At 42.8% G+C, this 126,578-nt stretch overlaps 2 protein-coding genes across 4 annotated transcripts; one reads left to right on the forward strand and one right to left on the reverse strand.

Annotated features, from left to right (window-relative positions):
• The first annotated feature begins 10,969 nt into the window (after positions 1-10,969).
• Positions 10,970-89,057, forward strand: Slc9a2 (solute carrier family 9 member A2). Of its 2 annotated transcripts, none has more exons than XM_005075363.4 (12): positions 10,970-11,513; positions 43,169-43,632; positions 50,398-50,648; positions 63,450-63,667; positions 64,124-64,326; positions 74,678-74,767; positions 75,383-75,453; positions 80,949-81,110; positions 82,167-82,263; positions 84,405-84,536; positions 86,119-86,206; positions 87,445-89,057. In XM_005075363.4, the coding sequence occupies exons 1-12, from the start codon at positions 11,222-11,224 to the stop codon at positions 87,819-87,821; spliced, it is 2,445 nt and encodes an 814-aa protein (XP_005075420.1). In that variant the 5' UTR covers positions 10,970-11,221; the 3' UTR covers positions 87,822-89,057. The 2 variants fall into 2 exon arrangements, with proteins under 2 accessions (XP_005075420.1, XP_040585172.1); XM_040729238.1 differs by lacking the exon at positions 10,970-11,513 and adding an exon at positions 20,180-20,198.
• Positions 89,058-95,431: 6,374 nt separating this feature from the next.
• Positions 95,432-114,112, reverse strand: Mfsd9 (major facilitator superfamily domain containing 9). 2 transcript variants are annotated; one of them, XM_021230272.2, is made up of 6 exons: positions 113,916-114,112; positions 110,028-110,115; positions 108,621-108,664; positions 104,544-104,673; positions 101,139-101,348; positions 95,432-98,333 (listed from the first exon to the last, which is right to left on the reverse strand). In XM_021230272.2, the coding sequence occupies exons 1-6, from the start codon at positions 114,036-114,038 to the stop codon at positions 97,540-97,542; spliced, it is 1,389 nt and encodes a 462-aa protein (XP_021085931.1). In that variant the 5' UTR covers positions 114,039-114,112; the 3' UTR covers positions 95,432-97,539. The 2 variants fall into 2 exon arrangements, with proteins under 2 accessions (XP_021085931.1, XP_005075419.1); XM_005075362.4 differs by having other exon boundaries at positions 113,904-114,111.
• Positions 114,113-126,578: the final 12,466 nt, after the last annotated feature.

A 126,578-nucleotide genomic window follows, 5' to 3' on the forward strand; every position in this document is an offset into this window, starting at 1 on the left:
CTGGTTTCTTTCGCTGCTTCCTCCTATATCTCATTTACTCTGGTTAAAGTTGAGCACAGTCGTCCTTCCTTCCTGTGAGAAGCCATCAGGACCAGCTCTATGGACACCAGAAACCAGTGGCGCTCAGTTTACGTTTGTACATAACCTATGCACACCATCCTGTATAGCATAAATTATACCTGGATTATTTATAATGCCAAATGCAATGACAAGGACATGCAAATATTTACATTGTGATATTTAGGGAAGGAGACTCCATATTCAGCACGAAGCAATTATTTCAAAAGAATATTTTCAAACTACAGTTGGTCAAATGCCCAGATATTGAAGCAGAGGGACCGCTGCATTTCCTAATGGCAAGTCAATATTGGAGTCCCTGGATGCCCCATCATATTTATACACATCCTTAATTATGCTTTTTCCATATGCTGTTTTTATTTCGCTCTCACATTCAGATGAGAAACCTCACAGACAGCGCCAGATAAAGACTTGGGAGTGTTTAAGGTATATTAATGGGTTGAAAATCATCACAATACCACTATTATTGCAGAGAAGGAGACAAGAACATGCTGGGAGCCAGGAGATAGATTCTTTGCTTGTATTTAATGTAGATCTTGTATTTTAGGACCTCATATCCATTACCAGAAAAATGTAGATACTGGGATGGAAACAATTAGGGGTATGTATGTGTGTGCCAGTAGGTATGGTACATACAAGTGTATGTCAATTGTCCCAAGAAAGGAAAGGGCACCCTTTATTCACAGTCACTTTTCCATTTCCAATCGACTATATGGAGTTTGCTTAATGCAGAGACATATATGTCTGCCTTACCCGCTTTGGTTCTACTCTTAGGAGTGTGGACATTTCCACAGTCCCCGGAGAGTGTCACCAAAGGACTTCTGAGCCCTTTCTATTTCAGTGGTTTGTTTGGCTCCTTCTGGATCACCTGGCTCTCACTATCCCCTCCCCCCTGTGATGTGATGTGATGTGACTATTAAACAAAGCATCTGGGAAAATAGTGTCACCAACGTGGTGTGACTTCTCACAGGCGGCCCTTTGATAGCTCTGGTAGTGTGTTCCTAAGAAAGTGATGTTGGAAACCCTTTCTGCTGACTTTTAACTTCAAGGACTGCACAGAATTCCTGGCACACTGAGCTGCTAACTCCTGAGCTTAGCAACTGTGTCAAAACTCTTTGGTCTCTAGGAGTGAATCTGAGTAGACATGGATTTACTCTAAATCTTAAACCTAAAGAAGCCATATTTTAAAATCCAAGTAAGACTGAAATCAACTCTGATAGAACTGAAATTAAATTCTGTATGAGTATGTGTGCATTGTGTATGTGTAGTATATGTGTGTGGTGTGTATGTATATGCTGTATGTAAGTGTGTTATATGTTTCTTGTGTGTGTGGTGCATGAATGTGAATGACAAGACCAGAACAAAGCAATAGGTGTCTACCTCTTTGCCTTCAGCCTTATTGCCATGATCTGGGATCACTGTGGGAACAGGGAGCTTGTCCTCTTTGGTAGGTTGGCTAGTCAGTGAACTCTTGGGATCTAACTCTTTGCTTTTCAATGCTGGATTTACTGGTGTCTGCAGCCATGCCTGGCTTTTTGCGTACATGGTTGGATTCAAACTCAAGTCATCATGCATTGTAAGTGTGAAGTCCTAAATCTGGATTCCCCCAATGCATGCATCTTTAATCTCATTATGCACAGCAGGCTAACTGGACCACAAGCTTCTGGGGATTTTCCTGTGCCTACTGCCCACCTCTCCATAGGGGCAGTGTGATTACTGATTTGTGACCCTTGGGAGAGTTCCATTGTTTTAAGTAAAAGTGTGCTTGAACATTGACCTCAGACATTTTAATACTAGATTATAATTTTCTTTATCTTCAAATAAATGAATTTTTATTATCAATTAGCTTGACACACGTAAGATTGATTGATCACATAGGCCATTTGTGATGTCTGTCAATGGATGACTTGATTTCACAAGTTAATTAACTTAAACCTGTGCATTGTTTTCATTATAAATCAAAGGAACCATTCATATAAATTCATAAATAAACATATTCAAATATTAAACAGCCAATTCTTGAATCCTCCTTTTTGTCCACCTTCAAATCCCCAAGGGGATCATTCTCCACATGCTGGCACCTACAGTCTACTGGTCCTCTCAGGAAGGTGTTAGCTATCCAGTAACGGGCTTAGATTTCACATTCCCAAGAAGTCACCTATCTTGCCTTTCCCTATATGCCTGCTGAAACCACAAAGGCTAAATCTCATCTCTGTTGACTCTGTGATTGCCCTGTGTGGGTGATTATAGACGCAGAAGACACAGCTAGGCAGACTTGGTCTTTTAACACCAAAATTGTGGACCTCAAGTGACTCTTAATTCTTTTTTTAGTCAAGACTTATATATTAGCAAGGGCTTTCTAGAGTAACAGAGCTTGGAGACTGAGGGTATGTTTTAGAATGATTTGCAGGCTGCAGTCCAACTAATCGCACAATGGCTGACTATGAACAGAAAGTCTGAGAATCCAGTAGTTTCTCAGTCCAAGAAACTGGACATCTCAGTGGGTCTTCAGTGTGCACTGGAATCCTGAAGAAGTAGGTTCTAATGCCAGTGAAGGTAATGGACTTGCTAGTGAGGCAGAGAGTGAAAACTTCCTTCTTCCATGCCCTTATGTAGGTTTCCAGAAGAAGGTGTGACCCAGATTCATTCCAGGTGGGTTTCCCTGCTCAAATGATCTGGATCAAAGGTGTGTTTTACCCACTTCAAGATCTTTCCTCTTTCAAATTAGGCAAAATTCCCTCACAGGTGTGCCCTCTATTTTTGGGTTTTAGTTCTTTCTTGATGTAGTCAAGTTGACAACTGAGAATAGCCATCACAACTTATTGCCTAAGATACTTTCTCTCCCATTTTCTTTGTAAAAAAAAATCTCCCACATTCATCTTTCTACTCAAATCCTTAAAATTCCTCTCCTTATTCTCCTATCTTCTGAAATAGAGAAGCAAGGACACAAAAATTTATTGAGATCTCATAATCACATCTGCCATCACACACCACCAGGATGTAAAGTGCTCAGTTGTCTGCTTCTTGTCACAATGATCATGGACTAGCCCTCAAATTAAGTAAGCAAGTCCCCAATTAAATGTTTTCTTTTGTAAGAGTTGCCTTGGCCAGGTGCCTCTCACAGCAATAGTGTTAACAGTAACTAAGATAGTCCTCGAAGGACCATGTGAATCATAACCCATCTTCACCTCCATGGATTAGACTTCAAAGGGACGAGAAATTCTACTCGTTAAAGCCAGGGAAATTTAACTTTCAGACTGTCACTTTGGGGTTAGGCTCACATCTGCATTTCCATGGTTAATATAGCAATCTCTTGGCGGATGATGTGAACGTTGACATGCCCATCCTGAGACTTACATAGATTCCAAACGTAACTATTCAATTGTCTTTGCTACTTCCCCTTAGAGGTAGCAGACATCTAAACTTACATGAAAGACATACTTAAAACCACAGAAGTTCCTAGTAAGACTCTATGGAAGGTGCATCCCCCTCTCCACAGCAGGTTAAAAGGCAACTTCATTCTTTCGGTGAATGAGAGTCAAATCGGATTACAATCAACCCATAAGATGCATTTCTTGGGGGCTGGAGACAATGTTCAGTGGTTAAGAGCATCAACGGCTCTTCCCAATGACCTGATTTCCGTCCCCAGAACCCACATCAGGTAATAAACATCCACCTGCCAATTTAGCTCAGGGAACCTAATGCTCTCTTCTGGCCTTCACAATCACACCTGTACACATATATACATATGATTAAAAGCAGAGATGTTAGAAACTCTTTTCTAAAAAAAGATGAGATCAATTTTTTCATACTCTGAATCTGACCTTTCCAATAGCAATATGAAACTCTGTCTCTAAATACATACAGAATTCAAATATCTCCAAAGTCCAACCTCTTCCTCAGATCGTCATTGCTGCGGCATTCAGCCATCAGTGCCATGTGGTGTCTGCATTTCACACATGTGTGTTGCACACATCTGTAAGGGTATTTCTACTTTTGTTCTTGCTGCCTTTAAGCACCCACCAAACACAAGAATGGGAGGAATTCATCTAAAATAGAAGCCATGCGATCACACTTCTGCTCAAACTTTCTGAATGTTTTCCTTGGTGTGGATATATATCCTTGCTAGGCCCTCGAGGATCCTTATGTTGAGGTATCTGATTCCTTCCCAGTTCTCAAGATCTTTCGTGTGTGTGTGTGTGTGTGTGTGTGTGTGTGTGTGTGTATGATCACACTCACATTCTAATTGTTGCCATGTCTTTCTTGCAAGTCTAGAAGAGTAGAGTGGGACCAGCTGTCAGGGGTTGAGTAACTTAACTTTTCTGAGTCTCAATGTTCTTATTTCCTAAACTTCTGGAAGCAATGCTTATCAGATAGGACCATTGGTGTCATAGATAGATCTTCAGTGTCCTGCCAAATGTCCATATTCTAAAAGCTGGTTCCCAATCTGGTACTCTTGGGTTCTTGGGGATAGCAGAACAATTTCTGATATCGAGTTGAATGTGTGTGGGGTTTATAGGGAGACACATTACAGGTGTGTCTATGATGAGAACACTAGGTCTTTGGACCATTCTTCATTCCTGCTTTGCTTCCCAGCCTCCATTTGGTGATCATATTTGTTTTGATATACTCCCACCATGTTATGCTCCCTTGTCATAGTCCCACAAAAAAAGTAGATTGAACCCACAGCCTTGCTTATGCTAGGTTAGCACTCTACACTGAGCCACAACTCTAATGTTCCCCTTTAACTTCTTGCTTCCAGACATAATCTCACTAAGGTGCCTAGCATGGCCTTCAACCTGTAGTCCTCCTACCTTAGCCTCTCACAGCTGTGATTACAGTCTACATCACCAGGCCTGGTGTGTGACATTTTATAGTCTCTATTCTCTATTTCTAGGACTGTGTTTGCAAGTATCTTTTTTGTTTTTCTTTTGTTGCTATAACACAATGCCACAGACTAGAATTGATAAAGAACAGGTTATTATTCTTGCTGCTTTAAAATATGGCACAGAGCAATAGTGGTTATACAGAACAGGTGTGCTTGGAAGAACTCACCTTTCACAAAGCCCACTCCTCAGGTAAACCATTGATGCCTTAGTCTATAAATAGAACCACCTGTAAGTGACAGTGGAGCTTTCCTGATCTAATCACCTATCCCATGTCCCACCTCTCATACCTGCTGATCTGAATGTGGAGCCTCCAAATCACGAACTTCTGAGGGAAACAAACCACATTGGTTGGTTAAAGCCTAGACCAATGGGGCAGAGTACACTTTGTAAAGATCTGCTTTATTTTCCACTACTGTTTTAGAAACGTGTTTGTCACAAGCCCCTGGAGCTTCATCATTTGCCCAGAGAAACTGAGAGGCTTGTATTTGCCAGAGCCAGGTAAATGGAGGGAGAGACTGGATATTTGGTGAGTTGACGAGTAGTTTGCCTTAATGTGACCTCAGGGTGCAATCTGAAGGTGCCCGGGGTTGTCTTTTTGCCTTCCAACTGCATTACATCTCAGAGTTCAGATGATACATACAAAGTTAAGGAATGGGAAGCATCCACCCTCTCAAAGGGAACATCACAGTACCTGGGACAAGATGAGGCACGGTGGACACGTTCGTCCATTTTACATAGGTGGGTTGCATTAGAGCCTTCAAATTTCAAGAAAGACTTTTATAAAGAAAAATAAATAAATAATATTTTACAGAATTCAGTTAGTAATGTCAATTAAAAGTTCACACAGTGTGAGAGCTTTAGATAAGGCCTGAGTTTCTACGGAGTCATTCTCCGCCTATTTATTTTTTTACTGTTTTATTCATGTATTCCTTTGTTGAGGCAGGGTTTTATCATGTGCTTAAAGTTAGACTTAAACTTGCCATCCTTGTGCCTTAGCTTCTTGAGTGCTGGGCTTATAGATATGTGCCCCCATCTCCAAAACTAAATCTGTTTCAAGCAAACTTAAGTTAAGCTGAGTATGTTCCTACATGTCTACCATTCTAGCAGTCATGAGAATGAAGGAGGAAGATCATGAGTTCCAGGCTAGCCTTGGATGTGTAGAAACAAACTATCTTCAAAGGAGGAAAAAAGAAAAACAAAACCACACACACACACACACACACACACACACACACACACACGTGCGCACATGCTGGTTTAGAGTTTAATAAGTGTTAACTGTGATCATAAAATCATCAGCCATTGTACGGGTATCAATTGTTGTAGATAAAGACTTTTAATTAAACTATCGTTACACAACTAGTGGTTAATAGATTATGCACATTTCAAAGAAGGGAGACGTATAATGTGACCATTTCACAAAAATGGCTAGTGTGGCATCTTAACATCTCATGATTATTAGGTCTTGTGGGAACACAGAAAGACAGGTTAGACATCCCTATTTCAAAATCTGTAGCATAAAACTCTACGAAATCTGTAACTTTTTGAATGCTAACAAGAGAACACAAGTGGAAAGTTGATCTAATGTTAGGGATCATAATGAAAGTACAAGCATACTTAATAATATAACATATTACATTACATACAGCAAATATCCCCAAATACAGGGCTGGAGGAATCCCAACCCCAACATTTTGGGTCCTTGGTGTTTTGGATGGCAGACCCTAAGCCAGCATTGTCTAGTAGGAGTCAATCAATCTCAGGTTCCTGGCCATTGATCTGGCTCAGGCTGGGTCTTCCTAGAGCTGCACTAAGCATTAACCCCTGGGGAGAGCGTTGGCGCCCTGCTGTGGCACCAGGGAGCCATTGCTAGTCACAAGCAATTGGCTTCCTCTTCACCTGAGTGGAAGAGATGACATATTCAACCTTCTGGAATCACAGATTTTATGGTATGGAGTCCTGGGGCTGTTTCCTCACCTGGAAGATCCCTGGGACACCCACCTTCAACAGCTCTTCCCTAACCCCCAACTTTGTGTGCCTGTTAACCTGGACATCCCCCAGAGGTGGCTGAATCAGGCTGGGATGTAAGACTATGTTTTTTGCTTGTTTGTTTGTTTTTTAACTATTCAGTGTTTACTCCAACCTCAACATTTTTCATTTTTATAGGGCATGTTCTCTCATGCTAATTCATAAAGGTTTATTTTCCTAGCTGCTTTCTCTGGCACCTAGAAAAGAATACTAAATATTTTCCAATTCTTCATTTTAAGATGGTCCCTGAATACTGGCCTGCTTGAAGGCTTCTGTCTGGGAGTGATTCCTGTCCATGGCCTCTACTAACTGCATGGAGGTTCTAGCAGACCACTATGAGTAGAAGAACTAATAGAGGCAGAGTTTCACTGAGAGGAATCATAAGCACTTTGGTGCTACCTGAGAGGGTGTATACTTTCTGGAAATATCTAGAGTTCTTCTAGCACAGTTGGATCTCAGTAGGAAGGATAGACACATGAAGACCCGAGTATGAACCAGAAAGCGCTAGATAGAAATGTGCCGTGTTGAGCCAGAGAGGCCTTGTGTTTGTCCTGCACCTGAGTCTATCACAAAGAAGGACTGAGGCCTGGTGACTTCTGGTCAAATCATCCTTGTATCGGCCCAGCACATGTCTGGCATTTCCATTGTTCTTCACACTGTGCTTGGAGCCAAAAGTGACGTGAACCAAGCAGACCAACCACCTGTCATCCCATTGACAGAGCTGGGTAGTTTGAGAAAATTACAATGGTTGATTGCTGAGATGTTACAAGAGATGTCTAAGGGCGTTAAGGCAGGTGTTAGGTGAGACTTCCTGGAGTTAGTTACCTTTGAGCTAAGTCCAAAAAAAAAAAAAACCCCAACAACTTAAGACAGTGATGAGAAAAAAGCTCCTTTTTACAGGGACAGAATGAGCCAAGGCCCTGTGGTAGGAGGACCACTGACCAGAGTTCATAGGGCATGAGGGTTGGAGGAGAGTAGTGGGAGGGAGAGACAGAGGTTAAGCTGGGTAAATCATTATAGGATTTCAGTCATTTTAATAAGGTACTGAGAAGTCGCTAACAGATTTTACATTAGTGAAGAAGACAATATCTGACTGTTGCTTTCAGTCATTCCATAGCTGTAAGCAGGGGTCTCAGGGACTGAGCTCATCCATAGGACTCTTTGAAGAAATAGCCAAGTCAATGGTAACATAGGCGCCACATTAACGGTGGTAAGCACTATAGTAAGGAAAAGGATGAAGGGTAAAAGATTTGTTCTAGCTCTCAGTGAAGATAGTTTGGTCCATGGTTATTTGATGCCCTTGCTTTGTGGCCTGTGGCAAGGCAGCGGCACACAGGGTGTATGACAGAGAAAACAACATACTTTATGGTGGTCAGGAAGTAACAGAGAGATGTGCCAGGCTCCCAAAATGCCCTTCAAGGTCTTGCCCTCAATGACCTAACTTCCCACTCTTAGGATCCACCTCCTAAGAGTCCACAGTATCATATTACCACTCTGCTTAGTGGCACACTGGTGTATATGCCAGACTCTCAGCCCTGGGATTATTCTGCCTTTAGCTCCTCTTTCTCCAGAGGAGTCCTGGGCTTACAGATATGCAGTGGTACACCTAGATCCACATGGGTTCTGGAAGTCAAACTCAGGTCTGCATGCTGCTACTACATGGACTTTGTTGGCTGAGCCCTTTCCCCAGCCTAGAAAGATTGGTCTTTAAACTAACTCTCCTCTTTCACTCACAAGACTGAATAAAAAAAAAAAAAGATTTTTTTCCAAATTTAAGAAAAACTGAATAGTCTTGGCAGTGGCAAAGATTTATAGAGTTACGGTGATTCCAGCATCTGCCATCCATGTAGTTACTATAGACACTGAGTTTCAGAAACATGGAGGGCCATTCGTCTTATGATGAACAGTCATTTTTAAGGGTCCATGACTAAATTCCCAGGAACAACTGTCTGTGTGCTTGCCCTCCTGTGACATCACAACACCCAATAATAACTGAGAATGTGTTTGCCTTCCTGTTACATCACAACACCTAGGAACAACTGTCTGAGGATGTGTTTGTCCTCCTGTGATGTCACAGAGCCTAGGAAGAACTGTCTGAGCCTAAGCTTGCCCTCCCGTGAAGTCATTGCATTGCAGAACTTGGCAGCTTGGCTTACTGGTCACAGAACTTCATCCTATTGAGAATTTTATTTTTTAGCAATCTCTAAAATATTCTTTATTGTTCTATTTGGTAAATAACCTGGAATTGGTGGGCAACTCGTCCTGCGGTGGTGGAGGGTAGGGTGGAACCAGCCTTGACAAGGTCAGGCCTGGGTGTGGATTCCTTCTACATCTTTAATGAAGAGCTAGCATCCAGTACGGATGTGTGTACAGTTCTTCACCTGTAAAAGAAATAGTTTCGCCCTCTATTCCTCCTGCCCAGCTTTGGTATTTGTGATAACCAAAAGTTCAAGCGAAGAGAAGAAAGCACTTCCTCGGAAGAAACGCAAATTCAGGAAGGAAGGAAAACACATCACTTTGCAAGTCCTTTCTTAGAAAGGTGGGGGACATCATTGTCACACAAATTGCAGGCAATGAGGAAAAAAGGTTGAGCTCTGGGGGTTTCAGTGAATCTTTACAAGAAAACAGAAATATCTTTACAACGAGTTCCACTTCGCGTCTGAAAAGCCGACACTTGAGAACATATTAACAGAAGGATTGTGTCAACCCCCGAGAAGCTTTCCAGTCTGCGCTGGACTGGCCCCTGCCTTCCCAAGGCTCAAAGGTCCCCTGCTTGCTTCTGCTCAGGTGGCCAGTTTGTTCCTGATAGTTTCTGCTGACTGACATCTCACAGATCCTGTCTGAACGTTGAAACAAAACGGCTGTGTTAGCCTGAAAGCTGTATAAGAAGAGCAGGAGCCATATAGAAAAGATAAGGATTTTATTTCACGAATATAGTGGAAATCGTGTGGGTTAACTGGGAGACAGCTGGTTTGCTTCCGGTTCCTTTCAGTTTCTCACCTTGAGGACAGTGGGATCGCAGGCAGGGCACCTGGCAAGGTCCCCGCGGAAGGTTGGGATCCTAAAAAGGGTCAATTGCCTCTGGGAGAATCCCTCTCTTCTCTGGGCTTTCCAAACCACAGCCCGTCCTGTAATTATCCGAACAAGTCCGTCTAAGCTAGGCAAATCACTGGTTTTCCACGAAATAGTTATGTTTCTGATGCCCTCGGACAGATTCACCTCGAAGCCTAAAAACAGAGATTGCGCCCCCGCCTCCCCCGCCTCCCCCGCCCCTCCGTCCCCAAGCTGGGGGAGGGAAGAAAAGTGTTACTGTTACAGTGAGTGGAAAAGTGGAAAGACAAGGGTTCCGGGGAGCGTGGGAACGCTGAGTTCTGAACGGGGAGTTTCGATGCCCAGAGAACAGGCTGTGTTCAATGTGCTTTCTCCCGAGGGGTGCGAATCGCAGCTCTTCTCATCTTTCTAAGGACCAGAGCGGCTCAGCTATGTGAGTTTGTCTCTGCAGCAAATGGCAGTGGCGAAGGCTCCCCAGTTCCGCCGCTCCCAGCGTCGCCTCCGTGCCTGAGCCTGCGGCGCCTCCTCGCGTGCCAGCGCCCCGGGGTGTCTCCTTGCAGGAGCCTGCGGGGGGAGGGGGCAGGGCGCGACGCGTGGGTCGCGTCGGTCCCAGCCCTGATGGAAGGCCGACGCTGCCTCCGGGGCGGGGACAGCTCCGGCCACCGTGCGCACAGCGCACCGGTTGCACCTAAAGCTCGCCGGCTCTCAGGAGTAGCGGGTCTTGGCTCGTGGGGCCGGCTAGAGAGCAGCGCAACCGTCTTCTCAGCGTCTCCTGCAGGCTGCAGCAGGTGCTTGTCGCACCGGGTCCCCGCGTCCTCCCGCCCCGCCACCCGGGCGCCGCGCCCGCCCCGCCCCCGTCCCCGCCCGCCCGCGGGCGGCCCCGGGCAGGGCCTGCAGCTGCGGAGCATGGGAGGGCGGCCGGCGGCGGAGGGCGGTTGAGCGCGGCCGAGGGACCGCGCAGTGGCCTCCTGTCGCTGCGCGCTCCGCTCCCGGCCCCTCACAGTTCGCAGCCAAGACCGAGCTGGCTGGCTGCAGGGATCCGGCCCTGTGGCAGCGGTGGCGTGGTACTCTTTAGCTGTCCCGTTGAGTTAGTGGTGCTGTCCCCGCGCGATGCGCTAAGGGCGTCCAGATCCCTACACCAGCGTCGCTGACTGCGCCCCCGAGTCGCCGACCCCATGGGACTCGCGGGCACTGCGCGCAGCGTGCGGGCGCCACCGTCTCGGCTGCTGCTGCTGCTACTGTTTCTGCAGGTGGCAGTGCCGGCGGGTGCTCTGGCCGAGACCCTGTTGGACGCACCCAGGGCCAGGGGTGCCAGCTCCAACCCGCCAAGCCCCGCCAGCGTGGTGGCCCCGGGTACAACGCCGTTCGAGGAAAGTCGGTTGCCCGTGTTCACCTTGGATTACCCCCACGTGCAAATCCCTTTCGAGATCACTCTGTGGATCCTTCTGGCTTCGTTGGCCAAGATTGGTAAGCGAGCTGTACCCGTGGGTGGGGGCGGGGACGATCGTGCTGGGGCTCCTGGTGGGTAATCCGCCAAGTAGGCAAGCAGTTGGTCTCAGATAGTGGCCACCTCCTTCTGTACCAGGGCAGCCTTGGGCAGATAGATTAGTTTCTGCCAATTGAAAGGTCTCCTTTTCTTAATTCCACACTGGCCTTGGAAAGCCCCGGGAAGAATGGCCATTGGTATAGAGACTCACTGCTAACTTCTGCTCAGAGCCTCAACTTTGACAGCTCTGTGCCCAGGTTGAGGGAGACCTGTGTGCTGAGGGAGGCAGAGGACGAGAGGACAGAAGAGGAGGAAGTCAGCACTGGGCAACATGTTGGAAGGAAGAGGGTGCCTTGACCAGGTACCGACCCTCCGACCCTCCCATGTCCCTGACTGATGAAGTACTCAGACTGGGTCGGCGGACACTTTAGTGCTTATAGCTGCAATACCAGTGCCCTGTGCCTTCGCTCTGGACCTGTCACTCTCTAGAAAGCCCGTTCTTTAGAGGGAACTGAAGCCAGTGAGATCAGATATTCACACATAACTCACCCACTTGCCCCACCACCCCCAATTCTTAAGTTGAAAGTGAAAAACTCGGCACCTTTCTTCTCGTCTCTGTTCAACCTACCTACTCCATCCATCATCATGCTCGCTCACAGTTTTATGCCGTATTAAAGTATATTAACTGTTGCTGCACTTTTTAAAAATTGTAAGGTTAAAAGAGCATAGTGTTCTTTATGTTTTATGCATTCACCTTGCCAGATGCAGTTTTGGATATGTCCTTGCCATTTTAGGAAGCTCATTTAAAGGAAGCAGTAGTGATTAGAACACAGGGAATGCTCGATGGGCAGAGAGTTATACCAAATACAGTTTGGCTATGGAGGGATGCAGGGATCACATCCCAGCCAGACCTATACAGACTGTTTTAAGGATGACCAGAGTCTGGACAGTGGGAGCTGTTCCCTAGAATCAGCATCCTAGAGAGAAATGAAAGGTACGAAGGGGATAGGGGGTGGTCCAAGGAGGTGACCAGGATGATTTCTAACCCTATGGAACTTGCAAGCTAAGCCTGAAATGGACTTCCTAGGTTAGAGTAAGTCCATTAACTTCTAATGGTGGTAAGCAAAGGTGTCATGTACTATGTAATGACTTGGTAGTCTAGAATTGCTGGCCCCAGCATGATTCTCTGGCTGAGTGTTTTAATTCCATCTGAGCGATGGTAGAAAGAGCGTAAGACTTCCGAATCAAGCAAACAGCCACATAGACTCACGGCCTCTAATAACATCTGGAGATGCGGTCTCTTCACATATCCCTCATAGCATCCCTGCCCAGGAGGGAGTGGCAGGTGTGAATACTCTCACCCCAGAGAGGTGGAAACCAAAGCAGGAAAGTCCACACTATGAACCACAAAGTCGGATGTACCAGATGTTGACAGGTGGATTGGCTCTGGGTACCTCCCTCCGTCTGAGTCAGAGCCTGCGGAGGGGTGCGTCTCTGCCCTCTTCCATTACTGCTTTTCCCCTCTAACACCCTCTTCTGTTCCTCACTCCTGATTATTTTAATCAGATTAATTACACTAATAACAGCCGCTAGTGGGCACTTAAGTTCATTATCCCTCATTTTCAAGCCTTCATCCAGGGTAGATATGATGGCCCTGCTTTGGAGAGGAGGGAGCTGAGACATGAGGAAGCCTTGCTGGTGGGTGGAGAGGCCACGTTCCAGCCAGGAGGACCTGATGATGTCTCATCCTTGGATCCTCCCCGGAGGCTCGTTCTGCTGTGAGGGTTTGCCCTTCCTGCCTAGGACAGTGAGGCAGGCCTGCAGGTGGTGTCAGTCCTGAGAGCAGCTGGAGTCGCTGTGCTGTTCCTGGCCCTTCGTTTGCTTTCCCAATGTCTTGGGATGCCTTTGTTCTTCTTGCCTTCTGTCATGGAGCTCTTGCTCTCTTGGGTGGCCTTTTGGTGCTTTCTGCCCCCAGCTGTGGTATTCTACTCATCTTAATGGACATCATGGTCTTAACTGTGTGGTATTTAGTTAAAAAGTATCCATGCTCTTGTGAGTCAAAGTTTGAAGGCACCTTTATGTATCTGTTAACCACGTTCCTAGCTCAGTGTTCCTAGCTCCTCTTCCATTTCTGGTGCCACTATTCCTGCCTTCACAGAGCTGCGTTTGACCGTGGTCATTATGTATTACACCTGTCTTCTCTCAATCCACTTGCCTTTCTTGAACTCTGTACTTCTGTGGCCACCCAGGCAGTTCAGAGATGACAACACAGGTATTCTTGTCTCCTTTCCAGAGAGAGGTGCAAGCAGCCAGGTGCTGACTCCCTGAAGTAAAGTGAAGGAAAACAGGTCTCAGGACAGGAAGTGGGGTTTTCAAGGTTTTTTTTTAAAGCTGTTGGTTGAAGTATTTTGCTATGTTATTCCTATTTTATAACCTAATCTTCTTTGGCTGCTTCTGGAGGGATGCAAAAATACCCAGATATACTCGTCTGCCTCCTAGATACTTCCAAATCTTTCTCGAGCATCCTTCCCCTAGATCCTTAGCTCTCTCTTTGGCTTTGAACAAGACTTCCCTGGTACTGCAGAATACTTTCGCAGGCCAGAAAAAGAAGTTCTGAAACAGAAGCTGTGGTGCTTCATATTAAATGTTTATACTTTATGTATCTAATATAATTTATAGTTTATCCATCACCAAACCCAAAATATTCATGGCAAAATAGAACTAGAAAAACATTGACTTTGTAACTTCATAACTTGGCAGCTTCAAATGTCAATTCTAACTGCATATAAATAAGTTCATTAAGCTTGGGTCTGGTTAATGTTAGTATGCTATGACTTTATTTATTTGCAGTTTTTATAATAGTAAAGTGTGTAGGGGCTGGGGGATGGGGAACCTACCTGGCCTAAGCTGCCATGGGAAAGATGATGAGTCTAGCACACATGGGAATATGTGGTTAATGAAGCAACACAAATGCCAGCTCATATAGAAACATATTTCTGTTTGGAGCTTTTTAATGCAAGTACTTGGTGTGCCAGAACTTACCTGCTACAGAGAACAGGGAGAACCATTACCAGTGATTATCTAAACAAGGATGGACAGGTTGCACTTACTAACATTTGTAGGTGGTTTAAACACAGTGAACTTAGAATGGCCATCTAGATTACACTGCATTGGGACTTGGAAGTATTCTCAGAAGGCAGAAAGTACTCTTGGTCTTTTTTCTTTGTGTGTGTGTGTAAAAAACATAATTGAACTTCTCATTGCTTTATCTGGTTATTGGGGGCAGGAATCCACTCCCTCTCTATTTGGCTAAGGATGTGGTTATAAAATTTCCTGCAGGCTTTATGATGGAACCAATGATGATGAATATATGTGAAGCAGTTTAACAGAATGTACAAAAGAGCATAGTGAGTTTAGCCCAGCTTGAAGTGAAGCACTTCCTTCCCTTTTCTCTATGTCCTTGTCCTCACATGTGCCCATTCCTAATAGAGTCTCATCACATGTGTAATTCTCACAATGCATTGATTTTCTTCTTGGTACAGTAAAACCCACACACTCGGCCTGCTGAGCCTTGCATGCAGGGTTAGAGCTCTAAGCTGATAATATGAGGCATCTAGAGGGAGGCTATCACAGTTTCATGGTGGGCCTTACCTGCTTGCTCTCCTCATGAGCTGGGAGGTTGGGGGCTATGCTTGCTCTAACCTGAGTGAATATGGCTGTATATTCTACTTCTGCTTGAGGTTCGGGGACAGAGCACTGGCTGGGCCTCATCTTTAGAGTAACCAAATTTCCTTCTTTGTCCCAGGGTTCTCTGTGTACTCTTTTACAGCACAGGGATCTTGCAGGGGTGTCCCTGCTTACCCTTGGCCTTTTTACTTTCTTGGCCCCAGAGCTTGGGGTTAGAGCACAGCATTTTCCATGTCTCTCCATCTTGGTGTTTGGAAAACAGGTTATTATTGTTATCACTAGTGGTGTTGTTACTATTTTGAGGGAAAGGCAAAAGATTTGACCCATGAAGGTGTCTGTTCTGGGCTCCAGGCTGCAATGAGTTTAAAATATGAGATTCAAAAGTTGGATAGCTTCCTGAATTACAGAGATTTTTTTCTCTCTGAGAAAAGAAGAATGTCTTCCTGCACTTGCCTTATTCTTTGTCTGGTCTATCTGAAGCTTATGCATCATCTGGGGGTGGCTGGAGTGAAGTTCACGGTCTTTGCATCTCATTTTGCACATACCATGTGCCTGCTGGCTTGGGCTCTGACCTCAGAAAGTCAAGAGAATGATTCAGGCTCTATTTACCTTGGAAGCATCATCTATGCTCAGGGTTACCCATATGGTTTGGGTCTGAAAAGGGAATGCAATAGCTTTCTAATTTCTTTCTAAAGACTAATTCAGGTGCCATCAAGAATGATGTCAGGACTGTACAGTCACAGTGTTTTGATTTTAAAAATAATAATAGTTTTTTAAATTTGTTGTTTGTTTTTGTTGTTTGAAAAGCCTTACTGTTTCTCAACTTTAACAAGGATAATTTTATTTACTAATAGTAGGGTGTAGAGTGCAGCCTTCCTGCCAGCCTGGTTCCAGAATCGCATCAGTCCCAAATGAACCCTTCCCCATCAGTAGGGTACTTAGTTCTTGTGAATGTGAAGCTCTAGGAACAATACACACACACACACACACACACACACACACACACACACACACACACACTTTCTCTCTCTCTCTCTCTCTCTCTCACACACACACACACACATACTTTCTCTCATTCTCTCTCTCACACATACATTTTCTTTGTAGGCCTGTAAAAGTTCACTTACAGAGCCAGGCAGTGGTTGCACACACCTTTAATTCCAGCACTTGGGAGGCAGAGGCAGGAAAATCCCTGTGAGTTCCATACCAGTCTGGTCTATAAGAGCTAGTTCCAGGATAGGCTTCCAAGCTACACAGGGAAACCCTGTCTCGAAAAACCAAAAGAAAAAACAAAACAAATAAACAAAACAAAAACAAAAAAACCTCACGTGTAAAATCAAGTGAATTTGGTGGTTCTTCCACAGGGATAGACTGTTATTTTAATATGCACAGTCACAGTGCTATCTGGTTTATCTGTATCTCTTTGAGTCAGTTTTGGTCATTTATATTTTTCATGTCATTTGAAATTTTAATTTCCTGAAAAAGAAAACTTTTTCAGAGATCTTAAAGATTTCCATCTGTATTCACACACTCCTTTTATTCCTAACATTTTATTCACTTCTTTCGTCATCTTGACCAAAGTTAATTATTTTTTCTCTTGTATTTTTTTTAAAAAACATTCTTACTTATTGGTTTCTAATTTTACAGTTTAAAAATAATAATCTTGTGGCTTTCTAACTCCTGTTTTCTTTGACTTATTTATTTAGTTATTAAACCAAAAGCTTAGAGCACCAATTGTAGAGTTTATTTTTCAATAGTAGAAATCATTTTTCAATAGTAGATCAATTTTCACCTGGAAAGACTAACTAATTCACCAAAGCCACCAAGAATGGGAAACACAATTACTGTTGTTTTAAATATGTTTCAAATACATGTGTTTTTTAGGCCATCTGAACTCCAAAATGGACATTTATTTGTGCTAAAATGACTCAATAAAATGGGTAAAATAACTTCCATGCTTTACTCAGCTCTGGGGATGGCTAAACAATCCATTTGGTCTACATCATTCTCAAGTGTTCTCTTGAGCCATTCCATTCAAAGCCAAGGCATGTTGTACCATTAAAAGTGAGTCACAAGTAAGACCAATCCAGGATGCTTCAAGTTTGTATGAATAATCTTTATTGAGAATAAAAAAGTAACACAGTGAATGGTAAACACAAAAGATTCTAGGAAAATGATGCAAATGAAATAACATGCCCAGATAAGTTACATGTTATCACTTTTACTACTAGGTCAGAAATCATGGGTATTCAAAGAGGAGAAGGAGGCACAAAATGCTAAAACCCACTTGGTGGATTGTATCATAGCATACTTAGTCTCCAGAGTCAAAGAAAGCCCTTATAAAGCAGAGTTATTTAATGGGAATCTCCCTGTCAACTATCATGACACAGCAGGCTGTTTAACAGCACTGGTGGCAATGCACATCCTAAGGGAAACACTCCTTTCTGTGCTATTTCAGATTCGTTACATTGTTTAAAACCCAGACTTTAACTCTCAGCCTTCTTTCTACATTTAAAAATCATATTGAGCCACATGGTGGTGGTGCATGCCTTTAATCCCAAGCTCTCGGGAGACAGAGGCAGGCAGATCTCTGTGAGTTTGAGGCCAGCCTGGTCTACTGGGTGAATTCCAGCCTACATAGAGGAACCCTGTCTCCACACCCTCAAAAAAATTGAAGAAAATAATCACATCGATAAACATATTGAAACTGCATTTTATTTCAAGAGTTCTTTTGTTTTTTTCGCTTAGATTTATTAATTTTATGTATGAATGTTTTTGTCTGCATGCATGCGTATGTTCCATGTGAGTGCTTGGTGCCTGTGGAGGTCAGATGAGGGCACTATGTCTCCTGAAAAAGGACTTATAGGTGGTTGTTAATCACTATGTGGGTCCTGGAGATCGAACCCAGGTCCTCTTAGAGAGCAACAAGGGTTCTTAACTGCTGCATCATCGTTCCAGTCCAAGGGCTGTATTTTATTTGTTTATTTTTAGTTATACAGCATCGAATGCACTTTGATCAGAAAAGTATGCTGATGGTTTTATTATGGTCTCAGTTGTTTTGTTCTGTGTGGACTAGTATGAGGCTATTTTAATATCAGAGTTTGAGTTTTCTGTGTGAAAAGATGGAAAAAGTAAAAGTATCCAGTGCCATGTGTGTACACATCCACAGGCATGTATGTATACACTCACACCCACACTGGATCAAGTTTCTAATCATAGCATTAGACTCTTCAATACTATTATTGGGTTTGAACTGACTTATCAGTTTCTGGTCTTCACAAAATGTACCACTAAGAGGGTCTATGAGTAATTTTGTCAACTTTTATTTTATCTGTTTTGAGCCATGTTCTTAGGTGCATAATGATTCAATATTGTTACATCTTCTTGGTCTTTCCTTTATAGCTTTCCTTGGGGCTCAAAGTTGAATTTTTTGTTACTCAAAATAGACCCGGATTTTGCACATCCTTTTTCTCTTGTCCGTGTTGCCACATCAATATTTCTCAGATACGTCTTCTCCTATATCTTAGTAGGAAATTAGCCACATCATTTTTATTTAGATGTGTCTCATTAAAGCACATAAATTTACGTTTTTGTCTTTAAAATTTAAAATCTCTGCAGTTTAAAAAAGAACATTACAACATTTATTGTAATGATTTATTGGGACATATTTTATTTTGTGCTTTTACTTGATGCCTTCATTTTCTTTTCTTCCAATAGTTTGACTTCGCAGCAATTTTCTTATTTATCAAATGCATAACGGCTTCTTCCCTACCCCTCCTTTTCCTTCCCCTTCCCTTCTCTCCTCCAATATAGCATTTGCTGTTTCCATTGCCGTTATTAGCCTATTCCTGAACATGCTAGAGCTTATACATTTTAAAAGCCTCTTTCCAAGTTTAAATTGATCCACAAAAGCTTACTATAAGTGGTGTTTATTTAGATCTGTAAACATGGTCAGCACTTTTTGTATTGGTTGCCACTAACCTTTCTAGATTATTCTCCTTCTCTTCACATATATTCTTCAGTGGATACGTCAGGGGCAGCCTTGATCTTTAGCCTTATTCAAACCTTTTTTTCTTGGTAGTAGGGATCTTACCCAGGGCATCATACATTCTAGGCAAGTGTTCTACCACTGAGTTCTGCTCCAGCCCTTTGAAAATGTCGTTAATTTGATTATACTCTGCAACGAAAATGAAACTGAGTATAGGGCTTGGCATTACATATGATATCATTGCTTTCTGCCCTCTTTGATCCTAAGGGCTATTGTGCTACCCCCACACCCCTGCAGAATTAGATTTTTTCATGTCATCCTTTTTTTTTTTTTTGTCTCTGGTTATTTCTGATAATTGGCTCTTCTCACAATGTGTCAAGAAACATTTATGTGATTCTTCTCCCACACCATTTGTTATGTGCCTTTTTCTTAATTGTTTTATATCTCTTTTCCTTTCTCTGTTACTTATTTTCAATTTCATCAAATCTCTTTGTTTCCAGTTTACCATACTGCCCACAATAGGCTTCTACTTTGTAATTAGCCTACTCAGCAGACTTTTAATCTTACATGAATTCTCATTTCAACATGTTTGTACCCTTTTCAAGTCTACCTGCCTTTTATTCATGCTGGTTTACTTAATTACACTTATTATAGCAATCACTTGCTTTTCATTCCTCCTATAGTCATTTTAGAGTTCCCGCCAGCATTCGTATATTTTTTTCTAACTTTGAGTTGTAAATTATTACATTTATTACATCCTCCAATGTTCCCTTTTGGATTATATATCTTACATGGACTGCCATTTTTCTACTTAGCCTCACTAAGGGGTACTTATTTGGTTGAGTCTATGGACCTTGCAGCTTTGTTCTTACAGAAATGGTTCTTAGTGTTTCCTTTCAGTGATGAGTCTTAGCATTTGTTTCACAGCTTGGCTTTCCTGTGTGAACTGAGTGCTGTCTGACGAGGACCTGGAATTCTATTTCTATCACAGGTGAGTTTCTTGCTGTACTGGAGCCAAATAGAATTGGCCAGTTTCCTTTCCTTTTTCCCTGGCTACAGGCATCTTTTTTTTCCCCTCTCCTATTTATTTATTTAGGACAAAGCAGTTCTTTGAGATTCAGGAATTTATGCAAGGCCCTTCCTCCACTGGTTTAAATAAAAAGTCTTATTACCTCTTCTCATGTAGGTGTTACAATATCAGGTCTCAGCACAGAGGATATGCATGAAGCTCTGTCTGGAACTCCGTTGGCTCACTGTGGCCTAAACGCCCACTGATGCCTCTTGCTTGGATTTCTTTCCTTATGTCTGGTCTCCTAGACATTATCCTCTATGCTGACCTAGGTAACTAGACATTAATATTACAGTTTGTACTGAGAGGAAGATATATTTACATCTATACTGCTTAATTCAATGGTGATAGTTGATATGAGTTTTTTTTAAAGAAATGCTTTTTAAAATGTAGAGAGGAGAAAGAGAGAGAGACAGAGAGAGAGAAAGAGAGTTGTGTGTGTTTGTGTGTGTGTGTGTGTGTGTGTGTGTGGTTTGTATTTGTTGTGTCAAGGTGCATGGTACATGTGTGGGGTTCAGAGGATGAAATTGTGGCGTCTCTTCTCTCCATCCACCCTTAAGTGAATTCCAAGGTTACACACAGGTTATTAGATTTACATCTTCAGGCTGCAAGTGTCTTCATCCCCTGGGCCACTTTGCCTTCCTAGAAAGGTTTTCATACATTGTTTAAGGTTTATCTTATCGCTAGATTGTGATGGCTTCTCCTTTGCAAGAATAAATTACTTTCCTCATGTTAAAACTATTGGGCTATGAAAGCGTGGTTATACTGACTTTATTTTATTATCTGTATTTTCTTGCTTGTACAGAAGAGTCCTAGCTCAGTCAGGAATCTGAGTAGTCAAGGACTATATGCCCTTCAATTCCTTAGAAATAGGGTGATCCAGTTCTCTGTTTCATTCTTGCCTTAGATCTCTGGTGAGTCTTTGCCTCCTTGGGTCTCCCATTTGATTATTCAAAGTCGGGATTAGTCGAATTCGGGTGCATGTCAGTTTCCTATGCTTAATATATCTTCATGGACAATGTGAGAAGATTCTGTAGAGCAAAGCTTTTTTAAAAATGAACATATTTGTTTATTTTACATCCCCACTGCAGCTCCTCCCCTCTCCTCCTCCCAGTTCCTCCCCTCCCCCACTCTGTTCCCACACTCCAATCCACTCCTCCTCTTTTCTGTTTAGGAAAGGGCAGATCTCCCATGAGTATCAACAAAGCATGCCATATCAAGTTGCAGTAGGATGAAGCACCTTCCAACGTATTAAGGCCAAGCAAGCCGACCCAATATGGAGAGTGGGGATCCGGAAAGTTAGTGAAAGAGTCTGGGACAGCTCCTGTTTAGCTTTTAACAAAGCAAAAGAACCTGAAGCCAAGAGACGCGTGTGTTTATTATCTTTAAGTGGTGTGTGGACATGGGTGGGTTGTCCTGTGAATGATGTCTGCTCAATTGCAGGCTACTTACTTGCAATTATGCCTTTTTAAAGTAATGAATCATAATTGAGGTACTTCCTGCAATAATTCCATGCATTGTTCATCACCCTTCATGGCCCTTCTCATCTTGATGTATAAAGTTCATTCCTTGTTTGGAGCCATCTTTATCTTCTTCCGCCCCTCCACTCGGCCTGCAGACAGACACAGTCATTCTCCTCAAGCTCTCCACGTGAGTGATCCATACTTGACAGAGGAATGCCAGATTATTTCTTCATTTTGGCGTACAGAGGCTTACATGGAAAAGAGAAGAGAAGTAAAGAAACACACAATTGCATTTAGAAGCATAGACTGAAGGCTTAGGGGTGTGTAGCATGCTGATATATAACTTATCCTGTACTTATTTAATTATTTGTTTATGTCTAGCATTGACAAGGATCTGGGTCTGAGCTCTGTAGAGAAGCACTTTGGAGATGCCTAAAGGTCTTCCTGGGCTGCTGCTTTTGCCTTTTGAGTTTCATGTAGTTTGGACTGTCCTTGACCTTTTCTATAGAAACAAAGAAGTCTCGGTTGATTCTCCTACCTCTGCCTCCAGAGAGCTGGGTTTACAGACACGGGTTACCAAGCCCTGCCAAGATTTACCTACTCATGTAAAGTTCCTCAGGCCACCACAGGACAGTGAAATAGTTCCACTTTCATATTTCTGTGTCTCTGTCTCTGATAATTCTGCTACTCCCAATTCCTGAGCTTGTTTCCCAGGATCCTCAGGCTCGAAACCTGAACACTCTAATGAGACCAGCATTGCCTTCTCTTGCCCCATCGCTGGGGAGTGATGGATGAGGCTCTCACAGTTTCTTTCACAAGACAATAATAGCTAAGAAGGAGAAGGCATTAGTCCCACCACCTATTTGGTCACATGCTTCCTTAGATGCTCCCCATGTTTCTTAATTCTCATAGTCATGCAAGAATGTCATCCCAAATTTCAAAACACGGAAGAAAGCATGAGGTCAAGGGAACATAACTACTTTGCTCCAGACAGCCAAGCTGACAAGTGGTTGACCTGGGGCCACAGCTAGTTCAACATCTCTGTGTAGTGTCGCCTCATCACTTCCTGGAAGAAAAAGCATTTTGAATAACAGGTAGGCCTCTTGTATGTGGGGCCTGCTTCTGTGCATTCGACCAATAATTGATCAGAAACATTAGAGACATACTGGATCTACATACCAAACGCTGGAATATGAAAGAATTTTTTCTTGTTGTCATCACACTATAGTATAGCTATTTAAATGGCATTTACATTGTTTTTGTGTTGTAAGTCATCTAGACTTAAGTGTGCAGTGTAAGTCTGTAAGTGTGCAGTGAGCATGTGTGTAGGTGCTATGTAAATATTATACCAATGTGTGTAAGAGGCTATGCTACCTGTGGGGCAGGGGGCGGGGATCGGGGGATTCTAGAACCAATGTCCAGAAACTGTGAAGGTCAAATATGTTATATGCCCACCTGTAGTCTCCAGAGTGCCTTGGTGGACCTGATCTACTCCTTCTTTCCTTGAAGACAAAGAGCTGTCCTTGAGTCTCATGCTTGACCCTTCCTATCTCTTCTGTCCAGGTTAGACTACAATCGTAAAGTCAGAAACTATAGTGGTAATTACATCTGTATCTCTTACAGGGTGATTGTGAGAACCAACTGAAATAATACAGAGAAGCAGCTTGTGGCCCAGAGTCCCTTGTAATACTGTTTCCTAGCAACTGCTCCAAGTTGGGTGGGATTTAAAGAAGAAGGAGACAGAACCCAGTAGCAGTATCAAAACTGGAACATGAGTCTAGAATTTTGGAGTCTTGGTGAGGTCTTTTGTTGAGGAAGGTAGAATTTTTATGTTTTGAGAAACAATAATCCTCCCTTCCCAGAGTATCATTTGCCTGTGGTCACTCATGGTCAGGATGAATCATTTCATTAATTTCAATAGTCTTATTTCTTTTAAGAGATAATAATTGGGATTGGATAATAAATGGCTCAGTGGTTAAGAGCATTTACTGCTCTTACATAGGACCAAAAAGAGCATTTAAGAGAGAAAAATTGTACCAACCTAACTATTATACTAGATTACTTTAGCTATTTTATTTATCAGTAGCAATTGTTGCTAAACTTATACTGTGTCTATCTTACAAGCTCAAATTTATCATAAGTATGATTGTGTATGCAAAACATAGTACACATATAGATTTTAGTACTATTTCAGGTTTCGACATCTGCTGAGGATCTTTGAATATGTCCCATAGATAAGAGGGAGGATACTGAACATATTTAAGATGTTAAGGAGTCACAGGACAGAGAAACATGGGATACTATATAGATTCTAATAGATATTTACATGTGAAAAATTTTAAATATTCTTTTATTGTTGCATACATGCATACTTAATGTCAGATCATAATGCACATTTGGGGACCTAACCACACACAAAGTGACATGCACTAAGATGTGGTCTTTGTGAAGGAAGTGACTATATCTATTTGACTTGCAGTCTGGAATATATCGGCCACATAGTAAGGATTCAATAAATAACTATTAAGTAGGTGAATAATAATTAGAAAACTCCTTTCTTTCTCCATACCCACATTTTACAGTAATTAAGGTAACAAATCACCCTGCATGACACCCGTGGTTTAAACGTATTGTTCTGACGGATATATTATTTATTTGCTCTTTCACCCTCAAATATCTTAGCCTTTCCACTTACTTACAATGTGCATTCTACTGTTGAACATACTTGAGCGGTCACCTAAACTCTAGTTCCCAGAATCCCAGCGCAGTCACTTAACTAGTTGGGAGTCTAAGGTCACGGTTGCCCTCACTCACCCCTATTATTTCACCTGCAAAGAGAGGTACTGATAATGACAGCTTGTTCATTCAGCTGTCCTGAGGACAGAGTTATCATGCTTCAAACTGGCTGGCTTCAAGACCTCAGGAATGTGGCTAGCCCCAATGAGAGCAGATACCTTCCTCCCTTCCCAAAGCATAATAGCATACTGCAAAAGTCTGCTTTGTTCCTTTGCTCCACAGCAAGTTCTTCGGTTATTTAGATGTTCTGGCCTCCTGCTGTTGGTGTTATAAATAGGCTTCTATCCAAGTCACACATATTTCAGTTGCCAATGTTGCATAAGTGAAAATAAAGAAAATCATCTTTCTGCTTTTGCTTAGTTTGCCATGGAAAAGAAAGGCAATGCACACCCATTGTTGTCACCAGTTCCTCCTCGGAAACTGAAGGCTGGGCAGCCAGGCATAACAGGCGGAGGCCAAACCAGGCCCTGAACATGGGACCTCTCACAGGCAAGGTGTGCCTTCCCTGTAGGAGCAAGCTGTCTCTGTGATACTGCTCTGACACTTCCCTGGCAACCCAGAGCTGTCATGAGTATCCATGGATAAGCCAATTATGCACAGGCAGTGGAAGTGCACCATATAACATATATTACACATAAAATATAATATGTTAATGTATAAGGCATGAATATCTACTATATATTAACATATTACCTATTATGTAAATATAAAATTTATAGTATAATATATGCAATATATTATATATATATTTATAATATATAAATATATTATTAGTGTATATGTATGTATATATATATATATATGTATCTCCCATTGTTTTCCCTTATCCTCTCCATACTCCTGATAAACTCTTGCTTCCCAGAGTATGTGCCCCAATGCATACAGTTGTGGCAGCTCAGGCACAGATGAGCATCAGTGGAGGGTTATCCCTTAGAAAGGAACATTTACCAGTGGCTACACCACAAGTAATATGACTTTCCCTTTGCAACAACCATTAGTGCCTATAGGGCTTCAGGGAGGTGTGGGACCTCATTACTCACCCCCCACCACACACACACACACACACACACACACACACACACACACACACACACAGAGGATAGACTGTTGATGGTCCCATAGAGAGAGAGAGAATACTGGGGGTGGAAAGGTTTCGTTTTTAAAGATTTTCTTGAAGCAGGGTCTTGTATCCTAGGATGGCTTAGAACTCCTGATCTTTCTGCCTTGACTTCCAGTAGATGAGATAGCCCAGGTGCAACAGTGAATTGAGCTTTCGTCTTTTCCAGCTGATTTTCCCTCCTGGTATTTATACTTGGCCAGAATGCATTGATAGTATCAATTCTGGGCTACTTCCATAGCGGAACAGCACCTATCTTTCCTAACTCTGTTTCAAACAGTCTGGAAGATGATGCTCATGGCTGCTCAGGGATTCATGGTTTCAAAGAAGTTGGAACACATCCTGTCTGTGTGAAACAGCCCTGTCCCCAGGTATCTGTGTTCTGCTGTCCAGGCCAATCTTCTTCTCAGCTTTGGATACCCTCTAACTAGCCATTTACATACGACTGAGCTACTGGCCACACACACGCTCTACAGAGGCTCAGCACATAGGCCCTAGGACAGAGACCTCTTGTTTTTGACTTGTTACAATGTGTACAGTTAAAAGCAGAACTTCCTTTATTTTTTCACTTAGTTCACAACTGCAATCTATTTTGTTTCTCAGGAGAGTGTTTCTTTTATCTTGTGTTGTGTTCCTGCTGATATGCTTTCCTGTACAAACAAACACTCCAAGGTAGCGGTTCTCAACCTTCCTAGTGTTGCAACATTTTAATACAGTTCCCTCATGTTGTGATGACCCCGCATCACAAAATTATTTTTGTTGCCACTTCATAACTATAATGTTGCTGCTGTGAATCATAATATAATGTAAAATGTTGGGGGTGTCACAACCCACAGGTTGAGAACCACTGCTCTAAGGTCATCCATGAGTATTGATCGCTTTGCTGGAGAGTTGGCTGATAAGATACGGCAATCTTTGTACCTCAGGACTACATTTCCTCTGCAGTAATGACGTATTATGTTTCAAGCTTTCGTTTTGAGGCCCATCATGGCAGCAGACCATGATAGTTCCTAGACCGCAGGATAAACACAATTGGCAAAACTCCAGTTTTGTGTTTGTCCATCAAGTGAGTCAACAGGTTTGACTATTAATTTAATGAAGAATAGTAACTATGATGACAGTGGAGCCTTGAGACCCTCCAATGGGCCTGAAAACACCTATGTTCAGCCAGGCACTCATGGGAGCCCTCGTAGTCTGCAGCTGCAGGCCAATGGGAAGACACTGGGACGTGCAGATTGCCACCCAGGTGATCAGAAACAGGGAGGAGGCAAAACTAATGAAAAGGTGAGATTGTAAGCAGTTTTAAAAAAAACAGAGGACTTTCCCAAATGGTGCAGCTTCTTAGTTTAGCCTGTGTATTAGTCCCTTTTCCATTACTGTGAAGAAACACCATGGCCAAGGCAACTTAAAAAAGGAAACGTTCAATGGGAGACTGACTTAGAGTTTCAGAGGGTGAGTTTGTCACCATCGTGCTGGGCATGAGGGTGGCATGGCTGCAGGTCGGGACACATGGCAAGTGTGGAGCAGTATTGAGAGCTTACAAGTTGCAATAACAACCACTGGGCAAAGAGAGACAGACAGACAGAGACAGAAATGAGGCAGCTAACTGGAATGATGAAGAACATAGCTTCTCCAATAAGACTACCACACCTCCTAATCATTCCCAAACAGTTCCTCCAACTGAGGACCAAGAACTCACACATATGTGTCTTTGAGGGCCAGCCATGCTCATTCAAACCACCACATTCCACTCCCTGGGCTCCACAGGAGCCACTGGAGTACAATTATTTCCCCTGCCCTGTGAATAGGTGGTGACTGCTGTAGAGTATTAGCAACCACTTAATTGAAAAGTGAAATTAGATGGCAATAACTGGCAATTGTGGATTCCTTTTCTATACTTCCATCTATTTATTTTAAGTAACTTGTCACTTTGTTTAGCAACCAGCCTCCTAAAGGAATAAAATCCAACCATAAAATAAAGTTCCCACCCAAGGTGGTTGCAAGGGTGGGGTAACCTCCTTGGAAAAACTCGTATAACGTTTAAGGACAGCAGGACACAAACAACGAAACCCAAATCAGCATCAATCATTTACTAACACATGGGCTGAAAGAGAGACAAAGCCTAGGATTTAGCTTCTACTCCAGGGCAATAGAGTGAAAATCACTTTGCCCCGTTGGCCTTCATGGAAGGTTTTAAATTCAGGTTAAAGCACACCCAAGTCCTTGTCACTGCCTGTCCAGTGCCATGCTCCTTCTTTAGCTAAACTGTGCAAAGGGCTTTTTCAGAAAGAGTAGCTGGGACTTAAGGACATCTGAGCTCTATTTACACTTAATAACGCCTCCACACTGGAACCTGCCACCTAGGAAGAATCTCTTCAGATTGAACTGTCCCTTCTTAAGCGATTTTGTTAAGTGGTGTTTTTAAACTTTGTGGAGTGGAGGGGAGGCAAAACACATTGCAGGCTGCCTAGAACACTAGGAGAGACTCAGAGATTATAAAAATGTCTCAACAGCTTCCCCACAAGTTGAATGACCTCTACTCGGGCTTCTCCCATGAAACATGAGACCAGGACTTTTCTAAGTAAGAATACTTAGCATGTCCAAGAGCAGCACTCCGTGTTTAAACAGCAGGGATCTCATTTCCCACCTGGCTATATGAGAAATTCCCCTGGCATCTTCTCCTCTTGAAGAGGTGCACATTTCACGCCCAGATAGGATATGTACAGAAAACTTTGCAGCGTGTCCAGGGTCATTGCTGTTATTTCCTGGAACAGAATTACAGTGTGACACAACTCAGCCAGTTGTAATTACCAGGCTTTCTTAAAGGTGTCTTGGGTGTATTTTGTTTTCACTGCCCTGGGCTCCAAGAGAGCTGTGCATGGTTCCTGGATGCCAGCAGAAGCAATACTCTTCTGCTAAATGCTGAGCGTCTGAGTGTGCTAGTGCAACACTCTGCCCATCTTGCAAAGCAGAGGATGGCCCTTCCATTCATCCCCACCCCCGGCTCATGAGTGGATTGGACTAATTTGAGATGGTGAGATGATGTCTGTCAGCAGGAAGTGGCCACCCTGTTCAGGTACATGATTGGTTTGCATTTCACATGAAGTTCAGAACTATTAATCACCCTAAGTCAAAAGTGAGTCCCGTGATTGACAGAGAAGCCCTGTTCCTTTGTTTATGGGTTTCTGTGTGACACCTCCTCTTTCCTTCACACCTAAGCTCAGCTTGCTTTCTTAGGCTGAAAAGTAAGGAATTAGTTTACTTTGTACAAGGTCAAGATACGAAATTACGCAGTACCTGTACAAAGATATGTTTTTACCTGCTCTTTTAGTTACTTTCCTAAAGGCCATGACAGAATTCCTGACAAGAGTCAGTTAATGAGGGAAAGACTTCTTTGCACTCCTTGTTTGGGGGTGACATAGTCTATAATGGTAGGGGAGGCCAAACAGGGAGCAGGAAGTCTCTGGCCACACCCACTGTCAGAAAGCCTGGGATGTGAACACGGCTACTCAGCTGGCCTACTCCTTCCTACCTTCCCATTTTTACTCACTTCAGGTCTCCAGCCCATGAGACGGTGCCATTCACATTCAGGATGGGCTTTCGCTCGAGTGACACCTTTCTGGAAATGCCCTCCCAGACATGCCCAGCCATGTGTCTCCTCGTTGATTCTAAATCAAACCAACCTGGCAATGAAGATTAAAGAGCCAAAGTCAGCACTTCAAATCATAATATTCCCCAACCTGGTCCCTAAAGTCTCATGTTTATCTCATAACTGAAAATGTGTCCAGTCTACCTCTGAAAGTCTCCACGATCATGTAACAGTTACAGTCCTTTCCAAAACCCCAGTCTATATTGCAGTCTTGGCTGAAACTCAAGCAATCTCTTAACTATTAGCCTCCACCAAATAAAAACAAATTATACACTCCCATTATTCCATGGCACAAGGCTTATTTAGGGTCAGGGTTTGTGAGGTGTGGCAGGGATAGGGAATTCATGGTGGTGAGATGGCTAATCTTATAATCTCCACAAGAAGCAGAGAGCGATGAATGCTAGTACCGAACTTACTTCCTCCTTTCTCCCCCATTTTAATCATTCTAGGACCCTAGCCCATTGGCTAGTGTCATCCACATTCAGGATGGGCTTTTGCCTCCTGAGTGAGATTAACGCAGCACTGTTCAAACACTCACAGATATGCCCAGAGTATCCAGAGTGTGTCTTCTAGGTGATTTTAGATCCAGTCAAATAATATAATCCAGTCAAATATCTAGTCATGATAAAGATTAGCAATCATTCCTGCTCTTGTGTATGCCTGTACGTTAAAATTTCTGGAAAAATTGTGAGGATTTTGAACCACCAACAGAGTCAGCACTGACAGTACCTGGGGATGTCTGTGGCTGTCACTTCATTGAAATATATTTAGGAATGTATTAGAGGGCTATACCATGCCATTATGTCATAAGAGAGGACAACAGCAACAAAACTGTGCCTTTTAAAATGTCTGTTGTGTAGGCTCAGCAAACGTTAGCACCCAAGAGAGCTTCGCCTTGAGTCTCCTACCCAGAACCGACTTGAGCAGTAAGATCCTAGAGATCCTAGCCTGGAGGTGCCTGCTTAAGTTTCCTGTGAGCTGATGTATTCAATATTAGTTGTTCTCCTTCTCCCTTGTCATTTCTCAACACAATACTTCGAAAGCACCTCTGTGTGTGGAACAAAAGAGCTCCTTGTTATTAGAAGACAAATGCTTTCAATTTTTGTCTATACCAAATTGCTGAAAGCAACGTCTTAGGCACCTCTGTCTCTGACCCTAGGGCACATGTCCTTTTGCCAGAGAGGAAACCCTCTGTCAGTATTGAATGCAGGAGAGTCTATGAAGCATCTCTCTCTCTCTCTCTCTCTCTCTCTCTCTCTCTCTCTCTCTCTCTCTCTCTGCCAATTCTTCCCTCCCCTTGTGTATGTATTGTGTTAAGTACACATACTTAACTTCATATATTCCATAATTCAACAATTTTTGATTCTGTGAAGACAATTACCAAGTTCCTGATTAAAAGACTAGATATGAAATTTCTAGTTATGGATATTGAAAGAATCTACTGAAAAAAATTGACTCATTTCACAGATGCTTAATTCATTGGACCCAACTTCTTATAAACTAAAATATCCTGCGGAGAGTTGATCTAAGTTTTTACAATTTATTAGACTGTAAATCATAGTCTGAGATTGAAGAAAGGATTGGATGCAGCCAATAGTTACACAGGGGCATGAATCAAGCTCTCTTTCCAGCCCTGGCTCTGTGATCAGATTAGGATTCAGCTGCCTTGAATGCAGGAGGAGTTGGCAAACTGTCCGTTCGCCTCATAAGTCCCCTCCTCTCATGGAAGTGAGTTTCCGTAGCTCTCTGTTGTACCCTGAACCTGCAGTGACCTTATCCATTGATAGTCTGGACAAAGGTACCCCGAGGCTCTGAGCAGCCAAACCTTCACTTAAATGTTCAAGGAGTTAGACGTCTATCTGATGAATCATGGGATATCAGAGTCTAAGGTTCATTCCCATTGCTGTGGTTGAAATGTAAAGCTGGAACTCACCAAAGAGCAGAGAGAAACACGGAAAGGTTTGCCTGGCTCTAGTCTTCATCACAGCCATAGTAGCTTCTGATGCTAGACTTTCTCAAACTTTAGTTTAGATGAAATTCATCCCTGATGAGACTTTATGGTGTTTTTTTGTTCACTTCAGGATGGGAGGGGTGGGATATGGGGGCAAATGAGCTGTAGAACCTGCTGTACCCTAACTGGCTAACAAGTACCTCTGTTCTGTTGTCGGTGGTTGACATCTTGCAGAAATTAGCATGGGGTGTGTAACAGAGCAAGGGCCCAATACTGCTGAATTTTTTTGAGACAGACACGTAGGAAATTTCAGCAAGAAATCTCTCTGTTTCCAAAGATGAGCTCAATTTTGGAACTACTCCATTGACTAAGTAACATGGGCTCGCAGGCCACCGTGACATGCCAGTTTATAGCCTAGTCTGAGATTTGTCATGTAATATGATATCTTGTTTCTGTGGCAGATGCTCAATTTATAATGAACTAGGTCCCAATCAGCTAATGTTAAACTGAAAATAACATAAATTGAAAACCCAGTTAATAAACCTAATCTATGGAACAACGGAGCTTAAAAACATAGCAACTGTCTTGGGTCTTTCTCCTGCATGGGAGCTGAGTGTCAGTAGATTCCCGAGAGAAAATTGTGCCATGCGGCTCAGAAAAGATCACTATTCTAAGTATGGTTTCCATTGAGTGTGCATGTGGACTTTCACAGCCCCAGGAAGTGCAAAACAAACAAACAAAAGTCCAAAACAAAGGGACTTCATCCGTTCTGCAACATTGTACCTGGTTTATACTTAAGGGTGTGTGGGATGTTCGTGCACTCAAGGTGAGTAGGAATTTATTTGACAGCCAAATTAACACTGATGAAAATTAGTGCTTTTTCCAGCCTGCAATTAAAAAGATAAATACATACAAAGGCTCTGGGTGCATGCTAAGCAAGAGCTCTAACATTGCGCTACATCCCAGCCCTCTGGCAGTAATTAGTTGCCTAAATGAAGACGTTCCTTACTCTCACTAAAACCAGGCAGTTTCCTTTAGCTCAGGATAAAGATCAATGAATCTAACCGCTTTCATATTCTAATTATTCTTGTGTTCCCTCTCATTGAGCATTCTGGGTAAACTGAAAGAAGAGGGAGTAGAGTAAACACACGTGCTGTGGGAGATGGAGATAGCATGGCAGCATGTCGTCACGTACTCCAACATTTCCCTGTTATTTCTCATTTTGCTCTGAGCATATTTTATAAGTTAGGTTTTCCTTTGAATTGCTGACAAGTCTAGTGTTTTCTTCCCTTCTTTTAACAGCTTGTGCCTCACATGTTTCAAAATGGACTCTAAACTGCTTTAAAGAGACCCAGTTCACACTCTGTGTCAACAGATCAGTCAGTATTATAGTTGGGGTTTTAGCACATAGCGCCTAGGCCTACCAGCAAATTTCTGTCTGAGCGGATCATCCCATTTTCTTTCTGTATTTTAGCAGTGTTTATGCAGCGCAGTTAATATTTCACTTTGCTTTTACAATATTACTTTATAGCATTGGGGAGTAAGGATTAAAAAATAAAAGCAAATTATTTTCTTTGTGAAGAATGTACCATATAAAATTTTCCACCTTGATTTTAGTGAAATATTTTGATGACAGGCTCTCTGTGGTGATAGTTCTTGTCTTGCACGGTGGATTTGTACCTTCCTTCCTTTTCTTGGTCAAGGACTGGGAGAGGAATGTAACAGTGTAATCCACGTTCTCACATGGGCTTCACTGACTGGGGAGGACTCATTGCCCTGCAGGAGGAAGGAGAATCCCACATTCCTCCTTTCCCATGGTCCATCAACCAGGTGCTTGCAGCACTATTGTGAGGGTGGACTCTAAAAGACCTGCTCAGACCTCCTGGAGTAAGACCACAGTTTCTTCTGTGCTGTTTGGCTGGAGTTGAGTAGTTATTATTTGAAACTTCTCTCCCTTGCTAGGTGGATTCTTTCTGTTGTCCAGGTAAAGCAGACAGTTATTAGGTCTTTTCTCTATCCAGGAGAATCTCCTGATTCTGGCTTCTTTAGTTCAAGCATGAAGATATTAGAAGGAAAAACAATACTCTACCCCTCCACCAAAAAACCCACAAACAAGAGACTGGAGAGATGGCTCAGTGGTTAAGAGTGTTGGGTGCTCTACATAGAACCCACTTTGGTTCACAGCACACATGTGATGGCTTGCAGTTCTGCAACTCTGCAACTCCGAATCCTGGACATCCAAAGCCTGCTTCTGGCCTCTGTGGGCACTACACACACTTGGTACAAAACGCCCATACAAACAGAGTAATTTTAAAAACTGCTCTCTTATTCTTCAGACCTGGGAATTGGTGCCACTATACTTCTTGTCCTCGTCATCTGAGCCTCTTTGCTTCATGCTTAATGTCTGAACTTTTTGGTCACGACAAACGAGAACAGAGAAATGTACTCCATCTTATCACGGATAGAAATTAATTTTCTTGTCTTCTGTTTTCTTCAGACTCTCACTAAGGTGAATTTAAGCTTGAGCTGAAGTAGCGAGCAGCCAGGAAACGCTGCTGGGTGCAAACAGTCAAAGACCTAACCATGGTCTGCTTTATCTAGGAACAGACTGGTAAAGGGCCCACCTTGCACATGTCTCATCAGTTAGTGTGAATCCTGTTCCATTAAACAGTTACGGGCAAATACTTCTGGGATGTGCAGACTCGGGGTCCTTCAGGGAATTCGCAGGAGTGATTTAGCTGGATTACATGGTGGGTTGGTTAAGAGTTTTGAGGAAACCCCATTGCTGATTTTCATAGGGACTGGGCAGTTTACATTTCCCCAGAAGTTTATAAGGGTTCCCCTCAGATCTCATCCTCAAGGAGCCAACATTTGTGTCTTGTTTCCATGATGTGTGCCATTCTAACTGGGGCAATATAGAATCCCAATGCAGTTTCCACTGGAATTGCTTTGATCATTTGAGAACAGTCTATTCCTTTCACTAGCTTTTTTATCGATTGTGGTTCTGTTTGTTTTCTAGTTAGTGTTTTGAGTTCTTTGTATACTGTAACTCTGCATCCTCTGCTAGAGGCTGTCTCTTCACTGGATAGTTTGCTTGTGTGAAATTCTGTCTAGTGTTGGCTATCTCTTAAGCAACTGAAGTCCCATTCGGAAAACACTTGCCCATACACATGTGTTGAAGAGTTCTCCCCCCCCCCTCTTTAGCAGATGCAGAGTCTCAGGTTTTACCTTAAGGTCTTTGATCCATTTTATGGTCATCTGCATAAAGGGTAAAAGATCAGGATCTACATTCACTATTCAGTAATGCACAAATGTTCAGTTTTGCCAGCACCATTGTTCATGATGCTCTTTTTTTTCATCTTTGTCAAAAATGAGGTAGCTGTAGCTGTGTGTGTGTGTGTGTGTGTGTGTGTGTGTATTGACATCTGGGTCTTCTGTTTTATTTTACTGATCTACATGTGTCTTTTTATGCTACTAAGAAGGCATTAACATCCCCTACCTTAATATTGTCTACCTCCTTCACTGGAGACAATCTTCCACCTCTAAAGTGATGATAAGCTGAGGGTTTCATTGTTTGCTATTCTGAGATCAATCTCATGTAGCCTAGGTTTGCCTTGAACTTTCTATGTGACTGAGGTTGATATGGAAATCCTGATACTCCTGCCTCCTCCTCCCAAGTGCTGTGATTACAGGTGTGCACCACTCCACTCCATCTAGAGTCTTTTCTTTTACAATTGAACTATACAAGGAACTTCTGTTTGTAGTTTAGTTATGCCTCATTATCTGCCCGATTCTGTAACAACAGTCTAATTATGCTCTCTGTCCTTATTGGTATCAGGCCTTTTACTTTACGAGACATTATTATGCCTTTACGTACCATTATCTGGATTTATAGTTTCATTCTTAAGATTCACTCAAGGTGCAATAAAATCAGATGACAGTATATACTGAAGTAACTCAGAACTAGTCTGACATCACAACTCTAGGAAGTCATGGCTCTCCATAGTAGTCTATAGATATTACCTGCCATTTCTTTTGGTAAACACGTTATTGATATGTTAAAGCAGAGTGATATTGTTCAAGAACCTTCTGATTGGTATTTGCTGCCTCTCTTCCTGTTGCTCTCCATTTTAACAATAACCCACTCAATATCCAGTTGGTTGAACTAAAACTGTGAATTCGCCTTTGACCAACACCTACCTCAGGACTCCAGGCCAGCATTATACTATGTTGGAGCAATAGTATCCAAACTCACTCATTTCACCCCCTCTCATACTCATATTCCTCTTAATGACGATCACTTCCCAGTTGCTCCAATACTGATAGCAGCCAAAATTACCCTTTTCACTCATGAATCCAGCCCTGTGTGCCTCTGCTCATGGGCCTTCTGGGACTCCTCATTACTCTCAGAACACAGTCAAAATCTTCTTCTGGCCCCAGACTTGGCATGCCCTAGAGTTTTCCTGTCTTCCTACTGTGTTCTCCTTTGATCTCTGAGCTCCTGCCAGACTGGCCTGGTTGCCCAGAAGGCTCCCAGCTCAAGCACTCTGTGTTTGTGCTTTTCATTCATGTTTAGGAAAATACTTGTACCGTGGTTTGGCACCTCCACTTCATTGAGAATTTTGTCTTGCCCTGACCACACAGATATGAAATATTCATCAGAAGAACTCCCCTATCCTTCTCGGTCTTCCCCAGTGTGCTCATAATTACCTCTTCTGTGTGACCATTTAACTTCTGTTTCAAACCATTGGATGACCACTATTCCCTAGCGTCAGCTACAATAACTAGTGTGCGAAAGGGTCTCAAGAACTGTAGATTAGATTGAAACAAAATAATTTAATGGGGTACTGATTTCTCCTTCCTCCAGTTTTCTTCCATCACACACAATGTCATAATAAATGTCCCCAGTGCAAAATTCCTTGACTTTTCAATCATAGGAGTATAGTATCTAAAGAGATACAGACCTTTATTTTCAGAGAGTGCTCTTCTCATTGCTAAGTGACCATTTTGTCATTAAGATGGGAAGGCCATCTTCCGTGGGATCATGCACAGGTCTGCATGGAGTCTCGGTTATGCTAATATATTTTAGCCTTGTATTTATAGGCAACTCCTTTTTTTCTTTAATGGAAGGTTAATCACACCTGTTTGTTTTACCACTTGGAAAGTCTTGATTTTCTTACTTCTAACTTGTAACCTCTGGTTTCTTCGAAGGGGCCTTCTCTTTGTTTCTGCATGTATGAATGCAAGCTGATGTCAAGATTTCTTCACTAGCTTCGGCTTGTCATGGAACAGAGTTGGCTCAACAGTTGTTTCTCATGTTCTGTGCAGCATGGATCCTTGCTGTTTGGTTGCAGCCCCACTCTCCTCCAATCCAGTCACAATACAGATTCTTCTGGACCTAGTCTTTCCTTGAGCCTTTCTTTTTGCTTCATTATTATAGGAATGGAAAAATCCTCATTGGTCAATTTTAAGACTATCTCCGCTCATGAAGCTTTCTTGAGAGTCCTCATCTGAGCTTATCTCTCCTCCTGCTTCTCTAGTACTTGCTATATCTCCTTTATGGTGGTATTTATCATGCTCTCTCTTCTATCTTCCGTGATTAAAGCCACATCTTATCTGTTGGACTAGAGATGCATTCCCTGAATGCATGGTACATTTGTCATCAAACTCGTGTAATCCTTGTCTATAGAAGGTGCTCAATATATCTGTGATTAAGGTTCAACTCTTGTCTTTGTCCCTTTCTAAAGTCCATCCTGGAAGGAGAATTAATTAACTTTCACTTTCCTCTACCTATGGTCCAGTCGTCCGGAAAAATTAAATAGCATCTAAGTTCTACTCTAGAACACTTTCAACAATGTTTGATGTTTCATTTATATTTTCAAATTTTGCAATCATTTTATTATGATGAGTCTTTTGTAAACCCACAGGTAGAGCACTCAATCAGAAGAAAGCCTTTGTACATAGAGCTATATTATATTTGATGGGGTGATTGTTAAATTCATTTTTCAGCCTTACCTTATGACTAAGTGTTATAACAAGTCTATGCTCCTGGTGGTAAAAATTTTAACATATTCAGTTGATTCTGCTTTATCCGTTGAATTCTATGTATATTATTATTTATTTGTCTAATGTCTTAATTATTTGTGTTAGTAGTTTACTTAATATAATTTACTTTCAGAAATACATTTTACTCAGTCTTTACTTGAATTATATTATGATAAGAATTAGTTGGAATATCTGAATAAAGAAGTCAAACTACTATTTTGTTTATTCTGTCTAGCTAATTTCTTGCTACAGTTGTGTTTTTGGAGATGTGAATTTAGTTGATATGTAAATAGAGATACATTAAAAATAAATATATGTTAGATTTAGATGTCCTTGTTTATTCCTCTCAATACCTAGAAAACAAACTCCTATAGTATTTATTACATGTTCTTCTCTTTTTTCCCTGGTCAGGAAGGCATGGCTTACTTAGAAATCACTTACGTTAAGGCTAGTCATAGTGCTGGTCCAGGAAACCATGACCATTACACAAAGCCTCCTTAGTGCCCACATGCAATTGTCCTGTGCTTAACCAGAGCTTGGCAAATATTTGTTCATCCAATAGATGCTACTATATATTTTTTCAATCCCCATTTAAAATGTAGAACAAAAATAAAACGAAATTAGAACATTTGCTTCCATCATTAGTCCTTAGCTTATGTGTCTCCCCTGAGGACTTGACTTTTCTCTTCTGCTAATCACCTACCTACTTTGAGCTGCCCTCAAATCGTGTGTGTGTGTGTGTGTGTGTGTGTGTGTGTGTATCCACCTGCCTTGAACTGGTTGCCTGGTTGGTTTTTATTTTCTTGTTTTTAGGTTATTTTTTATGTTTTTCCCTGATTCTGACTTTTACATTGTTGCTATTTGGTGGTGGATCCTGCTATCTGGAAACTTCCTGACTTTTTTATTTAATTTTTTTTCTGTCCTTACTCTCTTCCCAGAATTTGATAAACAAGCTATTGTTGCTACAGTGAGAAAATATAGCACATTAATCTCAGTGATTTTGCTTTTATGAAGATGTTAAGTTTTTAAACTCAGCTTATTTCCACACTTGTATGTAGAGAGAAATGAAATTCATGTCACTCCTGGGGAGGAGTATCTTACATTGTATTTTTATGTGAGTCTTCTGCTCGCACACTGAGATTTGTTACAATAAAAATAAAACAATAAAATTTAAGACACTATCATTGCAGAGTTTTATATGCTGGTAATAAAAATTGAATGAAAAGAAGTACAATGCCCCTAAAACAATAAACAGAAGTTACCAGGAAATACAAATAGGCTGCACCTGGGTAGGTGAGTCCATAGTAGCCTGGAGTCCAAATATGGCCCGTGGTTTGGCTTGGCTCTGTAGTGCCTGTGGGCTGAGAATGCTTTTCACATTTTCAAAAAATCAAAAGCAAATCTAAATAAGGACATGGCAGCATGTGGAGATGTATGGAATTCTAGTTTCAATGTGTGTGAGTAAAGTTTCATTGAACAGGGCCATGGGCTATTACCAACAATTTGTCGCTTTATTTGCACTGTAAAGACAAACTAAAACATGGTCTGCAAGCCAAAAATATTTACTCTCTGGCACTGTGCTGAAAAGCTCGGCCACTCTTGGAACCGCACAGCATCGAATCTGTAGTAGCTCCTATCTGCCTCACAAAAATCCTCAACAGTTTCATTTGGTGTTTCTCTACAATGACTGATACATTTCTTGATAATATTAGGTGGACTGACCCTTCAGGCCTAGACTCTCCTGTCTATTAAAGTTAATCTCACCTTCACAAAACACTCGTGGAGAGAAACAAATGCACATATATTTGCCAATGGTGATTTTCTTTTTATGTGAACAACGATGTTTAAGAAGCTGGTTAACAAGAAACTATCTATTTTGCTGATTAGCTGACTCCAGGTGCTCACAAAAGCAAAGGCATGGGAACACAAAGTCTTATCTATCAGCTGAGTGTCACACTGTACTCTCCATGCCTCTGCTTGTGTTCCCCGAAGGGCACTATGCTGAGGACTCCTGTGACAGCCCTTCTCTTAAACCCTTCTTTATCATGGAACAACTGGGCAGAATTAATAGCTATTGTCTTACTTCAGGAGAGGGTCACTCAGGTCCATTTTGATAGACATAAGCATTTAGAAACACAGGAGGAAAGACTTTTAAAATATAAATTCTCTATTGACTCACGAGTATTCCTGTTTGGTGCTCTCCATTCCTGAATTTATCCTTTGATTGATTTTCCTCCAGTATTTTCTCCCTCCTCTTTGGTCCTTTGTCCTCTTGCTGGCTCTGTTGCTCCCTTTCTTCACATTTATTTTTGCTACGTTCTATTTGCTTCTCCATCACTGCTTCCTATAGGCTATTGGTCAGAACCGGAGGCATTGCATGGACTTGGCAGGCTTTGTCATCTGGTTTACATGGATACCATCTCTGTCTCTTGTCCCTTGCTTCAGCCCATATGTCTAGTTTCCCACTCTCCACTCATGGGCCTCAGAAGGTGCTTTCCATAATGAGAGAACTGCACTCCTGCATATGCGAGAGAGCCCCAGGACCCCCAGGGGGAATCAGTGAAGGAAAATGAAACACCAAGAGCGGGAGTGGGTGTCTCTGAAAACAGGCCTCCTCCATTTCTACTTCGCCTCTAGGGATCATTGTGTTTGTCTGCTTTTCCCTATGAACCAGAGAGGGCAGCTAAAATATGGGGCACTGGCGATGTTGCACGAACAGTGCCTTGTTGTGCACTCAACAATCCAGTTATCATTGAAGATGTTTACCTGGGAGGTATATATTTCACTGTCTCAGATGAGTAAGAGGAGTCTGGCTAGCCATCCAGCCGTCATTGCAGGCCGAGACTGGGAGAGCTACATTCCAGGCTGGGACAGTAGTCCAGTGTGGCAACTTTGGAAGCCCGTGGCAAGGAACCTTCAGTTTAGGGCTGAGTTCCAGAAGGGAATGGATTGGCCTTGGATCCTGAGTGCCCGAGGAAGCTATCATTGGCATGTTCTTATCATACAGGAAATGCTGGCTGTGAAAGGAGGCAGCAGGCAGGGAGATACAAAGAATGGGTTTTTGGAGAACTTTTTATTCTATTTGACACAGAGGTCAGTGGGCCAGCCAGAGGTCATGGGCAGAGGACAGCTGTACCCACTGGCTACATTAATTCCACTTATTACTGCAGCACTGATGAGTCGTCATAATAAAACAACCAACAATAGACGACTTGAATACCCCACATACAGATGTTTGCCTTATTGTGTAGCAATTAGTATTTTATATTCCTCAGAACACTATTGCTTCAGCTCATGGAGTATTTCAAGCTGTGGTTTTAGCCCTGTTTGTAATAGAGTTTCACTTATTAAAACAACTGTGACTATGAGTCTCTGGGAATGTGTTCTGTCACTTCCATACTCTCCCTTGTCCTATCGTTTGGACTCTTTTCTGTCTTAGACCACTCCTGCAGTTTCGATGGAGTGGGCAATTTGAAACAGAAGACATTTATTTTCTCATTCTTTTTGAATGCTGGGAGTCTAGGAGCAAGGTGCCAACCCTTGGTCTCTACGGACAGTCTCTCTGCTGCTCTCTTACATGGCAGAAGGCAGAAGGGCAAGGGGAGGAACAATGGAATCTCCCGGACACTGTGGGAGACCTCTTCCTAGAACAAGTTCATTCACAGAGAGAGTAGATCTCAGAACCGGTGAGTCTCACAGGGCACGAAAGAGGACCAAATGCCTGTCTGGAACACTGAGGGAGGAGGAGCCTGATATCCTTAGGTTACAGGTTGAGTTTTGAGGGTCTCAAAGACCGAGCAGTCTTCCTGTTTGACAAGTCTCACTGTCAAGGGCACCGTGTATAGATGCACGTAGGCTCTGATTGACTGTGAAGAGAAATGAGGTTGAGAAGAAGAATAGTGAGAGGTATTGAGCCCAGGGAAGGGGTGCCAAAGGTCAGTGTCTCCGTCCTGCTTGCCAGTGCATTGACAGAGCAGCACACATTTGGTCATCAGAAGGGTGCCACAGAACACCTTGCACCCGGGAATCTGAACTTGTTTTCTATTACTATGGTGACTTTCTGGTCATCTTTGCACCAGTATTGCCATCGACATAATAAGTTTCCTGTTGCTGCAGGGCTGGCTTCAATAGACCATCATTGCTGAGGCTGTCCAATGTATCCTGTTCCTGGTTTAAATTTCACTGCCATAATTGCCTCTCTCTGTCCCCGCCTCTGCACTCTGTTACACTGCAATTGGGAGGAGATTCAAGTCACAGTCTTTTCACATTCTGCTTCGATTCAAAAGTATTATGGGGGGGGGGTCTCAGGATAATGTACTGTTATCCTGCCATTATAGGCTCTCCTGTTTTGTTTTTCACTACCACAGTCTCTGCTTAGGTACTCTCTATGTTAAAAGCATACTGGGCTCCTGCACAGCATAGGGGATCGCTATTCCCGTTGCATCCTTCCTTTCTTGGGAGGCTTCTATGCCTGTCTAGTTTAGTCTTTGATATTTATACAGTACTGGCTCCTTCTGGGTGTTTTTCTTAGCAGAACCTCCTGCTCTGTAGTTACCTGGCTCTTGGTTGGGAGGTTAGCCTACCTTGTATTGAACTGGAGTAATTTACACGTATACCTCTTTCTCTACTTGTTTGGGAACTCTTCAAGATGGGGGAATTCATGGTGTGATTTGATATACCCTTCATCAAACAGTCATTTAACACATCCCAATGAGTTTCATCAGTTGTCTCTTAAAGATTAAACATACATGGGATTAAAATGAAAGGATTAAAGATAATGAAATTTCTATTGTTTTAAAATCAACAGCAAAGAAAGAAGTAGTAATCTCAAAGAAAATTTGTGACCCAACCACTTTGGTGAGACCCTGGAGGGCTTTGAGCCTTGGTTGTAACTTCAACATTTAGAAGCATAAAAATAACTCCCTTGCCTTCCTACTAGAGTTTTGTTTGGATGAAATGAAGTGTTACAGCTGAAGATGTTCTGAACAGAATTAAATTGTCTTCAGTATAAAACTGGGTTGTTTGGGGCTGGAGGTAAGGCGTAGCTCCATTAAGAAAGTGCTTGCTGTAAAAACATAAGGACTGATAGTCAGAACCCAGGAAAAAAATCTGGTTGTGTTGGCATGTTCTTGGAATATCAGAGCTGGGGCAGTTTACAAATGTCTAGGATGCACTGGCCAGCTTAAGTCATTGCTAGCTAAAGACCCTGTCTCAAGCCAAAACTAAAATAACAACAACAGCAACAACAAAAACAAACAAAGCAAGTGTGAACAGCTCACTCCTGAGAACAACACTGGAGGTGGCCTCTGGCCTGCAGAGGAGCCTCCTAGGAAAGAAGGAAGGAAAACAAATAGCTACTTCCTTCTCCATGGAGGATCCTAGTGTGCTTCTTCTAACATATATGGTACCTGAGCAGAAGTCTGTACTATAGAAAAGGGAGAGGAATGCTGATTGCACAAGCCCAAGGAAAAGATGTGTCCCAGCATTCCCACTACTAGGTGTGCCAGCACACAGGACCATGTCTACCACATACATACAAATTGCATTGTTTTATTCCATTTCCACAGTTCCCAGTATTTAAGGAAAACATGATAAACGTATAGAATCCCCCACATTGTGCCATGTAAACAATATGTAACTTAGACTTTGATTTCTGGCTTAAAACTCAGTTTGTATCGAAGTAGTATTTCTTGCACATATGTAAATAAGTAAACATAACCTGTTTAAAGTGGGCCATTTTACAATCTAGAAGCCAATTCCAGTGATCTGGAAGATTTTGAAGTTAGGCCCACTGTTTCTTGGGGACCTGGAGACTAATATCCCTTCTCCCCAACTCCTGCATAACCCAGACCCTGCACTTCTCCTTCCCAGGGTTCCATCTTTATCACAAGCTGCCCACCATCGTGCCCGAGAGCTGCCTTCTCATAATGGTTGGACTTCTGCTAGGTGGGATTATCTTCGGTGTTGATGAAAAGTCTCCCCCCGCCATGAAGACAGATGTGTTTTTCCTGTATCTCCTGCCACCCATCGTTCTGGATGCTGGCTACTTCATGCCTACTCGCCCCTTCTTTGAGAACTTCGGCACCATTTTCTGGTATGCTGTGGTAGGCACACTGTGGAATTCCATTGGCATTGGGGTATCTTTGTATGGCATCTGCCAGATTGAGGCATTTGGCCTCAGTGACATCACGCTGCTCCAGAACCTGCTTTTTGGCAGCTTGATCTCAGCTGTGGACCCCGTGGCTGTGCTGGCTGTCTTTGAGAACATTCACGTCAATGAACAGCTCTATATCCTGGTCTTTGGCGAGTCTCTGCTCAACGATGCTGTCACTGTGGTGAGTAGTAAACAAGTGACTGAAATATCACTGAGTATGTGGGAGCCACATAACTTACATCTTAAAGGGTTTTGCAGGGTTGTAGAGTGAATAACCAATCAAGTATCTTGACAACATGGCAATGGAGCATTCTATAGTAGACATCAGCTCCCTTCCCTTAATGTCAAATCATTTCTGATACTGTCTATCTAGAGATAGTGTCAGGCATACAAGATGAGGCCTCTGTCCCCCAGACTGTCTCTTGCCCATCCTCAGAGGGTAACTGCAAACTTCAGTTGCCTTGACTTGTGATATTGACTAATGGGCTGTGCAACAAGAGTTTTCATACCACCTTCTTGCTGGAGTAGCTCACAAAGCTCAAGTACATTGCTTTAGTATATCGATACTGCAAAAGGTGCAGATGGGGGTGTATCAGGCAGAAAGGCATGAAGCTCTATATCAAACTCCCACATGCTTAGCTGTCCAGAAGCCCTCTGAATATGTCCCTTTGTGTTCTTTTAACACAGGCATGATTGATTACATCATTGGCCATAGGTTATTAATTTCCCCTTCCATCCTTATCATCATGTTCCAAACATGAAGTTGGAAGATGAGAAGGAAAGTTTCAAGTGTTGAACTTTGCCTTGGTGTTTCCAGTGATTAGACCTCATCTTGCTGAATCTACCAGCCACCAATTGGTCATTTACTTGCAAAGACACTTGTCACTGAAGACAAGTGTGTGTGTCTGGGGAGGGTTGGAAAATTGAGTACATATTTCATAATATCAGAGCCCTTCATTTGGATTAATGAGCATATGTTGTGACCTTGAAATTCTTAATACACATTTTAATTAATTACTTTTATTTATTATGGTATAATTAGCTTCTTCCTTTTGCACTGGGCCCCATAAGGAGTGTACTGCTGGCACCTTCATAAAATACAAAGGTCAAACACAAGGTTAAGGAGCATAAATATAATTGTGGCCTTTGTAACTCTGGTGGTTTACCTCTGTGATGTTTTTTAGACATAATGGTCTTTGATAATAAGTCAAGGGATCTCAGATCCCTGTGAGCAGTGACAACATTAGTATATATAATGCAGATTATATATACTTGTAAAGTGATGTTCATGAGGGAAAACTCTCTCTTGGAGAGGTGATGCCATTAGTATATATAATATATATAAGACATATATAATAGCTGCTCATATATAACACTTGTGAAGTGATGTCTACTAGGGAACATTCTCTCTGGGAATAGTGTGACTGCTATTGATGACTACAGAGAAATCTTTTCTCACATGCACACTTTCTGCTTCCACTAAACCAGCACACTCCTGGCCCCCCCATCATCATCCCATAGGCATTTTTAAAATTTTTTACAAAGCACTACTTATTTTAATTCTCTCTTAAATGCCACATATAGAGTCAAAAACAGATGTGATCTTAAATTCAGCAGAATTTACTTCCACCTTGCCTTCTGAACTCAGGCGAGGAGTGTGGAGTAGACACGGAAGAGCTTCCCTGATCCAGGGACATTTACAGAGCTCTCCTTTCAGTAGTTACAGTCAAATGATCCTCACATGGTAAACCAGTTGGCCCTAGTGAAGCTATAAGGTTGACAGGAATGGCAGCCATTAACTCTTACTGAATGCTTCTCTCACGATCAGCTCCTTAGCCAACCTATGAAAAAGGTATTACCCCTTTGTAGATGAAATCGATGTAGACAGATTAAAACATGCTCACCTAACTTTCACTATTCTTCCCATTAGCTCTTACCCTTCAAATGTTATTTACGACTCATTTGACAGTGTGCATGAAAACAAGCATGATTCTCTGTTAGTTATATTGTACTGCAAAAGCAGATCCCTGAACTAAATAAAATATTCTTCTGGCCTGGAAGGATGTTCATTAACTCCAACTGGATATTATTATGAAGAAAATAATTTGATAGCTTCTAAGACATTTTTAAGACAACAAGTTAACTTGCTCAACAACGAAACTTAATTCATACATTCTATTATTTATTAACAGTGATTTGTCATTAACTTTCAGTATTAAATTTTAACTAGGAAACTGCAAGACATTTTCTAACTTGCTCTAATTTCCTCAGGCTTCAGGTGTTCCCTTGGGACTTATATTTATATGTAAATTTTACCCTTGCTAGAGAAGACTGTTGTCCTGTGAATGTGGAATTGCTGCAGTGACCCTGTAAGGAATAAGAACACCTCGCTGGATTCCTTCTAAGGGATCTCAGCAAAGTTAGGTTGGTTTCAGAACCACACGTAGTTTGTCTGCCTTCTTATGGCTCAGAGGATGCCTCACCAGTTAGACTTCGGGGAGGATCTGGCTAACTCACTACTTAAAGTGTGAACATGCAGTGGGGGATACAGAGGCGCATCCTACCCTTGCTCCCAAGGATGCACAGGGATGTGGAGGGAGATAGATGGCTGCCCCTGGGAAGGCAGAGAAGGGGCAGAGGAAGCACACAGCCCAGTGTGCAAGAGGCAGAGGGCCCTGCCCGTATCCAGAAGCAGTGAGTCAGGACAGCCTAATGGCTTTCTGTGGGAGACCATGCCTTGGCTCACAGGCTTCCTCAAAACATACTCTCATGAAATACTAGAATTGTCCCTCCCAGGTTTGCTCACCTGGCGGCAAATAATCAACTGCCTAATGTTTTTCTCATTGACTAAATACTGCACTGAACCGGATTCATGTGAGAGACAACTAGAGTAATGGTGTAAACTGTTGTCTTCTAGCCAGATGCCTTCCAAAGACAGAGTTGGGGCATTTTACCTAAGATCCTGAATCTGAACACTAACAGAGGATTAAGTAGTTTGTGGGATAGATATGAAAAGGTGTGAACACATGGATCATGATGTTTATAGCCACACATACAGAATCACTGGTAGTTGAAAGATTGAGGGATTCCAGTAAATCAGAGCAAGTCTATGATACATCAGCTCACCCCTTTATCATAATAAACTCAGCTAGAAAGGTCAAGGGGGAGAAATCCTAGCACGAAACTCTTCCAAAGCGTGAGCAAGATCTAATTTAGAAGTGACAGACCAAATTCACCATACTATCATCAAAGGGTAAGGTAAATCAGAATCAAGCAGAGGAATGGCACACAATTGAAAAATTAAAATTGATTTTTAGTATTTTCTTGGAAACCATTTTGATATTTTTATGAAAATATTTCAAATCCAAAGACTTTCCAGGATCCTAGATATCAGAGACAGCCTGTTTTTTTCCATAGTGGCCTGTAACAAATTGACTTATTCGCGCATGGTCATATCTAACATCATGCCTAGAACATAGTACAGCCATTGAGTGTTCTAACAATGTTTCCAGGAAGATTTCCCAGTTAGCTACCTGTAGATAGGGTTGGTTAAGGACAGCTGTCTTTGAAGATAGAAGTTAGCGATGTATCTCGGTGGAAAGTTATTGTGGGCTGTGGGGTGGAACTTACAAATCACAGAATGATCTGAAATTTATGATATAAAAATAATTATGTTCTGAGTTTTATAGCACGGTGAGCTGCATGCTATTTTTCTGGAATAAACAACTGTATTTGTGTTTTATAGATTTTAGCTGAATCACTGCATTTTTAAAATCCAAATTGAAGTCATTTAATTCGTAATTTTCACACATGCATATTTAAATATTCATAACAAATGGGCCTTACATCATATGACAGCTCTGAGAGCACTCAGCCATCACATTGACCTATTATTAATTTATTACAGAGGTGCCACTGGAGTTTTAATTTCTTCAAAAACCATGTCAATTTTCTGGCCCATACCTGAGATACTTCTGTCTTACACACACACACACACACACACACACACACACACACACACACACACACATCATTATCTACATGTACATAATATACACATAAACACATACATGTAAATTAAATAGATTACCTCATATACAATTAAATAATTTAACTGAAATGAACTAGGTGGTTCTAGCTAGTTGCATGAGGTTAAACATCAAACAAGTTGGAACTTATAGAGGCTTTCCAACACTGCTTAGACCTTGCCATTCCATCCAACATGGCACTGGTATCACTGGCAGTGAACTGGTCAAACTGGACCTTTTGTCCACTGCCCAAATGTAGTGCACCTGTGATTCAGCTTCTCTCTTTCAATATTTAGAGCAATATTTGAAGCAAGACACCTTTTGATAGATTGGATGTGTTGAGAGGCTGGGAAAACAATGTTGAAAGGGTCATGACTGCGCAGCTCTGTTGATAACAATTTTCATGTGCAAGCTCCTCATGTGGTCCTGTCAGTGTGATAGATGGAGGGATAATGGAGCAGGAGCAGACTCCTTCTGACTCCCTCTGAAAGAAGTGTTTTCCCTTGTTTGGGGGAACATCACACTCACGGGGAAGGCAGCAAGCACAAAATGGCAAAGGACTATGTGGTTTGGGGTCCATCTGTGTATTGCAGGTCAGAGGAAAGGACAATACCCAAAGGCTGTAAGAATCCCTGGGGACCCTTGGGAAGAATGGCAACTTCAGTAATGCTACCTTGGAAGACAGTTCCCAGGGTTAGGAGCTTGCAGTTATCAAGGAAAATGACAGGAAGGGGAAGCATAGGTAGGAATGGGGACATGCGGTGTGTTTTGTAGAATACTGGGGAAATTCTGCTCCTGACTTTTAAGGGTATTGTGTAAAGTAGTACATCAGGAGTGAAGGAAGGAAGGAAGGAAAGAAAAATAAAGAAGGGATTGAGGGATTGAGGGAGGGATAGGAAGAGAAAAGAAGAAAGGAAGGATGAGAAGGAGAGCACGATCCATGTATATTGAGACTATCAGGCTTTCCCAATGTCAGGCAACCAAAAACTTTGACTCTTGGGAATAGAAAATGCAATCCCAATAGGTATGGTAGATAGAGAGATATGGGCTCACTGGTGCAGGCTGGAGGCAGACAGAGTAGAGCTAGTGGAGTCAAGGACAGAACTATAGAATCTAAGTGGAACTGCAGTGAGGCAATCTATGAGGAAACTGAACTGGCCTATCAATGAATACTCAATGAGAAATGCCATTGAGAAAGGCTACTTCTGAGACACTGGTGGCTGTCACCTTTGTCTTTGGCAGTTTGGAGGCAGGGGCTTTGTATGTTACCTCTTAAACCCTGTCAGGCAGCAGTGTGACACAGAGTCGCTACTGTACTTGGATCCTGTAGCAAACTCGTGACTGAAAGCAGGAATTGGTGCCTCCAATGGGCAGCCATTGGTACATCCACTAGGCAGCACAGAAGACAGAAGTCCTGACAAGGTGTTGATCAACCTCAAGGAGATTGTAATCCAAAAGAAAGGAGGAAACTCTTTCTGTCAAGCCCATGAGGTATTAGACTCTGTAAACAAGGTGGAGGCAGTGGTGTGGCATTCCCTGGGACATGGGATGCTTATCAGGAGGTGGCTGACTCATGTGCCCATGTTGAACTTGAACATCTTCTCCAGATCAGAAAGCCTGTATTCTGACATTGACTCTGACATTTTGGGTCATTTGACTTTAGAAAATTTTGACTGATTTTTGACTTTCTTAGAAGCTAAGTGAAGGTACATCCCAGCCTTTGTGTCCAATGCCCTCACAAGTTGGCTTCCAAAAGCTCTGAATGACCCATAGTGGTAAATTCCACAGCAAAAGCAATTTAGGAAGTTTGCTTGAGTTGACCTTGACTGTCCATATATGGGGAAAAGTGAGGAACCTTCAAAGTCAGTCCTCCCCCTCCCGTGTGGCGCTGGGGCTTCCACACATGGGTAAAATATACTGCCCAGTGAACACAACGTGAGCTGAATTCTTGAAGTCTTAATTAAATCAAGACTACTTAAAAAGCAAACAGGAGTGGATCCATTACTTTATAAGCATAAAATGTGTGTGAAGGTGTAACACGTGAACACCAGACAGGTTCTCTTCACTTTAACAAACATCCTTGGTACTTTCCATTATACCAGGCACAATGCATATGTAGGTAGAACAAGGAAGTGGGATATGAGTGAAGATGAGCTTCCTGGAAGAAGGAATCCATAGGTGTTGGGTACCTGCACTAACGGGAGTGCCTGCTCCATATTATGACTCTCTGGTAGGACCTTGTAAGGTAAATGTATTTTCACAACGGGCTGATAAGTTTCTCTATGGCACATAGCTTCTGAGCAACAGCAATAGGAGCAGGATACGGCAAGTAAGTATTTTAAAATATCCTTCCAGGTGGTGGCTGGAAAAAATAATGTTTCAGGAATAATTTGGTGTTCTCTTTTTTACTTCTTATAATAGTTTATCTGACAAGATACCAAGATACTTTTTGCCCAAGATGTTTATTTAAAGCCACAATGTTATTCTATGTGGCAAATAACTACACAGTAATTTCCTCTGACATAGAACAAATCTCCTTCTTAGAAGATTTTTGTCTGTGCCCTGGGGATCACAAGGAAAACGAGGGGGGATATTTTTATTCTTTCTCATGTGTATGTAAGTGTGCATGTATGTACATGGGTGTGGTTGTGCATGTGGAGGACCAAGATGAACACTGGGAGTCTTCATCCATCACTCTCTACCTTATTTACTGAGGCAGGATCTCAAAGCTGAACCCAGTTTGATGGCCAGCTGGTTGCTAAGATTCCCCCTGTCTCTGTCCCCTGGGGTTACTCTGAAATTGGAAGGGTGCTGGGAATTCAAACATCAACTGCTCACACTTGTGTGACAAGCACGTTATCTACTGACATGTCTCCGGCTCCAGCGGGACCAACAGTGTGCTTTCTCATTCCCCCCAGGTCCTGTACAACCTGTTCAAGTCATTCTGCCAGATGAAGACCATCCACACCGTCGATGTGTTTGCGGGCATCGCCAACTTCTTCGTCGTGGGAATCGGCGGCGTGCTCATCGGCATCCTCCTGGGATTTATAGCAGCCTTCACCACCCGTTTCACACACAACATCCGAGTCATTGAGCCGCTTTTTGTCTTCCTGTACAGCTACTTGTCCTACATCACAGCTGAGATGTTCCACCTCTCAGGCATCATGGCGTAAGTGTCTCACCGCTATCAGTTCTTGATTTTGTTGAACTTGTACATTCGGAGATATCAAAGTTGACTGAGTTATGAAAAAGAGTAGATTTTCTTATCCTGAGAGCAACTAGGATGTGATTTTCCTAAACCTTTTGTCACATTGAAATGAAAGTATACACTATCCAGATTTAATGCTGATACAATCTGGAGGTGACCTGGAAAAGGTGCTAAAATGAACTCTCAAGTTTCCTATGAAATACAACAATGAACTTGATTGTTGCCCTGGATACGATATCAGCATTTTTTGAGTCTGATCCTCATTTAGTGAGCTCTGTGTGGGAGGCTGTGAAATATTCCAACAAGTTTGCATCACCTAACTGCCTATGGAGTTCTACAGATGTTGCTGTGTGTCCATTTGAACGCTCTTACTCATAGTAGGTTTGTTGGCAATAGCTCAAACTCATTCATACAGGATGTGCTGGGTAAGAACCTGTAATTTTATATGGAATATTTTAATAAGGAACTTAAATTTTTGATACAGGGTTTAAATTATTTTGAAATAAACAATAATAATTTATTTATTAAAGATACAGTTGCACCGGGCAGTGGTGGTGCACGCCTTTAATCCCAGCACTCGGGAGGCAGAGACAGGCGGATCTCTGTGAGTTTGAGGCCGGGCTGGTCCGACAGCCTCCAAAACAATGCAGAGAAACCCTGTCTTGTAAAAACCAAGAAAAAAAAAGATACAGTTGCTGTCTTATTCACTAACTCGGAGGAAGGTTTTTTCAAAGCTTGAACTTGTGAGCTGCAGATTGGTAATGTTTGGATCACACTGGCCTTCAGGATGTTATGCTGAAGAAAGCTAGTCAATGGAGAGTTTTCCCCCTAGCAAGTGCATTATATGATGGTTGAATTCCCTCAAGGGCCATTGAAAAACATCTTAGGAATAAATAATGAAACGCCTACCTTGGTTTTGCCTTGACATTCAGTTACACCCTGTAAGTTGTAGCCTGTGTTAGGGTGTGGGGAATGTATTTAGAGTTTGCTCTGTAATGTAGGCCTCATTTTCAGTGCAATTTTCTCCCCTGACCTGCTGTAGGTGGGACTTTGATTAAAGAGTGTTTGGGATCACGCCTCTTGGTGGTAGTCTGAATTCAGAAGCAGGTGGAGTCTGTGGTATGAGGAGGCAAAGGGAAGTCGAACTCACTGTCATAAAAAGCCACAAGTTAAAGGTTGAGTGGTTTTCCGTTTCAAAGAGAGCCTAAATAAAGCAACGTATTAATCCAGTTTGACCCAGTAATGAAACATTCCTGGTTGCTATTCATATCACTGTGTGTGACTTCCAATGTCAACCGCTGTTCTTTGAACAGCATCATTGAAAATGTGTGATTGGCTAGTTACAAGGTCCCTAACAGTCTATGGGCTGGACCTGGTGCCTAATTTTTCATCAGGTTTGTTCTAGACATAGGTTCATAGGAACGCTGGGTTCCACAGTCTGACTGGACTATGTGAATGTCTAGAACATTTTAAGTAGTCATCGGGAATTAGCCGTTTTGTCCAATGTTCGAGAGTGGAGATGGAGATCCCTGAAGACACTGAGTGGTTGAAACATTGCATGAGGGTAGAAGTGGGTATGGAAGCAATGGCAAGGATGCTTGGAGTATGTGGGGCCTAATCCTCCCCACCTCCCTACCAGCTTGTGACTAAGTATTCAGATGTTCCAAGCTTATAGGGGACATCTCTTTCAAACTATTATATCTACATTGTACCAAAATAATAAAAGTACCAATAAGTACAAAAAATAAATAAGAGATTCTAAGAGATCAAATTCCCTTGCACAGTATTATCCTCTGAGAGTAGATTAAAGGGCACATTTATATCAATGCACCAGTGTTCTCATAAGTGGGGTTCCATGTTCTAATGTGGGGTGGGTCAGCATGCTGCTCAAATCCTGAGTGGGTGTGATGCTTCTTCAGGGTACACTCACAGACGCATTTGCAAGCACTCTCTTTGGATCTCATTGTGCGAACTCCCAGGCTGTAGTTACTACAGTTACCTTGCCACACTGGTCAGGGCACACAGCACATCCATGTCATGAGACATATGCACCCACACTCTTCTTAGGGAGCTAAACAAATTCTTCTGGACTTAAATTGCACTGAGCTTAGAAATGATTCTTGTCATTCCTGTTACACAGCCTCTTATCATTAAAAGACCAATGTTAAGTTTAACAGAAATGAAGATGCAGGGATGCTGAATGTGCTGAGTTCTCTCCATCATTTGCTGAGAGTGGAGGGTGTCATCCCAGGGAGGCAAATAGGCAGGAGGTCAGTCAGGTGACCTCAGAGTCTACTTTCCTCTCCAAGGATCTGTGTAATAGTTATGAAAAGTCCACTTCTGTCTTTTGTCCTCCCCGGCTCACTCCCTCAGCTCTTCCATCCTCCTCCCTCCTCATATTGCCATTGTAGCCTCTGGCTTTTGGTTCCGGAGCTTTGCCTTTATCTGAAACCTGACAGCCTGTCCTGGAATGAGGTCACGGAATGATCAGGTAGTTAACATGAGAGTCTGATTGGAAAGAACTTTCCTTCTGCAGAACAAAAGACTTGGCTTTAGGCTGAAAATAAAACCAGATTTTTCAGGGTAGAAAGTCAAATTTTTGTCTTGATTTTAGTGAGATACTACAGACAAGTGCTCTCAGGGTATTCAGAAAGCTTTTTGTTTCCGCTGGTTGTTGTCAAGAGACTATAGTTTGATAGGCCACTCACTCATGACTATGCTTAATTCCTATGTAAAGCAAAACAAAGTAAAGTCTGTGGACTGGCCTAGCACTTTTTATGTGAACTGAAGTTATAAAGTCATAGCTTTCAATATTAAAAACATTCTGTTGCTTCATCTTCTTAGAGATAAAACAATATTGAAAACATTATTTACAGCTGTTTGGAGACATGGGGCATCCTTGTCTCTTATCTCAGCATTTGGAGGGTGAGGCAGAAGGACCACCATGAGCTGGAGGCCAGCCTGGACTACAGAGTTCTCACTTCCTGTGTCAAAGGTCAAAACCAGAGAGACCATTCTTTTCATCCCCACTCACTTTCTGGATGGCTTGGAAAACAGTGGGGGCATCGCTGGAGATAATCAAGGCTGGATTTTAAAGTTGGTGGCCAGTCATCCTTCCCTCCAACCACACTTCCGGCTCTGCAGGAGTTTGTACTGGTGAGATGATGGCTTCACCATCCAAACACAAGTTAATTCATCAGTAGGGTGAAGCCAATAAATGCCGTGCTTGGCTGACTTACGAAAACCAGTAGATTGCCATGCATGGCAACATTTGCTACAACAGCAGAACACTGATACGGTTTTCCTGGAAGGGTCTGGTGACACTGCTCCTTCAGTGTTGACACTAGGGCAGGGTTAGGATGTCATTGGGAATTCCACAGAGAAGAATATGTAGGGATGTTTGCCTGCTAAGTTAAAATGACAAAGTTCAGCAAACTCTCTTAATTCAAGAGCTGACTCTGCCTCGTATTCTTTAAGAAGAGTGACATCTGTGTAATTGGATAGTGCAGTCATCACTACTTTTGGATGGTTCTTGACTGTCCTTTGCATCCCTGTGTGATATCATTCCCAACTTATGTTTCAAGAATACTGAATTCAAGACAATAATCTTGTTTTTTATTAACATGTGGTCCAAAGTGTAAAATGACATAAAGAATCATAAGTAAAATTTATTCTTTATTGTTAAAAAATAGTTACCTATTCTTTCTTTCCAAAGACTTTTTTTTTTTAGAAAATTGATGATGAAGTGGGGAATCATTTTCTAGCCAGAACTTCATAGAATGATGTTTGACTTTATCTTGGTATTGATCACTCAAGTCCAAGTAGACAATTTAAACCATAGAAAAATTCAAAGGGTTTTATGATTTATTTGTGTTTAGTTGTTGTATCCTAAACCACATAGAGCAGTGGTTCTCAACTTTCTCAATGGCGTGACTCTTTAATACAGTACCTCGTGTTGTGGTGACTCCTCAACCATACTTTCTTACATTATAATTCATAACAGTAGCAAAACTACAGTTATAATGTAAGTGTCTGTTATTTCTGATGGTCTTAGACTACCCCTGTGAAAGGGTCATTCAACCCTCAAGGTGTTGTAACCCACAGGTTGAAAACTACTGACTTAGGCTAAGGAATTCAAATACAAGAGTGTTAGGGTTGGAATCCCAAGTGACTTCCTAAAACCTATAGGCTGAAGGCTTTCTTGCCAGCCTATAGGAGGTAGTGGGACCTTGTGTGGGCGTGGCTGAGTAGAAGGAAATTACATCACTTGGAGTGTGCTTCTGAAGGGGATCCTGAGGCACATGCCTCCCGGCATTTCCCAGCCACCATAAGGCAGCTTCTCAGACACACACTTGTATATTTTCCCACAGGCCCAAAGCAATAGGGCCAGGAGAGCACGGACTGAATCCCTGGGCCCCAAATCAACACCTCTCCCTTTTAGGTTGTGTACCTCACATTTCTATTCATAGACACCCATCTAACACAGAGAGTCAAAGCCTGCTCTTCCAGTGACCTGAAGGCAGTCACCTCACCTTGATTTTTACAGTGAGTTTGCATCTCACTTGTCCTCTGCATAGAGAGGTCACTGCCTCGGTGACTCTGAGGATGGCTGTGTTCCACGGTGAGGAACAGCCTCGTGAAGCTACTCTCTAGGCCAAAGTACTCCTCTTCCGGCCCTCCTTCACTATGCTTCTACTCTCCGTTTGCCTCAGTCAAAGCTCTGAGTTTTCAATGTTCCCAAGAGATCTGGCCAAGTGGCCGAGCTTGCCTTCCCATGTGTCCTCACGCTTAATCCCTAGCTATTTGAGGTAACTTGAGTCATCTGGTGCCCTTGCAGCCAGGTGTCCAGTTCAAATAGGATAGCAAAGCTATGTGAATAGGAGGATCAGAAACAAACCTCAAAAAGGAGGATTGCTGGGTTATGTGAATAAATAGATGCCTAACAAGCACAGGTACAGACAGATCACTGGGGACACAGCACCAAGGATTCCCATGTTCACCAAAATCTATGTCAACACTGCCTTTCTCCATGTCATGGTTAGGTGCAAAGTAGGGTTTATGTAGAAGTTGGGTTTCATGTTTCTGCAACCTGATTGCTGGAGAGTGACGGAGATCTCTCCAGTCAGTTCCTGTTAGGAAACGTTTCAAAGGAAGGACAGTGACTGGGCCACCAGTTTGGAGAAGTGATTGAATCAAACTGTGTATGGACCATCCCTGTTTCATGAAAAGTGGGGCCTGTTGCCAGTAGAAAGCCGGGAATTTACAACTGGCTTTGGCTGAGACAGTCACCCAATCTATGCTGACTCCATGTTATCAGGGGAAAAATAGCTTTTTTTAATAGGATAGAAATGATGAGGCCTTTTGGTGAGATCTTATAGATAAAAAGAAGAACATTTTGAGAGGATGGGAAAGAATAACAAAACAAAACAACAACAACAACAAAAACCTTCAGGATGAGATGCCATGAGGTCTCCACGGACATAATCATTGAGAAGGAGAGGAAAGCCAACTCTCACATCTGCCATGTAGGTATCTACGACCCACCCTGTGTTTCATCCACCCATGTTACTCTGTTATAATGAATGCAGCAGCAGATGTGTCCATGTATCTTTTATACCACTGTTTTGCATGCAACTGACAGTATAACTAATGGTTCTGTGGGGTTAAAGCCAGAGGTCTTAGCGCTAAGTTGGCCAGCTGCCTCCAGGGCTAAGGAATGCTTCCCAGGAGAGGATGCACAGCTGGCAGCAGCAGGAAGGTGCCTGGCTGGAGACTGGGGGAGAGAGAATAGCTTGAAAATGCAATTAAAACATAGTAGCCCTCAGATCCGGTATCAGCCTTTGGGTCCCACCTTCCAATAAAACATTAAGATGATTCATCTCAAGTCTCATCCATTTCCCTTCTGTGAGCCCACTGACGGTGTCCCACTTACTCCCTTAAAATGTTGGTGCATTTAGAAATTACATAGGATGACCATTCTATGTAAACACCCTGAATTTCTCAGATGAAGGAAGGCATTTACATCTTTCCAAAAAATTCCACGAATTACATGGTTCACAGACATAGTGTTCTAATGGACGTGTCATATGCCATAAGAGATCAGCTACTCAAACTCATGTTCCCAAGACACATGAGCAACCTTGAAACTAGTTTGTCCATAACAGTGGCACAAGGGTGTTGTGGATCAGGGTCCATGCCCAGTGACACATGGAATCTGTCTCCACCATATCCTTGTGGAAGGATCTACTTTAATTTCCTTGTTAAGACCAGGCCAAATCTACCAGGCTCTTTGAAATCTTACTCAGCACTCTTCTGCTAGAGTCCTTATAGTTCACTAAATATTGGACAATGACTTAGGACCCTTTGTGTCATCCTACTGCCTGAAATCACATCTGCATCAGGTCCCAATGAGTGACATGTAAACACTAGTCAAATTGAAAACATTTATAAAAGGTACAGTAAAAAGCAAAGCAGGGCATCTATGAAAGAGGATGAGGTTATTATAGGAGTAACCAATCATTTACAGAACTTAAGGCTATTTATTTCATTTTTAGTATTTTACAAAAGATCATTCAGTTTTTATGCTTGAGTCTTCCTCTGAAAACATCTCCATTTTGATTTTATAATATGTCAGACTCACTTTCTTTTGGTCATTGGGTTTCCTGGAAGAGACAACACACTCTATAGTAAATTCATGTTCTGGAATAATTACTTTACTTCACATGAGCGAGTTCTTTTTCTGAGAACATGCACTGTGCCCAGAGTCACCATAAGATCTGGATTTAATCAATGCAGAGATAGCTACCGAATGGGTCTTCCTTACTGCAAGGTTTGACTCTGAGTATGCCTTCATTTTGGAAAAGTTCTCATTGAAAACAGGATTTGTTTGTGTTATTCCTGTAATTTTGTTTGCAAATTTTAGTAGCACATGCAGATTCACAGTGGGAGCAAATGAACTGTGCAATGGCCTACACCCCATTATACATGAAAGCAGCTCCAACTAGGGAGAACCTATGAGGTAGTCTGAATGTAACTGGCCCCCATAATGGCATAGGGAGTGGCACTGTTAAGAGTATGGCTTTGTTGGAGTGGCTATGGTTTTGTTGGAGGAAGTGTGACACTGTGGAGTGGGCTTTGAGGTTTCCTATGCTCAGGATACCTCCCAGTGTTTTACTTGACGTCCTGTTGCTTGCAAGATGTAGGACTCTCAGCTACTTCTCCAGCACCATGTCTGCCTACACAGCACCATGTTCCCCATAATGGACTGCACTGAAACTGTAAGGGAGCCGTCCCAATTAAATATTTTCTTTACGAGAGTTTCTATGGTCATGGTGTCTCTTCACAGCAATAAAAACCCGAAGACAGTCTCTTAATGCTAATGTCAGAATTGAATTTAGAGAACTGATCACTCAATTTTTTAAAGGTACCTATATCTATAAACATAAATAATAGGCATGTCTTCTATAAAGACACACGGAGAGCATGCCTATGCATTCCTACACAAAATTATAAATGTTTATCTTTATGACATATATGTAAGTTTGTATATATACAGCACATATACATGCACAAACACATCTTCACAACCAGAAATCTGCCTCCACCCCCTGTTTTCAATTCTTCTGTTAGGTCCCTTTGGTTTTATTGATCATGCCCATCTAGCCAATGAGCCTGAACTTGGCAGCAAATCAGGTATAGGATCATGCTAAGCAGAGACTAATATGAGTCTATTCTCTCTCAAAGTACACATTCTGATGGAAGGAAAATGAAGTCTGCAGAAGGCCAGCTTCTTGGGATGTTATACTGAAATCCTGGCCTCCTACAGAAGAAGGGACTCGGTAGAAGAATTTTCTATTCACAGTAGTCAAATGACAGATCATTTAAGTGAAAACTCTGTCCTCCCCTTGAAGACCTTGTTGAAGGAGTATTAGCTAGCCTGATCTTTGCCTTATGCTGTATTTTAAGCAATACAGGGATGAAGAAAACCTCAATTGCTGCTGAATGCAAAACCCACTAATTATAGTGATTTTACTTTTCCATCTCTAAATTGGTGATAATCACCATACATTTATGTTAAAGTGAGGCAAGATAATCACAAAGCAGTATGTCTGACCTCTATGTGGTCTCGCACAATGAAACCTAACACCTGTCAAAACATATCCATGTTTTGGTGTATTCCATAGGCCAGGTGCTGGAATGGGTTTTGAAAGTGAAATGACAAGCTATCGAAGGAAATGAATTATCTGCATCGTTTTGGCATGTGCCTTTCCAAATCTGTCCTCTGCATATGTGACACCCTACAGAGGTTTTTTTTATAGAGTATAATTTTGTTCATATCAAAGTGCCATTCCTATTAAGAGCACATTCATATATGGACTGAGTCAAGATGCATTCATATACAAAGCAGTGGACACTTTTCTTGTTCCTAATGGACTTAGAAGAAATAGAGATAGGGACAGAGATGATGGGGACTGGAGATAGTTACAGCAAATGTATAAAGCTCACCCTCCCACCTTGTGTACAGAATCAAGTAGAAGCTCTTGATTGTTATGTATAGCTATCATTTTCTGACCTTTGCCTTCTTTAGTGATCTTTTAATGTTATCATTCCATGCTCCTCTGGCTACCAGAATATTCCAGTAGTTTTCTGATCATGTCAACCTCTTTCTTTCAAACTTCTGTGTATGCCCACCTGCTTTTCTTGTATTGGAATCATATACTGTCTGTGAGTTCCTCTCCTATGAATTCTACCAACTGAATATCAGAAATGATTATAAATGACAGGTGAATCCAGGCTAAGTGACTCCTTGTGGAACAGAGGGTGATGGCCACTTACACAATGCTTACATTGTATTAGGCACTATAAACTGTCTAGATATAGTTTAGAATGTACGGTTGGGGTGCTTATATATGTTTAAATACTGTCACTTTAAGTAAGGGACTCAGGCATCACGTTTTATTATCAGCAGTGGCTCTTCAAAATGCACTATTGCAGGCAATGAAGGGAAGCTTTACTTTCCTCCTATCTTTTATTCTTGATGGCCTCTTACTAATGCACCTTTTTCTGTGGTATAACTAACAAATTACTTCCCCAAACTTCTAACATACCCTCTCCTTTGATTTGGTATTATTTATCCTTTGACAATTTCATATATGTACACAGTACATCCTAATCAAATCCACCCTCACAACCCTCTTCCAACTCCTTTTGAAGCCCTCAACATCACATCCTTCGCCCTAATCTATGTCCTCTTCTTTATCTTAAAAAATAACCTAGAGACCAAGTAGTGTGGCCTACATGCACATGGCTGTAGGGTTATCCAATGGGGCTAGAGCAACCTACCGGGGACTAAATCTCTGAAGAAAACTGACTCCCTCACCCCCAGAATCCATTAACTTCTCAAGAGCTCCTCCCACCCAATGCTGGATTATTGACTGCCTTAATCTTGAGCAGTTCTTGTGCAGGCAACCACAGCTCCGGTGAGTTCAGGATCTAGGAGACACTGCCAACACACCCTTTCTGTTCCTGTGTCTAGCATCTGCAGTGTTGTACACCAATGATGTCTTCATGACCATTTCTCCCCCTTAGATTAGGAGCTTTTGGAGGATGAAACTATGCCCAACTTGCCTTCATTTCCATGGACCAATCATATCTAAATAACTGGTGTTCATTAAATTGCTTCCCATCATGAACTAAATATTAATTTTTGCCTTCATCATGTACTTATTGTTTAAGTAATGAGGAGATTGTGATTGGGGATGGGTGGGTAGCATGTTTACACAGCACTATTCTAGTCTTGCAAAAATATTTCTCAAATGATAATTAAAAGCTTTAAAAGCCAAGAAGAGAAGGAATTGAGTATGGGCTAAAGAACCACAGACCTTCAGCTTGATGATGGGTATATTTTCCCTTTAAAAATAAAAGTAACTGGGGGAAATTGGGTGATAAGCACTTGAGATCCATCATTTTTCATATTTGTCTGTATATTTAAAATCTCTTTATCTTGAAGCACCCTGCCGATAGGATTAGAATATTTTAAGAACCATGCTGATAGGATTAGAATATTTTAAGAAGTAATATAGCCATTACAAATTATATCCACATTTTCTACTTTCAACCTTGAATAGAAGTTCATCTGTTCTCATTGCTGAGCCTCTCTTCCCTATAAAAGTCTGAGATCCAGAAAAATTATATTTTCAGTGTAGCTTTTGCCTCATTATCTTGTACTGAGGAATCTTAATTTCTGAAAATATGATTTTAAAAATTCAAGTAAACTGAGCCTGGTGGTGCAGACATGTAAATCCAGCAACCCATAGGCTGAGGCAGGAGGATTGCAAACTCAAGGCTGGTCCATGCACTAGAGAAAATTCATAGCCAACCTAAGCAACTTAGTGAGCCTCTGTCTGGTAATTACAAGTAAAGTGAGTGTTGTAAATGAAGCTTAGGGGTGAGTGTTTGCCTAGTAAGAAGAAGCCTGGGATTCAATCCCCAGTTACTTCGGGCCATATTAAGCCAAAAGTATGAAAAGATCTTAGATTTCTGAGATGTAATTAACCAAGTGTACCCAAAGACGTCTACATCCTAATTCATTAAACTTGCTAATAACTTACATTTTAAGACAAATGGGATATTGTAGATGAGATTTAATTAGGTCTTTGAGCTGCAGAAATTGCAATAATAATCATATGGGCTTTGTGTAATCACAGGACCTTAAAAAAGGGAGTTAATCATTGTCAGAATCAGGAATGTTAGAGGCAGAGTGATGTGGCCACAAGCCAAAGATTTTAAGCAGCCTCCAGAAGTTAGAGTAGAAAAAAAGGACAGAATCTCCTTGGAAGCTTCCAGAAGGAAAACAGCATAATAAACATCTTGATTATTTTAGCCCAGCTAAAATTATTTTTGATTTTGACTTAGGAAGTGAGACAATCAAATGGACTGTGAAGCACTAGTTTCTTACAGTAGGAAACAAATACAGGCAGTCTAGTTCTGGAGAGTAGATGGGTCAGAGCTTTACAAGAAGTGGAAGCCTTCTCTCCCACAAGACCACTGGACTCACTAAGAACTCCGAGGACTGAGGGTCAGGTCTGCAACAGCACTGGCTTCCACCAGACTCCCTGGTTAAACACTTGGACACCACCATTTACAAGCTGTGAAATGTTGAGTCCACCTTTGTTCTCCCATTTATAAAAGTGGGGGTGATAATAGAACTTGCCTCATAAACGGGTTATGAGGATTGGCTGACACAGCCCATACGAAGTGTTTACTCAGGTCCTGGCTCCTAGGAAAGCTTCTCCAAACATGAACCTGTATTGTATAAGCCCTCAGTTATGCAGAGGCTTTGCTATGTTTGTGGCTACTCAGTTTTATTAGCTTATTTCAAAGGCCACTCTTTCTTTGGGAAACTGCATGGATTGTACATTCTTCACCCATATAAATCTAAAAGAAACATTTTCTTGTTCCGGTGGTGGTGGTAGTGACATTGTGTCTAAATGCAGATTCCTCGCAAAGGTGGAGTGTTGTTTGTTTTGTTTAATATGAAAACAATATAAAAAGGTGTATGAAAGGAGTGGGTCTGTTTTCTGAAAGGGCATCGGCTTGTCACTACCTGCTGGCTCTGATCTCAGAGCCTCTGAGTTTTGCATTATTCAACTGGTCCCATGCCATCATAGGAAGCTTTTCTTACAAACAAATGTCTTGGGTTAAGGAAGGCCACTGCGCAGGCTGTGGGCTATGCATGCTGTGTTGGTGTGGCCCCTGGAGTTAAATCAGGTCCACCATGATGGGAAGTTGTTTATGCCTTGGCTATTACTCAGTGGAAGCTGGGGTAGCTCACTAGAGTCCCAACATTCTGCTTTCCTCTCCAGTTCACTTTCATGATGAAGTACTTTGACACTATATGGGGACCAAACCTCTTCATAGAGGACTTGGTGTATATTTTCACCTACATCACATCAAATTTCCATCTTTGGGTGGCATTTGAGTTGATTGGTGGTGACATCCTAGGCTTATACGAATTTGTGTGACTACGGAGCAGACAGTAGTCAAGAACATGGCATGCCTTGCAGGTGACGGGCAGTCAGGGTATGAGGTCTGTGTCAGGTGGAGTGAGAGAAGGATGTTATACTTGTGCCCCAGCGAGGGAAATGCATGAGGTCTGTGATGCCCACCTTGCCAGCATGTGTCTGATATGACCTCTTTCTGAGGCATGCAAAGATGCCATGTCAAAACAACTACTGTAAGAGAGATAGCAAAGGGCACAGTGGCCCCAACATGCTAGGGGAAAGAAACAAAAACTTCCTTTACTTAGGAATTCTTGGAGCCCATTTTGAATTTCACGGAAATAGATACCCGTGACTAGTTGAAATGACATCCAATTATATGGAGAGGGGTGCACTGGGAAGGATATCAGGGAAGAAGCCAAGTGTAATCTGGGAGAGTGTAGAATTTTCTGTTGTAGTTCAAGGTTTTTATATAACATAGGAATAAAGTCTATACAAGTAGGAGAGTTGCTTTTATAGGATGATAATGGGTCTCAAATTATTTTGGGCTTTTCACGTTTGAGATGCTGAAAGGAGAGCTGATGGTAATGGTACCCATGAGGTTTTCACAATATGGATGCCAGGCGATGAGCAGAGGTCGAGGGAATATTTAGGTCTCTGTGCAAGCAGAAGACAGAGTGATTGCTTCATGTTTAGGAGCTGCCCCTGATACTCTGATTGTGGTTGAGGCTATGTTTAAATAGAAACTGCATCGTCCCCCTAGAATCACGGCGTGTGCCATGACAATGAATAAGTATGTGGAAGAGAACGTGTCCCAGAAGTCCTACACGACCATCAAGTACTTCATGAAGATGCTGAGCAGCGTGAGCGAGACCCTCATCTTCATCTTCATGGGTGTGTCCACCGTTGGGAAGAACCACGAGTGGAACTGGGCCTTTGTCTGCTTCACGCTGGCCTTCTGTCTGATCTGGCGAGCACTGGGTAAGGAGCAGTCATTTGCTCAGTGAACAGTCGGAGACAATGACCCAGTGGCACTTCTTTCTGCTGTGGCTGCCTCTTTGTTTTCGTTTCGTCTTCCTCATCTACTCTCTGCTCTCCCTTTCTCCCTTTCCTCGCCTTTACCCACTGACTTCTCCTTTTCTTCCTCATCTCATTCTTTTTCCAGCCCCGTTTGATTTTCATTCTCCCCCTTTTGTTTGTGATTCTATGTTCTCTCCAGGCTTTTACTGTAGATAAGATTAGTCTCTCTTTATGTCTTTAATTCTGAAGGGTGGACGCATGTTATCCTGAATCTATAAGAGCAAGGACCCAAGAGTCCCCAGGGCTTGCAGGATGGGATATGAAGTGGGGTGCACACTTTGCTCAGTCACAGAGATTTGGTGACTCAGAGTCCCTGGTCTGTCCCTGTCCATAATCACAATCTCTCTTTGTCCATAGGTGTCTTTGTCCTGACTCAAGTGATTAACTGGTTCCGGACCATTCCCTTGACCTTCAAGGACCAGTTCATCATTGCCTACGGAGGGCTCCGTGGCGCCATCTGTTTCGCCCTGGTGTTTCTCCTCCCCGCTAGCGTGTTCCCTCGAAAGAAGCTCTTCATCACAGCCGCCATTGTTGTCATATTCTTCACCGTCTTCATCCTGGTGAGCATAGCTTTTTCTAATAAAAAAGTCTCTCTCCCTCCCTCAGGACATGAGCACTTTCTGGCCATCCAAGCGAATGCTGGTGTTGGAGTCAAGGTGGCAGAGGTTTGTTGAAGCTTTGAGAGTCACCTGAATGAGGAACATGATATTTCCTGTCTGGAGTCATGGCTTAGACTGTGCAAGACATTACAAGAGTCCAATTTGGTCACTTGGCCCCCACAGAGGAAACAGTTATTTAAGGAAGCTCAGCTCAGGGATTGGTGTGTACCACTGGAAACTGACAAAGTGCATGCCTTAGCCCTAATACTGCCATTTGCCTTGGTCTTTGACCTGGTAGATGTCCTTGTTAAGTCCTAGTTGTGAGCCATGACCTTCTAGCAGCTATTTGACAAGAGCTGACTGCTGACTGTGCTTTGCCTGGAGCAGTAAGCGTGGTTGGTCTGACTTTGCAAGTTGGTCAATATGCCAGCTCTCAGAGATTATATGTTGTGCATACTCATTTTCACAGATATGTATTTGTCTTATGCTTTGTGACATGCACTGCTGTTAGAATTTAGAATTCTTGTCTGAGAAAAATATAAGAATATATTCCTGTCTCTGCAGAGCTTCCACTCTTGTTAGGGGCTAGGGAAGGGCAGCATATGCTAGGAGAGAGACCCAATAGTAAAGTATGGGATATACTTACAGGTAGAATACAATTACTATACAATAAATGAGACAGGGATCAGAAATGAAGATGGTGACTTAGACAGCTCTAAATTGATATACCTAGAAGGGAAAAGTGGGGGATCTGACATTTGAGAAAAAGCCCGTTGGAGGTGGAGGCCCTAGCCAAGATGGAGGACATTCCAGGTACATGTGCCAGGGGAGATCTTGTTTCCTGGATACAGAATGTTCTTGGCGGGAGTATAGGGTGGGCTAGAGTAACAGAGGCTATGTTGGAGGCTCGTATTATGTATGGTTGTGAAGAGCCATGTAAGGAGCTTCACTCATCCTCAAGGGCAAGGGACACAGAGCAGAGGTCATGGAAACCCGAATACAGGTCCCCATGGTGGCTGGAAGAGAGGAAAGACCCTGTTGTACAATCTGAACATGGAGTCTGCAGGACCTCTCTGGATGTGACTTGCACATGGAGAAAGGGGAGGCTTCACTAACTCCCAGGGCTGGTGCCTGAGTGAGGAGAAGAATGGACTTACCCTTGAGTGAGAAGGGGAGGCCTGTGATCTCAGAACTGGAGGTTGGCAGTTCAATCACAAGCTTGCTGGGCTAAGGATGTCTGTGAGACAAGTGCAGACACTGGCTAGGCAGGTACTAAGAGCTCAAGTTCAGTAAAAGAGGCCAGTCCTCAGCTGAAGGTAACTCATTTTGTGTAACCATCTTCAAGTGCTTCCTAAATACCGACCCACAATGTCATCTTGAGTATTATTTCCTTTAGCTGTCAGAACTGCTCTCTGCCAAATAACTCCAGGAGCTCATTATCCCTAGTTTTTAGAAAGGGAAAGTGAAGTCCAGAAACTGAAGTTAAACAGTTTTGTGAAACTTATCAGTACCAGACTGATCTTTACCATGAGATGAAACTCTGCAAGAAAGTCAAGTGTGAAATGCACTCAGCATTGCCTCACTTGTAGATTCTTCTAGTCGGCTCTCCACAAGACAGTTCAGCTTTGCTTGGGCTAGGATCTCCCAATGTGAGGATAGCGGGCTTTGTGGAATCCTGGCCATGGATGCTCAGGATGTTCGTGGGTTTCACTAGGTTAAGAGATGGTACCTTCCCTTCCAGTCTTTGTCACCCATACCTTCACAATGCTGGTTCCCTTCAGTGGTTACCTCAGGAGGGCGAGCATGTCAAGTGACAGGTTATAGATTTCCCATGTATGTCATCTCATGTATCCCCCAAACAAACCTCTGAGACAAAGACTGGTGTCACCTCCCAGGAACAAACTCATCCTCAAAGAAGAAAATGACCCCAGGGTGAAGTGCTGAGCCTGAGGCTGACTGAAGTGTCACAAAAGTTCGTTGCTGTTCAGCGCCCCTGACTCACTGAAAAAAAGGCAGTATTTGCTAGGTTATGGTTATGTCTGAGTGGTGATAAGAATATTTGCAGAGAAAGGCAATCTTGGGAGATTCCATTGCTGTGTTAGCACCATGGTACTGCTGTACAAACCCACTTACATGCTCACGCTTTGATATAGCCTATTGTAGCGTGAAGTTCCTTGACAGCATTTTTGTTAAGGTAAGATACCAGTACCAGTACCAGTTGTAGACCTACACAGAATCAAGTCCATCAGCATCTCTGTGTCCATCTGTCTATCTGTCTCACTGAGAGATCTTCAGGGACAAGAACATCCTTGGAGTTGTCACCTCCATTGATAACAATGCTTGCTGGGGATCCTCTGGAGTCCCCACTGGAGGTTGAGTACAGTGACTTCTTTCAGGAGTACAGGGAGTTTGTTCTCAAATGATGGTCAATGTAAGGTACAGAATATAAGTGAATGAACAGTGTCACGTAGTCACTGCAGCTCTCAAGTGTTATGTACTATCCATAGCTATACAGGATCTACATTTAGATAACCGGCAGCACAATAGTGTCATCTGCCCTAATGTCACCACACACAGGAGCGTGACACTTTCTGTTCTGGAGTTACAAGGGCTATGACTTCACTGATTGAGCTTCTCAGCTTCCTGGTGTGTGTGTGTGTGTGTGTGTGTGTGTGTGTGTGTGTGTGTGTGTCCTATTGTGGATCACATGATGCAAATGTGACACTTTCATTTCAGTTACAGTTATACTGAAGTATTAAGACGCATACTGACTTCAGTCTCCTCCTAAAACTTGGGAGACAACCACATCCTCTGTGTACTGAGGGGAGGAATGTTCCCCTGACTTCATCTTTTCTCTTCATTGTTTATGAAATACTTGCAACAAGTCGTTTGAGCTGCCTCTTACACACTTTGGGATAAAATGTGACACAGAGTAATTTTATCTCTTGAATTTTCACCTCCCACAGTGGCCTAGGGCAGAATGCATGTAAATATAGACCAGGACAGGGTAGGGATTTCCTCTTCTTTCAAGACCTGCTGCTTACCTTGCTGTCACCTTAGGCCCTCCTAGCTGCACAGAACACAGTATCAAGGGGCTGCTCTTCCCAGAACAGATACTGTCATCTCAGAATACCAGACGCAAAAATAGAATTGTATCACCCTACTGGGATGAGGAACTAGGTCACTGGGAAAGGACCACAGTCCCCAGCACAAGGTCTCAAGTGCTTATAGTACAAAACCAGTCCTCTGCCCCAGACATCACTGGCTTGGTGCAATTATAGAATACAACTGGTGTGACTTCATAGAAAGATGTTAAAGATGGTATGCAACATCTTACAAGTTTTCTAGTTTTAGTTATTAGTCTTATCAAGCATAAAATACATAACTATAGTTAGAACATTATATATGAAAAAAATTAAAAATAAATACCATTAGTCAGAATATATATACATATATATAGATGATTAATATTAACATGCTAATATAGAGTTATCCATAATAATTTTGGCCTATTTGGGGTTGAGATTCAATTAAGAAATACAAATAAATTATCAGTTACCTACATTATGTGCTTTTGTGCTCACTTTATTTTATTTTGTTTTTTGAGACAAGGTCTCACTGTGTAGCATTGGCTGGCCCAGAACTCAGGTGTGTTAAGGTCCTAACGGAGAAGAAGGGACTCAGGCAACAGACAGTAGGAGCCATGCAATGCGTTGGCTGCTTTGAATATGGTGAACATGTCAATCTAACTAACCCTCTATTGATGTATTTTAGGGTTCAGTACTAAGGCCATGCTAATGCACCCAGGCCAGTCTTTCCCACTATAAACCAAAGGATCACTTGATCAAGTTCATCCTGATGGCCACAGGAAAGGAGCGGTCATAGTTCTCCACATTCTACTCATGTTCCTTACCTGTTCCTGTGTGAGCACACCACTGGACTGTGACCCCCTCCTCTCCTTCCCATACCACTCTCGTCACTGTTTATCTATACTCTACAAACACGCACATGCCCACGCATGCGCATGCAAATTTACACCCACGTCCTGCTAAAAGAAAGAATTTTTTTAATCAGAATAGATCAGTCAAATAAACATGAGAGAAATCTTTTTTTCTCTATGTAAGAGCCCTGGCTGTCCTGGAACTCACTCTGTAGATCACACCTACCTCGAACTCACAGAGATCTGCCTGGCTCTACCTCTTAAGTGCTAAGATGAAAGGCATGTGCCACCATAGAATAACTAGTTACTAATCCATGCATAAAACTGTGCCTCTTAAGTAGGCCACCTATTTTCTCCAAATGACAGCTTTTATGTTGCTGGATCTATTATTAAATTTAAAAATGATTTGTGTATGAGTGTTTTGTGTATGTTTGTGCACCACATACATTCATTCCTGGTACTCTCACAGGCCAAAAGAGGGCATCAAATCCCCTGGAACTGAATTACAAACAGTTATGTGATGCCATGTGAGGGTTGAGAATGAAATCTGGGTCTTCTGTAGAGCCCTATCCACTAAACGATCTCCCCAATAACCCCCACTATTAAGTTTTATGATCCATTTTTCTCTTCCTACTTTATAATTTCTTGAAGGATAAATTATTCCAGTCTGCTATATCAGGTTATGACTATCTTCAAAAATAGGTTACATGTGACATGATTTATTATTTATCATAACTTGTCATGATAATTTAAACATTGCTTAAATCATGTTGCTAATTTGAGTAGCACATTATCATACCACTGAATGTAGCATTGCTTATGGAATAGCAAATGAGTAAACAATCTTGATTTCTAGACATCTGAGTTCATTTTCCTTTCAATGAAGCCAGTAATGTTATTTATATACAATATGACCTCTTGTTCATGGTTTGAAATTATATTACAAATTAGTGACTGTGGGGTTCAGAGCAAAAAATGAAACTTGAATAGTGCCAATCTGATCTGTTCTTTTGACCTTTTTTGATGTGAGTTCTATCAGCCTCAGTTTACCTAGTTGTAGGATATAGATTGTGAGACCTCCTTCTCAGATATTGTAAGGGAATATGTATGTACAGTTCAATACCTGACATTGAGTTTTGATATCATAATTTCATGTAAAATATTAGGCTAAACAATAATAAAAGAAAAGCTGACATCCTTCAATATGCTTCAATTTGAGCAGAAAAATGGAGTACCGTAATCATTATTTAGTTATCCCTACAGTCATGCAGAAGATCCCAAGAATTCTATAAACCTGTTCAACAGCTATCTGGAAGTGAATGAACTAAAGGTAAACACAGCAACTCAACAACTGTCTGTTGCCATTTCACGTTGATGATGTAATGTACATCCTTGTGCAGACTGTTAAGCAAATAGATGGGTAGTGACACCAGTCTGCTGGCTCAGAGACAGGAGACTTTAATATTGGTGGAGAAGCAATAGCCAGAACATTGTGTGGCTTTGTGTCGATTTTCCTTAGCCCTTGGTTCCATGAAAGTGTAACAGAAGGCCCATGAAGGACATAGGCATGTATAATGATCTACTTTACAGGAGGGTGACAGAGATTAGCAATTTATCACTGTCTGTGGAGGGTGGTGCCATTTTATTTCTCAAGATTGCTAATTGCTGGCACCCTCAGGGATGCCTCTGGTAAAAGACTCTTTGTACAAGCAAGGACATGGGCATGCTCAGGACCCACGTTGCCAAACTGAATTGATGATGCTCCCTATTTTATAGACATTGTGGGGACCTTAGAATGTGCTTTCTTTTGTTGAATAAATTGCTAGGCTTAATTAATGTAACATTAACAACTGGGAAGAATTCCATTGAAATGGAGACATTTGATATAGTCCTAAATAAAATGAGTAAAATGATCAACTTTTTCTAAAAGAGGGGAAGTTGTGTGGTGAACAATTTAGAATGTGTTTTGCCTAGTGTTTTTGACTGAGCAATCAGGGTTAATTTAGGGATTTATTAAGTTTACAGGGTGGAAAATAATTTCTCTATAGCTATCTAGAAGTCAATGATCTGGAGTTCATGATAGAGGCCAGGTAGATGGGAGACTCCACCTCCAATTGTGGAGTAAACTTAAATCGATACGTTTTGAAGAATGAGATGGGAAGAAATCATTCATTGGTGAGGGAATAAAAAATATAATAATGGTCTGAGTGCTGAGTCTAGAAACATAGAATTATCAGGGAATTGATAAATTGTCAAGGAAGCTAGATAGTCCTGGGAAAGTGAACTCTATGGACGATGATGGAAGAAGCATGGAGGGGAGAGGCAGAAGCCAAACGATGAGAGTGTTCCAAAAGAGGCTTCCATGACCTCAGAAAAAAACAACAGCATCATGAGTGAGGAGTGGTCATCCACACAGGAGGTCTGAGATGAGGGTGACCCCTTGATTAACCACATCCAAAAGAGAGACACTGGAGGTAAGAGATCAGCAAGAGAAGGGGTGGTAGGAAAAGGACACTTGACATAGGTGGTTTTTGTTTCAGGTTTTCTAAGATGAGAGCTTCAGCCACACATTTGATATAGGTAGATTTCTGCAGCCCACAATGGAGAAAGCTATTGTTCATTAGAAGTCAGACATCTAACAGAGTCATATGAGCACTGTGCAGGTGGTAAGTGTTGGAAACCAGGAGAAGCCAAGCGCTGGGAACACTTTATAACTCTCATTCTGTTTGTCTCAACTCTAAGTGATGTTTTGTCACAAATTGGTTTATAATCTTGGTGATCAAGGTATTACTATGAGAATGGCCTAATATAAGATAGCATGGCCATGGCAGTGATAGGCTTGCGTGTCTGTGTGTATTTTATGAGTGTTATGTGTGGTGTGGTTGTGCTTGTGTGCATGTGTTCATACATGTGTGTGAAGTGTGTGAGTGTGTGAAGTAATCTATGTGTGTACATGCACGCATGCATGTGCACGTGCAGGCATGTGTGTGTCTTTAGGTGTGATTACATTCAGGGGAGGACTTCATGTGCACCCCTCTGTCACTCACCCTGCCTCATTCCCTTTACGTGTAAGAGGGTCTCTCACTGAAGCGAGACTTCCTCCTGTTTTTGTGTAAGTTGGTGACCAGCAAGCCCAGCAATCCCGTCTCAGCTCCCCGCTGCACAGCATTGTGATTATGCACATATGTGGCCATGCCTGACTGTTTCTCTGTTGTATCTGAATTCTGATCTTTATGCTTGTGTAGCGAGGACTCTTACCCACTGAGCCATCTCCCCAGCCAGCCAGTCATAGTTTTTCAGAAATGGAAATTTTCTTACAAGTTTTCCAGGGAAATCCTTGCTAAATTGGCAACGAAATATAAGGCGCCCACCTCCCTGCTTTGTCAGTATTAACTCCACAAACAAGAACTCACTTTTCCCTGTGAATGGAAAAAAAAGAATGCTTATTTTAACCACTGAACAGATTAACCTTTTCTCTTCTGTTCTCTCATTGATGGAGGAAGAGGTGGGACAAAACAGAGATAGAATAAGATGGGAATCTCACTAGCTGTTTGATGAATCTGAGTCAGACATCACTGTGTGTGTGTGTGTTGTGCCAAACTTGAATTACAGGTAAGAATTTTTTGTGCTTTGCGACGATTTTGGGAGGCATCTTGTTGGTAAACTCAGGACTTTTATTTCTAATTTTTTGTACTCCCCATGAATAGTAACAAGTCATCTTATTCTTGGAAATTCTATCAAATTGTTTCCTCGGCAACCCAAATTAGAAATGTTCCAAAGGGATAAAGTAGGTCTCTCCTCAGAGGTCTCCTCTCTCTGTCTTTCCAAACCACAGGCTTTGGCTCATGTATTAAAATATCCTGATTGGCCAGACATGGCGTGCACACATGTCACATGCTCTACTTCAAAATAGAGTGAGGAAGGAAGGAAGCAAATGAGGGAGGGAGGGAGAGAAACTAAATAGTACCTAACAAATGATCCCTATTTAGTGTTGTCAGACAACAAAATAGTTCTGAGACATGAACAAATTCTAAAGGGAATGTTATTTCATTAGATGCATAACTTTTAAATTTTGTTAATTGTGAACTTACATATGTCATACATTTACAAACTAGAGTTGATCTGGGAGTATCCGCTCTTGCTTCTTGGAGTTGGTCAGTGTGCTTTCATGGTGTAGGTCATTGACTTCCAGGAGGAATCAATGTCAGGATTGGGCGGGCTCATGCCCATCCTTACTGTCATACACTGTGGTTCCAAATGCTGGAATATTCCCTTTTATTTGCTGACTAAATGTTGAAAAGGGAAGGGGCATGTGTAATAGCAATTAGTGTCTCCAGAATATGTTAGATACTTTCAATGATAAGAGTTGCACAGATTTTCTTATTGTTGTTGTTGTTTTTGAGTTGCCAGCATTCTGCTTGAAGTTCTATGGGACATGGAACTCAGGAGTCACCACATGAAAATCACAACTGCACTCATTTTTGCTTGCATATGTTAAAGATTCTAGAACGTGTTGATTGGGAAACTGTTATTAGCTCCTGTGTTATTTCCAAGTGGCAGACAGAAATACAAATAGAACACAAGAGATGTCTCATGCCAAATTTGGTTAAAATCAGTTTTCGCTTACAAAAGTTTAAAAAAAATGAAAGTAATGCTAGAGAAACGATCATGTTGGATTGATGAAGCAAAAACAATGACCTCCTTTGAAGATAGTAAGTATGTGGAGGTATTATATTATCAAAACCATTCTAAAAAACTAAAGGACAAACAAAGAGTAATAGCTCACCAGTGTAGTTTCAGCCATTGAGGGGCTGAGGCAGAAGGACTGATAGAATTTCAAGGTCAGCCTGGGCTACATAGTGAGTTCTAAACCACCCTGAGCTTGTCTCAACTCATCCCTATGAATTTTTTAACACCTAAGTACAGATGGTAAAGTGAAATAGATATCAAATGGCAGACAACATACTTCAACATAACCCCTGCTCATGTCAAGAAAGCAGCAATCCTTCCCGTGCGTGTTATGAACCCCAAGCAAGACCCTGCTGCTCTTCCTGCACACGCCCTCTCCTGCCTCTTTTGTTGCCAACGTCACAACTTATGTGCACCATAGCTGGTAGATTGTGTTGTGTCTGCAAATTCCCTTTCATTTTCCTTTTCGAAAAAAATCCTGGTCAATTTTGTTGTTATAGTTAATAAAGATTGCTTAAGTTCTGTTTCACATCCTGAACAATACATTGTAATATTGTGTATAGACATTATTTGAGAAAAAAGTCGTTATAATCCATCCTATTTAGAAATTTAAATGTATCTTAAGATTTCTAATCTCTCTAATATCCTTCAGTTAAGTTTTAAAATTCCCTACGTAACCATTTTATACCAGTGCCATAAGGCTTTCTATACATGAATATATACTCATGAATACATCTAGTATGTGAGTCTAATATATCCATAGTTTCTCCTACTATATATGTCATATTATAAAGTAGCAAATACTATTTACTCAAACATACCCTGTAGCCATAATATGTGTGTGTTAATTTTATACTGCTCCCTTTCTTGCTATTTTGATATGGAAGCCATTGTCTTAGGCTTCGGAACAAAAGCACAAAGCATCCATTAACAACAATTCTTGCCACTTTGTTGCCAGCACTTCTTGCATTTGTCTGTTGACTCTGATTGGAGAACAACCTCCCCACCCCAAGTTTACTCAACAGCCAGCAATTTTCTCCATTTCCCAAGTTAACTCCTAAGTGTGCCTAGATTGCCCTTGCACTGTTTACCACTGATGCTCCTTGGCTGTTCTGAGGTCTCTGCCAGGAAGTGATGCCAACACCTTTCCTGATTCCTGCTGAGTGCTTCCTAGACTCCCCCTCTCCCTGTGTCTATTTGTCTTTCTCTCCTGTCTACTTTGTAACTTTGTTGGGATAGAAATGACCTGCGTTTAGATCCAAAGTCCTAGAGCCAAGGTCCTTTGTCATATCGCTGTGTTCTGATGCCTAAGTACAGTGATAGGCATGCAGAAGCAGTTTGGTGAAAACTGTTTCAGAAGAATGAGCAAACAAAAGAATCACTGGAGAGTTTTTCTCTGGGTAATACAGCAAGTAGCCGATTCCACTGAACTTCATTGTTTCTTACAGTTACTTTTCAATTTATTCCACTTTTAGCATCTGTTTTATGTTGAAAATGGTCTTCTGAAAACAAGACATCTGGGAAAAGGAAGACAAGAATAACAAAGTTTTACATTTACTATTTAACTTTTGACGACAGGCCAGCTTTTGCTGGTGGTCGTTGATTATTAGGAGATAATCAGCTGTAGCTGATCTCTTTTTCTTAAGAGAAGACTTATTTATGTATGTTCATATTTTTGTGCAGGGGATAACCATCAGACCACTGGTGGAGTTTCTTGATGTTAAGAGATCCAATAAAAAGCAGCAAGCCGTCAGCGAAGAGATCCACTGCAGGGTAGGTGCCAAGCGATAAACACCTTATTTAATAATAAAAATATATGTGTAGTGATCACAGAAACAGTACTGCCCTGTTGTGCATTTCTATAGGGGTAAGGGAATAGTAGAAGACTCCAGGAGATAGGTGAGGGTTTCAGAATGTTTGTGATGAGAGGTGCACTTATCATAGTCCCATGATATCCAGTCTAGGTCTGCTAAAGTCCTGAACCAGGCAAGGGAAAATAAAGCCTTCAACGTGAAAATGTTGCTACTACCCATTTCTTGTAATTTTGAAAGTTATGATCAAACTTAGAATGATAAAAGTAATAAAAACATTGCCTAACAAGCAAACAATTGAAGATAAATAATTGGTTTATAGCTGGGAGGTGTAGTGCATGCTTTTAATCCCAGAACTCTGGAGGGATAGACACAGCTGATCTCTATGAGTTTGAAGCCATCCTGATGTACTGAGTGAGTTCTAGGATAGCCAGGGCTGCAAAGAGAAACCCTGTGTCAAAAAAAGAAAAACAAAACCAAAAAAGTTGGCTTATGGCCTTACAATGCCCAGAAGAGTGATAATTACAAGTTGCAAGGAAAGGGGGAATTGATTAGCCTGTCTTTTCTTTTGTTTTAGTTTTTTGATCATGTGAAGACTGGGATTGAAGATGTTTGTGGACACTGGGGTCACAACTTCTGGAGAGACAAGTAAGAGGCCTTGTAACATTCTACCAGTGTGGCTCTGGGTCACTCTTAGAAACAAATTTACTGAGCTGCACTGTCTGGGCTGGTGATCTTATGTTGTGCTACTGTGTATCCTTTTAAGGTGACACTTAAAATGTAAGCCTTGGCATACATGCTTATGATCCCAGAACACTAGAGGCTAAGACAGGAGGCTCCCCATGAGTTCAAGGGCAACAACCTTGGCTGCTTAGTGACTGGTGCCAACAACAACAACTATGTTTCAGCTATGACAGTAATATAAATTGTTATAAATAAGGAAAAGGTTTATTTCCCTATATGAATAGCCAAAAGTAGGAGACCAGGGCTTAGCAGATGAGAACTTGACTCCACATTCCCAAGGATATAGGGCCACTCATTACAGTCATCTCTATGCCTGCCCTTGGGCAAAACTGCTTCTTCAGTGTCACCCATTTCAGGCTGCAAAATGGAAGTAAGACCACTCAAAGACAAGACATCTTCTGCCACCTCCAACCAAGGTCTTCAAGAGCAGTCAAAGGGCTTTTCCATGCAGATCTCATGACTAGGGTCAACCTTTGTGTCCATTCCTCACTGCAAGGAAACAAGAGTCAATGAGTTAAGTTAAGGGTTCCATTACTGTCTATTCTGCCACATAAGGGTTAGGGGCATAGGAGAGGTAGAGACACACAGCATCTGTGAATAATAGTAATCCTGTAGACAAAACCATGGGCCATTGAGGGTTTCATGTACTTGAAAGATTACATTTGTAGAAAATACTCATGTTCACACACACACACACACAAAGAGAGAGAGAGAGAGACAGAGAGAGAGAGAGACAGAGAGAGAGAGAGAGAGAGAGAGAGAGAGAGAGAGAGAGAGAGAGAGAGAGAGATGAATTTACTGTTTTTAAAAAGGATGTGTGGTGGTCAGATACAATTTAGTACCAGTCTTCATGGTTGTGATAAATTGAGGTGAAAACAATCAAAACTACAGTGTGGTGAGATCAAGAAGAGAAGGGATTCTCACAGCTACATTTGAAACATGAGGCCTAGAATCCACCCTCACCAATCAATGGAAGTCCATGATGGGTATTCTGTCCTCTGGACACATTTGGTGCCATCCATGATGGTTATCAGAAACAGCCACATTCTGGCAACTGGCTAAGGAGCCTTTTCTTATAGAGTGATCTGTGAGTGTCTGTGCACCTATCACTGACTAGGCCAGACTTCTGATGGAAGCAGGGTTTAAGCTAGAAGGTAAGGTCATAGAGACATATCCTAGACTGTATTGAGATAGGTTTGCTTGCTTTTCTTTTCTAACTTGCTCACAGAAATTTACTCTACTCAATGATGTCAATGTGGCTACTTGTTGATCTATGCATTTAAATGGAAGAAATAGGAATGGTTCTGTTTGCTCACACATGTAACATGATACTGGCTACATAAGATGTATATGTCAAGGCTTACATATATCAAATTATATAATACAAAGCAGTTGTGTAGTAAGCAGGTGTGTGTGTGTGTGTGTGTGTGTGTGTGTGTGTGTGTGTGTGTGTGTTTATGTGTGAGAGAGAGGGAGGGGGGGCGATGGTATCCTTAAGGAATTCAACGAGTTACAAAGACTAGCGCCAGAACAATTATAAAGCTTACATCACTGTTCTTTGTCAGGGTTGTTAGAAGGACCCTTGAGCTTAGCCTTATTTCATAAACCAAAGAAAGATTTTTGTACAGGCAGGACACCCAGTTAACCACCTGGGAGCAGATGGTAATGAAGCAGACTAAACCTGCTCTGTACAACTCAGAACAAATTGCTATTTCTCTTGAGACACATCCATTTTTGTCCTGGCTGTGGGATTAATGCCAGCCCACTGTGCCTGCCTTGTTCTTGTACACCTTAGGAATTTCCCAACGTAGATGGGCCCTTTCGTGTGCCAAACCAATAAAGCACACTTTCTTCTCCTCTCTCCCCATCGTTTCGTCTTCTCCCTTTGAGCCCACTCACTTTTTGCATTCTATAGACTCTCCTAACATGATGAAAGAGAGGCAAAAGCGAAGATCAGGCTTCACATTCCCCTCACCCTTCTGTATCCAAGCAGGGAGATTGCAGGTATGTGTAAGCACACACTAGGTCCACAGCCCCTGTGCACTTAGGAAAAAGAGGAACTGTCCTGTTTGGCTTTCTATTGCTGTGATAAAGACCAGGACCCAAAACAATGTGTGGAGGAAAGGGTTTATTTCAGCTTATAGCTTCCAGTGGACTTTGGGTGGGGGGTCAGGGCAGGAACTCAAGGCAGGAACAGAGACCATGGAGGAACATTGCTTCTTTTTTTATACCACTAAGACCACCAGTCTGGGAGTGGCACAACCTACACATGACAGGTCTCTACCAGATCGTTAGTCAAGAAAATGCCTATCTTATGAAGGCACATTCTCAGTTGGGATTCCTTCTTCCTAGATAGCTCTAGATGTGTCAAGTTGATGAAAAATCCTAACTAGCCCAAGAAGGCATAGGGTGAGGCTGTGTCATGTGGGTTGAAAGTAGAATTCGGGTGAAAGTCAGAGGAGGTACATGTTTCCTGTATCTCAGGCAGCTAGTGTCTCTGAGGTCCATGAATGTCTTGCGGGCAGACCTCCCAAGGAAGCCACAGTTGGACTGTGAACATTAACAAGAACAGTGCCAATATTTGGCTCCTGTTTGGAAGCTGTTGCTTTTTTATGACTTTTTTTTTAATCAGGAATGAATAGTCTTGATTAATCCACAAGCGTTTTAGATTTCCGTGTTCAGTTACCATACCAACTTCCAAGCATTTTTCTTAATTGTTATGTATACTGTACAAATCACCAGAAAAGTGGGTATGGGACACTGGGGGCTGACACAAAGTATTTTCAAATCAATTCTGCACATAACTTCTTTGGTGTGTACAGAGCCACTGATGCTACTAAAAAGAGTGTAGAAAAGGAATTCATGGTTGGAGCATGTTGGGTATCTTTCCTTGTCCTCTAAAGCCTTGGTGTTACAGAATCTCATTGGCCCTGGCGGAGAATTCTTGGGACACTTGATCACTTGAGAAAAGAATGAAAGGTGACACAGTGGAGACATCCCTCGGGCTCAGCAACCAGAAGCCTCATATGAAAGCGAACACCTATGTGGAGCTTGGCAGAGGAATGGGAAGGGAAATAAAGCAGTAAGAAAACACACACTCCCCATGCAGGAGAGAACAGCTGCCTCTCCCATCCGTGTTCATTCTCCAGTTTGTTATCTCCAGGAAAAATCTAAAACAATAACAGTCATATGAGAAGTGCTAGAGACTTTGTATCACTGTTGAGAATCCTGGCTCCATGAGCCCCACACAAAATTCAAATAAACATCAGAAATAGTAGTCCCAGCTTTCATACAGTAGTTAGTGGGTCACTAGCACGGTGTATTCAGGGTAGCCCTTTAATTATTCAGATCCCTATAGTATTTAGAACAAAGGATCAGTGCCAGGAAAGCGGGTTAACATTGGTTTCATTCATGGCACAGGTGTGCCAGTAAACCTCTTTAGGATAATAGTAAATCAATGTCACACACCTATTTATTTCTCCAGGACCATTTATTGCATGTTGTTTTGCTTACATACTGGCATGTGGTGTTACGTAACAAGCCATCCCCAAAGCCAGTGGATCAAAATAGCAGTCATTTATTATTTAATTGTGTGAGTCGAGAAGCTCCAACTGGGCTGAACTGGACTGGGCAGGGCTAATCTGGGCTGGGCTTGGCCTTGTTCTTGCTGCTGTGGGCTGGATGGTAGTCAGTTGATCCCTCCAGAGCTTGTCTCATATGGTGGGGGTAAAATAACTACATCATTCACACGCTGTTCACCTTGGTTCATACCACTTCATAGATATTATGGTGTGTGGCTATGATGGTATGGGCACACAGGATCCAGGCTTCAGTAGTAAGCCTCTTTGGTCATTATGTCAGCAGGAGGATATTCACCAAACCAAGTAACATGATTGATCCCAGTGACAAGGAAGGAGGCAGAGGGCATTTAGGCTATGGCAGAAAGCTGTTGCTGGGATTTGGCAGATGTGGATGCAGGAGAGCACTGGGGTTCTACACCACCACACATGCTCACACTGTGCCTGACCTTGCCCTAAGCATTGGTGATACAGGAATGGAGGTGAGGGAATCCCTGCCATGCTGACCTTACATTTGACTGCTTGGAGATAGGCTATAAGATGAGTAAGAAAACTGTATATCACCCCACAAGATGAGAGCTGCTGTGTAGAAAAATATGTCTGGGAAGTGAGAGAGGAGGTGGCGTGTAAAGGCATGTCCGGCTAGAACAGGATGGAAGTAGCTTTCTTAGGGAGCGAAGGGGGCAGAGGTCTGGCTTGTGGAGGGTCTTTTAAGGTAACTACTAGTGAAATTTGTTGAGAGACATAAAGACTATACAAGAAAACATTCCTAATAGGTGGGACAATGGACATAAAGATACTCAGAGTACAGGTGACAAATGCCAGATACAGGAAGGACCCCACAAAGAGCAGCATTGCACTGAGGGGCAGAGTCACACTCAAGCACCTCAAATGTGTGTCATCGTGCTGTTACTCGGACCGACATTTCCACCAAAGTCTCTAGTGTCTGTGCTGAGAATACACTATAGGGGCAGGGACATGTTTTAGGTGCCCAAATCAGTATCAGAGCCCGGGGGGAGGGGATCAATGGCATCCAGGACCACAGTGATGGCACTAGAGGTGCGCATCCATTCGATGGTGGGACGTAAAGTGATTGCTCATTGAGTGGCATGGAATGCTAGTTTGGTCAGAGCTGCCATAATGAAGTTGTACACAGTAGGTGGTTTAAACAAGAGAAATGACTTGTCTCACTTCTATGAGGAATGTAAACTCAGAGAGCAGGTGTTAACAGCGTCCATTCGCCTCGAGGGCTCGATGGGAAGGAGGTGCTGTTGTTTGCTGGCAGAGGGCTTTGCTCCCTGTGGCTCCTCACACTCATGTCTCTTTGTGCATCTGTGACTAAGCACACCCTTCTTACCAACATGCCAGTCACACTAAGGAGAGCCCACCCTAATGACTTCATCTCAACTTAATCGTGTTTGTGAAGAGCATATGTCCAAGTATAGTCTCAGTCTGATGAGCTAGGAATTAGGAATTCAACATAGGAATTTTGGTAGGACACTTCAGCTCACGACATGAAATACAGAAGAGAAAAAATACACAGGATGCTGAAGTGTTTGGCCTGGTGGAGGTCGGTGGAGGGCTAGGAAAATTGGTTTAGTTTGAACATGGAGTTTAGATGCTTACTAGTTACGCTGTATATACATGCATCTATCTATCTATCTATATGCATATATATGCATACACAAAAGTATATATAAAGATATACATGTGGTATGATAGGACCAGTTTAACTTAATTTTGCTACATTTTTACTGGAGAGTACTTTTCCTATTCAATGAGGGATTTATTAATTTAAATTCTGACTATATTTATTTATAGGTTTAAGAAATTTGATGACAAATACCTTCGGAAGCTCCTGATTCGGGAAAACCAACCCAAGTCTAGCATTGTGTCCTTATATAAAAAGCTTGAGATAAAACACGCCATCGAGATGGCGGAGACCGGGATGATAAGCACTGTCCCCTCATTTGCATCTCTTAAGTGAGTATCGATTTGTAAAGTGAAGTTAGTATCAGTAAGTAGGCACTGGTATGATTTTGAAACCTGTGATAGTAGTAGTAGTATAAGGATGATAATAATAATAGTATTGTTGATGTATGACCTTAGGTAGTGGCTTAATGTCTCAGAATAGAATGAGGTTCTTTTTGAAAGACAGCACTGGGTGTATGTGCATCATGTTTGATGTTATATTATGCTGTATGTGGTGCTATATTGGGAATGGCAAGTTCAAAATTGCCATTGTGTTTAGGATCACCATACCTTTGTCAGATTAGCCTTGGGAAGTTCAGTACTGGTTGAAAGCGAGTTAAAATTCTCTCAGCCTTGTCACATGGAATGTTTTCAAGGCATTTTAGGTTTGCTACTGTGAGTATACACAGAATACAGCTATTTCCTTATTGGCTAGTCACAGTGGTGGAGTTAGGCTTGGGGGAAACAGACAAGGACTCCAGCCGCAGTGACTCTCAGCTCTGGCTGCACATTGGAAACCCCTTGGGAATATTAAATAGGCCTGTATGTCATTCCACAAGAACTCAATCTCTGGAGATGAGGCTTAATAAAATATAGCTAACTAAATTTCTAATGGTATGAACACATTTCTTTCTGCTAGCAATAATGAATCGATGACACTGTGAGTCATTCTTTTAAAAATAATCACATGAGAAGCCATCTGTGGTGACACTCACCTGCAGTCACAGAGTACTAGGGCCAAGGTCTCATGATGGTGAGCTTCAGGCCAGCTTGGGCTACAACACAAGACATTGGAGTTGTGGGGAACATGACGCAATGGCTGAGTCTGTGGAAACTATACACAGTTAAACTTACCAGGAATAATTGTATCATGGAAATAAGTTTCAGAAACTTAATTATTCTAAAATCGAGTACTTTAAAAGTATTTAGAACATTTGAAAATATTGAGCAATACTTTATTGTTCTTTTTTTAAACTAAAGTCATACTCTTAAGTAACAATGATGTAACACCAATGATTCTGACACTCTTCAAAAAGTAAAATACTTTTCCCTCCTAAACCTTTACAGCGATTGCCGTGAAGAAAAAATAAGGAAGCTCACACCAGGTGAAATGGATGAAATTAGAGAGATACTATCAAGGAATCTCTATCAAATCCGTCAGCGGGTAGGAAATGCTTATACACAAAATACTTACTTGATTTTGCCTGAAACATGCTTCCCAGCTGGGTACTGTAAATAGACACCTCCATAGCATACCTGCCCCTGCAAGCATCACACAGGGCATCCTCAGGGCATCCTCAGGGCATCCTCAGGGCATCCTCAGGGCATCCTCAGGGCATCCTCAGGGCATCCTCAGGGCATCCTCAGGGCATCCTCTCTTGTTCCCTCAGTCCTTCTCCCAGCACCCATCCTGGAGACCCCCTAAGTTCTCCCAGACACCTCAACTGAAGCATCAAACCCCGGGGGCTCTGGTGCTCAAGTTTGAGAGATAAGGATTGATGTGCTGGCCATATATATATATATATATATATATATATATATATATATATATATATCTGAAAATACCTATTCTTCCAGAGGGCACCTAAAAGTTCTACTTCCAGTATCCGTGTAGGGTGGCCCACAATCACCTGTAACTCCATCTCTAGAGGGATCCACTGGCTCTGAGGCATAGACACACATGTGCACATACCTCCACACAGACACACACACACACACATAAGTAATAAAATACAATCTTTAAAAAGTCTTATAGCTTAGACTGTAACCATACCAACTCTGTTTTCATAAAGTGCTAGAATTTCTTTCTGAGTCTTTTCTTTCACTATATTTCCATTGCTAATAACCTATTCTAATAAAATTCAAATTATGTGTTAAGGTACGCTAACGATTCCAGAATCTTGCCATTTTCCAAGCGTCATTTAGACTGTTTTACTTGACTCCTTTAGCCCCTCATGGTGCTGGGTGTTACTGTTCCTTCCATTTCACAGATGAAGAAACTGAGGCACACAGCTTGGCAGAGATCATCCTTGTTTCTTTGAAGTTTACATCTGTAGACTTAACAGGGGCTCCGTCAGGCTGACGCCATTCCATCCGTGTTACCCTTATTCCACCCCATTTCTCTAAAGCTCTTTCAAGGGCAGTAGCCTCCTGTGTTTTATTTTATTTATTTATTTGTTTGTTTGTTTGTTTGTTTTTTGAGACAGAGTTTCTCTGTGGCTTTGGAGCCTGTCCTGGAACTAGCTCTTGTAGACCAGGCTGGTCTTGAACTCACAGAGATCTGCCTGCCTCTGCCTCTGCCCCCTGAGTGCTGGGAATAAAGGCATGTGCCACCACTGCCCGGTGCCTCCTGTTTAAAATGAAACAAAACAACAGGTGTTGTTTCCAGGGTAACTTGGGCCACCACCACCAAGCTCCGCTTTCTCCAATATCATCTCACATTCAATCCATCTACTCACTTTTCATGGTACAACACATTCTGTTCTGAGGATGTGGTCTGTGTAGTGTCTATTATCTCTCTATACTTAGAGCCAGCCCTTGCTTCCTTTTATCTGACCCATAGCCTCCCATGTTTATGTTTTTGCCAAGAACCATCATACTATCCCAGCCCTATTCTGGATCAGATAACACATGGGGTTTATGCAGGGCAGCTAGTTGAGCATTTGGTTTATTAGACTCTGATGTCCAACTAGATAGGAAACTTCTGGTGACAGGAGGAGAATCTACATCATGTCACCTTTTCCTTGGCCTGCAGAACCTAGTATATTTTGAGACATGGGATATTTCCAAGATGTCCATGCCAATTCTATCAGGAAATGAACTTAAGTACTAGCTATGCTGCATGTGGCACGATCTGGGTAGCCCTCATTTAGAGGTGATAGTTGCTGGCGGTGACAGAACAGCTCATCATCACAGCCCTGATCTTAGTCCAAGGATGTGGTGCCACCAAGTGTCAGTAGGACTCATATTTATGTCATCAGTCTCTTTCTACCCAGTAAAGATTGTATTCAAAAATGATTTTTGTTTTGGTATTAATCATGGCAGGATGCATAGAAAGCAGACAAGACATTCATGAATTGAATTACTTTTCTAATTTACAAAGCTCACACCTTTCAATGCAGAAAATCACACTTACTGCTGTACAGAAGGACAAATTCTTTCAAAGTCTGAGTGTTAAGCGTCGAGACTCCTAATTTTAGTTTTGGTTTTGTCACTGATATAAACTCAAGGAAGAGTAAAGTTTTAAGTTGAGGAGAAATGCTGGATCGTTTGGTAAAAAATGTCCCATGTGTATTGTCATTTCAGACTTTATCCTATAACAGACATAACCTGACAGCAGATACAAGTGAGAGGCAAGCCAAGGAGATCCTGATCCGCAGGCGGCACAGCCTTCGGGAGAGCCTCAGGAAGGACAACAGCTTGAACCGCGAGCGCAGGGTAAGTGTTGCCTTCAGAAGCACAAGGATCCCAAGGGCAGAGCCCTCAGCTGTTCCACTGACCAGCTGACAGGAAGCATCTTCAGCTCTGCCAGTTGAATAGCTGCTGAGGGCCCATTCCAAGATATCCTAGGATGGAATAAATAATACAGTCATTTCTACTATGTGTAGGGTTATGCTCTTATAATACCAGCTTCTTGTAAGGCTGAAGCAAAAGGACTTCTGGAGGACTGTCTAGGCAATAGGGTGAGACATATCATCAGAAAAAAAGAAAAATAATAGTTAATTCCTTTGTATAAGCCAGGCTGGCCTTGAACTTACTATATAGCCAAGGATTTTTTTAACTCCTGGTCCTCCTGAATCTACCTCCAATGTACAGAATCTATAAGCCTATATGACTATATTTATTTTATATTCTTGCGAGACACATTGAATTCATTTGAGAATAAAAGAACAGATCCCTATGCTTAAGATTCTTATGCTAGTAGATAGGAAAGCCACCAGTGATCAAATATATATTATAGATACACATATATTATGTAATACTTGAATGCAGTAAGTGCTTTGGAGGAAAAAAATACATGTTTTAAAAATCAAAGAAGGAAGTTGGAAGACATAATCCAAACATAATTTTAATCAGAATGGCTGGACCCATTTTGGATGAATAGTATATGGATTGATATGGTGACATGCGTAGACCATTGAGATACATTCTGACGATGTGTTGTTGAGTGATTCTGTTATGCGGACATCTTGTGTGTATAGATTGGGAGAGCTGTGCTGTCTCTAGGTGACACTGCTGCACATTCCATTGGCCTTTGACAGTCATGTGGCTCATGACTACATTTGAGCCTTGCAAGTACAGGTACCAGGGTACAAACTGCTGATGGCAGGCAAATCTCACCTTCTCTGGTGAACTGCAGGAAGCCCAGGGTACCAGGGGATGTTAGTATTCACAGTGCAAGTTGCCCCAGAGTCCAGCTGGGCAGGGACTTCTCAACAGATAAGGAAAACCATTGACAATGACCCAGTCATTGGCTGCTATAACATGGCAGGCTTTTATTGTCAACAAAGTTTTGTGTTGGGTCATCAGAAGTATGTGCGCAGGAGAAGGTCTTTCTGTGTGTGATATGCAGCAGTGACCATTAACATTTAATTCTAGAAACTAAAGACAGATGTTCAGCATCTTAATAGCTTGATGTTGTAACACCATTACCATTTTAAGATTAATGGAAATAAATGAAACTGGTATTACCACATTTTAAGGTGTCTCCTTCCCCAGATATCCCACATCTGTCATATGAATAACTTCTATAGACAAGGATGCCAGTTTCTTTAAGGACCAGTGGCTTTCACGTCTTCCTAGTGGTCCCATTTATTATCTTCCCTTTCTATTGTTCTGCATTGGGTTTGGAAGGCATCTGGTTGTGGAAGCACAAAGGTTGTAGTAGCTAGAAAAGTAACTTTGGGATGAAGGACTAAGATTGTGCTTTAGAAACCTAGTTTTGGCACCACGTTTAGCTTCTAATACACAGTAAGTGGCATTTCTGCCATCCCAGTGACATTTTCTATTTCTGTTACAGGCTTCCACTTCAACCTCCCGGTATTTATCCTTACCTAAAAACACAAAGCTTCCAGAGAAGCTCCAGAGGAAGAAGATTTCAAATGAAGGTAACAATTCTGTCTGGAGCAGAAATGCTTTTCGGTCTCTTTGCTAATGCTTATGAAATAAAATAGTCTGGTTTTCTTCATTAAGAGTGAGCTCAATCATTGTGAACCTCAAGCGGTCACGGGCTTCCTCTTCTTAGAATTGTGACCTTGTTTAATGGACCTCTATGCATATTATAAGTAACCCAGTCATTTGTCCTTCACTATGTTCCTTTAAATATAGCAAAAGCAAGTCCTTGTACTATGCACTTATTAAGCTGTAAATACAAGGTTGTAAAGCTGTAGATGCATAAACATTGACATTTGTGCAGTAATTCTAACGAATTTACATAGAATAGAACATAGATGTTATTTTTTGTTTGTTGGTAATCTTCATATACACACACAAGCTCTTTTCTGTAAATTCCAGAACTACATTAGGATCCTGTTTTATTAAAATATGGAATGGAACAACAATTTGAACCCCTTTGCAACCTCCCTTGTGTGTTTATTGAATTTATCAAGATGGGAATGTTGCTTGTGATAGTGGAGGGAGGTGTAAGAAACAAAGCAAGAAGCAATGGAAACGGAAGGCAAGATAGTGACTATTAGAGACTGTCAATCTTGTCACCACTACATGTCCAGAGAAACATTCAGTTCCAATAAATGCCAGCTAGCCGCCAAGGGATGCGTTCATCAGTGGTCCTCCCATGAACCCCAGCACCCAGACCTGGCTTGCAGGTCTAACCACGCTTCTTCCCTTTGCTTAGGAAGTTTACAGTGATGCTTTGGTGGTTCTATGAGTATGTAAAGCAAATCAGTCACATGTGAAATTCCAGAGGAAGGGAAGAATCTAAATAGCAGAAAATTCAATTAGTTTACTTGCTGATGTCAGAGGCGGAGCTGAGCCCTCTTGAGAGGATTCTGAGGCAGCTGAGGGCTGAGTCTGAACTTCTCAGACTAAATTGCAGCCCCATTTCTGACTTGCTAATATCTGTTTGACCTTTAACCTCACCATCAAAGTAGGCGGATCAGATGGAGTCAGTGCGCAAATACATTTAGCAGTTAAAGCCAGTGCTTAAAAATTAGCGTTAGTGAACTGTACTCTTGGAACACGGATGTTCAAGTTCACTTATGCCTTCTGGATTCCCTCTTCCCCAGGGATCCCCCGGGAGGTGTTGGGACTCACTGGGGTTTCGCGGTGACTTGTGCTATCTCCCGTAAGCTCTGCTTGCCCACACTGTGCTTCTGTTCTGTGACAGATGGCAATAGCAGCGACTCGGACGCAGATGCTGGGACCACCGTGCTCAATTTGCAGCCTCGGTCCAGGCGCTTTTTGCCAGATCAGTTCTCGAAGAAAGCCTCCCAGGCCTACAAAATGGAGTGGAAGAACGAGGTGGACATGGGTGTTTCAGCACGAGTGCAGCCCAGCATCCCTCCGGCACCCCGCAGTAAAGAGGGGGGCACTCAGACACCAGGGGTACTGAGGCAGCCCCTGCTCTCCAAAGACCAACACTTTGGTCGGGGCAGGGAAGACAGTCTAACTGAAGACGTTCCACCCAAGCCCCCACCGAGGCTGGTGCGACGGGCTTCGGAACCCGGGAACAGGAAAGGTCGCTTTGGCAGTGAGAAGCCATGATGGAAAAAGCCAGAGCAGACTTGGGGTGAACGCGCTAGCGTGACTGTGGCTTGTTACTCAAACCTAATCAATTGTGGAGTCCACGGAAAACCTCTATGTAGAAACATCCTTTGGGCGGTGGAGTCAAGCCACTGATTCACCGGACGAGCACTTACCTATCCCAAGAAGAAGAAAGTAAAAGGAAGACAGTCCCACAAAATGACTTTTGTGACTTTTGGCTAGGAAATGTACTCTTTGCAGGACCGAAGGGGAAAACAAAATTTATGTGTGCCTTTATTGAACTTGAATGACAGAACTTGAAGATTTTAACACACCTTTGTTGGTGAAAATTTTAATATATTACAAATATGCCTGTTTTTATTTATGAAAAAATATGTTTATCTGTAGTGAGCATTTTTTAAAGGGGATTGGCACTAAAAGTGGTGAGCACACCTTTCTAAGGGGGTGAAGGTCAGCTCCTAGGGGTGGGTCCAAAATTCCAGCTCCCATCTTTCCCATCCTGAGCTGGGACCACTCAGTGAAGTACAAGATGGCCCATGGCAGAGACCTTGGTCTACATCAACAGGGCACCGGTTGGAATGTGTAGGCAGATGAAATGGCATAGCTTTCAGGGTGTAGGTTGGAAGTCCCTATACGACTTTGAAACAAGGAGGGTTAGACCAGCTCTTAATCTGTTCCTGTGTTTACCACGGCCCCGGAGTAACATATATTCTCCACCTCCTCCCTCCTTTTTTTTCTAGGTACAGAAAGCGAGATTTGCTTGAGCAAAATCATTTCGTGGTGTTGGTAGACTTGGTGGCAGCTTCTGAGATGCCCCACCTGTGAGGACCTCCTGTGGCTAGTGGGAGACAGGGCAGCAACTACTGACCATGTGGGTTTCCTATTGTGTGGTAACCGGGAGAGAAGAGGAGGTGGTCCTCTCAATGACTGCCTGCTTTAATAGCATTGTCCTGTAGTACATTCAGGACTGCAAAGGGTGAAAATCTACAGAAACCGTCTTCCAGTGTCAAAGGAAATGATGAGTCTTCAGGTTTTGACTTTTGATGAGGAAGAAGAACTTTGGAGAGAAATCCTACTTTTTGCACTAATCTATAATTCGTTACCTCTTCACCTTTCCATGATGTAGTGACTCAAATTTGTCATTAAAAATGAGATTCTATTCTCTGGAGTACTTTTTAGGAGTATGGCAGAGAGAAAGAGTGGGACACAATCATTAAAGATTCACATTTAAATTGGTGTTTTTTTAAGCTGTACATTTATTGACTTGTCCTTTGTTTTCTGAACAGTTATCCTCTAACACTTTCCCGGGTTTACATTGTGAATGAAGCCACTTCTGTAGCTTTTACTGGAGTCCTTTTGGCCACAGCAAAAGATACAAAGTGTGGTGGGAGGGGTTTTCCTTTGCTTTCCTGTTGCTGGGACAAAACATTCTGACATGAAGCAACTTAGAGGAGGAAATGGGTTATTTTCATCTTATACTTCCGGGTCCCAGTCGGTCGCTGAGGGAAGTCTGGGCAAGAACTGAGGCAGAAACTGGAGGAAGGTTGCAGGCTTGCCTTCAGGCTCATGCCTAGCTCACTTCCTTATACAAGGCAAGGCCCACCTTAGAGATGGTGTGGGTCGCAGTGGGCTGGGTTCTCCAGCAGCAATCATCACTAACGACATCTTTTCAGAATTGGCTGGCTGCAGGCCAGTCTGGCCAAGGCAAGTTTTCAGTTGAGATCCCTTCTTCCCAGGTGACTCTGGGCCATTTCAAGCTGACAACAAAAATTGACTTTTCCTGAGTTTCTGTCTTGAGATATGGCCGACCAGCGTTTGAGGTGTAGAAGAAAGCACAGTTAGACCTCACGGCCTTCCCCAGCAATTCCAGATGGATCCATGGAAAGCCATGTAAAACACAACTAGAAAGCTACATGTTTAGAATTCTGTGCCAAAACCAAAAAAATCTCTATTTTAAATACCTATATTTTTATAAACTAAGTATTCCTTCTGAGAAGAAATTCAAGTTTTCAGAGGTTTTATGATAGAAATTGAATTAAAAATGTTATGATGTTTATTCTCAAAAATACAGTTATTGTTCATAGTGATAATAATTAATGACTCCTGGTGAGGAAGGTAGAAGTTGAAAATAACCTTCAAATAATTTCACTGGTTTTCTATATTACTAAATATTACAAAGAATAATACCTTTCTGAAACTGAAGGAAACAACATGAAATAGCATTTCTGGCTAAATAGACCAAAATTAGCTTTCACTAAGGAAAATATCAAATAAAATACCTGAGCAACACTGTATAAATTTCAGAAAAGGAACACCCAAGTAGTTTTATCTTAATTATTATCAGTTTAAATTTTTAAAATTTGTTTGATGACAAAGTCAATAAAATAAATTTGATGTTGTCCTTTTCTCTGTGCTTTCTTCTTTTGATAATTACTTGATTCCAGTTACTACAGTAAAGGTAGTAAAGACATGAAACTTGCCGGTGGTGGTGGTGTATACCTTAATCCCAGCACTCAGGAGGCAGAGACAGACAGATCTTTGTTTGAGGCCAGCCTGGTCTACAGAGTAAGTTCCAGGACACGTAGGGCAGTTACACAGAAAAACCCTACCTCAAAACAAACAAATAAAAAGAGATGTAATTCTTCAAGTGTAGTAACAATTTAAATTTCTGATGTGTAGAAAGAGCCTCTGTCCTTTGTTCAGACATTACCTGGTCCAATCTAAGTTGCCTAGGACTTGGAGAATTCTGAGAGTCCTCCTGATCATTGTAACAAATTGGATGTGAACTGTCTATACATGAAATCCAGGACTTGGAGCTTTCAGTCAGCAAGTGAAGAAAACTTGGCACCAAAATCCAATACTTCAGAACCTGCGTGTTCTATGTACGTGCCTCCAAATATCTGAGATGGAACTTCATTCTTTTATGTATAGTGGGGGTGTTTATTTATATAAAAGTGTGGTCAAGAAATTGTCTGGGCACATTTTGCATTTGTTTGGGTTAAAACTGCTGCCTCATCAGCAATTCTAATAAAGCAGCATTAGTGTCAGTTCAAAGGGCGCATTGCACTTTATTTTTAAAGATAATTAAACATATGGCTTTGTCCACATGAAGTGCCTGCTGACACTATCTGCTGAGCCCTGAACCCTGTTAAAGCAAGGATTCTGGGAGCTCTGGAGGACATGAAAATCTGCAGAGGCTTCAGTGCCTTATATATAATATTGCAGTGTTTACACAGAACCCAAGCATGTCCTCCTGTACTTATTCATCTTCAGATGACCCATACTACTTAAAACACACATGCTTCCTTAGTAGTAACCCTGCTTAGGGGGAAAATGACAGGACAATTTATTTACATCTTCCATAGGTAGTGGGTTGGAACCAGGGATGCAGAATCTTCATGCATAGAGATATGGAAGGTGAACAGAATACCACCACCACCTTGCTGAAAAGGAATGCTTATGATCTAAACTGGAGCCCTGGGCTTTTGCTTTATTTTCTCTGGAAGAGTCCTGTCCACCAGGTAAACACTTTACATATGTGCTCTAGGGACCTGAACTAGCCACATCCAAAACTGAGTCTACTTTCTTACAGCAAGACCACTATTGAGTATGAACTGGAATACATCTGCCCTTAAAGTACCTTCCTGTGTGAGAACACACAGAGTCCCAGAGAAACTCCGCATGTCTCCTTTGTTCGAGGCCATTACTTAGGAAACCTTATTCCTGTGATTTCACCTGCTCTCTCTTCCTCTAGGCCAGTGGTTCTCAACATGTGGGGTGTGACTCCTTTGGAGGGTGAAGAACCCTTTCACAGGGCTTGCATATCAGATATCTATATTATGATTCATTAACAGTGGCAGAATTATAGTTATGAAGTAGCAATGAAAGTAATTTCATGGTTGGGGCTCATCACAACACGAGGAACTGTATTAAAGGGTTGCAGCATTAGGAAGGTTGACTCGCTACTCTGTTCTCTCGTCTTGCCTGTGCTTACTTTGGTTTTGCAATTAGCAGGTTGCACCTGTTTATAGTTATTTTTTTGGAAGATGATTTCTTCTTGGATTGGTCCATTATTCTTTTGATTTTTCCCCCTCTAGTTTCTTCAATTTGCCAAATCAATTTCTTTTTACTTGTTTGGTAAGCTTCTTGACATTTTTACCTATATGGATGTGCTCTCAACACATCTACATTGGATGGCTTATCTCATTTTCAAGATTGTTAGCATAATCATCTTCATAGGTTAAGAACCCACTAAGATCATTCAGTACACCACAGGGTCATCGTGGGTTCTGTCAACCCTCTGCTGCACTTGGTAGATGTGTAGAGGTTGTTGTAATGTTAAAAAAAAAAGTGGTGACAGAAAGACACCATGCCACAGGGTTCAAGCAAAGGAGTTTATTAGGGAAAGGGATCATAAAAGGGGGAAAGGGGGAGACCAGTCTCCAGGGACAGGAGCAGCAGGATAGAGAGGGGGGAGGGTGGGAAGAAGAGAGGGAGGTGGGCAGGGCCCTTTTAAAAGGGAATATAGTAAATAGACACAGGCGGTGCTCTTAGTGGATGCAGCTGAGACATATCCTGCCAGAATCCCAAGGACAGGCCAGTACAGATGTCTAAATACTAACAGAGATGCCATGGGGACATGGGACAAAGTGGTATGCCCTATGCCAGATGCATGGTTGTGACTTGTGAATCGATATCCAAACACTGAGGTGGCTTCTATTGCTATCAGCCACGACTAACAAGCATGATTTTGACTTAGAAGAAACATGGTCTTTATATCTAAATATGGATCTTTTGTACATGTGCACTGTGAAAGGGAAATTTTCACTGTTTTGATGGGAAACGGTCTGAACAATGTTTGAATACTAAAATGCAGTCATTTAATGAACCATGCCTGGAGCAAGACATTTCACAGGCTATCAGAGCATTTCTGGAAATTCCATCTGTAGGCATGGCAGTTTGAGTCCTGTTTGTATTGAACAGGTCACGATGCCTGTCGTTCATAACGGAAGAACTTTAGAATACCAAAATCATTGAATTATATTTGCTCCAAATACCTATCTTAAATGTCTCATTCCAGGAATAATACTGGATTCCTCAATTTTATGTTTAGATAGATCCCTTTCAAGGGTTGAAAGACAACACCTGGTCCCGAATATGAAATATTTGCCTTCTTCCAGTTCCGTGCCAACAATTGTCTCACAAAATGATCTGAAGAGATTATGCAGTTACACAGGAACCCACCAAACTTAGGATTTCATCTATGCCTGGCATGGGACATGGGAATAACAACCCCATGTGAGCATCTTGCTGCCACAGATGCTTCTTTCTCTTCTCTGGGCATCTCTAAGCCTGTATGCTTAGCGAGAAAGTTACTTTCAATGCCCTCACCACTTGGCATACTCAGTGTGCTCTGCATTCCAAAGGGATGGTCCAGTAAAGGTACTTTGACGGTAACTCAAGAACATTCACCCTGGTGAGTGATGTCACCGCCTGGCAATGCTGCAGTTGACTCTGTTGCAGAGGCAAGTGCTTCAGCCTCCAGGAACATACTGGCTTTAGGAATAAATGCTAATGATGGTGGCAGAATCACAACAGGACATTGGCAGCACGGGGTTCCTCCTGGGTATTTCGCACAAGTTTTACTTCAGCAAGCAAGCTTGGGACAGATTTAGTTAAATAAGCTATTTCACCAAACAATAAATGGCCTCAAGCCCCAACAATCCAGAAGAGAATATTGTAGCCCCTTCCTTATATTATTGAAGCCTCTCTTCGTGTAGTTTCAGTTTTTTGGGGCCAAGATCCAGAAAACATTATGTGAAACATTCTAGAAATAAACAACATGTAAGTCTGCAGTGCACACCATTGTGAGTAGAGTGATATATAGCTTGTAGTATGCCGCTCTGTGCCTCGTCTCCATGGTATCCCTGTGTGCTACCCATAGATTAGGGACTTAGCAGCCCTCTTGTTTATTGCGTCAACTGTGCTGATAATGTATTTCTTGTCTTCTTCTAGGTCCCACTGTACTGGGAGTGCGGTTCTAATCTGCTGAAGTGAAGCTATAAAGTATAAGTGCAAAGGGGCGTGTGCTCAGCTTGGGACAAAAGAATACACCTGTTCCTGATACTGTGAAATAGGATGAAGTTCATGCTACATTTGCTCTAGCACCTCGAACTGGAAACACTGTAGCAGGGAAGACAGGAAAAATTAAATTGTTATCTGTTTAAGAGAGAGCAGGCTATGAGGTTTGACACTAACATTCCAGGAATATCCTTTGGGGGGGGTGTCTTTGAATGAACGTTTGGCTGGTGGGTGCACAGAGCACTCAACAGTGAGACCTAAACAAGCCCCTGACCATGTTCCCCCAACTACCACCTTTCGTTTTAATTGTATTCATTTTCCTTCAGTATATGCACAGAAGAACTTATTTATCAAGAAATAATGGTTTAAATTGACTGATTAAAAACCACAATTTTTTCATCATTGCAGTCTAGAATTTTTATCTTCTATCATTTTCTGTGTGCTTTTGTTCTATTTTCTTATTGTTGTGATGAAACACCGTGATGAAAAGCAAGTTGGGGAGGAAAAGGTTTATTTGGCTTACACTTCCACATCAGTGTTCATCATTGAAGGAAGTCAGGACAGGAACCCAAACACTGCAGGAACCTGGAGGCAGGAGTTGATGCAGAGGCCATGGAGGAATCTGGTTACTGACTTGCGTCCATGGCTTGCACCACATGGCTTGCTCAGCCTACTGTCTTATAGCACCTAGGGCCATTAGCCCAAGGATTGGCACCACTCACAATGGCCTGGACCCTCCCATGCCAGCCATTAATTAAGAAAATGCTCTGCAGGCTTGCCTACTGACTGATCTTATAGAGGCAAATCCCTTTTCCCAGATGAATGTGCCTTGTGTCAAGTAGGCATAAAACTGTTCAACATAGATTTCTTCTCTTCCTCCTGGCCTCTACCCATGCAACCATTTGTCCCTCCTGGCTGAAATGAAATGCCATACCAATATCCACACTACTTTTGTCTCAGCATCTATGTAGCTCCCACTGCCGCACTAGTGAATCTTACTAAAATCCATGTATTTCAGAGAGTAGTCCATATCAGCTATAAAACTATGCTGCTGAGCACAGCAAGTGAGCTCCCCATCCCTCTTCCAATTCTATTCAGTGGTTCTCCACCCTAAGTGTGTTAAGTGTCTGGACCTTGCGGGGGGGTCACGGCATGCAGCCAGGTAGAGAACCAGCATTATTCTGCCCCCTTGGTGGGCTACAGGAAGGACTATGGACAGGTCAGAGTTCAGGTCAGTCAGTTCATGACTGAGCATCCCAAATATGCCTCCCTGATCCCCATCTTCTTCTCATCGCCCTGAATTGAGTTGGCCCCTTATGCTCTATGGGAAATCAGAGAGCTCCAAAAGAGCCCTGACACACAACATCCACCTGTGGCTGGCATGCTGGAGGAAACCAAATTTCCATGTGGCTCCAAGTTCACCTATATGAAGGTATTTTTCACTTATACAGGAACAAATTCACGTGCCTCATCCTACTACTTTAGACAAGATTATGCCCGTTACACAAGAAAAGTTAAAGACCAGGACATACAAGTTAACCGAGAAGATTTAATTTCCCTGAGATTTTTATCCCATAAAACATAAATTCCACTCACCAGACCAAGGGCTGCCAAAGCGTTCTGTGCACACAAATCAGCTAGACAGCTCCTCAAAGTGGTCCCTAGCAGGAATGTGCTGGGGCTGAGGCATGTAAATTTTCCAGGACATGGTGGTCTATAGACCACACTTAGAACAAGACATTAGATAAGACAAAATAAAATAAAGCAACATACCAAAGCAGACAAACTAAGAAACAACCATCAGATTAACAAATCACTAAGGTCACAGAATATAGGACAACAGTGTTTCTCTAGATACCTGTTGATTCTGGTTTCCATGTGTCTTATTAATTTCAAAGCCTCTCTAAGTTTATAGGTTTGGCTTAAAAAACAAAGTGCTATGGTCTTAATAAACAAACATGGCTACCATACCATTTTTAGGAAACTGCACTGTCTCTGAGTGCACAGTCTTTTGAGAAACACTTCTGAAACCTTCCTTCTTTACATCATGAGGACGACACATTTATGGTCTTTCTGAGCCCAGTCTCCATGACATTTAGATGCTGCATGAGAGCATGGCCGTTCATGCCATGCTTTGGTCTCTTAAGAATTCTTTCCTCCTGTGTTAAATTCACAGCAGAACCAACTTAAAAGAGAACTTATATTTTTTGTAAGCTGAAGAGGAAAAGGGATAACATTCACGCTAAAAAGTAGTTTTAACTCTCATAAATATTTGAGTTTATCCCACCTACAACTTTTAAAACTGTGGAAACACCTTTACTGATTTATAAATAGTAAACATTAGAGTTAAGAAATACTAGCGCATTAAATACCACTTATGATTATGTGTTATATTAGGGTGAAAATTAGTGGAATAATCAAGAGGATTAAAAGGAATGTGATTTGGAATGTGTGTGAGAGGGCAGGCCCCTAGACAGTGCTCTGAAACAATCAATGTGATCCCGTGGTCAACAGGCTGGCCCATGTGAGTCTGTGAAGCCCTGTCTTGAACCTCTCCTGGGTGCTAGTAAAATGGTGGCTTGGAGTCACAGGGAAGGGTGTATCCACACTCTCATGAGTCAACCTGGCTCTTCCCAGGCACCAGAGTAAAACAAAATAAAGCAAATGAGTGACTTTTAAAAGCCAAGTAGAGTCACCTCTCCCGGGCCTGGGATGGCCTTGGCCCTTTCTCTGTATACAACATCTGTTTCAACAGCACTCTGTGTTGTTTTCTTCATGGCCACCATGTTAACACCAGGATGACACAATTCCCCAGAGCCCCAGCATCTGGGATCCCAAATCTTCTCAAAGTCTAGTGATTTAGCCTTAAAGAGGAGAGCAGCCACCTGGAAAGCTGCTTCTTTCTAATGCAGACTGGTTCCTGAGGGGTGAGAAAGGTGATCTACCACCGTGGCAGGCAGCAAGCTCAGGGGCATGTGCAGTTAGCTACTGAAACAGTGCTGTCTCTGGCTTTTACTTCAATCGAAACTAGTACACCTCACAGTGCTCCTCCCCCTCCACCAGAAATGGCCACCGGAGGAGTAAAACCCCAGATTTGGCCTTGCAGGGCCTGTGCATCTATGTGTCTTGGGGTGAGCTCAGCATCTGACTTCTTTTTTAAAGAGTGGAGAAAGCAATAGGTTGGTTTAAATAAAGCAGCTCCTCCCAGCTCCTTGTGGCTCCTGGGTTTAGCAGGAAACCTGCGCTCCAGAGAGGTGGCCAGCACCTATTTTCTTTGGGACATGGCTTCTCCCATCCTCCACACCCCAATGCTCCCCCACCACCATCTTCCCCTTCTGTAGCGCGCTGCCTTTCCCCAGCAGCAAATGCTAACATTACTGGCCCAGGAGGGAGAGAAGCCATCCGGGTAGGCTGTGGATATGGACCCCTGGCAGAGCTGTGCTCAATCTAAACCTTCCTGTCTGCAGCTTACTTCTGGTGGTCCCGCTGGCATGCCTGTGCAGCTGAGGACTGGCCACAGCCACCTGGAAGCGACTGCACTTAGATGAGCCACCATCTCTGAAACGCCCTTCTGACCAGTCCCTGTCCCTGATTTGCCCAGTTCTAGTTCTGCTTCTCCAAGTGGTCCCAATCCATCCTACTCCCTTTTTAGTACCTTACTCCCATGCCCCCTGGAATCTGGTTTGCTTAGTGACATGATTAAAATAGCCACCAGGGCTAAAGCCACACCCAGGCTTGGGGGGCCACAGGGACTGATCTCTTGGACGACTCCTGAGAGGAGAGGGGCAATGATACGGCTCACGGCAGTCACAGACTGGCCCACACCTATGACAGTGCCACTGGCCTGGGCCCCGCCGGCACTCAGCTGGAGGTCAGTGGTGCAGGTTCTCCCGATGCTGGTGGAGAAGGACAGGAGTGTGGAGGAAAAGACCACCACACCCATGGTGCTGGCCACAGAGTAGAGCAGCAGCAGCAGGCAGGTGAGCACGCTGGAGTGCAGCAGGACCATGTACGAGTCGTGCTTGTACAGCTGTAGAATGGGCCCCACAGCGAAGCCAGCCAGGGTGCCCAGGGCACTGGTGTAGCTGATGAGGTATCCTGTGGTCTTGGGCCGCACCCCGAAACGCTCCTCCAGGGCCAAGACGAAGTTACTGTAGTACAGCATGACGGCCACCCCCATCAACAAGCGCACGAGAAATATGTCCCATAATGCAGAAAATATGAGGCTCTTCATGTCCTTCAAGGCCGACGTGACTTCAACCCAGGGCCTCTGCACTTTGGTCTCAGTCCTCCTGACCTTAGGGGTGGTGGCTGCTCCCTGCGGTGTACCTTCCGATTTTCTGGGGGCTGCAGCACGCTCCTGAGTCCAGCTCCACCCATTCCCTGCGCTGTTGAGGTTTGTTTCTTTCCAGGGTGACAGCCAAACGAGACCTGATGGCACGGCAAGAGACCTGTTAAAGCAGCCAGTGTGCAGAATTCCTACAGTGGCTCCTTGGGGGTTCAAAGGGGTGGTGTACGAGATCGCTCACCTCTGGTTTATGCTGCACTCACTTGGTTATTGATGTCAGCTTCCCCACCATAACCACAGCTCTGCCGTGGCATCAGGACCCTCACTGTGGACTCTCGAGCTTTATAAAAAGCTACTCAAACTGCACGCAGGACAGTTACTGTCTCCTCAGCTCGGGTGCTGGTGTCTCGTGTGCCATCACGTGGTAGCTATGCTCCCACACTCATTGAAGTGTACGCGTAAATGCTTTTCCCAACCAGCTTCCTAATTATCTGTCTACCTGTGCACTCCGCTATTCAACTGTATGAGCATACACAGCTCAGAGTGCGCTTCCAATGTGCTAACGACACCAGAAATGACAAATAAATGAGTCAAAGGCCCGTGAAAACCCTGCCCTCATAAATCCCAAGCCTAAACGGAGATGGGGACAAGTCAACAGGCAGCTGGCTTATAATGCAGAGGGCCATGCTGAGAGAGGGACAGGCTGCTAGTCTAGCCATGATGGGCCTTGGCCGGGGGCCAGGAAGGCAGTGGCTTTGGAAAACACCAGCTGGCTTCTTTGCCACCTAGGGCCACCAGGTGTTTTTCAAGGGTCATACCTGAAAAAACGCAGAGTGCCATGAACACGGACCATGACACCCAGCCTTACACAGCAGACATGATGGCCACTCAGAGAAGCCAGTCACTGACCCCTTGACTGGCGTGCAGTTATGTTGTATGACAGGAGCGTGAAACTGAAATAGCAGCAGAATTTTGAAAGTGCTACAAAAAACCCTGTTCAGAATGACCAGGCAAAGACTTCAAAGGAAGCGAATGATGAGCAGTGAAGGACCAGAAGAGGTCTGGGAAAGATGCATGAGAAGAAATGCGGCTGGCAGGGAAAGTCAGCACAAAGCCTTCCTGTGAGAGGCAGCCTGCACATGTGAGGCAGGCCAGTAATCCAGGCTGCATGGCGGCACCTTTGGGAGAAAGGACGTGGCATTGCCCATCACTGTGCAGGATGAACAGAGCATGTCATGACTCTGGGGTCTGTGGCAGGAAAATGCATAGTGGCTCTATCTTTTCTAACTTCCATATTTTATTGAAAAGTTTAACAGCTCTATTAAAAACGGACGTTTTCATATAAATTATAATAACTAATGTATATCATACAAAATAATGGAATTGGTCCCTATCTTATGACACGCACACATAAATGAGCTCAAAGTACATTGAGGACAAAGGTAAGACCTACACGCATAACACCCTGGGGAAAAGGGAGGCAGGCAGCTTCTGAGAACTGGGCTTGGCATTGATATTTCTGGGTATGCTACCAGGACAGGCAACAAAAGCACAGAGAGGCAGTGGACCTACAGCAAACCGAAACCCTTCCGCCAGCAGGAGGACCAGTCTCTGCAGCCAAAGGGCAAGGTAAAGAAAAGCTGTCATTTGCAGATCCAGTATCTGATTAAAAAACAAAAAAAGCTAATACTAAGTCAGACAAAACCCCAGCATGGGGCAGGGAGGTGGCTACAAAGTCCTACTCCAGGTGAGCAAGCTACTGGTAACTGCTGTGGCCAGGAGAGGGAGAGTTTGCCCTAGGGGGCGTGGCCCCTGGTAGGCCTATCACCCTCCAGTGAACTGACACACTTAAGAGACTATGGGCAGCATTAAAGGGATTTTTTTTTTTAAGTGAAGACACAAGCTGGTTGGGTATGGAATGGGGGGTAATGTATATGGAATTCTTTTTTGCTTTTGTTTTTGGTTTTTGGTTTTTCGAGACAGGGTTTCTCTGTATTATCTTGGAGGCTGTCCTGGAACTCGCTCTTGTAGACCAGGCTGGCCTCGAACTCACAGAGATCCACCTGCCTCTGCCTCCCAAGTGCTGGGATTAAAGGTGTACACCACCAACACCTGGCTTGTATACATAACTCTTAAACAAATATAAAACTAATTCATCTGAAAAATAAGGGCTCTCAGATAATAGATTGGGAAAATGATCAAAATTTAACATTTTGCACTGTTGCCTATAGCCTATGTATGTTTCACATTTGTATCCAAAGTATTTCACATGTGTAATAATATTATAGTAATTACATTTTTGTAAATCTCTTTTTTTAAAAGTTAATATCTAAGCTATACAAGGTATTCCTTCTACTCAGCAGCCAACAGGAAAAAAACAAAACAAAACAAAACAAGATTTAGCAAAAGGCTAAAAGCTTCTCTGATAAATGGTCAGCAAAATAGCACCCAATATCACCAGCAAACGGAAGTTCAAGTCAAAGCCTCGGTAAGACGTTCCCTCCTCCTCTGAGGGGATTATTCAGTGATGACAATGACAAAATGATGTGATTGAAGATGCTGAAGAAAGGGAAGCCTGCACAATGCTAGTGGGGACATACAATGCTGGTGAGGACGTACAACTGTCTAGTCGCCATGAGAGCAGCAGAGAGGATCTTCAAATCAACACTCATTCCTGAACAGTGACTCTGCCTATCCGTTATTATTAGTATTATTCCTTGGAGCTGAAGTTACAGATAGCTGTGTGCCACTGATACAGCTGCTGACAAACCTATTCTGGTCCTCTGTAAGGGCAGCAAGAGCTTTCAGCCCTGAGGCATTCCCTTGGTCGTAAGTTGGCCCATTCTGTATTAAAACAACAACAAAACAAACAAACAAACAAACAAACAAAAAACTCACAAGGAGAGAGAAGTGGGGAACTAAGTGTATGAGTTCAACAGTCAACTCACCAGCATTGAGAAGGAAGACGGAGGAGCAGATTAAAGCCGTCACGTAGAAGCCACCATCCAGTTCCGTCAGATACCCACCAACCATGGGGCCCAAGATGAAGCCTACACCCGAGGCTGTGTTGAACTGTCCCAGCACTAGTGGACGCTCCTTCTCTGTGACCAGGTCAGAAAGCAGTGCCCTGGAGATGGAGAGGGTGTGTTTAAAAACACCTGCAAGGGAGAAGAAATGTGCTTTGTAACTGTCTGCACTCTGGAGGAGCAGACCCTTATGGGCTACTCTTCCTCCCTGAACCAAATGGAATTCTTGCTACCATTTTCTCCGGACCACTAAGGCCTACAAGACTCACCCCATCATAAATGGAATCCAGAGCCAGCACCATAACAATGGTAGGTCACCTCATACTTGGCATTGGGTGTCCTAGACTTCAGCTTGGTCATATCTCCTCATGACACCCCATCATTCCTTGTTATCCAGTTGAAATTTCTGGTAGGTCTCGGGCAGTCCAAATATCCAGAAATGAGCTCAGCATAAGCTAGAGGAAGATTTCTGGCAGTGAAATAAAAGCCAGATTTCCTCAGAAACTTGTGAAACCAAAACCAGTTTCCATCTGCCAAGGGAGTCATTTCCTTTCTCACTGGCAGAAGGAACAAATGGCTACCCATGGTTCATAGTCAAAGCACATGGTGGCCTCCAGGTTCCCTCGGTGTCATAAACACCCGCTATGTAGGCTTCAAAGTCCATGCTAGCATCCTACTCACCAACTCTTTTTCTTTCTGATGGCAAGGTTTTTCCTACTGCCCCAATCTTCTCACTGTATTCGCCCTCTTTTTCTATCTCTCGCTACCCATTATTCTCTCTATGTTATCTTATTATATTCCATTCCCTCTGACTCTTGCTATCTCACTATCTCCCCTAATCTCTCCCATTCTCCTAGTCCTGGCTGTGTCCAGTCTACCGGCCATGTTCAGTCTACTTCTTTCTCTTCTCTGGATATTCTCTCTCTTTTACCTACAATGAAAACCTTAAAACACACAATGGGGTGATCATGATGGCGGTTTCTTTACTGTGTCCCCTAGCATTCAGTGGCTTCCTCAGAGTTACCTGGTCACCATGCTTTCTCCACTCACTCTCTGTGAACTATTACTGCACACCTACCCTGTGCCATCACTGATCTTAACCTGTGGATAAAGCAAGGAGGTAACCAAACAAAACAAAGTAACAACAACAAACAAACAAACACAAACAATTAAATCATGGGACACGGATTTTTCTTCAGGTAAAATATAGAGAGTATATTAGGAGGTGATGAGGGGTATGGACAGGAACAGCAGAGAAGACACATGTGAGGAAGAACATGAGGCATTTCAACACCAACCGCCACACCCTAGTAAGACACTAGAATATGATGGTGGCTTTAGGTAACCAATACCAGCTGCCTCCTACTAGTCTGAGACTTGTGAATTTGTCTGCGAACTACCTGATGTCTTCAGCATGGCTATATGCTCCAGGGGATTATCTAACATACATGTGAGGAATACTTATGAATATACTGACAAGCCCTGGGAATGGGTTACCAGCCACTTTGGTTGACACATAGTAGCAACTAGTGTAAGCTCCTGCAGATCACTGCCCATCATTCCAAGATGTGACTTGACACGGTGGCTTCCGCTGGGCTCCTTACAGTATCTTGTTTGGCACAGCATGCTGCCACCACACTGAGTCTACTCCAAGTGTCTGACTCAAAATGAGAATGTGTGCACCGGACACACTGGACAGCTCTCTTAGAAACAAACTTACAAATCCCTTCTAGGATGACATAGACTCTTTCTAGCCTTGCTTTCTGAAGCATGAAGAAGGGCTGGGGTGACAGAAATTTTTCAAGACATCTTTAAGGGACTTCGTGCTATTCTTTGAAATTACATCCATACTGGGTCAACTTATGAGGGAAGAAGACTATGGGGAGAATATCCTAGAAACAAGTCAGGGCAGGGTTCTTTAGAGGTTGGCAACGAAAGAGCAGATGTCCAGTGAAGGCACACGTCTTTGGGATAAGTTTCAGGACACCGGGTCTGAGTCTACAACTGACTGCAAAACTAGAAAGCCCGGCGAGGCTGGCGAAGTTCCTAGTATTCTCTGTCATTCACGATCCTCAAACATTGTGAAGGGTCAAGTGGGGGCAAGAAGGAATTTTGGATTACTCCTGTTTGCAAAGATCATGATGTCCATATACTTGAAGCACTGGGCCACTCAAACTGAATGAAAATAATTCCATTCTCCCCTTAAATCTCTACCTGTTTTGTGAACAAATTTAGGTTCTTACTCATCTCCCTTAACAGATTGTAGAGAAACAGGGACAGGCCACAGCAGAATGGTGGCAGAAGGTGAGGTGTAGCGCTGAGAGACACACTGGGAACCAAACGATGCTACAATAAACGCAACATCAGAATGCATGTGAGCAGCCATTAACTACAGTCTTGAATGTACTGGTGGAGTTTGTGAGGGTTGTGGATCATGCTTCAGAAACTTCTAAATGTAAAGCCAAAGAAAAACCACCCATATGAATGCAGGAGGGTGCCTCCAATAGTATTCATGTTCTGAATACAGGTCAAACAAAGTGTGATGATTTCAAACAAACTCATTCTCACTGTATGTTAGTGGTAGAGCATACTACTCCTCTGGGTGTTAATGCAGAACAAGTAGCTAACTTAATGAGGGGAGATGTCCAGCGTCATAGCAGCCTGTGACTAGGGTCATGAAGTCTGTCCATGCTACACTAAGGAAAGAAAACTGGTGAGATTTGGGGCTCTGAATGCTAAGAAAGGCAAGGAGGGATACAGTTACTATAGCAGGTCCCCACACGCCACACAACTAAGATGTAGTTTCCGAAAGTGGATAAAACATCTCCATGAAGACAGAAGTGATTCCAAGGTGTTAGAAATAGTCATGAGCAGTCTGGGGAGAGGAGACCAGCTCCAAGTCCTCTTGACATAGGGTGCAGACTTCTCCAGTTAGCTGTCAAACTTCCGGAGGGCTGCAGCACAGCCACTGAGCTATGTCTCGGTGTGACTCACAGTGCTAGCCAAAGACATCTTACATGTTCTGAATTGTCTAAACAAACATGGAGGGTAGGATAATGGAAAGGAGACAGGTCAGGTGTGGCAGAGTAATTCACCCTAATGAGTCTCTGATAGGCTCTGTCATAGGCTATGATGGGAGCTTTGAGTAAGTTACCGGAGGGCCTGCCAATAGTAACTGCTCAATAAACAGCAACCACTGTTCAGGCAGTTACTGCTGTCATTACTACAGCAATTGGTCTCTGCAGGTAAGCGGTGATTGGAGAGGCACTATGAATAGGCTCAGGTTCACATAGAGAAATACACTTCAGGGGTGGGGGCAGAACTCACCCACAGGGACTCTAGCCAGCGTAAACAGGAACACGTTGGTGGATACTCCAAGGAGGAGATAACCCAGGGCACTGAGTAGAATGCAGACCAGCAAGGAGGACCTTCTTCCGACCACATCACTCCAGCAGCCCTGACAGGAACAAGCAAATGTCTCCAATAGCAGCCACCACCATACAGATACCAATACAATATGTCCCTTGGAGATGCCAGGGAACTGGATAGTGATAAAAGTTCTGTCATGGCATGTGCGATATGTTATTTTCTCTAGCCATCCCACAAGGTGAGTGAAACAAAAAAAAAAATGCCACATCCAACATGATACCTCATGGTCCAGTAGCTGAGAGATTCACTGGAAGGTGAAATGCAAGGTTAAATGCCAAAGCCTCAGTTTTGTCTTCATTTTTATTGTTTTATGCAACTACACTCCTCAGGAACCAGGAGGTTTAGAAATTCAAAAAGTACAAGAAAATAAAGTGAATGGGAAAAAAAAACCTTCCTAGTCCCAAATCTATGCAAGCACAGGCCAAATGGGAGAAAGAGAGGCCAGAGAGGGTGGTGTCCTGCCCAGGGTGGAGAGCAACGTAGACAGGGATCCAGATCAGCTCTCTTAACTGTTCTTGTATTTCCTCCATTCCCTCACAGCCAAACATCAACTAAAAATAAAATCAAGCCTTGTAGCAGGATGAAAATGCTAGCCAGAGTGTACCTGAGATCACTGCCTTAGGCTTAGACGGCCTGATAGCTCGTCCTTCTTCTTGTAGACCATCCCAAAGTGTGGGGCCTGAGCAGCTAGCTCTGTGGGAGCAGAGCTAGAGGGCTAAGAGCTGGAGAGAGGAGAGCAGGGGAGCAGGGGAGCAGGGGAGCAGGGGAGCAGCAGCAGCCACAGCAGCAGGAGTAGACAGGTGTCTGCTGGCTGCTCCGACCCATTAACAGCCCGCTACAGCAAGCTTCACTGGAAAAATAGCTGTCACCAGGAGACTTATTCCAACCTGGTCAATGAAAAATCATTCGGCAAATGAGGGCATCCTCACTCTGATGGAGACTGAGAGTGAGGCCTTGCTTGAACGGAGTATCTCTGCCATCACACAAAACTCACTAAATGTCAACAGCAATGCAGCCTCGCCCTGCCTCTTCCAGTGACCATTGGCTCCTGAGCAATATCCTGTTCTTCTCTGCCCTGGCTGGGAGGGGACTGATACTGTGTCCTGTGTCCCCCAGGACTTAGTAAAGAGCCACCTTCCAATGAATCACAGATCCTCAGCTCACCTCTCTTCTTGCCAACCATACCTGTTCACCTTAGGAGCTCCAAATGTGAACTTAAACAAAGACAGAAATGGTCCCTAAGGTCTTCCCAGCGCTCTGTAAAACATTCCAGTGGTAAATCCTTTCCAACACAGACATCCTACACCTTTTCCCCAGTCTTCGCTTGAAAGGGTTTCAGAGATTGTTCCACATTCTTCTGAGCATGAGGTCACCTGTGTCACAGCTTAGTGGCATAATCAGATAGTTCTACACCCTGGGCTCTGGGCCAGGCTGTCTGGGTTCAACTCTGAACACTCATCACTCCCTACACTATGACCTGAGACACAGGTTAACCTCACTAAACCTCCGTTTATTCACCACTGACATCTACCCCCAGGAAGTATCTCAACACTTACTATAAGCCTAGTATGAAATGAGTGTTTTCTAAGAAGGGTCAGGTGAGTCTGCTCCTGCCTGACTCCTGGATGGCCTTAAGGCCTCAAAGCTGCTCTCTATGGACAGTTATGAGGGTTAAATGAGGTATTCTGAACAGGGCCACACATTTATAAATGCTTAATGATGCCAGTTAGTTTTTATGAAAATGAGTAGATCTCAAAAATTTACCTAATTCAACAAAACATGTACACCCTTTCTTTGTGAAGATCTGTTCTTAAAACGTTTTTTATAAAATGTGTAATTAAAATATGCATAGGTACTAATGAAATTATTGGTTAAAGGGGGCATTTTAACTGTGTATCCCTCTATCTTAAAATTCCCTAAGGGAGGTTTTCATTAAATTCCAGCCATATGCTATATGAGATGTGCTGCATAAGTTAAGGCCATAATGAAAGGCCAATATAAGACTGCAAGTATGGGCAGAGCCAGCAATGAAAGCCCAGTCATAAAAGACAGTTCTGTGCCAGTTGCTTCCATAAGCAATAGAGATAGAAAACAGTCATAAAGATATTTCTGTGCCAGTTGCTTCCATAAGCAATAGAGATAGAAATTAATCGATTAATTATGCCTGATCTTCATCCTGGAGGCCAGAGGCCGGCAGGAGGGAGGAGAAGAGCACTGCATGACTAGCCTGCACCACCATCTCTGCCCTGAGATCCGAGATCCAGACCCAGGAAGGCTTTGGGATTGAGTTTCCAAATGAAGCAGTAGAGTATCTGTTAAAATTCCCTACATCTTCCTCACAACAGTGTGAGACACACATCCTGCCTGAGGAGTGACTCTAGTCATCCATCTGTTTATTTACTGTGTCAGAGGAGTGCAGAGGGCGGAGCCCAGCACGCTAGGCAGGCCCTATACCACACTATACTGTGCGGATGGCGGAGCCCAGCACGCGAGGCAGGCGCTATACCACACTATACCGCAGCCCTGCTATTGTGCCTTCCACTAGCAAAGCAATGGCTGATGCCTTTTAATAAAAAAAGATAAAGTAAGTTCATTCTGGAATCTGAGATTAGGTGACAGGAGTCAAATTACTTAAACCCTGTAAGTCTTAATTTCCTCCCATTATAAAGAGGAGGTAGGTAGTGGAATGTTGCAAAGTTCAAATGAGAATAAACTTGAGTGTTACATGAATTTAACGTTTTTAGAAAGACGTATTTATTGTTACTTCATGTGCCTGAGTGTTTTGCCTGTGTAGATGTCCATATCACACGTGCATGCAGCATCTGAGGAGGACAGAAGGCACTGGATCAGGCTAGACACAGCGGCACATGGTACATGCTGTTACTCCCAACAGTTGAGCAGCTGACAAATCTCTGTAGGTTCAAGGCCAACCTGGTCTACCTAGGGACTTCTAGGACACAAATAGTTACATAGAGGCAACCTGTCTTAAAAAAAAAGGAAGGAAGGAAGGAGGGAAGGAAGGAAGGATGAAGGAAGGAGAATATTGTATTCTATGGAAATGCAGTTACAGGCAGTTTTGAGCTGTCATGCAATGCTAAGAAATGAACCCGGGTCCTCTGAAAGTGTTCCCTTTCTGCAGTACCTACCAGTTTAGTGTCTTAAAAAACATGAAAGATAAATCAGGGAGTAACTATTTACCTACCTAACAATGTATCATAGAATCTTACTCGATTTCTCTTAACTATCCTTAAGGGGGTAGCCAGGGAAAACACAATTTTGCTAAACTTGAGATGCTAACCAGAGCTTCAATCGCCATGGCTGCCGATCTGTGAGAATAAGGAGATAACTATGAACCTCCCGAATGATGGACACTGGGGTCTCCAGAATGCCCACAGTGGGCCCGCACAGGGAGACAAACAGGGACGCTCAACAGCAGTCTGGGGATTTCAGACTACCAAATGGCCGAGAAGAGGGAGAAAATCACCTCTGAATCCCCCTACTCTATTTATCTGATATCTAACTAACCAATTAAAGTGATCTCTACCGAGTGCTATCACATAATGAGGCACTTAGCTCAATGTACACACTTCCATACAGAGTGCTAGACATGTAGGTGAGTCTGACTGCTGTCAATTACACGAAGCAAATAATGGGTGGTAATTTCTGCTTGTGGTCTTTTCTCCAGTACAAAAAATCAGTCATTCCTTTTCCCCAAGGTATACTAGTGGCTCACTGAAGTACACATGCCCCCCACCCCATGTCCCCACATGGGACAAAGAAAGACAGAGGACGGGATTCTACCCTGTGTCCTATCTAACAAGACTGTATTTTCTAACCATCTGTCCATCCACTATTCAGTAACTCTCAGGCCCTCCATTTTATAAGCACCGTGGTGGGTGACTCAGAGCGGCATGTGACTGCGCTGGCGATGGGCTACGGGACAGAGGACAACTTACTGGATGGAGCATGACTTACCACAAAGGTGCTGGAGAAGAGCTGCAAAGCACCGTAGGTGGAGCCTGAAAGGCAAACAGTAATATTAGAAACGGCAGCGGGCATGGCTGCGTGACTAAGGAGACAATCGGGTAGAAATAAGGGGAAAACTAAGGGGGGGCTACATTGCCCTACACCTTTCTGCAAAACTCTTAAAACTCTTCAAAATAAAATGAGAGCAAGCAGAAGAGAATGAAGGCAAGGGCCAGTTTTAGGGACTCTGAACACAGCACTGCTCTGTTGTAGAGAGTGAAATTCAGAATCCCGGAAAAACAGGACTGGGCACTGTTTATTTATTTATTTATTTGCTTTGTTTTGGTTTTTTTTTCATTTGTTTGTTTTGGTTTTTTTTTTTGTTGTTGTTGTTGTTGTTTTTCGAGACAGGGTTTCTCTTTGTAGACCAGGCTGGCCTCGAACTCACTCTGCCTCCCTAGTGCTGGGATTAAAGATGCGAAACACCACCACCCGGTCTGAGCACTGTTTTTAACAGCAACTCATGTCTCTCAAGCATCTTAGAGAGGAGAGGATGAGCGAGTGCATTATATTTATGGCTGGAAATGCCATAAGTAACACGGGTGACAGCAATAGTGAAGACAGGCGGGTGAGGATGAGCGGGTGAGAACGAGCAGCATTTGAAAGGAAGCAGCTTTAGCTACATAACAGATAAAAAGTTTTCCGTTGTTTTTCCCCTCCTTTACTGTGTAACAGACCCATCTGGTTTTTCCTAAAGGTCTATCTACATGCTTCCAAGTGGTCAGCATAACAGAGAAGGGATCAGGATATAACAAAGGTGATGTAGAAAATTGCCCGACTTCTTCTCCAACCTGTGAAGAATTCTAGGGCTGTTAGCACTAAGGGTTTCTCAGTAGTTAGCATGCACAGTTGTAAGCCCTGGATACTCCTGTCTCTTTCACGAATCTAATTTGGGATGGAATTGCATGCTGTATGGGCAGAAATTCCATGGGACTCAGACTGAGACATGCTGGTGGTATGGGAAGCTTGGAACTCGTTTCCTAATGTGGTCACTGAAACCCTTTACCATCAGCTTTGACTTCCATAAATTGACCCTGTGGGCTTATATTAAGTTCCAGAACTATGCTTGTGGACAGGAGGCTATGCCTCACCTTCAACATACACAGCCCAAACCACCAGAGGCCCAGGAAGCAGAGCTTCCATCAATATGGGAAGTGGAAATAACTCAAAGCTCAAAGTCTTCCTCAATACAGGTGGTCTGGGAAAACTCCATTTACTCCAGGGTGGTACTTAGAAATGTTCTGGAAAGTCATTTCATTTCCTATTTACTTTTGATGATAATTGGTGGCTAAGGGCTAAGTTATTCTCAGAGGACTTGAGATCCAGTTTTGCAAATAAACAGTATCAACCACTTACCCACCACTCCAGCAACTACAGGACTTACTCCAAGGGACTTGACATGAAGACTCAACAGTGGGACAACCATACTGACAGCAAACAAGTCCTGTGAGAAACCAAAGCCCAAAGGACTCCAGTTAGTCCTGAAGCTTGGCAGTATTTAAACCGGTGATTCCAAAACTGTAAGTCAATTTCAAACATAAAGCCCATGGCTAAACTTCAGAGCAAAGAAGAAACCATAATAGTCAGCCACAACAACCAGGTGTGTCATGGAATCCAGATAAGTCTAAATGCCTGGGATGTGTTCACCTAGGATCAGTTTTCCTTGCAGCTTCTTTGTGATTGGCCTGAGGAGGATATGCAATCCCTGAAACAAAGCAAGAAAGAACTCAAAATCCCACAGTGTTATGTGGATAATGAAGGAGGGACTGTTCGTGTTTAATGATAAAGCAGTTTTGGCTTCAGTAAGAATCTCCAGTTACAGGAAGGAACTAATGGACCAGAGCCTGTACTTTTCCAGATGGCCTCTTGCCTTAGCTTCCCGAACGTTGACATTACTAACATGTTCCATCACTCTAGGCTTTAAAATCTGACACATATCAATATCTGGAATCGGGAGAGCATGAGGAAGACAGAAGTCTGGTGAAATACTGATATCCACAGACTAAGGTAATTATGAAAATATAGGCTCATCAGCAAATAGCTGGTGATATTATTTTAGCCCCTTGTGAGTTTAGAATCACACCATTTTTACAGGGAAAGATGGCTGCAGACTCCTTCTCAGGGAGTTCTCAACTAAATCCCTTCTTTACTACAATGAGGCAATTCCTTCCTGATCTAAACTTTCTCCAGAACCATCATCTCATCATACATGTTGCAGCCATTCATAAGGAAGTCAGTTAGATGGGGCCACCTAACCTTTCCCTTCACATCGGCTTTTCCCCATGGAAACTGATAAATACATCAAAGCTCTGGGGCCTTTTATAGGATGAAACCCAGTGTTTCTCCAATGGTGGATTATCTCAATGAAGATGAACTATCACCTACTACAGGCTGGGAAGAGGGAACAGAAACTGACCACGTGTCTGGAGAAAAGGGGATAAAGTCATAGACCTTAGCACTGTAGACGGACTTACTTCTTATTAATTATGAAAGCTTGGCCTTTAGCTTAGGCTTGTCTCAATTAGCTCATATAGCTTACATTAGCCCTTCTATATCAATCTATATTCTTCCTTGTGGCTTTTTACCTGGCTTCCGTCCTACACCTCCTGTTTCCTTTTTATGTCCTTTGAGTCTCTCTCCCAAGCCTAGATTCATCTCTTTTCCTCCCTTCTCTCTCCTGGAAGTCCCGCCTATACCTTCTGCCTAGCTATTGGCCATTCAGCTTTTTATTAAACCATTCACAATGACATATCATTACATGATGCGATCAAATATCTGGAAACATTCTCCAGCTACATAGCACCATCTTAGCTCGCTAACCAAAATGAACCAAATAAATGAGCTTGCTGTTCCCATGAAACAAATTAAAACCTCAAAATGTCAAGAGCTTAAACTAGAACACGTGGCAAATGACTTCTCCAATCTATCTGTGCTCTTCCTCTTCCAATCAGAAACCAGTTTCCCAAGTCTTTGGAGTGCCTAAATATATGAAAATAGTAAGCTGTGCATAATACCCTTACATGTAACTTAATAAGCTGGAATTAGCTCCTTCAAAGATAGACAAAGCTGCATCTGATCAAGCTCTTTATAACATTTTTCACTGAAAAAAATCCCTAATCTTTTCAAAAAGGAATTTGTAAATCATATGTATTTCCCTCAAGATATGCTCCTTAAATATATTATCCTTTTGCATATATTACTACACTTCTCAGAATTTTACATCAGACTAGATTTACCATGTGCTCAGCATATGGAAAACATGAGAGCAACTATGACTATCCAAGTCTGTGTTGGAAGGTCACACATAATGAATGATGTATGAACTGCTTTATTTCACTGTAATTCTCAAAACTATTCTCAATTCTGGCTCCTGGGAGTTGCTGAGACCCTCTGGGTAAAATCTGGATATTCCAAGTGATGGCCTGAGTTCTTTTCATCTGGCACAAGTAACGTAGGTATCCTCTGTAGTAGAGCCTCAGTAGGCTGGGGATATATATCACCCCAAGTAGATGGCGCCTCAGTGGGCTGGGGATTTCACCACCTCAACTGGATGGCAGTCAACTACTTTCCCAGAACAAGTCAAACTCACTACCTTTGAATTCCAAATAACTAGACCATACAGTGGAAGTAAGCCACACTTGCATCCTACGGCACAACCCCCCCCAAAAAAGTGGGGGTGGGGTGCAGCTTAGGTTCTCAAGTCAAAGGCATGGAACCTACGAAGGGAAACCGTCTGTCCCAGAACCTGAAAGTTCATTATAGACAGAGATGTCTCTAAGGTGTGGTCTTCAATGTCTCCTAGCTTTGTAAATACAGACATTTGGTGCTATCTGCTTTCTTTTTAAGATTTTAACAACTATTAATTGAACAACCTTCACCAACTGTTGGGCATTTTTCAAACGGAACAGAGGGGCTGCCTCTCTGTTCCTCACCTATATGACTCTGCATCCCAACTCCTAATTCTAGAGACCCATCAGTCTGGGAAGAAATAGGAGGCTTCATCTGGGCAGAGAACAGTTCCTGTTTACTGGGCTCAGCAGTGATCAGATATTAGTCACAAAGCCTTCTCCCACTGACCTTTCAATTAATTGGTTCCTTTGCCTGATGAAGAAATCATACAGGGTGCTTCTTTATGGTATTGCCATTGACTATCTTATAACCAGGCCTATTGAACCAACCAACCAAACCTAGACTTGAAAGACAAATAAGGGTGAATTAGGGACCCTGCACTGAAAATGGTCCAAGACTACTAACTTAACCTCACCACTAAAACTGTAAATTCTCTGGAAGCAGCTACGACAGCAGAGCTCTAGGGCATGTACCGTATAGCAGGCATCCAGAAATTCCATAAATATTAAATTAGTAGGATGATGGATGGTTGGAGAATGACTCCTTAAGCTTCTCATTTGTACTAGCTGGTTTTCCTGTGTCAACTTGACACAAGCTACAGTCTTCAGACGAGAGTGGAGGAAATGCCTCCTTGAGATCCAGATGTAAGGCATTTTCTCATTTCGTGATCAATGGGGGAGAGCCCAGCCCATGGTGAGTGGTGCCATCCCTGGGCTGGTGGTCCTGGGGCTTGCGAGAAAAGCAGGCTGAGCAAGCAAGCTATGGGGAGCAAGTCATGGAGATCAAGCCAGTAAGCAGCTCCCCTCCACGGCCTCTGCATCAGCTCCTGCCTTCAGGATCTTGCCCTGTTTGCTTTCCTGTCCTGACTTCCTTCAGTGTAAGTCAAATAAACACTTTCCTTTCCAGTATGCTTTTTGGTCAAGGTGTTTCGTCGGAGCAATAGAAATCCTAAGACATCCTTCTACAAAGGAAAAAGCCTACTTGTGAACCAAACCAATACACACATGCACATAAACTATTAACAAAACAAAAACACGTGCCATTTTGCTAAAAGGCAGTTGTGTGCGATTCACCTTTGACTTCCGATTTCAAACTTCAGGGCCACCTGTGTAAATGGGGGGGGGGTCATCAGCAGCGACTTCCCGACCCCTGCTGTGAAGGAAAGCCCTGTGTCCGTGTCCCTACCACACTAGCTGCCCCCAGAAGCCTCTGAACTCTGCCCTGCACTGAGCAGTGCAAACAGCAACTGAGGTCAGCGCTGACAGGGCAAGAAGAGACACCTGACAGCACACTTCAGGTTTCCGGCCGGAGGAGGGACATGCAGCCCTTCCCTTGTCTTGAACAGACTCAGAGTTTTACCACAGCCCCAGGGCGGGCACTCACCAAAAAGCCTACCAGGTAGAGACAGAGCCGGAAGCGGCGGGAGCCCGCTGCACCGGAAGCTGCTGTTGAGGTCGCTGGGGTCTCCGAGGCTAGTCCCTTCCCAGAAGCCCGTCGCCCGCGGAGCCCCAGCGCCATCCCGGCGCGGGCTGGGGGAGTGGGCGCCCCTGCCGCCAGCGGGCCACGCCCCCGAGGTGGGCACGCCCAGACTTGGCCACGCCCAGAGCGGAAGCGGTCGGTGTGCGCCTGCGTAGAACGAAGGCTCGAATGGGCTGCTGGTCTGCGGCTGACCTGGTACCGCGGGCGTCTTAATTCGAGAATGTTGACAAACGTTTGTGACAAATGGATGATGCCGTCTTTCCTGGCTCCCCGGTGGTGTAAGGCAGGAGGGAATTGTGTCTTTTTGCTAGTAATAGTTGTTCTTCAGTGGTAGCCGCTCTGGCTTGAAGGATCACAGACCCAGGACCCTGATTCCTACTTGGCTTGACAGACTTGGGGCAAGATAAGGTGGCTGTAGAAGCTTTGCTGTGCACTTGAGAAACAATGAGCAGTAATGTAGACCGATTTCTAGATCTGTGAAAAGTCTATACAGGATTAGCCAGCACTCTGTCGCTCTGCAAGGGGAACAGGACAGAAATGGATTCTGAGTTGGGCTCATGGCCTCACTGAGTAACGGTAAGCTCAGGAAGAGCGTGAAGAATTACGGATAGTAAACGTACAATAGACAACTACACAAAGTTATAGGCCACACGGCATAAGGAAGTATGGACCTTGGTGTACAGACCAACAAGAGTGAATGCCGTAGAGCCGCCCTTTGGAAGAAGAAAAGTCGTTCAAGCTGAGGAGTGGCAGCAAGATGGGTGTGATTTAAACATCCGAACAGACAGATCTAGAATAGAGAGGGCTTCAGTCACCTACAACCTAAAACGCCTCAGCAGAGCTTTGTGGTTTCATTCTGAGAGCAATGAAGGGAGCCAAGTGGATGTGTGGTATTAAATAATGTACCATGGCAGACAGTAAACAGTTTACCGTTCTTAGTAGACCCCATTCATTTATCTATGTATTTGCTTGTTTGTTCATTCATCAACGTATTCTTCTCTCATATAATACATCCCAGCCATAGTTTACCCTCTCTCCACTCTCTCAGTCTCTACCCCCACCTTCCCTCTCCCCCTGATCCATTGCCCCTCCATTTGCCTTCAGAAAAGAGAAGGCCTCACAGTGATGTCAACTGAACATGAGTAGCCCCACTGTGTGTGTGTGTGTGTGTGTGTGTGTGTGTGTGTGTGTGTGTGTGTGTGTGTGTGTGTGAATATCAGGTAAAATGCCTTGACCTGCAGGAATCCTTGTCTTGATTGTGGCTGGCTGCTTGGCTAAGGGATCTGTGGGAGTTAAAAACCCAGCACCTACTGCAGTGTTTCTTAAGTTTTGTCACCGAAGAAACTAGAATTAGTAGTTCAAAGTCTGACTTTGAAAAGAATCACATCAGCTAATTCAAGTCTTAATCAGAGCCTTCTTACTGAAGAGACCAGCCAGCTTGTAGCATTCACAAGACTCCAGACCGTAAACCTTCACACTTAAAAACCATAGCCCCTTTGTAGTGTGACTTTGTTAGTTAGCTTGCTCTCCATCATTACAGCAAAGTGCCTGGAGAATATAAAGGGGACAGTTTCCTTAGGCTCACAGTTTGGAATGCTTTAGTGTTAATGGGCAGGGATCTTGGTTCAGAGGGCACTTGCTAAAGTTTCCAGGTTCCTGTGTCCCAGGACAAAGGATTGCACAGGAAAACATAGTTACAAATAAAAGCAGAGAAAATTCCTTGAGTAAGGAAAAGCAGTCCTGGGAAGGGCAGTAGCCTAGTGATGTGGAGAAAAGTCTATGCTCAAAAGCACTGGGCCCTGAGGCTTGTAGACTCAGGGCCGTCTGACACGGGGTGCAACTGGCCCACATTTTTACAGTGTGGGCTTTACTCATTCAAGCTCTGTTTGTTGCTTTGTAGCATGGGTGGGAAGGGTTTCTGATCTTTCTTTCTGCCCACTCGATTCTTTCATATGGTAATCTTAGTGTGGCTCTTTCAGGTTCCTCTTCTCCTGACACACCTGTCCAAGCCCAGTGGAGCCTGTTGCTCATGGCTTGTGCCAGGCAGCACATCATCAGACTGTGAGAAAGCAAAGCTATTACTTCATGGATCTGAAGCAAGAGTCAGCAAGGCACGTGCCAAGGCCCCACTAGGGACTTTACAGGACATGCATACTGCTAACTTCAGCACTGGCGGGATAGTGTGTAGAAAAGAATGCTCTGGTTTGATGAGAATTGCTAGACATTGTCTTTGAATTGACACTCATTCTTAGGGTCTCGGAATGCTGTTATGCTCCATCAGTCAAGGTAGAATTATTTTGGGAGTCCCCAAGTCCATTTCCCCAGAATCAGAAATCTTCTTGAAGAAGTCACAGACTTCATAATGTAGTTGAATTGTGGTTTAACTTTATTATGTAAAAATGATGCAGAGTGTCCTGGTCTGCTTCCTCTTGCTGTGATAAACACTACCAAAAGCATGGGGAGGAAAGACTATTTCAGCATACAGTTATAGTACAACATCCAGGGCCACACTATTATTTGGGCTGCATAATTCAGTAACTAATTTTGCTCTTCAAATGCTTAGTTCTTTTGTGAAACCCTAGTATGAGATGCACAAAACAGTTCTCTGAGGTGTCCTGGCAAATACATGCCTTCTTTACCAGATACATATTCTTTTGGACTGCTTAGTAGCAAGCATACAATCAACAGTGGGATGTTCCCTTCATACATTGTATATTCTCTGTGCCTCTGTACTTGTTTCTCATAGATGCTATAATACACTGCCACAGAATCAGTGGTTGCAAACATCAGCAATTTGTTCTTTTGTGGCATTGGGGGCATGAAAACTACAATCAGTATCAGTGATTTTAAACAGAGGGGTCAGAAGCCTATGCTCCCTGTGGGAATTCTCAGGGAAAAACTATTTATCCTCTTTATTTTGCTTTCCCCCCTCCCGCCTCCAGCTTCTGACAGTTCACTCCATTTATTGACTTACAGCTGCATGAAGCACCTTGTACTTCTGCTGTCTAATCTTTTGTGTATGTGTCCTGTCTTCCTCTGTCTCCCTCTTTTAAGATTATATTTGATCACATTTAGGGCACACTGGATGATCCAGGATAATCCTAGTTAGGGTCAATTGTCAATGTGACACAGCCCATAGTCATTTGAGGGAGTCTCAATTGGAGAATTGCCCAGATCACATTGGTAGTCTGTGGGGATTTGTCTTGATTCTTTATTGATACTAGAGCACCCATTCCACTGTGACTGGTGCCATCCCTGGGTAGGGGATAAGGCCCTAGGCCATGTAAGAAAGCAAGCTGAGGGCAAGCAGAGAGCAAGCTAGCAAGTAGCTTTCCAGTATGGTTCCTGCCCCTAGGTATCTGCCTCAAGTTCCTGCCTTGCCTTCCTAAATGGTAGTTATAACTGAAAGTGTAAGATGAAACAAACCCTATCCTCCTCAGTTTGCTTTCACTTCCTTCACCATCACCCAGAAGAGACTGTTCTTACTGTGCCTAGGAATAGTTTACAGATGGCTCTGTTACAATGGCAGGTGGAGGAAATCTACAGGAATGGAGTATATCTTATGTCTGTGGCATAGAGAATGTGCGTTGGGTTAGAGATCATTTATGGTCTGTCTGCTACATAGCCACAATCCACGAGTTTGAACAGGAAAGGATGAAAAACACTGATTCCTTCCAGCTTAATGGCTAGCAATTCATTAACAGACCATCGCTCCCCAACCTAACAACAGCGAGCTCTGCTGATTTGGATGTCTTAGATCCCAGGGTGTCAGAGCAAAGGTTGTGTTGAATTAGAGGATAAGACCACAATCTGGACATTGAGGATAAGATTACTCTATTAGGTGGAATAATAGGTTCTAATCATGAAGAAGAAACTGAATTCACATTGTGCAGTTGGGGGAAAGGACTACATCTGGAAAATGGGCCTGGGGGAGACTGGGAGGGTAAAGCACTTGCCTTGAAATCACAAGGAATTCAGCTAATACACACACACACACACACACACACACAAACACGCACGTACGCACGCACAAACACACACACAAAGGTCTAGTGAGTTTGTAACCCAGTGCTGATGAAACAGAGACAGATGGCTCCCTGGGACTCCCTGGCCATCCAACCTAGCCATCTTAGTGACTTCCAGGCCAGTGAGAATCTGTGTCATAGAAAAGGATCTCCACTGAGGAATACCATTCTAGGGATCACCTGGTCTTCACTTATATATGTACACATGTGTGACCACACACACACCCATGACCATGCACACAAGCATACAAACCTAATGAAAGTAGTAGAAGTATTCAAGAATCGTGCCTTTCATTAACAAAGGCCTGTATCACTAAATAAACTTAATCATGCCAACCATACAGTACTTTGACTGAGGTCAAGTGAAATACAAACTATGAATAGGAACTATAGATAGGAACTGTGCCCTCACATTTCATTACAGAAGTGATAATTGTTAATATTTCTGTTTTTATTATACACACATGCTTATTTAGAGATGATAATGACTTATCTTCTTCAAAATATAATTTTATGCACAAGTATTTGGGGTTTGACTTTAGCTTGATGAAGAAGTGATAGACAATTCATACTGACTAAATCTGAGGGCCAATTAATGTAGACACTAATGAGCACTGAGCTCGCCATTCTTCGTTAAGTGCAAACTCGGAATTGTTGTACAGAACTAAAACGTGAACACAGGCGTGTCGGTGCATGCTTGTAATCTCTGCATTAGGGATGCAGAGCCAAGAGGATAAGGAGGCAGATTACAAAAGGCATGAAAGTAGAAAGGAGAAGTAGTTGTAGCATGGAGTGAATATGACCAAACTACAAATGCACATATAAGAAAATGCCAGAATGAGATCAATTATTGCATATTATTAGCATATGCTAAAAGACATGCTTAAAAAGAAGTCAAGGTTTTCTTCAGTTACATAGCATGTAATCTAGGTTACATGAGACCCTGTATTAAAAAAATCAAAACAAGGGGCTGGAGGGATGGATCAGCTTTTAAGAGTACTGGCTGCTCTTCCAGAGGACCTGGGTTCAATTTCCATCACCTACATGCAGGCAAAACAGCAATGCGCATAAAAAGCAAAAAAAAAAAAAAGAGAACTAGAGAATGCATTTGGCAGCTTTGTACACAAGAGATGGGCAGCAAAGGCTATCAATTGTTGTCCTCAGCTCCAGTGAGATTCCTCCCTGCCCTGCTGTAATACTGCAGCCTGTACCCATCCGTCCCTTTCACCTTTATAGAATGGTGTACTGTTAAGCTTGGCCAACAGGTGGTGCTGTGGGAAACTGCCTGAGCCAGGGTTTTTATCTCTCTTGCTTCACCTGAGTGTGGCAGCCAGAGGAGAGCAGAGCCTATCAGGATCCTTAGTCTCCAGTGGCTTTCAGGCACCATGCAGGCAACACATTTTACTGGCAAGCCAGCTCTTCTCTCAGTCACCTTCCATCCTCCAAATGTCCAGCAAGCGGTTCCAAGCTATTTCCACGAGGAATCCCAGTTGGTAACTTCCCAGGGAGTTTTGTCACAGACTAGAGAAAGACAACGAATGAATGAATGAGTGAGTGAGTGAATGAGTGACACACAAGTGATGTTTTAATTCGAAAAGAAGAAATAGAAATAAAATATAGTCACCTATGTAGCAAGTTCAAGGAAAACTATAAAAACATTGCCCTAGAACTAACAGCGCTGAGTGAATTTGAAGCTTTAGCCATGTGTGCGGTTTGAAAGTGGGGCTCAAAGACAAAATCAGTGCAAACTGAGTAGATTTAAACAGACGAAAGTGTGTAGACAAGCAGCCATCCTGGGCTTTAGAGAACTTCGCCCCACCGAAAATGTGCAGTTTTGATGTTCAGAGCTGGTTTTGTGTGTCAATTTGACCCAAGTTAGGGTCATCAGAGAAGATGACTGAGGAAATGCCTCCTTGAGATCTAGCTGCAAGGTATTTTCTCAATTAGTGGCCAATGTGGGAGGGTCCAGCCCTATGTGGGTGGTGCTATCCCTGGACTGGTGGTCCTGGGTTCTATAAGAAGATGGGTTGAACAAGCCATGGAAATCAAGCCAGTAAGCAGCTCCCCTCCATGGCCTCCGCATCAACTCCTGCCTCCAGGATCTGTCCTGTTTGAGCTCCTGTCCTAACTTCCTTTCTTGATGAACAGAAATGCTGAAGTGTACAGGCCAAATAAACCCTTTCCTCCCCAACTCGCTTTTTGGTCAAGGTGTTTCATCAGAGCAATAGAAACCTTAACTAATACAATTATATATCTCATAGCTGTGAAAGATGAGGTAATGTCTCTCAGTCTATCAGAAAGGAAGCTGACTTCCTGTTTAGAAAAGGATGCTGGATCCCTATGGCTATAAGCTGCTCAGTTGTGACAAACCCAGGCATCAGAGTCTACTGCATCACACAGAAACAACATAGAGAGATGCCACACAAATGCAGTTGTTCATGCTGCTGACCGTGCTGTGAAGAACTCTCTTTTGTATCTCACCCTGTGGTTTCATGTTTTCTGCTGGTGTCTATGGAATTATAAAAGGCTAATTTTAATTGTTTTTTTTGAGGCTAGATCTTCTGTAGCTCAGACTAGCCACAAACTTATCCTTCTGTCTTAACTTCTCAGATGTTGGGAAGGCAGGCACAACCAGACCAAGATTTCTAACTTAGGTTTCAGTTATTATATGATCAAATTAAAGAGCCACAACAGGCGTCTATACACTGAGTCTTGCAAAATATTGGAAAAATAATTTAAAACACCAAAATAAGTAAACATATGTAGACTTGTGATGACAGATTGACTATTATAATAGCCATTCTTCAGTTTTTAAAGATTTACTTTTATTTTTAGTTATTTGTCTGTGTGTGTTTGTGCACATAAGTAGAAATGCCTGTGGATGCAAAAGGGGGGAGGCATCCGATCCCCTGGAGCTGGAGTTGCAAACAGTTGAGAACCTCCTGACATGGGGACTGGAAAACAAACTTGGGGTCTCTTCAAGACCATCTCAAGCTCTTAATAACCACACAACTCCTCCAACACCTACAGTAGCTGTTATTACTTGAACATACCACACTGACAGCTTATTTTTATTAAAGTTTAAAAGAGTTTATTTAGATCTTGAGGATCTGCCACTCTGCTGGTGGGGATGCAGAATGGCAAAACCAGCTTGGAAGAGAAGTTTGAAACCTCATAAGTTAAAGTTAGAAACACACCTACTGAAGGGACACTAGCATAGGACTCTGGCAGGCCTTGCCCTTCTCCCCATTCCATTTGCCTTGCTAAAAACCATTAGATTACATCCTAAATCTAGCCACCAAGGTCTGTTCCCTTATTTAGCCAATCCCTCCTTCTGAGGCTGACTACCAAGGTCCAGCTGTCAAACAAAGTAAGTTCAGGAATCAAAAAGCCCTCTTTGGCTTCAAGCTATATTATAGAGCTATAGTCCTGAAAACAGCTTGGTATTGGCACAAAAATAGACCGGTAGACCAATGGAATCAAATTGAAAACCCTGATATTAAACCACACATGTATGAGTATGAACATCTGATCTTTGACAAAGAAGCTAAAAATATAAAATGGAAAAAAAGAAAGAATCTTCAATAAATGGTGCTGGCATAACTGGATGCTGGCATGTAGAAGAATGCGGATCTATCCATGTTTATCGCCATGCACAAAACTTAAGTCCAAATGAATCAAAGACCTCAACATAAATCCAGCCACACTGAACCTCTTAGAAGAGAAAGTGGGTGGAAGCAGGGCGGTGGTGGCGCATGCCTTTAATCCCAGCACTCGGGAGGCAGAGGCAGGCAGATGTCTGTGAGTTCGAGGCCAGGCTGGACTGACAGCCTCCAAAACAATACAGAGAAACCCTGTCTCGTAAAACCAAAAAAAAAAAAAAAAAAAAAAAAAAAAAAGAAGAAGAAGAGAAAGGGGGTGGTACCCTTGAACAAATTGGTACAGGAGACAGCTTCCTGAACATAGCACCAGTAGCACAGACAGTGAGATCAACAATTAATAAATGGGACCTCCTGAAACTGAGACGCTTCTGTAAGGCAAAGGACACAGTCAGCAAGACAAAAAGGCAGCCCACAGAATGGGAAAATATACTCACTTACCCCACATCTGACAGAGGGCTGATCTCCAAAATTTACAAAGAAGTCAAGAAGCACGTCTTCAAAACACCAAAGGATCCAATTAAAAAGTGGGCTGTAGAACTAAATAGAAAATTTTCAATAGAGGAGTCTAAAATGGCTGAGAGGCACTTGAGAAAGTGCTCAACATCCTTAGCCATCAGGGAAATGCAAATCAAAACAACTTTGAGATACCATTTCACTCCTGTCAGAATGGCTAAAATCAAAAACACCAAGGACAACTTATGCTGGAGAGGATGTGGTAAAAGGGGAATACTCCTCCATTGCTGGTGGGAGTGCCAACTTGTTCAGCCACTTTGGAAATCAGTATGGAGATTCCTCAGAAAAATGGAAATAAACCTACCACAAGACCCAGCAAATCCACTCTTAGGCATATATCCAAAAGATGCCCATTCATACAACAAGGATGTCTGTTCCACTATGTTCATAGCAGCATTATTTGTAATAGGCAGAACTTGGAAGCAACCTAGATGCCCCTCAACAGAAGAGTGGATATAGAAAATGTGGTACATTTATACAATGGAGTACTATTCAGCAGAAAAAAATGGAATCCTGAGATTTGCAGGCAAATGGAGGGCACTAGAAGAAACCATCTTGAGTGAGGTAATCCAGTCACAAAAAGAGAAACATGGCATGTACTCTCTAAATATGGATTTTAGACATAGATCTGGGGAGTGCCAGCCTACAATCCTAGGGCCAGAGAGTCTGGGAAACAGAAACTTCATTCAGTGGCTGATGGAAGCAGAGGCAGACTCCCACTGCTAAGCACTGAGCTGAACTCAAGAAAGCTAGTAACAGAAGGGAGGACTGATGACCAAAGAGATTAAGACTGGGCTGGTTTAACTCCCAGAAACAGCTGACCTGACAAGGATTAGCTCTTGAATCCCCGGCTGATGCCTGGGAATCCAGCATGGGACTGATCAAGACCCCTTGAATGTGGGTGTCAGTGAGGAGGCCTAGGTAATATATTGAGCCTTGGGCAGTAGATCAGTATTTATCCCGGGTATACAAATGGACTTTGGACTCCCATCCAACAAAGTGAGATGCACTCTCATCCTGAACTCTTGGGGGAGGGTCTAGGCCCTGCCCTGGATGAAATGACAGACTATGGACACCCCCATGGAGGGCCTCACCCCCCTGGGGAAATGAGGAAATATTGGGGGGACTGGGGGAAGGGCACAGGAGGAGCGGAGGGAAACGGAGAGCGACCTGGAATTGACATGTGAAGCAACCTTTGGCGCACCTAATTAACATGTCCAATTAAAATTAAACACCTCGTCCAAACACAGAGTTTCCACTTTTGCCTTTATAAACTGCCATGTTCCTGTGGGCCACCTCTGTCTACTCTCTATCTAGAGGCAGTGCTTTGTGCAGTCCCCCCTACACAGGGGCAGATGCTCCTTATCCCTCTCCCTTGTCCCTTTTCTCCCCTCTCCCTTGTTCTTTTTCACTTTTCCCTCTTCCTCTGTCTCCACTCTTTGTCTCTTATCCCTGTCTATTGTCCCTCTGAGACAAGAACATCTCCTTTGTGCTGAGAACATAGTCTTGGGGTATCTTGAGCCAACATCAAGGTTCCTTATACCTACCTCATGACCTACTGCTATACCTTAATGTGTTTACTTCAAAGACACAGGAACACAGACATAAATAAGTCTGTATATACCCAGATGTCCATACAAGCTCTATCCGTAGTAGGCCTACATTGGAAGCAACCCAAATATCCATCAACAAATGAATGGAAGAGCAAAGATGGTAGCCATGTCCAATTGAGTGCTGTTAACAATAGCAGTCATTAACTCTGAATTCCTATGACAGCATGGATGTGTCAACATAGTTACAGGGAGTATAAAAGACGGATCAAAAAGAATTCATGTTTTATGCTTCTGTTCATTTAAACAACAACAAAAACAGACAAACAAAAACCAGAGGACTTCTGGATTCTGCTCCAGGACAAGAAGAACTTGCAAATTCCATTTTCATCCCTGCAACAAAAGGAGGAAACAGGCACAATGCAGAAAGGCAGCGATCATAGCTTTATCAGAGAAGTGTGTCGCAGGGCAACCCACCACCTGGAAGTCTTGAGAAAGACTGACAGGATCGCAGCCAAGATTGGTGGAAACAGAAGCTGCTGCCGTGACTAATTAGCATGAATACTTCCATGGTGGTTTGATGAGGTACTGGAGGCTGGATGTGAACCCACAGGAGCCTCAGCCTAGTTAACTATCCTGGGCTATCGAGGTTCTGGATCTTGAGGACCTACCACTACTACTTTACTAGGCCAGCACAATTCCTATGTGTATTCCAAATACTTATTCTTATACTCACAGAGAAATGTAACTTCCAACCCTCACTGAGGAGGCTTCTTTTGCAACAAAGACAATTAAAGAAAACCACAAGTGATTAAAATACAAATAATAACTGACCATGATCTGCCCAGACCCAATAGTAAATCCTGCTGCGGGGTCATTGAAGACAGGGGAGTGGAAAGATTAGAGCCAGAGGACCAGGAAATCTGCTGTGAGATTGTGTATCCTAGAATTGACAAGAAAGCACTATGATAGCTCACTTTAAACATATGGTTGCCCAAACAAGCCCAGAGCAAGGACACCAATAGTAGATATGCTGATATGGAGGAGATCATAGGCCTGGACAATGAAGTACAGGCAACTGAGGGGTGCTGAGGACAGGAGAAATGGTCTTTGCCAAGATGGGAATGCCACAATAAGTTATCTAAAATAGGGCTGGAGAGATGGCTCAGAGGTTAAGAGAACTGACTGCTCTTCCAGAGGTCCTGAGTTCAATTCCCAGCAACCACATGGTGGCTCACAACCATCTACAATTCAATCTGGTGCCCTCTTCTGGCATGTAGGCAGAGCACTGTATATGTAATAAATAAATAAATCTTAAAAAAAGTTATCTAAAATATAGTGGTCACTTTAATCATGTACGTTCAAACACACTGAATACTTTCAGAAGTTACTAAAGAAGTGGCAGCCAGAAATTTGAGAGGGATTGTAATTGGGAAACAACTACAACAAAAAACATAAAAACACATCCAGGGGTAAATTAACTATTTGAAATACGCCTGGAATTCTTTTCATAGCAAAGTTTACTCTCCCTGTGAGAGCCAGTGAAAAAGAAATCCCACAGCTTGAGCTTTCTCTAACCTTTCTTTTCACACAAGAGGAAGGGAGATCACTCAGCTGGTAAGGAGCTTGTAAGCAAGACTAAGGACCCCTGAGTTCTAGCTCTAGTGGTGAACACTTGTAATCTCAGTGCTGCAGAGATAAGACACTGGAAGACCCCTGGGGTGAGCTGGCCACCCAGCCTAGCCTACCCAGTAAGTTCTGGGTGACCAGTAGACAGTGTCTGAAAAGTTAAGGTGTACAAGACCCAAGGCATGCCAAGGGATGGCCCCTCTGGAGCATAAATACATCTACACACACACACACACACACACACTCACACTCACACGTTTCTCAGGGCAAAACCCAGGGACTTTAATCCCCTGAAACATAATTATGATATTACAGAGTATTTACCTTCCTGAAAATCTCATGAACATATCAGCTGGACTCCAGTGCATTAAGACTGAATAAGTGAGAGAAGTATAAAGCAAAGACTCTCCTTATGAAGGGGTTTCCTGGGAAATGTAAGACTGCAGTAGAGTGAAAAACAAAGGGAACCAGAAAGTCGCTGGCATCCTCAGTGAAAATATTAGGAATTGCCTAGCTTCTACCCAGATCAATATGGAACCTTGCAGCACAAACCCAGTCACCTGAGGTTCTGTTGCCCACTTCATCCAGTCCTCTGCAGGAACCACAGTGTCTGCTGCAAGACAAGAGGAATCACACAAGAGATTTAACATCAAGCATTAGAGTCAGAATTGGAAGTGACAAAGGTCATGGAATTGATAGGTAACAGGAAACAAATATGCTTAGTATGTTGATGGTCTAAAGGAAGAGTAGATAACATGTGAGAATCAGTGAGATGATGTAATTAGCTGGGAACTTGCTGGGAGCACAAAGCAGCAAGGACAGAGTCAACCCAGTGTAGTAGGTAGGTATTGCCTTTGAGGGACTCACTGGTAGGTCTGATTCCACCAGTAAAAGAACCTTAGGACCTTAAGAAAAGTAAATAGATCTTTATAGAAAAAGATGACTCATGAGCCAGGAGAGTTCTAAGAGCTGTAAGATGTGCACATTAGAAGATCCCACCCTGAGGAATAATAGGCCTATTGAGGATTGGTAGCAAGGCCCAGCTGGTTAGTGCTGCCAGGGCCCAAGCCCTGATCCTAACCATTCCAATACTTGCTAGAAAGTTAACTGTTTTTAAAACGTGAAATGTGCTTTTGTAGTGCAATTTATTTTGGGTGAGCTATTGGAATTCAATAGAGAACATGAATTACTGAAGTGAAA

The sequence above is a fragment of the Mesocricetus auratus genome, unplaced genomic scaffold (assembly GCF_017639785.1).
Source record: "Mesocricetus auratus isolate SY011 unplaced genomic scaffold, BCM_Maur_2.0 Super-Scaffold_100021, whole genome shotgun sequence".
NCBI lineage: Eukaryota > Metazoa > Chordata > Mammalia > Rodentia > Cricetidae > Mesocricetus > Mesocricetus auratus.

Coding starts and splice junctions, on each gene's coding strand:
- Slc9a2 (XM_005075363.4), top strand. CDS start 11,222: ATGGGACTCGCGGGCACTGCGCGCAGCGTGCGGGCGCCACCGTCTCGG. Junction 84,537..86,118: donor GCTTGAACCGCGAGCGCAGG/GTAAGTGTTGCC, acceptor TTTCTGTTACAG/GCTTCCACTTCAACCTCCCG. Junction 86,207..87,444: donor GAAGAAGATTTCAAATGAAG/GTAACAATTCTG, acceptor GTTCTGTGACAG/ATGGCAATAGCAGCGACTCG.
- Mfsd9 (XM_005075362.4), bottom strand. CDS start 114,038: ATGGCGCTGGGGCTCCGCGGGCGACGGGCTTCTGGGAAGGGACTAGCC. Junction 108,665..110,027: donor TGTAGTTGCTGGAGTGGTGG/GTAAGTGGTTGA, acceptor TTTGCCTTTCAG/GCTCCACCTACGGTGCTTTG. Junction 98,334..101,138: donor CGTCTTCCTTCTCAATGCTG/GTGAGTTGACTG, acceptor CCGTGCCATCAG/GTCTCGTTTGGCTGTCACCC.